General features: G+C 44.2%; 6 protein-coding genes and 1 pseudogene across 7 annotated transcripts; 2 read left to right on the top strand and 5 right to left on the bottom strand.

The window, feature by feature from the left end:
• The first annotated feature begins 20,139 nt into the window (after positions 1–20,139).
• On the top strand, positions 20,140–46,291 carry LOC120063314 (dnaJ homolog subfamily B member 5-like). Its single transcript, XM_039013618.1, has 3 exons — positions 20,140–20,350; positions 20,857–21,515; positions 44,505–46,291. Exons 1-3 carry the CDS (start codon positions 20,140–20,142, stop codon positions 44,736–44,738), a joined length of 1,104 nt encoding a protein of 367 aa, XP_038869546.1. The 3' UTR covers positions 44,739–46,291.
• A 2,636-nt stretch (positions 46,292–48,927) lies between these two features.
• akr1a1a (aldo-keto reductase family 1, member A1a (aldehyde reductase)) lies at positions 48,928–52,771 on the bottom strand. Its single transcript, XM_039013617.1, has 10 exons — positions 52,652–52,771; positions 51,697–51,810; positions 51,485–51,604; positions 51,246–51,397; positions 50,928–51,123; positions 50,801–50,850; positions 50,505–50,654; positions 50,341–50,413; positions 50,055–50,141; positions 48,928–49,847 (listed from the first exon to the last, which is right to left on the bottom strand). Exons 2-10 carry the CDS (start codon positions 51,775–51,777, stop codon positions 49,782–49,784), a joined length of 975 nt encoding a protein of 324 aa, XP_038869545.1. The 5' UTR covers positions 51,778–51,810; positions 52,652–52,771; the 3' UTR covers positions 48,928–49,781.
• Positions 52,772–53,961: 1,190 nt separating this feature from the next.
• Positions 53,962–68,836, bottom strand: LOC120063311 (transitional endoplasmic reticulum ATPase-like). Its single transcript, XM_039013616.1, has 17 exons — positions 68,691–68,836; positions 67,194–67,305; positions 66,820–66,992; positions 66,573–66,715; positions 61,504–61,634; positions 61,125–61,256; positions 60,840–60,942; positions 60,587–60,720; positions 60,211–60,346; positions 59,995–60,107; positions 58,632–58,796; positions 56,763–56,885; positions 56,262–56,474; positions 55,791–56,099; positions 55,437–55,592; positions 55,182–55,336; positions 53,962–54,488 (listed from the first exon to the last, which is right to left on the bottom strand). Exons 1-17 carry the CDS (start codon positions 68,705–68,707, stop codon positions 54,383–54,385), a joined length of 2,421 nt encoding a protein of 806 aa, XP_038869544.1. The 5' UTR covers positions 68,708–68,836; the 3' UTR covers positions 53,962–54,382.
• A 10,853-nt stretch (positions 68,837–79,689) lies between these two features.
• Positions 79,690–84,407, top strand: LOC120062897 (neurofilament heavy polypeptide-like). The gene is made up of 4 exons (XM_039012963.1): positions 79,690–80,476; positions 82,209–82,408; positions 82,505–82,629; positions 82,784–84,407. The coding sequence occupies exons 1-4, from the start codon at positions 79,690–79,692 to the stop codon at positions 84,405–84,407; spliced, it is 2,736 nt and encodes a 911-aa protein (XP_038868891.1).
• A 3,594-nt stretch (positions 84,408–88,001) lies between these two features.
• Positions 88,002–124,850, bottom strand: LOC120063310 (THO complex subunit 5 homolog). 2 transcript variants are annotated; one of them, XM_039013614.1, is made up of 20 exons: positions 124,764–124,850; positions 119,095–119,217; positions 118,816–118,959; positions 111,373–111,486; positions 111,190–111,287; positions 110,918–111,064; positions 110,714–110,828; positions 110,507–110,639; positions 110,306–110,383; positions 110,099–110,145; positions 108,916–109,015; positions 104,549–104,657; positions 104,325–104,426; positions 104,106–104,202; positions 103,857–103,968; positions 102,269–102,372; positions 101,954–102,041; positions 101,702–101,817; positions 101,372–101,562; positions 88,002–88,258 (listed from the first exon to the last, which is right to left on the bottom strand). In XM_039013614.1, exons 2-20 carry the CDS (start codon positions 119,185–119,187, stop codon positions 88,195–88,197), a joined length of 2,052 nt encoding a protein of 683 aa, XP_038869542.1. In that variant the 5' UTR covers positions 119,188–119,217; positions 124,764–124,850; the 3' UTR covers positions 88,002–88,194. The 2 variants fall into 2 exon arrangements, with proteins under 2 accessions (XP_038869542.1, XP_038869543.1); XM_039013615.1 differs by lacking the exon at positions 124,764–124,850 and having other exon boundaries at positions 119,095–120,239.
• A 527-nt stretch (positions 124,851–125,377) lies between these two features.
• Positions 125,378–142,118, bottom strand: LOC120062896 (annotated as a pseudogene).
• On the bottom strand, positions 127,131–134,668 carry LOC120063309 (tuftelin-interacting protein 11-like). The gene is made up of 4 exons (XM_039013613.1): positions 134,480–134,668; positions 130,138–130,291; positions 129,077–129,219; positions 127,131–127,440 (listed from the first exon to the last, which is right to left on the bottom strand). Exons 2-4 carry the CDS (start codon positions 130,190–130,192, stop codon positions 127,246–127,248), a joined length of 393 nt encoding a protein of 130 aa, XP_038869541.1. The 5' UTR covers positions 130,193–130,291; positions 134,480–134,668; the 3' UTR covers positions 127,131–127,245.
• Positions 142,119–144,179: the final 2,061 nt, after the last annotated feature.

Below are 144,179 nucleotides of genomic sequence, written 5' to 3'. Positions count from 1 at the left end.
AGGTGGCGCTATACCTCTTTAAGGAGCTGCCCCTGTGCCTTTGGCATCCTAGCCCAGAAGAAGTGTGTGATCGGGGGCTGCCTGCTCCAACACCCCCTCTCTGCTGTGGAGATCCGCCTGGCCTGTGTTATACTGGAGGGACTGGGGCTATGCACAGGTACCACACACACCTAACCCTACATTGAATTTGACTGTGTTGAGTGTGTATTTTAGTGTGTTGACTGTATACAGTGTGTAATGTTGAGTGTGTGTGTCTTATAGGATGGGACTCAGGCCCTGCCCTCCTCTCTCCACAATGAAGTTGCTCTGCTTTTAGCAGATCAGCAGCTATCAGTAGCCTATCAGAAATACCTCAGACAAACCATACAATGGACTCATCTCAGAGGGAATCAAACAGGTAAAGCACACACACTAGTCCCGTGGTATTCAAAGTCGAGGTCGTGGGGGAACTGCAGTGGGGTCGCCAAAAAATGTCATTAAAAAACTTTTTTTTTTAGGAAAAACAAATTAAGAGTACAGGTTATTGTATGCGACAATATACAAACATTTTTGAGAAAGGTCATTTGAAAAATGCAATTGTATTTAGTAAATGTATTTATTGGTTTATTTTAATTTTGATAGATGAAAAGGAAATTAATTGAAGGTTATTTGTTGATGTAAAAATCAAAATGTTATGATTTTAAGGTATGATTTTAAGGTATGACCATCTGCTCACACACGCACCAGACATCAGGGATTATCAACTAGATTCAGCTGTGGGCCGTTTCCTTTTCCGTGAGCGGCTGGTCGGGGGGCCGGAACATCATTTCAAATCATTTGTAGACTGCAATTGGACCGCAAGAATTCCAAACAGATATAATATTTGACAAAAACAAGATAATTTTAAACCTTTATTACGTTTGTACACAATCACGTGTTTCTCTATTATGCGTGGGAATAGTTAGGAACAGATTTCCAAAAGGTAAATAACTGGTCCTTTTACAGTCTTTAATGTCCAACAATGAACATTTTTAAAGATTCATTTTTTTTTGCTCAGAAGACTTGGAGGGCCAAATAAAACCACCCGCGGGCCGCCAGTTGGAGAACCCTGCCATTCATACACACATCACCACCCACTACTGTGTGTGTAAAATCTCACTCTGTACTATTGGTGTGTGTGTGTGTATGTGCGTGTGTGTGTGTGTGTGTACGTGTTTGTGTGTGTGTGTGTGTTTGTGTGTGTGTGTGTGTGTGCGTGCGTGCGCGTGTGAGCGTGTGTAATCTCTCTCTCTCATCTCAGTCTGAAGGTGTTCTGCACAGAGGGAGTGGATCTGCTGAAGAGTCTCATTCAGTCTCGTCATCTGAGAGCTGCTGTCCATCTACTGGACAACATCCTCCCTCCTACCTACCCTGTCAGCTTCTACCTGCTGAAGAACACATGGTAAGATATCATGCACACTATTTCCTCCATCTACTTGACAACATCCTCCCTCCTTCATGTCCTCTCAGCATCTATAGTTAACTTTCACTACCTTTTTAAATCTTTCCTATCATAAACTATAAAATCCAACTAAAATCTCACAAAACTGGAGGCCTGTGGCATTGCTCTGTTTGAACTTCAACATGTTTTACTCTCTCCCACCCCGGTTCTAGAGTTCTGGGTGGGGGTTCTAACCCAGCAGAACCTGTGGTACTTAGACAGAACCGTTCTGTTTCCCGAATGGACCAGCTCTGCCATGCTGCCTTCACACAGCGCCAGGAGGAGTGTGTACAGAGACTACTTTACCAGCAGCACAAGGTAAACACACACAGAGAGAGAGAGAGACAGGAGAGTCCCGTATATTTCAGATGTTATGCTTATGTTGATCAGTGTCTCTCACTCACTCACTCACTCACTCACTCACTCACTCACTCACTCACTCACTCACTCACTCACTCACTCACTCACTCACTCACTCACTCACTCACTCACTCACTCACTCACTCACTCACTCACTCACTCACTCACTCACTCACACACTCACTCACTCACTCACTCACTCACTCACTCACTCACTCACTCACTCACTCACACACACACACACACACACACACACACACACACACACACACACACACACACACACACACACACACACACACACACACACACACACACACACACACACACACACACACACACAGTGTAGATCAGTCTGTGATGCTCTAGGTCTCACCCCTCTGCTAGATTGACTTAAGTTACCATGGAGACCGGGGTCTGCTCTCCTCCCTGGTTGGTTGGATTGCTGGACATGCCACACCCTCATTCATCGAGGGCCAATCGATGAGCGTGGAGGTGAGGACTCTTACCTCATTCCTATCTGACCTCTCTGATCTGTGCTGTACCTGGGTCATTCTGGGTGAAATACAAGAACATTCAGCATTTTCCTTCAAATTCAGCACAAAATGAAGATTGTGTGTAGACGTGTTTTGTTCGTGAAATGATAACTGCATTGTGTGTGTGTGTGCGTGTGCGCACGTGTGTGTGTGTAGGTGTGGTTTGCGTGGCTGGTGTTAAACACGGAGGGGATGTTTGAGGAGGATTCTCAGCTGAGACGCTATGTGGAGCACAGACTACTGTCTGACCCCAACCTCTCACCTGACCAGGCCCTGAAGGTACACACACACATACAGTTGAAGTCGGAAGTTTACATACACTTAGGTTGGAGTCATTAAAACTTGTTTTTCAACCACTCCACAAATTTCTTGTTAACAAACTATAGTGTTGGCAAGTCGGTTACGACATCTACTTTGTGCATGATAGTAGTAATTTTTCCAACAATTGTAAACAGACAGATTATTTCACTGTATCACAATTCCAGTGGGTCAGAAGTTTACATACACTAAGTTGACTGTGCCTTTAAAACAGCATGGAAAATTCCAGAAAATGATGTCATGGCTTTAGAAGCTTCTGATAGGCTAATTGACATAATTTGAGTCAATTGGAGGTGTACCTGTGGATGTATTTCAAGGCCTACCTTCAAACTCAATGCCTCTTTGCTTGACATCATGGGAAAATCAAAAGAAATCAGCCAAGACCTCCGAAAAAAAGTTGTAGACCTCCACAAGTCTGGTTCATCCTTGGGAGCAATTTCCAAAGGCCTGAAGGTACCACTTTCATCTGTACAAACAATAGTATGCAAGTATAAACACCATGGCACCACGTAGCTGTCATACCGCTCAGGAAGGAGACGCTTTCTGTCTGCTAGAGATGAACGTACTTTGGTGTGAAAAGTGCAAATCAATCCCAGAACAACAGCAAAGGACCTTGTGAAGATGCTGGAGGAAACGGGTACAAAAGTATCTATATCCACAGTAAAACAAGTCCTATATCGACATAACATGAAAGGTCGCTCAGCAAGGAAGAAGCCACTGCTCCAAAACCGCCATAAAAAAAGCCAGACTATGGTTTGCAACTGCACATGGGGACAAAGATCGTACTTTTTGGAGAAATGCCCTCTGGTCTGATGAAACAAAAATAGAACTGTTGGCCATAATGACCATTGTTATGTTTGGAGGAAAAAGGGGGAAGCTTGCAAGCCGAAGAACACCATCCCAACCATGAAGCACGGGGGTGGCAGCATCATGTTGTGGGGGTGCTTTGCTGCAGGAGGGACTGGTGCACTTCACCAAATAGATGGCATCATGAGGGAGGAAAATTATGTGGATATATTCAAGCAACATCTCAAGACATCAGTCAAGAATTTAAAGCTTGGTCGCAAATGGGTCTTCCAAATGGACAAAGACCCCAAGCATACTTCCAAAGTCAAGGTATTAGATTGGGCATCACAAAGCTCTGACCTCAATCCTATAGAAATTTGTGGGCAGAACTGAAAAAGCATGTGTGAGCAAGGAGGCCTACAAACCTGACTCAGTTACACCAGCTCTGTCAGGAGGAATGGGCCAATATTCACCCAACTTATTGTGGGAAGCTTGTGGAAGGCTATCTGAAACGTTTGACCCAAGTTAAACAATTTAAAGGCAATGCTACCAAATACTAATTGAGTGTATGTGAACTTCTGACCCACTGAGAATGTGATGCAGGAAATAAAAGCTGAAATAAATCATTCTCTCTACTATTATTCTGACATTTCACATTCTTCAAATAAAGTGGTGATCCTAACTGACCTAAAACAGGGCATTTTTACTAGGATTAAATGTCAGGAATTGTGAAAACTGAGTTTAAATGTATTTGGCTAAGGTGTATATAAACTTCCGACTTCAACTGTACACTCCAACCCCAACCTCTCACCTGACTAGCACAACATCCTCATGCTGTTCTGTAGATCTTAAAATAAAACTTTGAGAGATAAGCCTTCATCTGAGACACATGGTGCTTCCCACAAAGTTTGTGTGAAGGCAGCATGGTGTTTGACTCTGTGTTTGTTGTGTGTGCATTTGTCTCCCTGCGTGTGTCCGTGTTTGTGAGACAGAAGACCCAGTAGCGGTTGAAGCTCCCAGTGGCTCCGCCTCTGCAGCGGCTGCAGGTGTACCGGTGGGCGTGTCAGGCTTTGGCCGACAACCCCTGATCAGCCGCTCCTCCCCCTCATCTGGCAGAGGTTCCTGCAGCTCTACCTGAGACAGCCAGGACCTGAGTATGGGTCTGGGACATCACACATACCATAACCTCTAGGCTGCATCTGGGTATAGATTCAGTAATGTATTGGTTGTTGGTTCTTCCAGGCCTCATCTCAGTCTGTGTTACTGAGAGATCTGAGACAGATACTACAGGAGGTGTCTGACTTCCACCACGCCACCAGCCAGGCCCTGAGGGTGCTCCCAACATACATCCCCCAGCCAGGGAGAGGACAGTCCTCCACTCTCCTACAGCAGGACCTCCTCTGCCTGCCTCACTGACCCTGCTGCTGCCTCCACTCTCCTACAGCAGGACCTCCTCTGCCTGCCTCACTGACCCTGCTGCTGCCTCCACTCTCCTACAGCAGGACCTCCTCTGCCTGCCTCACTGACCCTGCTGCTGCCTCCACTCTCCTACAGCAGGACCTCCTCTGCCTGCCTCACTGACCCTGCTGCTGCCTCCACTCTCCTACAGCAGGACCTCCTCTGCCTGCCTCACTGACCCGGCTGCTGCCTCCACTCTCCTACAGCAGGACCTCCTCTGCCTGCCTCACTGACCCTGCTGCTGCCTCCACTCTCCTACAGCAGGACCTCCTCTGCCTGCCTCACTGACCCTGCTGCTGCCTCCACTCTCCTACAGCAGGACCTCCTCTGCCTGCCTCACTGACCCTGCTGCTGCCTCCACTCTCCTACAGCAGGACCTCCTCTGCCTGCCTCACTGACCCTGCTGCTGCCTCCACTCTCCTACAGCAGGACCTCCTCTGTCTGCAGGAGCAGGCCAGGTACACACACACACCATCGTTCCATTGATGATGTTGATGATGTTACACACACACACCATCGTTCCTGTATGTGATGTTTAGGGTCCTGTCTTGACCGTTTGCTTGGTGTGTTCAGGTTTGCAGTGTCTCGGGAGGCCCAGCAGGTGGCGCTGGAGTCAGAACTGCTGGAGGGTCTTCCTCTGATTTACCGGAACAGGCCAGAGCAGGTCACCATGGCTCTGGAGTGCAGAGGGGGGGGGGGGCAGCCCTGCCAGAGAGCTGCACACATCACCACCATGGTAGGACTTCTATAGGAGTCAATTCTGTTTTAAATCTCATTTTCATTATGGGTTGATTCTGCTTGAAAATTCCGCTCAGAAAGGGTGATTAGGCCATCCTACGATGTAAACATGCCTCCTGTCCTCCTTCCCTCCTTCCCGTCTGTCTGTTGATTATCTGTCGGCTTGTCTGTCAGCCTGTGTGTGTGTGCAGTGTGAGTTTGAAGAGGTGGAGACTCAGATCTTGTCTCTGCACAGCGACATCAAGCAGCTGCAGACAGAAACCATGACTCCTCCCCCTCAGAGCCTCGCCCAGGCTGCAGTACACACTGAGAACTTTATTACGTCAGTACACACACACACACACACACACACCATGCTTGTTTTAGTTATTTCTCAATAATAATTTTTGATACCGTCAAATATGTGCCATAAAGTCAAAATGGGTATGACTGGGACATCTAGCCAACTGTGAGAAGCATTGGAGTCAACATGGGCCAGCATCCCTGTGGAACGCTTTCGACACCTTGTAGAGTCCGTGCCCTGATTAATTGAGGCTGTTCTGAGGGCAAAGGAGGAGGGGGTGGTTTAATGTTTGGTATACTCTGTGTGTGTGCGTGCGTGCGTGCGTGCGTGCGTGCGTGCGTGCGTGCGTGCGTGTGCGTTCCAGAGCATCTTTTCCATTGGCAGTGTGGAGCTCTGTGTCTGATGCAGTACTGTGGCAGCGTGGAGCTCTCCTCGTACTCCAGAGTACCTCCTCTACCTTTACCACACACACCTCCGCAGTCTGCCCTGGACACACCTGCACCCCGACATACACCTCATGGAACAACTCTTCAATGTAAGACCCTAGCCCTGACCTCTAACCCTGGTGTAGAGTGTGTTTCGGGACCCAATGTTAATCTGTTCCCCTGCAGGTGGAGAGAGGAAGTCCTAAGAGCTGCTTCCTCTTCCTGGGGGCAGTCCTCTGTGAGGCAACTGGGTCAGCATTCTGAGTGACAGCCTGCAAACTCCGGCCAGCTCTAACACGAACATACACAAAGACTCACACACGATGCTGGTGTGTCTACTCTACATGCTGGTGTTCCTCACTAAAGAACAGCAGCTGCTCAGCCAACCAGTGAGGGAGTATTAGGATGCTGGATAGCGGTGTTTGTACACTACTGAGTATTCACTTTGTTAATTTATGTATTAGCTCATTAGAACTGGTGTGTAGCTCTGTTAAACTCTCCATGTCGGTGAATATAAAGCCATCGACTATGGTTATATTAGGATTTTGTGGGTGATGGAATTTCTGATGGTCTGTCCCTGGTATCGATGATTTTCCCCTCTTCCTCCAGGACTCCCCTCTCCTTAGTCTGTTGGTCCGCCTCAACACGGAACACACCGCGGCCAATGAGAAGAGGACTCTCTTTACTCAACACATGAACCAGTCAGGTCTTCCCCAGGTCTGACCCCCCCACCCCAATGTGTGTGTCTGTCTCTAATATAGTTTGTCTCGATCTCCCAGTGATCCCGGTGACGAGGCCAAGTTGTTCCTGTGGTGGCACAAGGCCCTGTGTGTGTCTGTGGAGCAGCCGGGGCTGGGGAGGTCCCGGCCGTGGTAGCAGGCCTACTGCGGCTGGAGCCTCGGCTCTCTCAGATGGGAGAGGAGAGACTCAGCTCAGGACTGCTGGGGGCTATAGGTTTGAGTTGCACCCCCACCACCCCCTTTTGCCCTCAGAACAGCCTCAATTCATTGGGGCATGGACTCTACAAGGTGTGGAAAGCATTCCACAGGGAAGCTGGCCCATGTTGACTCCAATGCTTCTCACGGTTGTCAAGTTGGCTGGATGTCCTTTGGGTGGTGGACCATTCTTGATACACACAGGAAACTGTTGAGCGTGAAAAACCCAGCAACGTTGCAGTTTGACACACTCAAACCGTTGTGCCTGGCAACTACTACCAAACCCCGTTCAAAGGCACTTAAATCTTTTGTCACCCTCTGAATGGCACACATACACAATCCATGTCTCAATTGTCTCGAAGCTTAAAAATCCTTCTTTAACCTGTCTCTTCCCCTTCATCTACACTGATTTGAAGTGGATTTAACAGATGACACCAATAAGGGATCATATATACTGAACAAAAATATAAATGTAACATGCAACAATTTTAAAGATGTTACAGTTCAAATAAGGAAATCAGTCAATTGAAATAAATAAATGTGGCCCTAATCTATGGATTTCACATGACTGGGCAGGGGCGCAGCCATGGGTGGGACTGGGAGAGCATAGGCCCACCCACTTGGTAGCCAGATGAACCCACTGGGGAGCCAGGCCCAGCAAATCAAAATTCTTTTTTCCCCACAAAAGGGCTTTATTACAGACAAAAATACTCCTCAGCACCCCCACCACCCTTCAGACAATCCCGCAGGTGAAGAGGCCGGATGTGGAGATTAAGGGCTGGTGTGGTTAGATGTGGTCTGCGGTTGTGAAGCCAGTTGGGCGTACTGCCAAATTCTCTATAACGACATTGGGGTCAGCTTATGGTAGAGAAGTTAACATTCAATTATCTGGCAACAGCTCTGGTGGACATTCCTGCAGTCAGCATGCTAATTGCATGCTCCCTCAACTTGAAATATCTGTGGCATTGTGGTGTGATACAACTGCATATTTTAAAGTGGCCGTTTATTGTCCCCAACACAAGGTGCACCTGTGTAATGATCATGCTGTTTAATCAGCTTCTTGATATGTCACACCTGTCAAGTGGATGGATTATCTTGACATAGGAGAAATGCTCACTAACAGGGATGTAAACAAATTAAAATCAATAAGCTTTTGTACGTATGGAAAATGTCTGGTATTTTTTTTTTTTAGCTCATGAAACATGGGACCAACACTTTGTCATGTTGCATTTTATTTTTGTTCAGTGTAGCTTTCACCTGGTCAGTCTGTCATGGAAAGGGCAGGTGTTTTTTGGTTTTGTATTCTCAGTGTATATACACCTACTGTATTTCCTGAATGTATCTTTTGGTAACGCCTGTGTGTAGGTTCAAGGTGGTGGTGCGCAGTCTGTCTGCATTTCTCAGTCCAGATTCCCTCCGAGGACCAGGTCCGCCTCCAGCCCAGCACCGACCTACAGCTGACTGCTAAAGCACAACAGGTACATGTACACACACGCACACAGAGACAGACAGACAGCTACTCATCCTGTTTGTTGTATGTGTGTTTCTAGGCACTGGCTGTGTTGAAGTCCATGCCCAGCAGTAAGCAGTATGCTGACATGGAGGACACTATAGGAAAATCTGTTCAGTTCATCCACTACCCAGGACATTGTCTTAGAGACGGAGCTCGCCTCCTCTCTCTGCTGGCCAACCTCCTCTACCCAGACCACAGATACCTCAACATCATACGATAGCAGTGCAAGTTAGCAGCGGCTAGCACTGTGACACAGTATGCTAAACAGGAAAAGGTAGAAATTAGGGAACTACATGAGGAATATAGTGTCATTTGAGATGTGCACCGATATGCTAGTAGCCTCCTAGCCATCGTGTGCTGGACTGCTAGACATAATGTACTAGCTATGACTGGACTGGATCTTGGCACCGGTCATCATTTGACTGTTAATGATTGTTGCACAACTATAGGTTTATCATATCAGTCAAAGCTAGTTTATTAGAGTATGATACTTACTCTCTGTTTATGACTTTCTGTCTCTCACTCTGTCTGCACAGATTATTTGCTGCCAATTAGCTTTTTTAAATAAGGGTGTTGCCTGTTCATTTGAATTACTTCACCTGTTCCCCCACGTTTTGCAGATGGCTGATGTTATGAAGCCGTGTTATCAAAAACAAAGCCACAGACATTCTACCATAAGGCAGTGGCACTGATTTCACTGGGATCACAATTTAATGATGGAGATTACTCTCTTTTTAAATATGTATTTATCTTTTTAAGTCCTTCCCCAGTGGTGCATGTGAAGAAGGTTTTTACATAGCAGTATTAATTGCCCATATTTGGTTGTGTATTTATTTCTTATTGAATGCCAGAGGATCAACCCATCAGCTAGGCAGCCTGCTACATTGAGGGTTGATTGGCACATTGTATTTATTTTGCGTCAAAAGTGCTTTTTTAAATTTTTATTCCTGCCTAAGACTTCCTCTGTTAGACAGTCTTAATCACAGTTGTATTCCTTTCATCACCATGATGTTGGAGTAGACAGAGACAGCACTATATCCTCAATGGGAGCAGAACATGCTAGGCTATACTATAGGCCTGTGCATTGGGACAGAAAATACACACACGCAACTCATCAATCAGCCTTTGGAGAAACCATCTTGCATTGCACCCTTTGGAGAAGCACACTCAGTTATTCTGTCTGCCTCCCAAATGGTACCCTATCCCCTTTAACAGAGCACTACTTTTGACAAGGATCCACAGGGCTCTGGTCAAAAGTAGTACAACATATATAGGTAATTGGTTGCCATTTGAGACGCAGCCAGGTATTCAGAGGACTCTGGTGTGACGTAGCAGCAGTTTTATGATTGTACTTTATATAACCTGCCTTACTGCCTGTGCTTCATTATGTGGTGACTGTGTTAAGTGCCATACGTGTTTCTCTGTGTGACTCAATCAATACGGGCTGCCAGGGGCTTGCTCAGGGGGAAGCAATGTTACAGCGCCATCAAATAGAATGTAAAACAGACAAGACTCCCTGTCCGGTAGTCTCTAATAGGGAAGTGTGCCAGGTCTTGCCCCCGTGAATGTACCCCTGGCTGGTTGACTGTGTGTGTATGATCAGCCTTGTCTACAGGCATGCCTAGCACAGGATCATAATACACAGATATAAAAATAATAGTGACACGAGGAATAAATACACGGATAACAATAACGAGTAAAAATAACATGGCTATACACAAGGAGTACCAGTACCGAGTTGATGTGCAGAGGTATGAGGTAGCTATGTACATATAGGTAGGGTTAAAATGACTAGGCAACAGGATAGATAAGGTAGCAGTAGTAGCAGCAGCATGCGTGAGCGTATGGTCAGCAGGAGTTGAAACCAAAGTTATTTTCAAATTGTTTCGTTCTGAACAAAACCACAGTTTTTTTTTGTTTTGTTCCAGTGTTCCGACCAGCAAAATAAAGTTCAGAACCGGTTCGAACCCCCCAAAGTACTGGTTTATGTCGTGCCTTTCTGTAAAAAAAATTACCTGTGAAATCTAGTTTTTTGTAGCTCATTAAATGAAATACACCAATCAGTGTGGATAGAGCAGGCAATCTAGTTGTTTACATGTGTGATGGACAGACAAGTGTAGCCTATGGTGCAAGATGCAACTGAAATTTTGCTGGTAGGGAGAGAGTGAGGAGGTTTGAAGCGCTGGGCATCTTATGACATGCATTATATGAATTATGTCCAAAGAATTATACCTTAGAGAAGTGGATCAATGGAGGAACTTGTAATGTCCTTTGAGCTAGCTAGCTAACAAGCTTGTGTGTGGAGAGCAGCACCAGAATTAAAAACACATCTTGCCTTTTTGTAGTTAATAAACCCAACGTGAAAGGTGATATCTAGGCCTATGTTACCCTTAACTAGCATTGAAAAAGTTAACCCATTCTTCTCTAGCTCTCCATTATCTTTGGAATCAAGCATGTAACATCAGTACAGTAGCCTATGCTTTGGAGTGGGGTGGCCTAAACAGGCACAGGCAAAGATTTTCTGCTTGCAGCAGGCAGACACTAGAATACATTTCTGTGTGACAGATTGAGGGCTTTGCATAGGCATTTTGTTGTGGGACTAAAAAAAATGTCTGGAATGTAAAATAACATTATTAACCAGGTCCCATGCTATTAAAATAACGGTTCTGTTCTGGAACAGTATGGATCACTTTCATTCCAGGTTATGTTTCTGTTCCTTGAAAAAATGTATTTTCCAGTTTTCGGTTCTGTTCCAACCCCTGTGTGTGTGTGTGTGTGTGTGTGCATAGAGTCAGTGAGTTAATGCAAAAAATGGTAAATGCAGGTAGTCCGGGTAGCCATTTGATTAGCAGTCTTGTTAAGCAGTCTTGTGGTTTGAAGCGGTTCAGGGTCCTGTTGGTTCCAGACTTGGTGCACTGGCACCGCTTCTGTGCGGTAGCAGAGAGAACAGTCTATGGCTTGGGTGGCTGAAGTCTGACAGTTTTTTGGGCCTTCCTCTGACCGCTTGGTAATGGTATAGAGGTCCTGGATGGCAGGGAGCTCGGCCCTAGTGATGTACTGGGCCGTACTTACCACCCTCTGTAGCTCCTTGCGGTCGGGTGCCTTGCAGTTGTCATACCAAGCGTTGATGCAGCCAGTGAAGAATCTCTCAATAGTGCTGCTGAAGAACTATTGAGGATCTGAGGGCCAAATCTTTTCAGCCTCCTTAGGGGGAAAAGGCTCTGTCGTGCCCTCTTCACGACTGTGTTGGTGTGTGTGGACCATGTTAAGTCCTTTGTGATGTGGAGACAGAGGAACTTCAAGCTCTCAACTCGCTTCATTACAGCTCCATGGATGGGGACATGCTCACCACTCCATTTCCTGTAGTCCACAATCGGCTCCTTTGTCTTGCTGATGTTGAAGGAGAGGTTGTTGTCCTGGCACCACACTGCCAGGTCTCTGACCTTCTCCCTATAGGATGCCTCATCGTCGGTGATCAGTCCTACCACCATCGTGTCATCAGCAAACTTGATGGTGTTGGAGTCGTGAGCTGCCATGCAGTCGTAGGTGAACAGGGAGTACAGGAGGGGACTAAGCACACACCCCTGAGGGGCATTTCATTACATTTTAAGTGTGTCCCCTTAAGCCATTGCTCTACTATCACATACCGTGCATTCGGAAAGTATTTAGACCCTTTCCCTTTTTTTCTAATTTTGTTATGTTACAGCATTATTCTAAAATTGATTAAATAAACCGTCACAATCTACACTCCAAGCAGGCTGTCATGTGCCCTTTACTGAGGAGTGGTGCCTAAAGAACTCTCAGACCATGAGAAGCAAGATTCTCTGGTCTGATGAAACCAAGATTGAAGTCTTTGGCCTGAATACCAAGCGTCATGTCTGGCGGAAACCTGGAGCCATCCCTATGGTGAAGCATGGTGGTAGCAGTATCATGCTGTGGAGAAGCGGCAGGGACTGGGGGAACAGTCAGGATCGAGGCAAAGTACAGAGAGATCCTTGTTGGAAACCTGCTTCAGACTGGGGCGAAGGTTCACCTCCCAACAGCACAATGACCCTAAGCACACAGCCAATACAATGCAGGAGTGGCTTCCGGACAATTCTCTGAATGTCCTTGAGTGGCCCAGCCAGAGCCCGGATTGAACCCGATTGAACATCTCTGGAGAGACCTGAAAATAGCTGTGTAGCGACGCTCCTCATCCAACCGGACAGAGATTGAGAGGATCTGCTGAGAAGGATGGGAGAAACTCCTCAAATACAGGTGTGCCAAGCTCGTAGCGTCATACCCAAGAAGACTCAAGGCTATAATCGCTGCCAAAGGTGCTTCAACAAAGTACTGAGTAAAGATTCTGAATACTTACTGTATGTAAATGTGATATTTCCGGTTTTTATTATGGGGTATTGTGTGTAGATTGATGAGGATTCTTAAAAAAAAAAAAGGCTAACGTAACAAAGTGGAAAAAGTCAAAGGGTATGAATACTTTCCGAATGCACTGTATCTACAATACAAAATCCATGTGTAGTGTGCGTGTCTTAGATTGCATCATCTGTTGATCTGTTGGGCCGGTATGCAAATTGGAGTGGGTCCAGGGTGCCTGGGATGGTGTTAATGTGAGCCATGACCAGCCTTTTAAAGCATTTCATGATGACTATAGATTGTGAGTGCTACGGGCCAATGGTCATTTAGGCAGGTTACCTTGGCGTTCTTGGGCACGGGGATTATGGTGGTCTGGTTGAAACAAGTTGGTATTACAGCCCAGGCCAGAGAGAGGTTGAAAATATCAGTGAAGACACCTGCCAGCTGGTCAGCGCATACGGGGTACGCGTCCTGGTATTCCTTCTGGCCCCGCTGCCTTGCGAATGTTAACCTGTTTAAAGGTCTTACTCACATTGGCTACGGAGAGCGAGATCACACATTCGTCTGGAACAGCTTGTGCTCTCATGCATGGTTCAGTGTTGCTTGCCTCGAAGTGAGCATGGAAGGCATTTAGCTTGTCGGGTAGGCTCGCGTCGCTGGGCAGCTGGGTTTTAAGTAGGGGGTGGAATTGGAAAATAATCACTGGGGAATTTAGTTTGGAAACAGGTGTTTCCACACACTCTCCCCCAATTCCACCCTTGGTGATATGGTGTATAGAAGTGGGCTACATCTGCAATCTGGAATAAATACTTTCTCTGAAATGAAACCGAGTAAGTCTTTATCAATGATGTGTTTGTGTGGCTCGTCTGACAGAGGAGTGTGCTGCACTTTAGATGCCGGTGGTCTCCATGGATACGGGATGGATAGAACTTAGAAGTGGAGAAGAGAACGGGGTGTACTGTACTAAGCCCATCAGATGGAGGAGAGACGTTACACAAACAAACACATGATGTGTCTCGCTAGACTCCAGCAGGTCTGTATATGAGTCAGTTAGGTTTACACCTTCACTATGTGACAACTTCTGTTACCCCTTCGGCTGGGAGACACGCTCACACACTCACCGCTCTCAAACCCTCACCACCCTCACACACACACATACACACAGGGCCAGACAAAAAGCACTCAGAGGGCACCGGTCTAGCAGCTCCTCCTGTTGTCATGGAAACAAACATTGAGTCAGCGCTCCTTGTCTAGAGCAGTGGTGGGCAACTCCAGTCCTCCAGGGCCTGATTGGTGTCACACCTTTTCTCCATCCCTAGCAAACACAGCTGATTAATCAAATTGCATTCTAAATTGAAGATCATGATTCAGTGATTATTAGACTCAGGTGTGTTAGCTGGGGCAAAACTGTGACACCAATCAGGCCCTCGAGGACTGGAATTGCCCACCCCTGGTCTAGAGCCTTCCTGTATACACACACAGAAATATTACCCAATGTCCCCTTGTTTGATTTAAAAGTTTATTCAATGAAATCAATTTCAATTACCCTATTGCACTCACACTCACTTAGTGGCAAGAAAAAGTATGTGAACCCTTTGGAATTACCTGGATTTCTGCATAAATTGGTCATCAAATTTGATATGATCTTCATCTAAGTCACAACAATAGACAAACAGTGTGCTTAAACTAATAACATACAAATAATTGTATTTTTCTTGTCTATATTGAATACATCCTTTAAACATTTACAGTGTAGGTTGGAAAAAGTATGTGATCCCCTAGGCCAGGGCTGCCCAACCCTCTTCCCGGAGATCTACTGTCCTGTAGGTTTTCAGTCCAACCCTAATTTAGCGTATCTGATTCAACTAGTTAAGGTCTTGTTTGGCAGCAAATAAGTAGAATCAGGTGTGTTAAATTAGGGTTGGACTGAAAACCCACAGGATGGTAGATCTCCAGGAAGAGGGTTGGGCAGCTCTGCCCTAGGCTAATGACTTCTCCAAAAGCTAAGTGGAGTCAGCTAACCTGGAGTTCAATCAATGAGACGAGATTGGAGATGTTAGTTAGAGCTGCCTTGCCCTATTAAAAACACTCACAAAATTTGAGTTTACTATTCACAGGAAGCATTGCCTGATGTGAACGATGCCTCGAACAAAAGAGATCTCAGAAGACCTAAGGTTGTTGACTTGCGTAAAGCTGGAAAGGGTTACAAAAGTATCTCTAAAAACCTTGATGTTCATCAGTCCACGGTAAGACAAATTGTCTATAAATAGACTGTTGCTACTCCCTAGGAGTGGCCGTCCTGCAAAGATGACTGCAAGAGCACAGTGCAGAATGCTCAATGAGGTTAAGAAGAATCCTAGAGTGTCAGCTAAAGACTTACAGAAATCTCTGGAACATGTTAACATCTCTGTTGACGAGTCTACGATACGTAAAACACTAAAATGAATGGTGTTCATGGGAGGACACCGGAAGAAGCCACTGCTGTGCTGTCAAAAAAAACATTGCTGCATGTCTGAAGTTTGCAAAAGTGCACCTGGATGGAAATATTCTGTGGACAGATGAAACTAAAGTTGAGTTGTTTGGAAGGAACACACAACATTATGTGTGCAGACAAAAAAGCACAGCACACCAACATCAAAACCTCATCCCAACTGTAAAGTATGGTGGAGGGAGCATCATGGTTTGGGGCTGCCTTAGGGCCTGGACAGCATGCTATCATCGATGGAAGAATGAATTCCCAAGTTTATCAAGACATTTTGCAGGAGAATGTTAGGCTATCTGTCCGACAGTTGACGTTCAACAGAAGTTGAGTGATGCAACAGGACAACAACCCAAAACACAGAAGTAAATCAACAACAGAATGGCTTCAACAGAAGAAAATACGCCTTCTGGAGTGGCCCAGTCAGAGTCCTGACCTCAACCCGATTTGAGATGCTGTGGCATGACCTCAAGAGAGCAGTTCACACCAGACATCCCAAGAATATTGCTGAACTGAAACAGTTTTGTAAAGAGGAATCGTCCAAAATTCCTCCTGACCGTTGTGCTGGTCTGATCCGCAACTACAGAAAACGTTTGGTTCAGGTTATTGCTGCCAAAGTAGGGTCAACCAGTTATTAAAACCTCTTCGGGCTAGGGGGCAGTATTTTCACGTCCGGATGAAAAGCGTGTCCAAAGTAAACTGCCTGCTACTCAGGCCCAGAAGCTAGGATATGCATATTATTAGTAGATTTGGATAGAAAACACTCTGAAGTTTCTAAAACTGTTTGAATGATGTCTGTGAGTATAACAGAGCAGGCGAAACCCAGAGGACAAACCATCCAGGGGGAAAAAATTGAGGGCACTCTCTTTTCAATGGGAATCTAGAATTCTAAGGCAGTTGCTTGCAGTTCCTATCACTTCCACTGATGTCAACAGTCTTTAGAAATTGGTTGCTTTTTTTCCTTTGTGTAATGAAGAAGTAGGGCTGCTTGTTTAACAAACAAGTGTACTGTTTGTTAAAGGCGCGTGACCTGAAAGCACGCTCCACTTTGTTTTCCTCCGGTATTGATCACAGTTTATCCCGTCTTAAATTTTATCGATTATTTATGTTAAAAAATACCTGAAGTTGTATTAGGAAAGTTGTTTGAAATGTTTGGACAAAGATTACAGGTAATTTATGAGATATTTTGTAGTCATGTTGCGCGAGTTGGAACCAGTGTTTTTCTGGATCAAACGTGCCAAATAAATGGACATTTTGGATATATAACGACGGAATTAATCGAACAAAAGGACCATTTGTGATGTTTATGGGACATATTGGAGTGCCAACAGAAGAAGCTCGTCAAAGGTAAGGCATGAATTATATCTTTATTTCTGAGTTTCGTGTCGCGCCTGGCGGGTTGAAATATGATTGTCTGTGTTTGTTTGATGGGATGCTATCCTCAGATAATAGCATGGTTTGCTTTCGCCATAAAGTCTTTTGGAAATCGGACACGTTGGCTGGATTAACAAGTGTAGCTTTAATTTGGTGTATTGCATGTGTGATTTCATGAAAGTTTTATATTTATTGTAATTTAATTTGAATTTGGCATCCCCGCCATTTCACCGGATGTTGTCGAGGGGTTCCGCTAGCGGAACGTCTAGCCGTAACGGGTTTAAAACCAAGGGTTCACATACTTTCCCCACGGTGTGTTCAATAAAGACATGAAAATGTGTAATTAGTTTAAGCAGACTGTTTGTTGTGACCTAGATGAAGATCAGATCAAATTTAATGAGCAATTTATGCAGAAATCCAGGTATTTCCAAAGGGTTCAAATACTTTTTCTTGCCACTGTATGTCTATAGCAAAACACACATATATATATACCTACCCACAGACTTGTCAGATTTACAGGGTCTCTGCTGCCACAGGAAAACCCAGCTGGCCACAGGGGAATGTCTCAGGAAATGTCAACAGTGGATGTACTATGGTATGTGACCAGACACCTGTGTACATGCTCTGCTCTTTACTACTGAGTCACTTGTTTATTTCACACCTCCTCACCACCCAAGAGAAAGGGATGACTCAAGCTATAGCTGGACTCATCCTGGGCCCACTTTCTCGTTCTTGCTCGCCTCTTTTTTTTTCTCTATGATTCTCCCTCGGCCTCTCTCCCCCTTCCCTCCGTCTACTTTGACTGACATGCCCACCTGCATTGCTCGCTCTCCATCCATCCCACCTATCTCCACCTCTTCTCCCCTACCTCCTAATGGTTCTGCTCTCTCCTCTCGGAGGTACATTTACTGATTACATTACACGATTCTGAGCAGTGATTTTTCTTGGAAATGCATAATGTTGAAATTAACTATAATTAGCTTAAATGTGCTATAAGTGCTATGCTACAGGTAATGTGCTTAATGGTCAAAATATTAAAGAAAAGATTCTGACAGCAGAACTCTACTGATGACATCCTCTTCAAAGAGAGAAGAGATAGTTAATATAGAGCAGGAGGTTGGGAAGGAGACAGGGGCTGCATCTCAATAGTCTCCTCTCCTCCTCGTTTGTGTGGGTGAAGAAGGTTCTAGTCCCTGAGTGCCAGTGATCACATGTAGCAGCGCTGTTTATACCACAGGCATAGCCTACTCACGCACAATATACACACACTGTCCCAGCCTCCAGCACCATCCACGGGCATTGGATAAATCTGCCTGGGCGAACACACACACATACCCACAGACAGAGCGAGGGAGTGTTTTATTTTACAGTGGAATCCCAGCTCTCTGACAGAAGCAGAGCTGGAATGTAGACTAGTCCTAAACTCCAGGCTGTTAACCTTATTCCTGTGAGCTCAAGTAAACCAACAACTCAATGAGTGGATCGATTTAATGGATTGGATAAATTGATAACTGAAATCAATCAACTCCTCAGTGCAACAAATTATTGGGGGTACGACCGATTGATGGGCGAGTCCACCGTGGCTGACAGTGCGCATTGAACAGTCCACTGGTAAAATACTCAGCTGTCGCGCAGAGGAGCGGCGAAGAACAGTCAGTGAAGTCTAGAGACAGTCACTCGGACAAGGTCAGACGGTACTGGACCCACCTACGGACTAACTTACTGAAAGTAGGCATAGTTATAGACTCTCTGACTATTTCAGTTTATAGACAGGCATTTGATTTCTTCACTGCAGGACTGGCCGCTGTAGTCTACGTACGCAGTATTTCTGTGAAGTTTTACATTGGAAGTGGAAATAAAGTGACAAGGGTCTATTTAATTGAACATCACACACCGCATAACTACGGTATGTGATTTGGAGTCATTGACTGATTGGCAGTAAAACGTTTTTTAAATTGTTTTATTTGTTGACGTCAGAGCGTTCTTCTGTTTGGTCACCGTCTAGTTCAGGTTAAAATGAGCTCTTTGGTCTTAATTTAAGGTTAGAGTTGGGCATGTGGTTTTAAGGTTAGGGCCATTTTAGAAATAGGCGGGGTTTAGCCATAATTAAGACTTTGTGGCTTTTGTAGGCTAACTAGTGACGACCGCTATTTCAGACCCGTCAGCTGTTGAACTCTGACGGCACATGATAAAGACCGGAGAGGGATACCAGGGCAGGAGAGGGATATGTTCGTCTGGTCTGCCGATGTTCTGCTGAAAATTATCACTGGTAGGAAACGTTTAATTTCGTCCCTCATTCAGTGTTGTTTTTTATCCGCAGCTCCGGCTACTGTCAGTTTCCACGGCTGTCATAGGCGAATTAAAGCCTATTAAAGGCTGTGTTGCGCCTCTGCATTTGCCAATCGATAGGTTCGATTCACACACAGAGAGTTGTTATTGTCTCTGGTGGAACTGCAACTGCTCGTGAAATTCGGCTGCAAAGCTAGTGACCTGTGCGGTTTCTTTGTCTCGTTCTACGGTAGAGATTCACAGCGGTGTGGGCAGGTTATTTTGGCTACATGAAAAACAGAAACAGTAAAGCACCTAAATAACAACCAATATATAGGCCTATAGTCTACCATATGTTGTAGTTTATTCAACGAAGCTCACAAGGAATGTAGGTAAGAGACTGTCTACTACACTGACAGACGCATGGCCAGTGTCATATTCAACAGCTCTGCAGTTTCATGAGGCTATAGCATGTAACCCCTCACTCACTCTGCGTGCGTGTGTGTAGTGCCAGATGGAAGGAAATTCCTCACATGCACGTACTTTGAGCTTTTACTACACTGCCATACTTTGAGCTTTTACTACACTGCCATGGCAACACAACCATAACACATTACTATAGCAACATGGCAAGTTCCACAAATATATTTAATCTGCAATGGGGAAAATACTTCTATTCATTAGGATACGCACCTATTTACTCACATAGGTGTGGGTGTCTCACCAGAGAGCCAGGTGAGAGAGGTCGTTGCCATGGGGAAGGACTACTATAAAACCCTGGGCATCCCTAACCCAGTAACCTTTCTCACACTCTTCTTCTACCTCCAGAGAGCCAGGTGTGAGAGGTCGTTGCCATGGGGAAGGACTACTATAAGATGCTGGGTATTCCTAAGGGTTCTAACGAGGAGGAGATCAAGAAGGCATATCGCCGCATGGCGCTGAGGTTCCACCCAGACAAGAACACAGACGCTAATGCAGAGGATAAGTTTAAAGAGATCGCTGAGGCCTACGAAGTTCTGAGTGACCCCAAGAAGAGGGTCATCTACGACCAGCTAGGAGAGGAGGGTAAGATGGAGAGAGGCTCACTTCTGAGTGTGGTCGGTGTGATTATAAGTGTCATGAAGTCGTCTATCTTTCTGTGTTTGTGTGATAGAGCGAGAACACTGAGCAGACTATTTTCCTTATTTAGCTATCCCCCCTACCTCACCCTTCTGCCTCTACTAACTGTTCTCTCCTGTCTGACCGGCTCTTTCCACAGTGTGTTTCCATCTCTCAGATGGGCCTGAATCCATGAGGTGGCAGAGATAAGAATAGCAATGAGGTGGTGTGTGTGTTAAGCTACGGGTAGTCCCGTCCCCCCCCCCCCCCCATCATCCCATGGGAACTCTCGCCCACGTGGGTTCTCTCTGACTGCTGCTCATGGCTCCAGGGCCTCCGCTCCTCAAACTCCCTCCTAACTGTTGTAAAAAACACTCTAAAATTCTACAGAGGAGGAATTAGGCTACATCTCCATCTGGGTGTGTGTGTGGTGAGTGTGTACTCACAGCCCTGTTTCTCTCCCTCTCTGTCAGGTCTGAAGGCGGGGGGCAGTAGTGGTCAGTCTGGGGTTCCTGCTGGGTCATACCACTACACCTTCCATGGAGACCCCCACGCCACCTTCGCATCCTTCTTTGGCGGCTCCAACCCCTTCGACATGTTCTTCGGACCGCACCGCAACCACCATAACCGCTCCAACGGCTTCCACTCCAAGGTCCACAACCACCACAATGACCATGACATGGAAACTGACTTGGATGAGGAGGACCCCTTCGCCTCTTTCACACACTTCGGCTTCCCCGGGGGGGTCAACAGCTTCCATGGCGGGGGCAGGAGGAGGGGAGTGCAGTCGGAACGTCTGGCTGGGTCCAGGCGGCAGCAGGACCCCCCGGTGGTCCATGAGCTGAAGGTGTCTCTGGAGGAGATCTTCCATGGTTGCACCAAGCGGATGAAGATCACCAGGAGGAGGCTGAACCCTGATGGCAGGAGCAGCCGGACGGAGGACAAGATCCTGAACATCGTGATAAAGAGGGGATGGAAGGAGGGCACCAAGATCACCTTCCCTAAGGAGGGGGACGAGACACCAGAGAACATTCCAGCAGACATCGCCTTTGTGCTCAAAGACAAAGGACATGCCCACTTTAGGAGGGACAGCTCCAATATCATCTACACCTGCAATATCAGTCTGAAGGAGGTAGGATCTGTCTGTCTCTGTTGCTCTGTCTGTCTGTCTGTCACTGTCTTTCTTTCTCAAACAGCCTATCTCCACAAATACCTTCACAGAAAACTGGCTGCCTGTGGCATTGCTTTGTCCAGACTACAAAACAAATTTTTTTTCTCTCTGGCTCTTTCGCTCTCCCTCTATCCACAAATACCCGACAGAACACTCACACAGAACTGGAGGCCTGTGGTATTACCCTGTTCAGACAGTAGGATTTTATTTTTAATTTTTATTTTAAACACTACACTCACTTTCTGTCTATCTACCTCTAGGTTTTCACAAGGGAACTGTGTGTGTGTGTGTGTGTGTTAGTATTATTTTAGTAAGTGAGGATGTTCTAATAAAGTGCATCAGAAGTCACGTCTCTCTCTTTCCTACTAACTCTCTCGACTCAGAGCCTCAGGCACCTCTAACAGCAGTACACTGGTGTTCATGTTTCTAGCACTAGTTTTTGGGCAGTGCCGGGAGATGTCTGTGTGCAGTTACACATCGGTACTGCACCTTAAAGGAACTGTTCCTCTGAATACACTACCTAGCTCATCACATCCCTCCAGTCTCTCTGTGAATTGAGTTGAGCCCTGGCTGGGCAGACTGAGTGCTGTGCAGAATGTATCTCTGGCACTGCAGTGTGAGTGAGCATGGAGGAATGTGTTATCCCTGTGTGACAGGGCCACTCACACTCTACCCTGTCCTGCCTCATATGTCTTCCTTTATGATAGCTTTGTTTTAAGGGGCACAACAGTCGTTATAGTGCTAAGTCATCTGCTGCTTAAACAGACAATAAAGCATTTATACACTTAGACAGCGCTCTCTTTTTTTCTCTTTCATACATGCGCACACACACCTAGACAGAGAGAGCAGGATTGTGTAGCTAAGGTGGTACTCTGACAGACAGTTTATTTAATTAAAGCTCTCTTCATGTGTGCTCAGCTGTGACCAGCCTGTGAAATGAAACACTCTTTTCTAGTTCCAATATAGCTGCCATTCATCCGCTGCCTATATTAATGGGCTGGCTAATAACAGATCCTCGAATGGCGGTTGTTGTGTACATATTAGTTTACACAAGGAACTCAGTGCTCAGATGGGCATGTTAACCAGTAGTCCTTACTTTCTGTCAAACAGTTATCTTAGTGTCACAAACTGCCATAAATATGTTTTAGTTATGAGATAGTTAATGCATCCAGTAAAGAGGCAGTTCAGTTGGTGGAATGTGCAGTGTTAAATTACATAGTTGCTTTTCTCCGGAAATGCACAGATTTAGTATGTTAACTTCGATCCAGGGAAGGAAATAGACCGGAGTGAGAGGTGGGAAGGGAGGAAGGGGAGTTGTTGGAGGGCGAGAGTATTAGGGAACTGGGTCATCTGAATTAGTATCCAAAGCAAATACAGCTTACATTTCTACTGCCAGGGAGCTTTGCTTCCATCCAGCAGCTATGAGAGGTATGATTACAAAGTTCTGGCACTGGGCCTCTGTTAATTGGCTTCCTGGGTTTATACACTCTGTTAGCTGGCTGGGTTTTGGCCTTATGATAGCTTGGTTAGACCCAATGCTAGCTACGCTGGCTGGTTTCAGTCCCGATGTTCTACATAGGCTTTTGGTCTAAAAATAACAGGCCCAAAGTTATAACATCTATAGAAGACACAGGAATGTCAATGGGGGAGGTGTTGCTGTATACAGTGCATTCAGAGAGTATTCAGACCTCGACTTTTTCTACATTATGTTACGTTACAGCCTTATTATAAAAATTATTCAACAGTTTTTCCCCCCCCCCTCATCAATCTACACACAATACCCCATAATGAGAATCCAAAAACAGGTTTAGAAATTTTCGCAAATGTATAAAACATAAAAAACTGATATTACATTTAACTAAGTACTCTGACGCTTTACTCAGTACTTTGTTGAAGCACCTTTGTCAGCGATAACAGCCTTGAATCTTATTGGGTATGACACTACAAGCTTGGCACACCTGTATTTCGAGAGTTTTCCCCATTCTTCGCTGCAGATCCTCTCAAGCTCTGTCAGGTTGGATGGGGAGTGTCGCTGCACAGCTATTTTCAGGTCTCTCCAGAGATGTTCTATCGGGTTCAAGTCCGGGCTCTGGCTGGGCCACTCAGACATTCAGAGACTTGTCCCAAAGTCACTCCTGCGTTGTCTTGGTTGTGTGCTTAGGGTCGTTGTCCTGTTGGAAGATGAACCTTCACCCCAGTCTGAGGTCCTGAGCACTCTGGTGCAGGTTTTCATCAAGGATCTCTCTGTACTTTTCTCCGTTCATCTTTGCCTCAATCCTGACTAGTCTTCCATTCCCTGCTGCTGAAAAACAACCCCACAGCATCCCCACAGCATGATGCTGCCACCATCATGCTTCACCGTAGGGATGGTGCCAGGTTTCCTCCAGACGTGACGCTTGGCATTCAGGCTAAAGAGTTCAATTTTGGTTTCATCAGAACAGAGTATCTTGTTTCTTATGGTCTGAAAGTCTTTAGGTGGCTTTTGGCAAACTCTAAATGGGCTGTCAAATCAAAATAAAATATTATGTCACATACACGTGTTTAGCAGATGTTATTACGGGTGTAGTGAAATGCTTGTGCTTCTAGCTCCAACAGTGCAGTAATATCTAACAATACACACAATCTGAAGTAAGGAATGGAATTAAGAATATATAAATATTTGGATGAGCAATGTCAGTGGCATAGATTAAGATACATTATATACATATAAGATAAGTAATGCAAAATATGTAAACATGATTAAAGTGGCCAGTGATTTCAAGACTGTGTATATAGGGCAACAGCCTCTGTGCTAGTGATGGCTATTTAACAGTCTGATGGCCTTGAGATAGAAGCTGTTTTTCAGTCTCTTGGTTCAAGCTTTGATACACCTGTACTAACCTTGCCTTTTGAATGATAGTGAGGTGAACAGGCAGTGGCTCGGGTGGTTGTCCATGATGATCTTTTTGCACCTTCCTGTGACATCAGGTACTGTAGGTGTCTTTGAGGGCAGGTAGTTTGACCCCGGTGATGCGTTGGACAGACAGCACCACCCTCTGGAGAGCCCTGCGGTTGCGGGCGGTACCAGGCGGTGATACAGCCCGACAGGATACTCTCAATTGTGCATCTGTATAAGTTTGGGGGGGGGGGGGGGGGTTAGGTGTCAAGCCAAATTTCTAAAGCCTCCTGAGGTTGAAGAGGCACTGTTGCACCTTATTCATCACGCTGTCTGTGCGGGTGGACCATTTCAGTTTGTCAGTGACGTGGCCCAAGGAACTTGAAGCTTTCCACCTTCTCCAGTGCGGTCACATCAATGTGGATAAGGGTTGCTCCCTCTGCTGTTTCCTGAAGTCCATGATCAGCTGCGTTGTTTTGTTGACGTTGGGTGAGATTATTTTCCTGGCACCACACTCCCAGGGCCCTTTCCTTCTCCCTGTAGGCCGTCTCTTCATTGTTGGAAATCAGGCCTACAACTGTTGTCGTCTACAAACTTGATGATTGAGTTGGAGGCGTGCGTAGCCACACAGTCATGGGTGAACAGGGAGTACAGGAGGGGGCTGAGCACGCATCCTTGTGGGTCCCCAGTGTTGAGGATCAGCGAAGTGGAGGTGTTGTTTCCTACCTTCACCACCTGGGGGCGGCCCGTCAAGAAGTCCAGGACCCAGTTGTACAGGGTCCATTCATTTAATCCGAGTAAAAATTCCCTGTCTTAGGTCAGTTAGGATCACCATTTTATTTGAAGAATGTGAAATGTCAGAATAATAAGAGAATGATTTATTTCAGCTTCTATTTCTTTCATATTCCCAGTGGGTCAGAAGTTTACATACACTCAATTAGTATTTGGTAGCATTGCCTTTTAAATTGTTTAACTTGGGTCAAATGTTTCGGGTAGCCTTCCACAAGCTTCCCACAATAAGTTGGGTGATTTTTGGCCCATTCCTCCTGACAGAGCTGGTGTAACTGAGTCAGGTTTGTAGGCCTCTTTGCTCGCACACGCTTTTTCAGGTCTGCCCACATATTTTCTATAGGATTGAGGTCAGGGCTTTGTGATGGCCACTCCAATACCTTGACTTGGTTGTCCTTAAGCCATTTTGCCACAAAATTGGAAGTATGCTTGGGGTCATTGTCCATTTGGAAGACCCATTTGTGACCCAGCTTTAACTTCCTGACTGATGTCTTGAGATGTTGCTTCAATATATCAATCAAATTTATTTATACAGCCCTTCTTACATCAGCTGATGTCAAAGTGCTGTACAAAAACCCAGCCTAAAACCCCAAACAGCAAGCAATGCAGGTGTAGAAGCACGGTGGCTAGGAAAAACTCCCTAGAAAGGCCAGATCCTAGGCAGAAACCTAGAGGAACCAGGCTATGAGGGGTGGGCCAGTCCTCTTCTGGCTGTGCCGGGTGGAGATTATAACAGAACATGGCCAAGATGTTCAAATGTTCATAGATGACGAGCATGGTCAAATAATAATAATCACAGTAGTTGTCGAGGGTGCAACAGGTCAGCACCTCAGGAGTAAATGTCAGTTGACTTTTCATAGCCGATCATTCAGAGTATCTCTACTGCTCCTGCTGTCTCTAGAGAGTTGAAAACAGCAGGTCTGGGACAGGTGGCATGTCCGGTGAACAGGTCAGGGTTCCATAGCCGCAGGCAGAACAGTTGAAACTGGAGCAGCAGCACGGCCAGGTGGACTGGGGACAGCAAGGAGTCATCAGGCCAGGTAGTCCTGAGGCATGGTCCTAGGGCTCAGGTCCTCCTCCTCCGAGAGAGGGAATTAGAGAGAGCATACTTAAATTTCACACAGAACACCGGATAAGACAGGAGAAATACTCAAACAGGCAGGATATAACCCCACCCACTTTGCCAAAGCACAGCCCCAACACCACTAGAGGGGTATCTTCAACCACCAACTTACCATCCTGAGACGAGGCAGAGTATTGCCCACAAAGATATCATATATCCACATAATTTTCCTCCCCCATGAAGCCATCTCTTTTGTGAAGTGCACCAGGCCCTCCTGCAGCAAAGCACCCCCACAACATGATGCTGCCACCCCGTGCTTCACGGTTGGGATGGTGTTCTCGGCTTGCAAGTCTCCCCCTTTTTCCTCCAAACATAACGATGGTCATTACGATGGTCATTCTATTTTTGTTTCATCAGACCAGAGGACATTTCTCCAAAAAGTACAATCTTTGTCCCCATGTGCAGTTGCAAACCGTAGTCTGGCTTTTTTTATGGCGGTTTTATAGCAGTGGCTTCTTCGTTGCTGAGCTGCCTTTCAGGTTATGTCGATATAGGACTCGTTTTATTGTGGATATAGATACTGTTGTACCTATTTCCGACCGGCATCTTCACAAGGTCCTTTGCTGCTGTTCTGGGATTGATTTGCACTTTTCGAACCAAAGTACGTTCATCACTAGGAGACAGAACGCGTCTACTTCCTGAGCGGTATGACGGCTGCGTGGTCCCATGGTCTTTATACACGCGTACTATTGTTTGTACAAATGAAGGTGGTACCTTCAGGCCTTTGGAAATTGCTCCCAAGGATGAACCAGACTTGTTGAGGTCTACACATTTTTTCGGAGGTCTTGGCTGATTTCTTTTGATTTCCCATGATGTCAAGCAAAGAGGCACTGAGTTTGAAGGTAGGTCTTGAAATACAGGTACACCTCCAATAGGCTAATTGACATAATTTGAGTCAATCAGAAGCTTCTAAAGCCATGACATCATTTTGTGGAATTTTCCAAGATGTTTAAAGGCACAGTCAACTTAGTGTATGTAAACTTCTGACCCACTGGAATTGTGATACAGTGAAATAATCTGTCGGTAAACAATTGTTGGGAAAATTATTGCGTCATGTACAAAGTAGATGGCAAGTCGGTTAGGACAAATCTGTAGTTTGCTAACAGGAAATTTGTGGAGTGGTTGAAAAAACGAGTTTTAATGACTCCAACCTAAGTGTATGTAAACTTCCGACTTCAACTGTAGCTATTCCTCTTGTCCAGATGGGATAGCGCAGTGTGATTTGCGATTGCGTCATCTGTGGATCTATTGGGGCGGTAAACAAATTGAAGCGGGTCTAGGGTGTCAGGTAAGTTGGATGTCGTATGTCTTACTGAGGAGTGGCTTCCCTCTGGCTACTCTACCATAAAGGCCTGATTGGTGGAGTGCTGCATGTCCTTCTGGAAGGTTCTATCTCCACAGAGGAACTCTGGAGCTCTGTCAGTGACCTTTAGGTGCTTCGTATCTCCCTGACCAAGGCCCTTCTCCCCCAGTTGCTCAGTTTGGCCAGGCGGCTAACTCTAGGACGAGTCTTGGTGGTTCCACATTTCTTCCATTTAAGAATGATGGAGTCCACCGTGTTCTTGGGGACCTTCAATGCTGCAGAAAGTTTTGGTACACTTCCCCCGATCTGTTCCTTGACACAATCCTGTCTACGGATAATTCCATCGACCTCATGGCTTGGTTTTTGCTCTGACATGCATTGTCAACTATGGGACCTTATATAGACCGGTGTGTGCCTTTCCAAATCATGTCCAATCAATTTAATTTACCACAGGTGGACTCCAAGTTGTCGAAATATCTCAAGGATGATCGATGGAAACAGGATGCACCTGAGCTAAATTTCGAGTCTCATAGCAAAGGGTCTGAATACTTACGTAAAAAAATTGCTACATTTTCTAAAAACCTGTTTTCGCTTTGTCATTATGGGGTATTGTATGTAGATCGATGAGTAAAAAAATGTATTTAATACATTTTAGAATAAGGCTGTAACGTAACAAAATGTGGAAAAAGTCAAGGGGTCTGAATATTTTCCGAATGCACTGTAAGTCTATGGAAGGGGGTGAGAACGATGAGCCTCCTAGGTTTTGTATTGAAGTCAATGTACCCAGAGGAGGACGGAAACTAGCTGTCCTCAGGCTACACCATGGTGCTACCCTACAGAGGGCTGTTGAGGCTACTGTAGACCATTGCAAAACAGTGTGTATAAATAAATAATTTGGTGACGTGAATATATTTTGTATAGTTTTATCTAAAGGCTATTTTTATGAAATTCACTGAGGATGGTCCTCCCATTCTTCCTCTGAAGACTTATGTATGGGTGTCTGAGCTGTGTTTTAGCTGTTTGAACAGACAAGTTTATTGCTTTCAACACATCAATACCACTCACAAAGACAATTAGTAATGCAGTCAAGTTCTCCTTTACTTTGAGCCAGGAGAGATTGACATGCATTATATTGACATTGGCCCTCCGTGTACATATAAGGGCCAGCCGTGCTGCTCTGGGCAAACTGTAATTTGCCTAGGTTCTTCTTTGTGGCACTTGACCATTTAACTGGGCCGTAGTCCAGGTGTGCGAAAGCGAAGGCCTGTAGAACTTGTTTAGTTGATTGTGATGTCAAGAAAGCAGAGCAGCGCTTTATCACATTCAGACCTCTCCCCATCTTAGCTACTGTTGCATCAATATGTTTTGACTGTCAGTTTACAATTTAGTTACACCAAGCAGTTTAGTCTCCTCAACTTGTTCAATTGCCACATTATTCATTACAAGATTTAGATTAGGTTTAGTGAATGATTTGTACCAAATACAATGCATTTAGTTTTTGATATGTTTATGACTAGCTTATTACTTGCCACCCATTCTAAAACTGACTGCAGCTCCTTGTTAAGTGTAGCAGTGATTTCACTTGCTGTGGTAGCTGACGTGTATAATGTTGAGTCATCAGCGTACATAGATACAGGCTTTACTCAATGCTAGGTATTAGTAAAAATAGAAAAAAGTAAGGGGCCAAGACAGCTACCTTGAGGTATGCCAAACTCATTAATGAGGCTTCCATTAAAGGACACCCTCTGTGTTCTGTTAGATAGGCAACTCTCAATCCACGATATGGCAAAGCCATAAAACATTTTTTTCAACAGCAGACTATGAACAATAAATGTCCAAATCTGCACCGAAATCTAATACAATTAATACATTTATTTCAGCCAATCATCTGTCACTTGTGTTCATGCTGTAAATATTGAGTGCCCTTTCCTATAAGTGTTCTGAAAGTCAGTTGTACATTTTTTTACCGTAAAATAGCATTGTATCTGGTCAAACACACTTTTTTCCAAAAGTTTACTAAGGGTCGGTAGCAGGCTGATTGGTTGGATGTTTGAAACAGTAAAGGGTGCTTTGCTATTCTTGGGTAACAGTATGACTTTTGCTTCCATCCAGGCCTGAGGACACACACTTTCCTGTAGACTTAGATTGAAGAGATGGCAAATAGGTGTGGCAATATAGTCCACTACCATCCTCAGTAATTTTCCATCCAAGTTGTCAATAGCAGGTGGTTTGTCATTATTGATAGACAACAGTAATTTGTCCACCTCTTCCACACTCACTTTACGGAATTCAAAATTGCAATGCTTGTCTTTCATAATTTGGACAGTTATGCATGGATATGAAGCTTCATAGTTTGTTGTTGGCATGTCATGCCTAAGTTTGCTAATCTTACCAATGAAAAAGTAATTAAAGTAGTTTGCAATATCAGAGGATTTTGTGATGAGACATCTGATTCAATGAAGGATGAAGCTGAGTTCGGGTGCTCCAAAAGCTTTATACTATCATCCTTTATATCTCTTAACCTTAAAAAAAGAAGAAGCTTTGTTTCATAGTACAGTTTCTTCTTTTTGTCTAGTTTAGTCACATGATTTCTCAATTGACAGTATATTTTACAATTGGCTGTGCAGTGAGAATTATTTGCCATTTATTTTGCCTCGTCCCTCTCAAACATACAATTTGTGACCCCTTTCAGGAAACTAGGCATATGTCGCAAGTCACGACTTCCCAGGAGAGCCGTTTGAACGTAAAATATGTTTATTAAAATGCATTTCTTGGCAGAAATGCCTTCTCGAACATGTGAACTTTCATATGCCTTAATAACAAACTTGTATGGCATCTGTAAATACGAATACAATTGTTAAATTACGAGCCTTGTTGGTTAAGCCACAGAAAAAGCAGCAACCTTCCCACTAGCCATGATTGGTTGAGATAATGAGTGGGCTGGACATGCCGAGAGAGGAGTTTGGATTGGTCTGCCATAGAAGGCTTCCGTCTATTTGAGCTGCTCAGTCTGTGTTGGTAATCCTGTCGAACGCGGCTTTTTTTCTATTATGTATTGTGTAGTGGAGCTGCATAAGTGTTGCTCTCCACTTTCTGGAGGATCAAGTTTTGAAATCAGTGGAATTAGAGTATGATAGCTAAAGAGATGGAGAAAACACCTGTCTCCGGATTACATCTTCAAACTAAGGGCAACCGTGGCATGGCATTCGTGACAGGGAGATGCGTCCATCATTGCATGATGATGTATACAGGTAAGATAGCTAGCTACATTTTCAGATATTACACGTTTCTAATTTTGACAGGAAGTGGTTCCATTTCAAGCTAAAGTGTACTGTTAGCTAACGTTAGCTGGCTGGCTCCCTAGCTGACGTTATCATTCGTATCCCAGAGCCGTTTGCTTTTCTAGTAAGAGACTAATGTTAGCTAGCTAACATTGAACCTGGTTGGTTAGCTCCCAGCATATTCATGCAGGGTAGTAACATGATTTGGCACTGTATAGTTATTTAACTAGCTAGCGTTAGCCTGCTGGCTCGTTAGCTAATGTTACGTGTGTGGTCTTACACTTTGTTTACCTAGCTAGGTTCATTGTTTACCTAGCTAGCTAGATGGCTAAAGTGTACAACACCCGTTGAATATGGTCGGTATCAGTAAACGTCAGCAAAAAAGTGTAATGAAATTGTTGCCAGCAAAGCTGGTTAGGCTGTTTTCATGTTATCCAGAGGTAAACAAATCATCGGCCAGAGCATCAAGTGTACGCTCCGGGAGCGAAACAAGATGGGTGGGGCTAAAGCTTAAGAGGGTGTGAATGATGCTGAATGGGTGTAGACAAAGAAGAGCTCTTCACTAGATACCAAAACATTCAAAGGCCATTTTCTCAAAAGTGAGTTTACAAGTTTACTCAACTTTCAAAGCAGAATTACTTTCCCATTGTTCCTCAAATGCAGTGTATGAGATACCATTTTGTATCTCTGAGTCTCTACTTTTATCCAATGTAAAAAACCCAATTTCAAATTTTGCTACATAAGACCAAATCCAGGTGGTGAGTCACATTTTTCAATTCCTCATCAATCCATGGGGATTTAGTAGTTTTTACAGTCAGTTTATTAAATGGAAGCATGCTAGTAACTGGAAGAAGTCATTTCATAAATGCGTCAAGTGAAGGGCCTGGTTGCTCCTCATTATACACAACAGACCAGTAAATATTCTTTACATCTTCAACATGGGAATCACCACAGTTCCTCTCATATGTCTGTTATACACAATTTTAGGCCCAGCCTTTGGTACTTTGGTTTTTATAGATATGGCTACAATATTATGATCATTACATCTGATGGGTGGGGATACTGCTTTAGAGCAGATTTCGGCAGCATTAATAAATACACAGATACATGTGGATGATACACGTCAATGATTTATTTCCTGTTTGTATATAACCTGGTAGGTTGATTGATTACCTGAAGGCACTGGTCACTGTTTGGAGCTTTTTCTTGAATGGACAGCTTGATGAAAACAATACCCCATAATTGATCTACATACATTGATCTACATACAATACCCCATAATGACAAAGCGAAAACAGGTTTTTAGAAAATGTAGCAATTTTTTTACGTAAGTATTCAGACCCTTTGCTATGAGACTCAAAATTGAGCTCAGGAACCTGTTTGCATTGATCATCCTTGAGATATTTCTACAACTTGATTGGAGTCCACCGTTGGTAAATTCAATTGTTTGGAAATTATTTGGAAAGGCACACACCTCTTTATATAAGATCCCTCCGTTGACAATGTATGTCTGAGCAAAAACCAAGCCATGAGGTTGAAGGAATTGTCGTAGAGCTCCGAGACAGGATTGTGTCGAGGCACAGATCTGTGGAAGGGTACTGTAGCAAAAAATGTCTGCAGCATTGAAGGTCCACAGTGGCCTCCATCATTCTTAAATGGAAGAAGTTTGGAACCACCAAGAATCTTCCTAAAGCTGGCCACCCATCCAAAATGAGCAATCAGGGGAGAAGGGCCTCTAACAGAGCTCCAGAGTTCCTCTGTGGAGATGGGAGAACCTCCCAGAAGTACAACCATCTCTGCAGCACTCCACCAATCAGGCCTTTTATGGTAGAGTGGCCAGACAGAAGCCACTCCTCAGTAAAAAACACATGACAGCCCGCTTGGAGCTTTCCAAAAGGCACCTAAAGGACTCTTAGACCATGAGAAACAAGATTTTCTGGTCTGATGAAACCAAGATTGAACTTTTTGGCCTTAATGCCAAGCGTCACGTCTGGAGGAAACCTGGCACCATCCCTATGGTGAAGCATGGTGGTGGCAGCAGCATCATGGTGTGGGTATGTTTTTCAGTGGCAGGAACTAGGAGACTAGTCAGGATCGAAGGAAAGATGAATAGAGCAAAGTACAGAGAAATCCTTGATGAAAACCTGCTCCAGAGCACTCTGGACATCAGACTGGGGGCGAAGGTTCACCTTTCAACAGGACAAGGACCCTAAGCACATAGCCAAGACAACACAGGTGTAGCTTCGGGAAAAGTCTCTGAATGTCCTTGAGTCTCTGAATGGACTTGAACCCGAGACCTGAAAATAGCTGTGCAGCGAAGCTCCCCATACAACCTGACAGAGCTTGAGAGGATCTGTAGAGAAGAATGGGAGAAATTCCCAAATTACAGGTGTGCCAAGCTTGTAGCATCATACCCAGATGTAATTGCTGCCAAAGGTGCTTCAACCAAGTAATGAGTCTGAATACTTATATAAATGTGATATTTCTGTTTATTTAAAAAAAAAATGCTTAGTCATTATGGGGTATTGTGTGTAGATTGATGTGGGGGGAAAATAACTATTCCGAATGTACTGTACACAGTAATTATGACAACTCCAACCGGTTAGAGCTCTGAAAGCATTCGCTACAGCTAGCTAGCAGTGCATGAAATGTGGTGAGTAAAGACAATAGTTGAACAGTTTTGAACAAATTAATTTCTACAAAAATAAAGAAGAGTGAGAGCTTATTTGGTATTTTTTTCCACTTTCACTTACTTAGCTAGCGAATGCAGCTAGCTAGTTTAGCCTACTCAAACACCCAGCTCAAACAGAGAGGGATGCTATGTTTTTTTTTTTTATGTTTTTTTTTTTTTTTTTAATTTTATCCCATTTTCTCCCCAATTTTCGTGGTATCCAATCGCTAGTAATTACTATCTTGTCTCATCGCTACAACTCCCGTACGGGCTCGGGAGAGACGAAGGTTGAAAGCCATGCGTCCTCCGAAGCACAACCCAACCAAGCCGCACTGCTTCTTAACACAGCGCGCCTCCAACCCGGAAGCCAGCCGCACCAATGTGTCGGAGGAAACACCGTGTACCTGGCCCCCTTGGTTAGCGCGCACTGCGCCCGGCCCGCCACAGGAGTCGCTGGAGCGCGATGAGACAAGGATATCCCTACCGGCCAAACCCTCCCTAACCCGGACGACGCTATGCCAATTGTGCGTCGCCCCACGGACCTCCCGGTCGCGGCCGGCTGCGACAGAGCCTGGGCGCGAACCCAGAGACTCTGGTGGCGCAGTTAGCACTGCGATGCAGTGCCCTAGACCACTGCGCCACCCGGGAGGCCCCAGGGATGCTATGTTAACTGGCTAGCTATGGCTATCCAACACTGGAACTCTTCCAAGTCAAGGAAAGCTTTTGGTTTGAAAAATCTATTTGCCACTGGGGCCCACCGGTGGAACTGCTTGCTGACTACACTGTACTGCATGATTGTAGCGGGTTTACTAACACGTTAGTTCTAGTAACTATGTTGGCTATGACGTTAGCTAATAATGGTGACAACGATGTAGGCTGTTTGTAGCGGTAATGATATGAAGGTTTGGCTTAGAAATATATTTTTTGCCTGGTGACAGACAGCTGATGTGTTGTGCACTGAAGTCCGCAAGCGAAGGGAGGAGGAGAGCGTGTAGATGCGAGAAGACATTATAGCCACAACGATCAAAGTGATCGTTCTGTTTGTATGTGGCTGCTATGACAGTGAACTGTGTTTGCATGTGATCAGGGGTATATTCATTATGCCGATTGATCACGAGTCATGACGGAAGTCAAATTCCACGTGACCGTTTAGTCATGGTAATTTGACTTCTCCAAGCTCTGATGAGGCTGATGGTCATCAGTAGCCTACCAAACTTGCTAACTGCCTGGTACTCAGCACTATTGTCCCTCTAATCACTCTAATCATAGGCTATGCAATTGCTTGAGAAAGCAGAGTTTTGATGGCCTCTATTAAAAAGAGGAAGATCCCATCAGCTTTCTACAGTCGTGGCTAAATGTTTTGGGAATGACACAGATATTAATTTTCACAAAGTTGCTGGTTCAGTGTCTTTAGATATTTTTGTCAGATGTTACTATGGAATACTGAAGTATAATTACAAGCATTTCATAAGTGTCAAAGGCTTTTATTGACAATTACATGAAGTTGATGCAGAGAGTCAATATTTGCAGTGTTGACCCTTCTTTTTCAAGACCTCTGCAATCCATCCTGGCATGCTGTCAATTAACTTCTGGGCCACATCCTGATTGATGGCAGCCCATTCTTGCATAATCAATGCTTGGAGTTTGTCAGAATTTGTGGGTTTTTGTTTGTCCACCCGCCTCTTGAGGATTGACCACAAGTTCTCAATGGGATTAAGGTCTGGGGAGTTTCCTGGCCATGGACCCAAAATATTGATGTTTTGTTCCCCGAGCCACTTAGTTATCACTTTTGCCTTATGGCAAGGTGCTCCATCATGCTGGAAAAGGCATTGTTCGTCACCAAACTGTTCCTGGATGGTTGGGAGAAGTTGCTCTCTGAGGATGTGTTGGTACCATTCTTTATTCATGGCTGTGTTCTTAGGCAAAATTGTGAGTGAGCCCACTCCCTTGGCTGAGAAGCAACTCCACACATGAATGGTCTCAGGATGCTTTACTGTTGGCATGACACAGGACTGATGGTAGCGCTCACCTTGTCTTCTCCAGACAAGCTTTTTTCCGGATGCCCCAAACAATCGGAAAGGGGATTCATCAGAGAAAATGACTTTATCCCAGTCCTCAGCAGTCCAATCCCTGTACCTTTTGCAGAATATCAGTCTGTCCCTGATGTTTTTCCTGGAGAAAAGTGGCTTCTTTGCTGCCCTTCTTGACACCAGGCCATCCTCCAAAAGTCTTCACCTCACTGTGTGTGCAGATGCACTCACACCTGCCTGCTGACATTCCTGACCAAGCTCTGTACTGGTGGTGCCCCGATCCTGCAGCTGAATCAACTTTAGGAGACGGTCCTGGCGCTTGCTGGACTTTCTTGGGCGCTCTAAAGCCTTCTTCACAACAATTGAACCGCTCTCCTTGAAGTTCTTGATGATCCAATAAATGGTTGATTTAGGTGCAATCTTACTGGCAGCAATATCCTTGCCTGTGAAGTCCTTTTTGTGCAAAGCAATGATGACGACATGTGTTTCTTTGCAGGTAACCATGGCTGACAGAGGAAGAACAATAATTCCAAGCACCACCCTCCTTTTGAAGCTTCCAGTCTGTTATTCGAACTCAATCAGCATGACAGAGTGATCTCCAGCCTTGTCCTCGTCAACACTCATACCTGTTTTAACGAGAAAATCGCTGACATGATGTCAGCTGGTCCTTTTGTGGCAGGGCTGAAATGCAGTGGAAATGTTTTTTGGGGATTCAGTTCATTTGCATGGCAAAGAGGGACTTTGCAATTCATTTCAATTCATCTGATCATTCTTCATAACATTCTGGAGTATATGCAAATTGCCATCATTTGAAAATTAATATTTGTGTAATTCTCAAAACGACTGTATAGGCTAGGCCTACTATATTTATTTCTCAACTTTCCTAATATTAAGCATGTTACTTCTCTTTATAATAGGGCTCCTGAGTGGCACAGCGGTCTAAGGCACTGCATCTCAGTGCTAGAGGCGTCACTACAGGCACCCTGGTTCGCACAATAGGCCCAGCGTCATCCGGGTTTGTCCCCACAGGAGGCCGTCATTGTAAATAAGAATTTGTTCTTAACTGACTTGCCTCGTTAAATAAAAAAATAGAATAAAAAAATCAGGAGTATAGATTACCTGGCTGGCATGAAAATTAACCACGGGAAAAACGTCCTCCATTCGCTATTTAAGTGCATAGATTAAATGTATTTTTCCCCCCCTGTTGAGACCGGTGCATGATAATGGTCCATTCTAATTCAAAACAAATTTCACACATATTATTTAGTATATGTAAAGAAGACGAGATTAAATCAAGAATAGTCTGATGGGTGACAATATTAGCCTATCACTTGTGATTGATGCCCAGCTTGTGTGCAGTAAGGCAAGAAACAACAAATGCCATTTTGAAATCATAGTTGCACACCTCATGTAGCCTAGCCCATAGGCCTATATGTTTTGATAATGGTTGTCACAACTAAAGTGGCCAAAACTTCTAAAAATTAAGCACATTAATCAGCTTTACAAGGGGTGTAGAGTAACTGGCATACATACACAGCGCGTGAGTTTCAAGTTTGGTGAAGATCATTTTCACTATAAAAATGCACCTTTATAATAAAAGCATTACATGCATAATCGCATTTGCGGTCACATTTGAGAATGGTGTTTTCCCGCTAATGGAACATTCACGCTTATAGCCTACTACCATGTGCGCATTGCTGAGTTTATAATGTGAAGAAATAGCCGAATAGTTATTTTAAGCTAAAAGTTCTGATCTGTTGCGTCAGCCTCATTGCTTAAAAAAAAATGGGATGCTAGTGGTTGTATTAATTTGGGATCTATCGCGTCCCACAACTGTCCCAGACTATGTTTTGGAATATTTATTTTTCCCACAGAATAGGTAAACTTTTGTACGATGGGGGATACTACATTGACATCCGCTAGTACTTTTGCTGTTCGTTAGGCCTACTCATCTTGTTGGCTGATGAAAAGTAAATGTGGACAGTTCATCCAATATCTTCAATATGTGCCTTGGAATTTTTACATTTTTAACATTTATTTAACCTTTATTTAACCAGGTAGGCTAGTTGAGAACAAGTTCTCATTTACAATTGCGACCTGGCCAAGATAAAGCAAAGCAGTGCGACACAAACAACAACAAAGCGTTACACATGGAATAAACAAACACAGTCAATAATACAATAGAAAAAGTATATATACAGTGCAAATAAGGTAGGATAAGGGAGGTAAGGCAATAAATAGGCCATAGTGGTGAAATAATTACAATATAGCAATTAAACACTGGAGTGATAGATGTGCAGAAGATGAATGTGCAAGTAGAGATACTGGGGTGCAAAGGAGCAAAATAAATAACAGTATGGGGATGATGTAGTTGGGTGGGCTATTTACAGATGGGAAATGTACAGGTGCAGTGATCTGTGAGTTGCTCTGACAGCTGGTGCTTAAAGTTAATGAGGGAGATATGAGTCTCCAGCTTCAGTGATGTTTGCAGTTCGTTCCAGTCATTGGCAGCAGAGAACTGGAAGGAAAGTCGGCCAAAGGAGGAATTGGCTTTGGGGGTGACCAGTGAAATATACCTGCTGGAGAGCGTGCTACTGGTGGGTGTTGCTATGGTGACCAGTGAGCTGAGATAAGGCGGGGCTTTACCTAGCAAAATCTTATAGATGACCTGGAGCCAGTAGGTTTGGCGACGAATATGAAGCGAGGGCCAGCCAACGAAAGCATACAAGTCGCAGTGGTGGGTAGTATATGGGGCTTTGGTGACAAAACGGGTTGCACTGTGATAGACTACATCCAATTTGCTGAGTAGAGTGTTGGAGGCTATTTTGTAAATGACATCGCCGAAGTCAAGGATAAGTGTGGGCAGTGATCGGTTGAAGAGCAGGCATTTAGTTTTACTTGCATTTAAGAGCAGTTGGAGGCCACGGAAGGAGAGTTGTATGGTATTGAAGCTCGTCTGGAGGTTAGTTAACACAGTGTCCAAAGAAGGGCCAGAAGTATACAGAATGGTGTCATCTGCGTAGAGGTGGATCAGAGAATCACCAGCAGCAAGAGCGACATCATTGATGTATACAGAGAAGAGTCGGCTCGAGAATTGAACCCTGTGGCACCCCCATAGAGTCTGCCAGAGGTCCAGATAACAGGCCCTCCGAATTGACACTGTCAGAGAAGTAGTTGGTGCACAAGGTGAGGCAATCATTTGAGAAACCAAGGCTGTTTAGTCTGCCGATAAGAATGTGGTGATTGACAGAGTCGAAAGCCTTGGCCAGGTCGATGAAGACAGCTGCACAGTAATGTCTCTTATTGATGGCGGTTATGATATCGTTTAGGACCTTGAGCGTGGCTGAGGTGCACCCGTGACCAGCTCGGAAACCAGATTGCTTAGCGGAGAAGGTATGGTGGGATACGAAATGGTCATTGATCTGTTTGTTAACTTGGCTTTCGAAGACCTTAGAAAGGCAGGGTAGGATAGATATAGGTCTGTAGCAGTTTTGGTCTAGAGCCCTTTGAAGAGGGGGATGACCGTGGCATTTTTCCAATCTTTGGGGATCTCAGACGATACGAAAGAGAGGTTGAACAGGCTAGTAATAGGGGTTGCAACAATTTCGGCGGATAATTTTAGAAAGAGAGGGTCCAGATTGTCTAGCCTGCTGATTTGTAGGGGTCCAGATTTTGCAGCTCTTTCAGAACATCGGCTATCTGGATTTGGGTGAAGGGGACTTGGTCAAGTTGCTGTGGGGGGTGCAGGGCTGTGGAATTGGATAAGGACGTGCGGAGTTGCATCCCCGATGTGTTGGTCTTCACTTGTTGTCTGTGAGAGACCCAAATCACGTGATGGAGAGCCATGTGAGTTAGAGGTACTTCGGAGCACGCAGCTGGGAGAAGGGAATTATAACTATTATATTCAGCCCAAGGGCACCACCGCCACTGGCCGCAAAAGGTATGGATTTAGTTAGGGGGCATTACGGCCACACAAAGGGGATGCCGCCGGGGAAATCGAGGCATGTCAAATTGTGCTTGTCAAATTGTGAATGAGAGACTGGTGTAGTGTGTACACCCTGCACAAAACAAAAAACAAATCAGAGCTCATGCCTTTCATGCAATTATTTTCAAATCATCGTTAGACGCATCATGCAGCCTTAGAATGTATTAAAAATCTTAACATATAGCCCAATGTTTGTATCACAACTATAGTTACATTAATAACTCTAAATTAAGCATATAGGAGTACCTGTTTGTTAACCACTCAACACAATAGTCGCATGTGTGCACTCCCGTAAATCATTGAGAAAATATCCCTTCTATTTTATTGTTCAATTTCATTCTTCATACTGTAAAATAATGCTACGGAATTCTAAGCAAATCTTGTCCACAAAATGAACTAGTGCAGCCCACAGCCATATGGCAGAGCCAGATCAGGGCCTTGCATAAGGACAACTATTCTGTTCTTCTGAAATTGACAACATTTTCTTCATATCAGGTTTCTTTAGACCTGTCTAAAATAAATAATGGATTTATTGTGATGGTGTAGGCTATATTATATGGATTTGAGACTTTTTCAAAAGTAGCTGTTCCAAAGATCTGCATTTGGCTTGTATGCTTTGCGTGGAAGCCAGGAGATGCTAAATGTGTTCGTTACCAAGCGTCTCTTCACGGGCCCCAAGTCCAGAACAGACTCTGGGAAACGCACAGTATTACATAGATAGAGGCATGACTACATGGAACTCTCTTCCACATCAAGTACTGTAATTCAAGTGAGCTGAGCAGTAAAATCAGTTTTTTTTTTTTTAACTGATGAAACATCACGTTGACTGTGAAGAGACACACACACACACATGCACTCCACCAGGCCCTCAGTGCACGCTCTGGAGTGTGAAGTCACGTGCTCTGCTGGTCGGGTATACGCGTAGCAACCTAGCGATGCCAAAAGCCCTGGTCTTCCCTAGAAAGCCTATGCAAATTATGATAGCCAGAATGGGCCCCCAAATTTTTGGGGAACACTGTTTTGGGTTCTAAAACATGTTTTATTATGATCAAGTTCGATACCCACATTTAATTATTTTAAAGTTTGTTACAAATAGAGAATTAATTAAATAGTGATCCATTCTGACTACTACATTTGTCGTCACACAGGACCATGTGCTGATACCAACTAGGGCTGGCAGGCTACGAGGCTCTCTGAAATTACTACATTAACCATGATCCTTTGGCCACTTTCACCATGATCCCTAGTGATTTTTTTGGTGCCGTTTTCAGCCCCATTCAGCAATATGGCGCCCTTCAAATTCAAATACTTCTGGCTTTATGCGCCATCGGGAGTTTTCCATAGGAATACATGGATGACATCAGCTCTTTCACAATCTACTTTTTTTCCCCTATTTATGTTTTGTGGTTTTACTTTAGCACGTATAACTCGTTAGCATGTAGGGCGCACCGATTGGTGTCACCTCGTTAGTCAGTATGTGTTACACCTGTGCGGGTTGCCATCTCGTTAGTGGGAAGGTGTTTCACTGGTGCTGGCCTAATGCTCCAGTTGTGTTGATAGATGCGGAGCGTTAACCCCATACATTGGCGCTCCCTCTTTTGATTTCTATCCATCCTTTCCCTGATTTTGTTTTGCTTCCTGGCTTTAAGTTTGGTGTGGGTGTTTATTTTGTTTGCCTTTTAGTGGGCGCTCATGGTGGTTGTCTTTTAGGTCCCAGTTGTTGTTGCTATGCAACTTTCAGTGGACACCCCATGAGTGTATTTTAGAACCTCTTCTAAAACCACCACCTGCTAGCCATCAAGCTAACGAAGTTAGTCCCAGTTGAGTTTCGCAATGGAGCCCTCTGTGTTGAGAAGTAAATTAATGGTTACAGCGCTGTGGGAGTTGTATATACTACGCTTTGTTTTGGGACAAACTGGATCACTCAGAGTTCCAATGTAGCAATTGTTTGCTTGCCGAGGATTATAGGCTTGTAATGGCTTCCTTGATCATGCAGGTCGCCAGCCTACGTAAGAAACTGGGGAAGACGCAGAGTGGAATGTTTACATTTTCTACGCCGGTGACTGGACGCGCTTGTTGGATGCATCTCCGCCTTGTCGTTTGTCGTTATCCGACTGGCCGGTGTTCGCCAGCGGAGCCATTTCTTGCCTCTTCTCCCCCATCTGATAGCGGAGTCGAAGGAACACAGCAAGAGGTGCATGGCAATCAACGATGGATGGTCGCATGACACGTGCAGTGGAAGCCGAAGACCGCAGTCTCCGGTAAAGCAGGCTATACTCCCAACGAGAGGCCTGGAGTGGATACAAACAACAAATAGTTTCGCCGCCCTGGACATCAGCAACTTTCCACCCCTGCTCTGGATCGAGCGGGGCTTCTCTATCTGTCGGAGGCCAGCACTGGGAGCTACGGGCTCAAGTTATCCTGCCTCTCGCCCATCAAAGGGTTCTCCGACTCCTGTGAAGAGTGAGAGTGGGCGGATTTCCTTGTCCTTCTCACCAGCCGTGATTTTGGGCAGCTCCATGGTAAGAAATGTGACAGTTTCTGGTGCAAAAACAATGTCCTATTCCGGAGCTTGAGTAAATTACATTACTAAGCTGCTTCTAAATGTACTATGTCAGGACATGGAAATATCCATTCTATCATAGTCATGTACATTTTAATGACACTATGAAGGGCAGCTCTGAACAGTTGAAACTGGATTTTAAAGAGCTGATCGTATATGGCTCTCTGACCTCTGAGTCGTGGCATTGAACACTTTAGCAGGATTCTTTCTCTTCACAACTGGCTACGTGATTATTGCAGCTCAATGGGTGTAACTTTTGTTGACAAATTTAATACATTTTGGAAACAAAACACGTTATATAAGGAGGATTGGATCCACCCAAATCATTTGGGTTCCGGGATCCTTTCACACCATTATAAGGCTGCGTTGAGACACTTACTTATCAGAAGTCCCAGCTCAGTTAAACCCTACCATTGTGTCGTTGAGTTGTCATAATGCTTCAGCAAATGTACATTATACCAGGGGCTTTGGTAGGCAATGTAAGTAACCTCATTTATGTCCCTCCAACTGCTCTGAATACAGCTATTGTATGCAGTAATCATGTGCCTACAGTATGAACCAGATTTTAAAAGTCAAAGTATTTGTTTTTAAATATATTTAAGTATCAAAAGTAAAAGTATGAATCATTTAAAATTCCTTACATTAAGCTAACCAGATGGCACAATTTTCTTGTTTTTTTAAGTGTATGGATAGCCAGGGGCACACCAACACTTACATCATTTACAAACAAAAGCTTTTGTGTTTAGTGAGTCCGCCAGGTCAGCGGAATTAGGGATGACCAGGGATGTTCTCTTGATAAGTGTGTGAATTTGACCATTTTCTGTCCTGCTAAGCGTTTTAAAATGTAACGAGTACTTTTGGGTGTGAGAGAAAATGTTTGGAGTAAAAAGTACATTATTTTCTTTTGGAATGTAGTGAAGTAGAAGTTATCAAAAAATCTGAATAGTAAAATAAATTACAGATACCCCAAAACACTACTTAAGTAGTACTTTCAAGTATTTTTACTTAAGTACTTTACACCACATGACTGTTCTGGATCTTTGTTACAGGAGCCAGTGGCCTTGTAACTGCAGGGTTCAAGCACTGCTCTCTCTCTCTCAATCAGGACAGTTTGACATTCGGTGTCAGTGTGGAGAACAGGAAGGAAACACACACGCGACACCCCATCCACACTTAGCAGGCTATCGCTAACTCTAGCTGCAGAGCTTTAAGAGGAACTTGACTTCTGATATTACAGAGAGATATGCATTGGCTTAAACAACATATGCATGTGATAACGCTTAGTGATGCCTTATATTGGGGGGTTGAGGTCGTGGGGGATGGTAAACACCGAATGGGGCAGCTGTGAAATGGGACTGACACCTGATTGGCCAACTTGTAAGTACTAAACTGGAACACGCAATGAATTGGGACTGGAAAATTGTAGGCCTACTGCACTTAATCAGAGTTTGCACTTAGGAGTGGACTATATTATTCTGGTGCTCCCTTGTCTGAGCTGAGGCTTATATAATTAAACTGGCCTTGGGTTAGCTGTCTGTGCCTCCAGCATCATGGCAACCTGTCTAGGTTAGGGTTGGAGTTAGTATGGTGTGCTGCCTGCTCTGGGTAGGAGTTGCAGATCCTGGATCAGTTTAATGTTACTCTTACTCAATTTTAAGGTTGACAATTAGGGTGCAAAACTGACCTTATATCAGTGGCTGTGGGACACTTCATCCTACTACTTTGGGTGCTCAGGTTTCATTCCTCGAACCAATTCTATTTCTCACTGCTCTCCCTGCATTCAATAGGCACTGATAAGGAGACGAGACTGTGTGTCCCAGCCCCTCTGACAAACCGTCCAACTATTTACGACCTCAGCTGATTCCTGTCTTACTTCATTAGCTCTCAAAATGAGACCACTCTCTAAAATTAGCCCCCTGTGCACTCTAACCTACCAACCCTATACAGGAACCACACACCTGGAAAGACTGGGAAACTTGTTTTAGTGTCAGAGAGGGAGTGATCCATTGTAGCTGATGTCATTCTGTTTCACTGAGTGCCTCGGTGTCAAATCATGTTCTCCAGCTGAACCTGTGTTCTAGACTGCTGAACTAGAACATATACTCGTGTTCTACGTCTATAGCTCCTGAAACACGTTATCACCTATCCTTAATCAATGAATTAACTAACAACCGATTACTTTGTTTTTTTTTCATATCATCAGGTGTGAATAGAACATATATACAACATCTTGATTTCCCAGAGGAACACTGTTGTAACGAACCAGTCATATAGTGAACATGTTTGTCATATGATACAATAGTAAACCCTCTCATATCCCCCTCCCCCAGGCGCTGTGTGGCTGTACGGTGAACATTCCCACCCTAGATAACCGCGTCATCCCGCTACCCTGCCATGATGTCATAAAGCCGGGGACGGTAAAGAGGCTGAGGGGGGAGGGCCTGCCCCTCCCTAAGAGCCCCACCCAGCGCGGCGACCTCATAGTGGAGTTCACGGTTCGCTTCCCAGACAGGATCCCTCCCCAGTCCAGAGAGATCATCAGACAACACCTGCCACAGTCTTAGGACAAGACCCCACCCCCTCGCCCACGGACAATTATATTTTTAAGGGAAAGTTTTATTTTTATTTTTCTAGGAATGACTGAAGTGCCAAGAGGAACTGCAGTTTAAGGTTTATGTTAATTATTTTATCTTTCTCCCCAAGCACACGGACATGGCATGGAGGAACGGCTCAGCTCGGTGCAGCTTTGGCTTCTACCAGAACTTTTCTTAATGCTCTTTTTTTCCTGCAGATTTATCAAGGGTTTTATACATCCCCCTGCCTTTCCTCTTATGGATGGGATGACAGTAACACTTTATTTGAAAAAGAGAAGATTGTCCAGAGGAAAGTTGAAAATTTTGTTTATCTACACACAACCAGCAGCTTCAGTCTGTGCTCCCCTATTTTACCCCAATAAGCTGTTTTAAATGTTTAATAAAGCATGTGTGAACTGTGTAGGTTATCTGCTGGACAAGGCCACTGCTACGACAGCAGCTACTACCCCCACCTCCTCCCAGTGCCTAACCATTAACATAGTTTGGCAAGCATGTCTTCAGATTTGGATTTAACATGGTGTACAGTTTGTTGTATCTATGTCTGGTCCAGACCATCTGACTGGCTGAGACCCCCAGCAGCCCAGCTGTGTGTAATCCACTATGGGTCATCATATTGGTACTTCAGGAGGTTCATCCAGGCATCTCATCTATAGGTGCTTTGCTCCCTGTGGTGTCTGTCTGAGGGAATGACGGAGTCTTTAATACCTGCCTTTAAGCTCTCCACGACTCACTGAGGGACTGGTAAGTGCCTTAACCTGAAGACATACGACTCCCCCATTCCTACAGAAACCCTATGGACCGGTCAAGTACCAGGGATGCACCAGGATTCATACTCAATGTGAATAACTATTAATGGCTGCTAGTGTCCACAGGATGAACACAGAGAATATAGTCATTTCTATGAACCTTTATAATGGTTTTTGTAAATGACTGTTCTGCTGTGGATGTTGTCTGTGGGTTGTATACTGTATGCAGTGCTTAATAATGGCATGGAGTGAAATATAATCTGGTACTTGTTTTGGATGCCAGTACTGTTTATATTTAGGAGCAGAAATGCCGCAATATTTTTAAGGTGATATTCTGAGGTGCTGCTACTCAAGCAGTAAAAAAATGGAGGTACTGGTACTCAGTACCAGTGTGTTCCAGCGCAAGTCAAGCACTGACTGTTTGCGTGCTGCAGTGATCATCTGTACTGCGCTGAGGGACCTATCAGTCTGGCACTGGTAACATCTATTCAGGACTATCAAATAGAGACCCCGTCCACTTTTTGCCAGCTGTGATATGTGTTCTATTGAAAGAATGTGGACATTGAAGGAATCTGTCAGGACAGGTTGATACTGTAGTGGTTGTTCCCTGCCTATAGGTAATGCCAAAAGATACAGAACAGACAGATTGGCAAAGGAATTTTATCTTGATCTGAGAAGATGTAGGGTCTCTGGGCTAAAGTAGGAAGTGAGAATGTGGTTTTTCCACAAAGTTTCTCATGTAAATTGAATTTTATGACAACCAATAAACCAAATACTGAGCAGTGTATGGCCCTGTGTGTTTGTGAAGTTATTTGTAGCCAACCCCACTTCTGCTTTCACCTATCTGGCTCTGTGGTTACTTCAAGGACTGAAGGGAGGGATGACATAATGCTTTCTTTATTTGTCCAATGATCTCACAGATTAGATATGCATACATCGGGACAATATCAAGGTTTAGTAGCAAATACATTTTCACGCTAATATCGAATTCTGGATAATTTAGTATGGTGTGTATATACAGTTGAAGTCGGAAGTTTACATACTCATTTTTCAACAAACTATACTTTTGGCAAGTCGGTTAGGACATCTACTTTGTGCATGACAAGTAATTCTTCAGAGACAGATTAATTCACTGTATCACAATTCCAGTGGGTCAGAAGTTTACATACACTAAGCCTTTAAACAGCATGGAAAATTCCAGAAAATGTCATGGCTTTAGAAGCTTCTGATAAATTGTCAATTGGAGGTGTACCTGTGGATGTATTTCAAGGCCTACCTTCAAACTCACTGCCTCTTTGCTTGACATCATGGGAAAATCAAAAGAAATCAGCCAAGACCTCAAATTGTAGACCACAAGTCTGGTTCATCCTTGGGAGCAATTTCCAAATGCCTGAAGGTACCACGTTCATCTGTATAAACACTATGGGAGCACACAGCCTTCATACCACCCAGGAAGGAGACTGTCTCCTAGAGATGAATGTACTTTGGCGCAAAAAGTGCAAATCAATCCCAAAACAGCAAAAGACCTTGTGAAGATGCTGGAGGAAACAGGTACAAAAGTATTTAGATCCACAGTAAAACGAGTCCTATATCGACATAACCTGAAAGGACGCTCAGCAAGGAAGAAGCCACTGCTCCAAAAAAAAGGCAGACTACGTTTTGCAACTGCACATGAGGACAAAGATCGTACTTTTTGGAGAAATGTCCTCTGATCTGATGAAACAAAAATAGAACTGTTTGGCCATAATGACCATCGTTATGTTTGGATTAAAAAGGGGGAGGCTTGCAAGCAGAACCCCACCATCCCAACTGTGAAGCACGGGGGTGGCAGCATGTTGTGGGGGTGCTTTGCTGCAGGAGGGACTGGTGCACTTCACAATGGCATCATGAGGGAGGAAAATTATGTGGATATATTGAAGCAACATCAAGACATCAGTCAGGAAGTTAAAGCTTGGTCGCAAATGGGTCTTCCAAATGGACAATGACCCCAAGCATACTTCCAAAGTTGTGGCAGAATGGCTTAAGGACAACAAAGTCAAGGTATTGGAGTGGCCATCACAAAGCCCTGACCTCAATCCTACAGAAAGTTTGTGGGCAGAACTGAAAAAGCATGTGTGAGCAAGGAGGCCTACAAACCTGACTCAGTTACACCAGCTCTGTCAGGAGGAATGGGCCAAAATTCACCCAACTTATTGTGGGAAGCTTGTGGAAGGCTAACCAAAACGTTTGACCCAAGTTAAACAATTTAAAGGCAATGCTACCAAATACTAATTGAGTGTATGTAAACTTCTGACCCACTGGGAATGTGATGAAAGAAATAAAAGCTTAAATAAATCATTTCTCTTTACTATTATTCTGACATTTCACATTCATAAAATAAAGTGGTGATCCTAACTGACCTAAGACAGGGAATTTTTACTAGGATTAAATGTCAGGAATTGTGAAACTGAGTTGAAATGTATTTGGCTAAGGTGTATGTAAACTTTCGACTTCAACTGTACGTTGATTCTCACGAAGGGAACAGGAACTGCAGTACAAATGATTCTTCTGTAATCAAATTTAGAGACTAGGCCTAGTAATTCCAGTCAGGAGTTGTGTAGAAATTAAACAAGTAGATCTGTGTCTAGATGTGGGGTCAGATCTGTGTATTGTATTTATTATGGATCCCCATTAGATGTTGCCAAAGCAGCTACTCTGGGGTCCAGCAAAATTAAGGCAATTTATACAATTTTAAAACATTACATTCACAGATTTCACAACACACTGTGTGCCCTCAGGCCCCTACTCCACCACTACCACATCTCTACATTACTAAATCCATGTGTATGTATAGTGCGTATGTTATCGTATGTGTGTGTGTATGCGCCAATGTTTGTGTTGCTTCACAGTCCCCGCTGTGCCATAATCTGTTTTTTTAATCTAATTTTACTGCTTGTGTCAGTTACTTGATGTGGAATAGAGTTCCATGTAGTCATGGCTCTATGTAGTACTGTGTGCCTCCCATAGTCTGTTCTGGACTTGGACTGTGAAGAGATCTCTTGTGGCATGTCTTGTGGGGTATGCATAGGTGTCGGAGCTGTGTGCCAGTAGTTTAGACTGACACCTCGGCGCATTCAACATGTCAATACCTCTCATAAATAATGTCGAGATGTGGGGTCGGTTGATCTGTCTCTAGATGTGGGGCCGGTAGATCTGTGTCTAGATGTGGGCTTGGTAGATATGTCTCTAGATGTGGGGTCAGTAGATCTGTGTCTAGATGTGGGGTCAGTAGATCTGTGTCTAGATGTGGGGTCGGTTGATCTGTGTCTAGATGTGGGGTCGGTTGATCTGTGTCTAGATGTGGGGTCAGTAGATCTGTCTCCAGATGTGGGGCCGGTAGATCTCTCTCCAGATGTGGGGCCGGTAGATCTCTCTCCAGATGTGGGGCCGGTAGATCTGTCTCCAGATGTGGGGCCGGTAGATCTGTCTCCAGATGTGGGGCCGGTAGATCTGTGTCCAGATGTGGGGTCGGTTGATCTGTGTCCAGATGTGGGGTCGGTTGATCTGTGTCTAGATGTGGGGTCGGTTGATCTGTGTCTAGATGTGGGGTCGGTTGATCTGTGTCTAGATGTGGGGTCGGTTGATCTGTCTCTAGATGTGGGGTCGGTTGATCTGTGTCCAGATGTGGGGTCAGTTGATCTGTGTCCAGATGTGGGGTCAGTTGATCTGTGTCTAGATGTGGGGTCAGTTGATCTGTGTCTAGATGTGGGGTCAGTTGATCTGTGTCTAGATGTGGGGTCAGTTGATCTGTGTCTAGATGTGGGGTCAGTTGATCTGTGTCTAGATGTGGGGTCAGTTGATCTGTGTCTAGATGTGGGGTCAGTTGATCTGTGTCTAGATGTGGGGTCAGTTGATGTGGGGTCAGTAGATCTGTGTCTAGATGTGGGGTCAGTAGATCTGTGTCTAGATGTGGGGTCAGTTGATGTGGGGCTCAGTTGATCTGTCTCTAGATGTGGGGCCGGTAGATCTGTGTCTAGATGTGGGGTCAGTAGATCTGTCTCCAGATGTGGGGTCAGTTGATCTGTGTCTAGATGTGGGGTCAGTTGATCTGTCTCTAGATGTGGGGTCAGTAGATCCGTCTCCAGATGTGGGGTCAGTTGATCTGTCTCTAGATGTGGGGTCAGTTGATCTGTCTCTAGATGTGGGGTCAGTTGATCTGTCTCTAGATGTGGGGTCAGTTGATCTGTCTCTAGATGTGGGGTCAGTTGATCTGTCTCTAGATGTGGGGTCAGTACGGATCATTGAAGGGGAAATGGGGGTGTTCTGCGTCCCTCCACACTCTCTTTCCGTCCCTCTGTGAAGAGAACACACAGTTCCATTTTGTAACACCGGAAAACCCCATGTCTCAACTGAAACTCAGCTAAATTTGGCTGCATCTCAGTAGTCTCATATGGTATCCACATCTACTCTCCTTCACCTGTCTAGTTGTGACCCGGGGAGGAGGCCGTATAAGACTATTGACATGCACCCTGAGGTCTCATCTGAGACAATTGGAACTTACCTCCACAGCTGGGACGATGTACCTCTCGTTTCTGCTGAATGACTCCATCTGCTTCATGTCTTCATCCGACAGAGAGAAGTCAAACACCTGTCAATCAGACACAAACGCCCAATCTAGAAAACAATCACAGTAGCTGCACAGAATTGTAACCTGTAGTTTGCTAGACTCAGCCGGCCCTGGATCTCGCGAAAAGTCGCATTTTGGGGAAGAGGTTCGTAGTTTACAAACTGGTCAAAAATCATGCAGGTCAATGTGTATTCATTCCACTAGATGGCGCTATCCTCGCCTGTAGGTTCTGCTGGATCCTGGAGGGGGTGACACTTTTGGGGATGCAGACTACCCCTCTCTGTACCTGCCACCTGGAGACACAGACAGACACACCTGAGAATTGCTCATTACACTGTGGCTAGTTACACGGAGATGTTTGTGTGTTACAGTGTACTGTGTTACCTGAGTATGACCTGAGCAGGGGTCATGCTGTGGCGGAGGGCGATAGCCCCCAGTCCAGGGTCCTGCAGCAGGCAGGGTTCATCAGGCGAGGCCCAGGGCCTGTCACCACTACCCAGGGGGCTGTAGGCCGTCACACATACACCTACCGACCTGGAACATACGCAAACTATTACACACACACACACACACACCTACAACCGTGGAATACACACACACAGTTACACAAACCTACAGACATACACAGGGGCACACACACCACTACACAATCTACCTTACACACACACACACAAACCTACCTGCAGTGACTCAGCAGCTTGGCCTGGGACAGGTATGGGTGACACTCCACCTACAAAGACACAGTTACACCAACACACATAGTCAGAGAATATTACACAGACATACTGTACACACACAGTCCCATACCTGGTTGACTACAGGCTTGTGTTTGGCGATGCTGATGACATCGTCTGTCTGTCTGGCGTTGAAGTTGGACAGACCGATGGCTCGGACCAGCCCCTTATCAACCAGGCTCTCCATGGCAACCCATGTTTCCTGGTAGTGTATGTCATCGTAACACACACTCCCATCGGCCCGCTTGGGCATCAGCTCTGTCCCACGCCTGGAGAACACACAGGCAGCTCAGAGGACCATAACATGTCTGGGACGGGTTTCTAGTACAAATGTGTTCGTTGAGATGTGCAGTCATATTGAGGTGCGAGTAGGGGTGTGTGTGTTGCTCACTGGAAGGCCATGGGCCAATGCATGAGGTAGAGGTCCAGGTAGTTCAGTCCCAGGTGTATTAGACTCTTCCTACAGGCGGTCTCTACATCGTCAGGGTGATGCTGGGTGTTCCACAGCTTAGAGGTCAGAAATACATCCTCACGACGCAGGGCCTGGGGGGCAAAACAGGGGATCAACACACATGCACAGCTTTCCAGAAGGGTTTTCCTAGTGCTCTGATCAAAAAGTGTGTGGCTCACCTTTCCTGGTCCCAGCCTCAGAGCCAGTGCCTCCCCGACCTCCTTCTCATTACTGTACGCAGCAGCACAATCAATGTGTCTGTAGCCACAGTCTAGAGCCGTCAGCACCGCCTGCTTCACCTACAGTGACACAGATAGTCAACACACACGTTAAGGTTTAGGTTATCTGTGTGGATGTTCGTTTTTTGAATGAGAATTAATAGCATTTTGACCTGTCCAGGGGCACTCTTCCAGGTCCCCAGCCCCACCAGGGGAATCTTATGCCCTGACGACAGGGTCACGCAAGAACTCATGGTTCAGTCCAGAGGTTCTGAAAGGCAGGCAAACTGGCAGACAGACAAGCACACAGAAACACACATCATGAATGGACGAATTAAATGTTATATGAGGTAGTAACATGGTGTCCAGCTCTGGAGGCTAAACCATCACTATAGATCTCTGAGTATGACCCAGTTGACCTGGTGTCAGTTGCAAATCACCATGACTAAGTCTTAATGCTGTGTTACTGATTATCACTCATGTTTGAATTCATTAACTCAGCACAGGGGACTCAGATGTGTGACATATAATGAGAGATAATATACCTAAAATATTCATACAACAGTTAAAACAGGCAAATCCTCTCTTTTCTCTCAGTCTCTCTCTTTCAAACATTTTGAACTCTTTCTGAACCTTTCATAACGTAACTCTATAAGAACCTAGTTTCTATACCTAAATAGCTGATCCAACTATATGACAGTCACAGGCTGGCTTTATGGGAACACATTACTGATTAACATCATAGCATTATAATCCTCTATGTCACGTGATACAGTATTGTATTAAAGTATAGTACAATGCCTAAAATAGGTTGAGTGGTCTGAGGACATGCTGATCAAATCAGAATCCCCCCCATCTGCTACTTCTTTCAGCTTCAGCTTTACAGTTTAAATGTAGTTTGTTCCAGTAGATTAGGAGTCTGTAACTGTGTCCACCATTGCCTGAACCACAATGTGAGCAAATAGTGATGTAAGATAGAACTGAGAAGAGATACACAATAGTACATCTCAGTCACACTAACACCCTGGTGCCTTTCCCCCTGTGGAAAGAGAGAAGGTTCTCTAATGTGAGAAGTTATGTCCGTGTGTATCATGCTAGAGTAAGAATATGAGGAGTGATAGTTCTTACCGATCAGACTTCTGTGAGTGTCAGAGTGTGTGTGATGCTCAGTAGTCAGGCTGGTTTTAAACAGACAGAGGTCAAAGTCTGGATGGATCTGTTTATCTGTAACCCAAACGGTTGGGAAACTTCTAAAACTAACTATAGTCATCTACAGAGGACCAACAGTCAATGAACAGCCCACATGTAAATAACCCATTTTCAGTCTCAGAATAACACACTCATGGTCTCATGAATTAGAACATTGACACTCAACATCATGTGTCAAAACAAGAAGAGCGCCAACCTTAAAGGTCCAGTGCAGTCAAAAACATGATTTTTCTGTCTTATATATATTTCCACTCTGAGGTTGGAATAATACTGTGAAATTGAGCCATTTCATAATTTTAACTTTTAGTGTGAGAGCCATTTGAAAAGACCACTTGAAATCTCAGCCTGTTTTTGTGGGATGGAGTTTTGGCCTTCCATGGTGACATCACCATGCAGTAAATTAGTTATTAGTTCACGTGCTAGTAGGAACTCTGAAATTTCCGACTTGCTAACTGGTTCTAGTTATTATACACGTCGCGTTCAACCAATTAGCAAGTCGGACATTTTCAAGTTTCGACTAGCGCGTGAACACGGCAATAATGGACCAATAAGAAAGAGTTCCAAACCTCTGCCAATAACAGTTAATTTTCAGTTTTCCCTCCCCACTCAAACCACTCCCAGACAGTGCTCACAAAATTTGACCTTTAAATGTCTGTTTTGTTATGCAACCTGGGATGGGTTTGGCCTAGTAAATGTGACAGTGTGGTCAGATACAGGATTGTAGACATTGAGATAATGCCCACCATTTTGAATACAAATATTCATGACAGGTCACACATTCATGACAGCTCGTGCACACAACTCCTTTCCATTGTAATTTACAGGTATTTAATGCTATATGAGACCATTGAAGGCCAGGATGATTAGTTGGCCATAGTGGTATGGTGACCAGGTTGGGAAGGACACTAGGGTTTAGACTTCTACTCAATTCGAGTGCCATGGGACGTTTAGTGACCACTAGAAAACAGAGTTAGTTCAGTGAACAAGCTTGTGTTAGGACTAGCCCTGTAGACCTGAGGGCTCACGTTAGCTCCCAGAGCAAATACATAGGCTTTTTAGCTCAGTGGGCTAACACGGTCCTAAAGCATGCAGATGGCCTGGGTTTGATACCTGGTCCCACATAGTAAGTCGAACCTCTGACATCTCATCTAAAATAATGACAAACTGGTTTGACAACTTTGTTATGGTGAACCTAGTGTGGAACAGTTTTCAATATCATCAAACTACAGTAATTTTGAGATTTTATTTTCAAACTTGTCGTCATACATTACATGCTACTATTCATAAAAAATTTGCTATTTTTTTCTTTCTTTCTTATAGCTGGTAAACATAGGGTTGTGATAATAAACTGAGGCCACTCACCCCACCAAAGTCAACCAATCATCTTTAACTTTTCACCTCTATCCACTGCCCCGCTTTCCCGTAGCAGGCAGTAAAAGAAACGCCTGAGCGGGGTCTGTAGAAACCGGAAGCTTCCAGTTTGAGGAAGGATCAAACCAGGTAGCTACACGCTTTCGCCACCAGAGAGGAATCATACAACAAAAACACATGAAAGAAAGATGAGTCCTAAAAAGTCAATCAGGTTTGAATGTTTGTACAGGTGTGATCACATAAGAGCTGGCCCCCATGTGGCACCATCCGTCAGTCCATCTATCCATACAGGTCGTCATCGTTATCCTCGTTAAACACTGGCCCCCCACCAGTTCCCCCGGTACCCTGGCTTGGACCACTGCCCCCTGCAACACTGGATGGGAACCTGTGAGAGAAAGACAATAGTCACCATTATAAACCAGGTAGTTAGGGTCCTGGATGCTGATTGGCTGAAACAGCATTAAAGCCGTATGTATATATGGCCAATATACCACAGCTAAGGGCTGTATCCAGGAACTTCGCTTCGCGCCTAAGAACAGCCCTTAGCCGTGGCATATTTTAGCAATAAGGCCAGAGAGGGTGTGGTAGATGGCCAATACACCACGGCTAAGGGCTGTTCTGTTATACGGTCTGACATACCATGGCTGTCAGCCAATCAGCACTCAGGGCTTGAACCACCCAGTTTATAATTAAGCAATAAAGGCACGAGGGGGTGTGGTATATGGCCAATATACCACGGCTAAGGGCTGTTCTTATGCACGACGCATCACAGAGTCATCACAGCCCTTAGCCGTGGTATTTTGGCCATATACCACAAACCCCAGAGGTGCCTTATATTGCTATTATAAACTGGTTACCAATGTAATTAGAGCAGTAAAAACAAATGTTTTGTTGTACCCGTGGTATACGGTCTGATATATTGGCAATATACCACACCTCCTCTGGCCTTATTGCTTAAATATACCACACCTCCTCTGGCCTTATTGCTTAAATATACCACAACCCCTCGGGCATTATTGCTTAATTATAGCACATTAAACACTGTCACACACACGCCTGCGGTCACACACAAACGTACCTGAAGCTGCCAAAGCCTCGGCTCTGCTGCAGTGTCTGGGCAAACATCTCGTATTTGCGGATGTCATTGTCGCTGACGGAGCGGCGGGCGAATCGCATGGCCTCCTCAAAGTGGTCCTTCCTGATCTCTGGCACAGGGTCATCCTCCTCCACCTCCTGGAGACGGGAATAGAGGGAGGGAGGAAGGTAATTGAAAAAGAATAGTAGACCGAGAGAGAGATGGCGTGAACGAGGTGTGTGCCGTGTGTGAACTGACCATAGCAGAAGGGTTGGTCTGCCTCTCCCTCTCTCGGCGAATCTCGTTCTCGATGCACTCTCTGATGGCCAGCTTACAGGCCCGCTGGCAGATTTCTGTAAGGTCAGCACCCGAGAACCCATTGGTCATCTTAGCCAGGAAGTCCAGATCAACATCCTATAGGATAGAGGGAGGAGACAGTGTAACCAATCAACGTCAGGGTAATATGACAGATCTATAGCACCTGAAACATATTACATATTGGTGTGAGTCACTAAATCTAGTTACATAACACAACTACCATCGGGCTCTTGCTACATTAGCATGATGACAGGTGTAGAAAGATGTAGTGTTTATGAGCGGTGTGTGTTTTACCTTGCTAATGGGGCTCTTGCGGAGGTTAGCCTTGAGAATGTTGATCCTGCTCTTCTCGTCAGGCAGAGGGATGTAAATAAGCTGGTCCAGACGGCCGGGTCGAAGGATGGCAGGATCAATGATATCAGGGCGATTGGTGGCGCCGATGATGAAGACATTCTTTTTGCTGGACATGCCGTCCATCTCAGTCAGGATCTGGTTGATGACACGGTCGGCCGCTCCGCCACCGTCTCCCACGTTACCCCCACGGGACTTCGCTATGGAGTCCAGCTCGTCAAAGAACAACACACACGGGGCTGCCTGGCGAGCCTGTACACACAGAAAAACACAGTAGATTACACCATATACTATTGAAAATGGTGTACCACAGGGTTCAATGCCAAGACCACTGTTTTTCTCCATGTTTATTTATGACCTACCATAGCGCACGAATACAAATGTTAACTTTGGCGAGTCACTTCTATGTCATACCTTGTCAAAGATCTCCCTGACGTTAGCCTCAGACTCTCCGAACCACATGGTGAGAAGCTCAGGTCCTTTGATGGAGATGAAGTTGGCCTGGCACTCGTTGGCGATGGCCTTGGCCAGCAGGGTCTTACCGCAACCCGGGGGCCCGTAGAACAACACTCCCTTAGATGGGGTCATACCGAACTTCAGGAACTTATCAGGGTGCTCCACTGGGTACTATAGGGGAAAGAAAGATAGAGATAAGGTATGACAATGTGTGTAAGGTTCAACTTTGTGCACGGGTGTGATTGCAGGCCTGCATAGGACGAAGGCAGAGCAGCTAGCGAGGTACTGCTCTGTGTTAGCGGTCACGGGCAGCCTTGCTGTATGGAGAAGGTGCTTTTTTTTCATCCACAAGTGTCCATATATCCATGACTTATGAAATGTTTGAATCCTTCGACTACTGTGATTTGTGGATTCAAATAAAGCATTTTAAATGTGTTTGTGTGTGCGAGCGCGTCGTACCTGCACCAGTTCCTGCAACTCCCTCTTGACATCTTCCAGTCCTCCAATGTCCCCCCAGGTGATGTTAGGAACCTCTACCACCGTCTCCCTTAGAGCTGATGGGTTACTCTGGCTCAGAGCCCACTGAAATACAAAACACACGTATAATATCATATACAAGTCAGAAGTTTACATACATTTAGGTTGGAGTCATTAAACTCATTTTTCAACCACTCCACACATTTCTTGTTAACAAACTATAGTTTTGGCAAGTCGGTTAGGACATCTACTTTGTGCATGACACAAGTAATTTTCCCAACAATTATTTACAGACAGATTATTTCACTATCACAATTACCAGTGGGTCAGAAGTTTACATACACTAAGTTGACTGTGCCTTTAAAAAGCTTGGAAAATTCCAGAAAATTCCATCATGGCTTTAGAAGCTTCTGATAGGCTAATTGACATCATTTGAGTCAATTGGAAGTGTACCTGTGGATGTATTTCAAGGCCTACCTTCAAACAGTGCCTCTTTGCTTGACATCATGGGAAAATCCAAAGAAATCAGCCAAGACCTCAGAAAAATGTTTGTATATCTCCACAAGTCCGGTTCATATTTGGGGGCAATTTCCAAATGCCTGAAGGTACCACGTTCAACAGTATAAGCAATAGTACGCAAGTATAAACACCATGGGACCACGCAGCCGTCATACCGCTCAGGAAGGAGACGCGTTCTGTCTCCTAGAGATGAACGTACTTTGGTGCGGAAAGTGCAAATCAATCCCAGAACGGCAGCAAAGGACCTTGTGAAGATGCTGGAGGACACAGGTACAAAGGTATCTATATCCAAAGTAAAACAAGTCCTATATCGACATAACCTGAAAGGCCGCTCAGCAAGAAAGAAGCCACTGCTCCAAAACCGCCATAAAAAAGCCAGACTACGTTTTGCAACTGCACATGGGGACAAAGATCGTACTTTTTGGAGAAATGTCCTCTGGTCTGATGAAACAAAAATAGAACTGTTTGGCCATAATGACCATTGTTATGTTTGGAGGAAAAAGGGGGAGGCTTGCAAGCTTAAGAACACCATCCCAACCATGAAGCACAGGGGTGACAGCATCATGTTGTGGTGGTGCTTTGCTGCAGGAGGGACTGTTGCACTTCACAAAATAGATGGCATCATGAGGATGGAAAATTATGTGGATATATTGAAGCAACATCTCAAGACATCAGTCAGGAAGTTAAAGCTTGGTCGCAAATGGGTCTTCCAAATGGACAATGACCCCAAGCATACTTCCAAAGTTGTGGCAAAATGGCTTAAGGACAACAAAGTCAAGGTATTGGAGTGGCCATCACAAAGCCCTGACCTCAATCCTTTCGAAAATATGTGGGTAGAACTGAAAAAGTGTGTGCGAGCAAGGAGGCCTACAAACCTGACTCAGTTACACCAGCTCTGTCAGGAGGAATGGGCCAAAATTCACCCAACTTATTGTGGGAAGCTTGTGGAAGGCTACCCGAAACATTTGACCCAAGTTAAACAATTAAAGGCAATGCTACCAAATACTAATTGAGTGTATGGAAACTTCTGACCCACTGGGAATGTGATGAAAGAAATAAAAGCTGAAATAAATCTACTATTATTCTGACATTTCACATTCTTCAAATAAAGTGGTGATCCTAACTGACCTAAGACAGGGAATTTTTACTAGGATTAAATGTCAGGAATTGTGAAAAGCTGAGTTTAAATGTATTTGGCTAAGGTGTATGTAAACTTCCGACCTCAACTGTATACATAACCAGGAGTTGTATAGTTATTATGTACTAGGTTGTGGTAGACTGTGTAGTCTACCCTAGGTAGTGACAGTCAACACTTGGTAGTGTGTTTCCTACCCTGAAGTCGTCCATGGTAACGGCCAGGGAGTTCATGACCTCCGCATCGATGGTCTCGTCCTCCAAGTCGATTAGGTCCATCTTCTTCCTGATGGCCTGGAGAGCAGCCTCAGAGCACAGGGCAGCCAGGTCAGCACCCACGTGACCGTGGGTCTCATTAGCCACCTACACGGAGATACAGGGGGAGTTAACACCCAGGCCAGCCTCGGAACACAATGCTACCAGTTCAATGGGTGTGGGAAATGTGTGTCGGCCACCTAACAAGACACACACCCAGGATGTGTTCCAAATGGCACCCTATTCCTTCAATCAGGGATTGACAACTTTTTTTGCCACTTGTCCATTGGACAAGTAGGACAGATTTTTTATTTTGTGCAAAAGCTCAAGTCACTTGTCCCCAAATAAAATTATCCAACACCATTTTTACATCACTGTATGAAGCAAAGAACCACTTTTAAAAATAAAAAGCATTACGATTTTTTTTACCATAGATAATCTGACAAAAATGTAGGCTACGCTGCCTATTCAGGGTCAAGATTGACGTTGAAATTGGATGTTTATTTCCCGATGTCCGCCTTCAAAATCAGCCACAAGGGACAACAGTGAGCACTATTACCATCAATTAGACTTGGGTTTTACTAGGGTGTTGTGGATTGGGTTGGTGGATGGGAGTAATCTATGAATATTGTTCCAATGTTGGTCTCTCTTATCCAATTCTGATCGGAATAATTATTCGATATTGTGATGTGATTTTTTTTTACTTGTCCATTCGGACAACTTAAATCTATATTCTTCTTATCTGACAATTATTCTCCTTGTCCCAGTGCAGAACTTAATTTTTTTGGTATTTTACCCCCTTTTTCGTGATATCCAACTGCGATCCAATTTGAGTCTTGTCTCATTGCTGCACACTCCGTAACGGGCTGAGGAGAGACGAAGGTCGAGTCATATGTCCTCCAAAACATGACCCGCCAAACCGCGTTTCTTAACACCAGCCCGCTTAACCCAGAAGCCAGCTGCACCAATGTATCGGAGTAAACACTGTTCAACTGACGACCCGCCAAACAGCTTGCAAGCGCCCGGCCCGCCACAAGGAGTCACTACAGCGTGATGAGCCAAGTAAAGCCCCCACCGGCCCAACCTTCCCCTTAACGACACTGGGCCAATTGTGCGGCGCCCTATGGGACTCCCGGTCACGGCCGGTTGTGACACAACCTGGGATCGAACCCGGGTCTGTAGTGATGCAACAAGCACTACAATGCAGTACCTTAGAACGCTGCGGGAGGCCTCAGTGCAGCACTTTTGACCAGGGCGGTAGGGAATAGGATGCCATTTGGGACACAAGCCAAGAGTCAGCACACACCTGTTCAAGGTCAACATCGTCATTCAGTTTCATGTTCTTGGTGTGGATCTGCAGGATTTCCAGTCTGCCTGTAGCATCAGGGATTCCAATGTCCACCTCCCTGTCAAAACGCCCTGGAGGCACAAGCACGTTGGAGCATTAAAGCAACAAATATAACTGCACAATAAAAACATCAAAACACCCTGGAACCAACCGGTAAAAAGTGTATATACGTACCAAATCTCCTAAGTGCAGCGTCTATGCTGTTGGGTCTGTTGGTGGCTGCCATGACAATGACATGAGCCCTCTGCTTCAGCCCGTCCATCAGGGTCAGCAGCTGAGACACGATACGCCTCTCCACTTCTCCATGGGTCTACAAACACACACACATGTCAACAACAGCAGGATATGCCTCTCCATCTAATCATGGGTCTACAGAAAATGTCAGATCAGTTCATAGCTGCTGGACTTTGTTTTTATTGAAGTGAAACAATGTCATAGTTGGGTGACCCTTTAGAAGGATTTTTCCGGTTCCTTTGTATTCCATTTTTATTCTCCTGGTCTGCACATCAACCGATGGACACCGTTAATACCCATTCTCTCTCCCCCACACCTTCTCTCTCTTTGGAGCGATAGCATCCAGCTCATCAATGAAGATGATGGCAGGAGAGTTCTTCTCAGCCTCTTCGAAGGCCTTCCTCAAGTTGCTCTCACTCTCTCCAGCCAGCTTACTCATGATCTCAGGACCTACGGACAGGCACACAGACAGAAGGGCCATACAGAGCAAAATCAAAACAGCAAGAGTACAATGACATATCATGAACACTGAACCTCTGCCAGGGAAAGGGTAAGGTTTAGAATCTCACCGTTGATGAGGAAGAAGAAGGCTCCGGTCTCATTAGCGACAGCTCTGGCAATCAGGGTCTTTCCTGTACCGGGGGGTCCATACAGCAGGATACCACGGGGGGGCTGGAGGGGAGTACAGGTGCATGTCAGTCATTAGAACATTTCTAATAGTGAAAAATGCTTACTTCTTAAGCCAATTGAAATTGTTGACTTCCAAGTCTGGAAAGCATGTTTTTAAACTCCTTACTGTTCAAGAAAGTGCGTAGACTAACAAGGCCTTGAAGATAGTGAACTGTGTGTGTTACCTTGACTCCTATAGCCTTGAATAGTGCAGGGTGTCTGAGTGGCAGCTCCACCATCTCCTTGATCTGAGCCAGCTGCTTCCTCACTCCTCCGATATCGTCATAGCCCACCTCATTCAGGGACTCCTCCTCATCCTACACACACAAAAAACACACACAGATATAAGTCTGAGGCTTGAGAGTAGGTTTGCTTACTAGGGCTAAGTATTGGCAGGGACTTCAGGATACATAGGTCCCGATTCATTACATATTCCCACCCGAGCCTCTAGCTGTGGACCTGGAGAAAAGCAACGCTAATTGGCTAAAAGTACAACGCCTAGATTTACATAGGCTAAATTAAGAGTGCTCTGCCCACAAGCAATTGGTTGAGGTTGTGACCCACCTCTCTCCTGATAGGCTCTCCCTCACAGTGGATGACGGTATCGGGAGCAACGATGCAGTAAGGGTTGGGGTCAGTCTCCACCAACTTGAACTCCACCGCACGCATACCCCCCCGAACCAGGAAGATATCACCTACACACAATGACATATTACAGAATCAAATATAGAACAAACAATTGTTCACCGGTGCTGTTTTGAAACAAAACGATTGGTAACAGGTGTGTGTTAGGGATGGGCACAGTTAATCGACTATCCAGACATCCAAACAGACATTCGTATTTGAACACATTTTGGGATCATTTTTTAGGCCTGTTTTAACAATGAAAAAGCTGTTTAAATGAAATTGTCCATGTTACACACAAGATACACCATGACATGTGAAATGCTTAATTTAATAAAACAACAAACTTTAGAATGTAGTGTTTATGTACGGCGCATTGAGCACTTTCAAAGTCCCATGGCTTTGACAGTTCATTGTTAACAGCACTACTGTAAATGCAGCCTAGTTCTGAGGACACACAAAGTTAATGTTTTATTTTCAAACAAATTCTCTCTCGTGGGTTATGGGTTGCGCTTTACATGGGGGCATTTGACGATCATAGCTCATTTAGCCCTCTGGTCAGCCCTGACAGCGGTATGCCATTTTTCCCACTTCAAATAGCGGTTAGCCTACAGGCGCACACCAACCGAGGGTCCCCACAGGACCTGACACAGATTAATGCAAAACACTAACCAGAAAACGTTTTAAATATATATATAATCTGTTCTATTATGGCGAACATTAGACTTCACGTTCACTGTTAGCCTAGACTACTGTTAGCTAAAAACTACCGGAATAGCACCCTGAAAACAACTGTACACTGTCTGCTGCGGCATCATTCTGATTAGAGGTCGACCGATTATGATTTTTCAACACCGATATCGATTACTGGAGGACCGAAAAAAGCTGATACCGAATAAATCGGCCGACACATATATATACACACACATATATATATATATATATACATACACATACAGTGGGGAGAACAAGTATTTGATACACTGCCGATTTTGCAGGTTTCCTACTTACAAAGCATGTAGAGGTCTGTAATTTGTATCATAGGTACACTTCAACTGTGAGAGACGGAATCTAAAACAAAATCCAGAAAAATCTCATTGTATGATTTTTAAGTAATTCATTTGCATTTTATTGCATGACATAAGTATTTGATACATCAGAAAAGCAGAACTTAATATTTGGTACAGAAACCTTTGTTTGCAATTACAGAGATCATACGTTTCCTGTAGTTCTTGACCAGGTTTGCACACACTGCAGCAGGGATTTTGACCCACTCCTCCATACAGACCTTATCCAGATCCTTCAGGTTTCGGGGCTGTCGCTGGGCAATACAGACTATCAGCTCCCTCCAAAGATTTTCTATTGGGTTCAGGTCTGGAGACTGGCTAGGCCACTCCAGGACCTTGAGATGCTTCTTACGGAGCGGAGCCACTCCTTAGTTGCCCTGGCTGTGTGTTTCGGGTCGTTGTCATGCTGGAAGACCCAGCCACGACCCATCTTCAATGCTCTTACTGAGGGAAGGAGGTTGTTGGCCAAGATCTCGCGATACATGGCCCCATCCATCCTCCCCTCAATACGGTGCAGTCGTCCTGTCCCCTTTGCAGAAAAGCATCCCCAAAGAATTATGTTTCCACCTCCATGCTTCACGGTTGGGATGGTGTTCTTGGGGTTGTACTCATCCTTCTTCTTCCTCCAAACACGGCGAGTGGAGTTTAGACCAAAAAGCTCTATTTTTGTCTCATCAGACCACATGACCTTCTCCCATTCCTCCTCTGGATCATCCAGACGGTCATTGGCAAACTTCAGACGGGCCTGGACATGCGCTGGCTTGAGCAGGGGGACCTTGCGTGCGCTGCAGGATTTTAATCCATGGGCAATACGTAGTGTGTTACTAATGGATTTCTTTGAGACTGTGGTCCCAGCTCTCTTCAGGTCATTAACCAGGTCCTGCCGTGTAGTTCTGGGCTGATCCCTCACCTTCCTCATGATCATTGATGCCCCACGAGATGAGATCTTGCATGGAGCCCCAGACCGAGGGTGATTGACTGTCATCTTGAACTTCTTCCATTTTCTAATAATTGCGCCAACAGTTGTTGCCTTCTCACCAAGCTGCTTGCCTATTGTCCTGTAGCCCATCCCAGCCTTGTGTATATACATTTGTAATAATGACAATTACAACAATACTGAATGAACAATGCACTTATTTTAACTTAATACATAAATAAAATCTATTTAGTCTCAAATAAATAATGAAACATGCACAATTTGATTTAAATAACGCAAAAACACAGTGTTGGAGAAGAAAGTAAAAGTGCAATATGTGCCATGTAAAAAAGATAACGTTTAAGTTCCTTGCTCAGAACATGAGAACATATGCAAGCTGGTGGTTCAATATTCTCAGTTCTTCAATATTCCCAGTTAAGAAGTTTAGGTTGTAGTTATTATAGGAATTATGATGCGTCGACTATTTCTCTCTATACCATTTGTATTTCATATACCTTTGACTATTGGATGTTCTCATAGGCACTTTAGTATTGCCAGCCTAATCTCAGGAGTTGATAGGCTTGAAGTCATAAACAGCGCTGTGAAGCAAGCATTGCTAAGAGCTGCTGGCAAACGCAGTTAAGTTTGAATGAACGCTTACGAACCTGCTGCCGCCTACCACTGCGTCAGACTGCTCTATCAAATCATAGACTTAATTATAATATAATAAACACAGAAATACGAGCCGTTGGTCATTAATATGGTCAAATCCGGAAACTATCATTTCGAAAACAAAACGTTTATTCCGTTCCGTATTTTATCCCTAAGTCTAAATATTGCAACCTTCAATGTTATGTCATAATTATGTTAAATTCTGGCAAATTAATTACGGTCTTTGTTAGAAAGAAATGGTCTTCACACAGTTCGCAACGAGCCAGGTGGCCCAAACTGTTGCATATACCCTGACTCTGCGTGCAATGAAAGCAAGAGAAGTGACACAATTTCCATAGTTAATATTGCCTGCTAACATGAATTTCTTTTAACTAAATATGGAGGTTTAAAAAATATATACTTCTGTGTATTGATTTTAAGAAAGACATTGATGTTTATGGTTAGGTACATTCGTGCAATGATTGTGTTTTTTTCGCGAATGTGCTTTTGTTAAATCATCCCCCATTTGGCGAAGTAGGCTGTGATTCGATGATAAATTAACAGGCACCGCATTGATTATATGCAACGCAGGACAAGCTAGTTAACCTAGTAATATCATCAACCATGTGTAGTTAACTATTGATTATTATTTTTTATAAGAGAAGTTTAATGCTAGCTAGCAACTTACCTTGGCTCCTTGCTGCACTCGCGTAACAGGTGGTCAGCCTGCCACACAGTCTCCTCGTGGAATGCAATGTAATCGGCATCCAAAAATGCTGATTACCGATTGTTATGAAAACTTGAAATTGGCCCTAATTAAATCGGTCGACCTCTAATTCTGATTGGTCAAGAGAGTAGAGATTATTATTTGGCGCCCCCCCTTGGTTTGTGCTGTGGTGGAGACCTTTGTGGGCTATACTCGGCCTTGTCTCAGGATTGTAAGTTGGTGGTTGAGGATATCCCTCTAGTGGTGCGGGGGCTGTGCTTTGGCAAAGTGGGTGGGGTTATATCCTTCCTGTTTGGCCCTGTCCGGGGGTTTCTTCGGATGGGGCCACAGTGTCTCCTGACCGCTCCTGTCTCAGCCTCCAGTATTTATGCTGCAGTAGTTTATGTGTTGGGGGGCTAGGGTCAGTTGGTTATACCTGGAGTACTTCTCCTGTCTTATCCAGTGTCCTGTGTGAATTTAAGTATGCTCTCTCTAATTCTCTCGTTCTCTCTTTCTCTCTGAGAACCTGAGCCCTAGGACCATACGTCAGGACTACCGGGCATGCTGACACCTTGCTGTCCCCAGTCCGCCTGGCCTTGCTGCTATTCCAGTTTCAACTGTTCTGCCTGCGGTTACGAAACCCCTACCTGTCCCAGACCTGCTGTTTTCAACTCTTAATGATCGGCTATGAAAAGCCAACTGAGATTTATTCCTGATTTATTATTTGACCATGCTTGTCATTTATGAACATTTTGAAAATCTTGGCTCTCTCTAATTTTCTCCTTCTCTCTTTCTTTCTCTCGGAGGACCTGAGCCCTAGGACCATACGTCGGGACTACCGGCCGTGGTGACTCCTTGCTGTCCCCAGTCCGCCTGGCCTTGCTGCTATTCCAGTTTCAACTGTTCTGCCTGCGGTTATGGAACCCCTACCTGTCCCAGACCTGCTGTTTTCAACTCTTAATGATCGGCTATGAAAAGCCAACTGAGATTTATTCCTGATTATTATTTGACCATGCTTGTCATTTATGAACATTTTGAAAATCTTGGCTCTCTCTAATTTTCTCCTTCTCTCTTTCTTTCTCTCGGAGGACCTGGGCCCTAGGACCATGCGTCGGGACTGCCGCCCGTGGTGACTCCTTGCTGTCCCCAGTCCGCCTGGCCTTGCTGCTATTCCAGTTTCAGCTGTTCTGCCTGCGGTTATGGAACCGCCACCTGTCCCAGACCTGTTGTTTTTCAACTCTTAATGATCAGCTATGAAAAGCCAACTGAAAATTATTCATGATTATTATCTGACCATGCTTGTCACTTATGAACATTTTTGAACATCTTGGCATAGTTCTGTTATAATCTCCACCCGGCACAGCCAGAAGAGGACTGGCCACCCCTCATAGCCTGGTTCCTCTCTAGGTTTCTTCCTAGGTTTTGGCCTTTCTAGGGAGTTTTTCCTAGCCACCGTGCTTCTACACCTGCATTACTAGCTGTTTGGGGTTTTAGGCTGGGTTTCTGTACAGCACTTCGAGATATTAGCTGATGTACGAAGGGCTATATAAAATAAAATTGATTGATTGATTGATTATATATAATTTTGACTATACGACTATCCGGAAAAATATATTTTATGTGAATAGTGAAATAATTTCAAATGCTCATCCCTAGTGTGTGTACTGACCCTTGCGGATGGGCCTGTAGGCCTCTAGGAAGTAGGGTTTGAGGTAGACCTCAAATAGATTGCCAGTTATTCCCTCCACTGTATCATCAATAGGCAAAACGTGGATCCTCTTCCCATACTTCACATCAGGACACGGCTGGATACTGCAACAGGAAGAATAGAGAAACATCACTCATCTAAATTTGCTTTGGGCATATGTACAAAAACAAACTTGTTTGTTCCAGTGTGTGCGAATCTGTATGTGTACCTGATGACATCCCCCAGACGGACGCGGAGGTTGTTGCGGACCACACGGTTCATGCGGATCTTCTCATCAGAGCAGGTGTCGTCAGACAAAACAATACATACTGACTCCCTGCGCTTCTTACCCTTCATCAGCACTGTGTCTCCACGAAACAGCTGCAGCTCATCCATCTTTGCCTAAAAACAGAACATGAACACCATGAGTTTCACTAGATGTTCTAAACACTTTTAGTACAGCAGGATCAGATCGTTTACAGATCTTTGCCACAGCAGCAGCAGAGAACCAAAATAACACGTTTGCTTAGCGCCAGAATAATTACATTCTGGGACTGTGAACAGAGGATGAGGATACAAATCCACCCAATCACCTGTGCCTACCTGAGAGAGAGAGACCACACTGTTGTCTTCATTGATGGATTCATCGACAATCAATCTGTTAGGTCTGGTCTTCTGCTTCAAAATCGCAGTGGAAAGATCATCATTTTTGGATCTGGGTGAAACAAACAAAAGCGATAAGTTAAAACTGACTGTCTGATATTTCACAGTTACTACATACACATTCATTCTTGGGCTCCCGAGTGGCGCAGCGGTCTAAAGGCTCTGCATCTCAGTGCTAGAGGCGTCACTACAGACACCCTGGTTCGAATCCAGGCTGTATCACAACCGTCCGTGACTGGGAGTCCCACAGGGCAGCGCACAGTTGGCCCAGCGTCGTCCTGGTTTGGTTTGGCCGGTGTTAATAAGAATTTGTTCTTAACTTAGTTAAATAACGGTTAAATAAAAATACAAAATCCTTGTCCTATTGGGAATATTGATTAACAACGTCATTATCTAGCTAACTAGATAGATAAGTATAGCTGTCTATAAATGCCAAGCTAGCAAGTTAACATCGCGCAATCACTTGACTTGGCCAACTTTCATATTGTACACTTTGTTTCATGATCAGATAAATAGCTATGCTAACGTTAAATAAATCCGAAATACTGTTCATTCATCGCCAGCTAATGTTGTTTAACTAGCTACTAGTAGCCAAGCAGCAGATGACACAGCAAAAGGACACACCTTTTGAGATCCCAAGTTGTCAAGTTACGGCTATTTATTAGCTACACCAGCTAAAACAGAGGTGTAGCTAGTTTGGTAACGTTATTGCATATGCCAGATTGCTAGCTAATATGCCATATTCCTAAATGACCTAAACCGTCATTACACTTTGAATGATACGTTTATTAGCTAGCTAACTAAACGGGTAACGTTAGGCTAACATGTTAACGTTAGTTTAGCTAAGCCAGTAAATTAGTGACATGGCCGGCATTTATCAGCTTTGACAGTTAGCTAGCTACCCAACCACTTACGTTAGTTAACGTGAGGTAGCTAGCGAGTTGGCTAACTAACGTCAACACATTTACATGGTAATGTATTTAAAAAATGTGTCCTGCCTCTAATTCATCATCATGGGTCCTTGGATGAGTTTGTCAAGCAAGAGACTCACAGGCTAGTTAGTTAGCAACATATGTTAACATTGGTTAGCAAACTGTGCCGGTAGGCCCAGCTAGCTACGTTTTGTCAGGTTAAGTTGCCTAACGTTAGCTAGCTAGATACAAACGCCTGTCAGTCATGTACGATAGTTTTGGACATTCCATTGACTGGTCCCAATTACAGTGTACAACGTTACGAGCTAACGTTAGTTAATACTTGGTTGCCTAACTAGCTAGCTAAATCCACTCGTAGTAAGAGTCTTACATAAACCGTAATGTTAGTATGGCATGACATCCAATATGCTAACTAGCTAGCTGAGGTAAAATACCATAAGAGTCTAGTAGCAAAGCTAGCTAATTCGCTTGTAAAAATGACACGTTTGTATCTATTTATACTTACTCTCCTCCCGAGGCCATGGTGGTACTCCTCCTGAATTAGCTAGTGTGTATAAATAAAAAGTAGCTACTGTAGCTATTTGTTAAGCTTTGTCCGCAAAGTAACTTCACAACGTTCTCTTGAGCTCTTCTTCTTTACATTTGTATTGGCGGATCGCAACCGTGTGGTGCATACACCACCACCTACAGTAGTGGAGTGTGAGGCCATTCAAGGCCTCTTCTTCGTCGATGCGGTTGGCATCCAATAAATGTTGCATTACCACCACCACTAGACTGGGTTATAACACCCTTATACTTTACTTGAAAAAAGTAAAATAAATAAACATTTACCCTATCCCTACACTCATTAAAAAACCCACCACCCTACTCTACTATTTAAACCTATCTAGTCCTACCTCATGCAAACAGCCTGAAAGGACTGGACACCACCAATCAACACTCTCTTCTGACCTCAAATCTCGTACACCCAAATACTTCTCTGCAGCTGCAACCATAACCTCTATTTTCTGCAACTTACGTTCCATTCCTGCAGTACAGTTGATAACCATTACTATGAACGCTAAAAAGCCAATCTTACTGAAGCATATATCACTCGTTGGCATATCCCTCTGTACTGATACAGATCTACTACTCACATGAATCCTCTCAGGATCCCTCCCCCTTGACACATCCTCCTCAACTTTCTTCACTGCCTCAGCATATGACAACCTCTCCTCTACTCTAACCCTGGTAACCTCAACCTGCCTCTCTCGCACCGCATTCAAGGCCTCCCTATTCATGTGTTCCTCTTATCTGGTTCTGTGTAGGAGTTCATTACAAATCGTATAAAAATTGCCCTACCAACTAAAACTACACCCATTAAAAAACATCCCCACTATTCCACTACTTGGCCCTATCTGATCCTACACCAAGCCGGCAGCCTGGTAGTGCGGGACACTATCGCTCAACACACCTTGTAACTCCTCTACAGTAAAATCTCGTACACCCAAGCACTTCTCTGCAGTTGCCACCACCACAGCTATTTTCTATGATTTACATTCCGTTTCTGCTGTACAGTTAATAACCATGGCTATGAACGCTAAGAAGCCAACCTTACTGAAGTACATGTTATTCCTATCACTCTCTATTGGCCTCGGCCTACTCACAGGGATCCTCTTAGGCTCCCAGGCCCTGGACCCATCTTCCTTCACTACTCTCTTCACTTCCTCAGTGTACGACACCTTATGTACTACTCTGATCTTGGCAACCTCAACCTGCCTTTCTCTCAACGGACACCTCTGGTCTCCAGCACCATGTTTTTTTCTCACCTTTATTCAACCAGTTGGCCAGTTGAGAACAAGTTCTCATTTACAACTGCGACCTGGCCAAGATAAAGCAAAGCAGTGCGACAAAAACAACAACACAGAGTTACACATGGGATAAACAAACATACAGTCAATAACACAATAGAAAAGGTATATGTACAGTGTGTGCAAATGTAGTAAGATTAGGGAGGTAAGGCATTGAATAGGCCATAGAGGTGAAATAATTACAATTTAGCATTAACACTGGAGTGATAGATGTGCATATGATGATGTGCAAGTAGAGATACTGGGGTGCAAAAGAGCAAAAAAACAATATGGGGATGAGGTAGTTGGGTGTGCTATTTACAGATGGGCTGTGTACAGGTACAGTGATCGGTAAGCTGCTCTGACAGCTGATGCTTAAAGTTAGGGAGGGAGATAGAAGTCTCCAGCTTCAGTGATTTTTGCAATTCGTTCCAGTCATTGGCAGCAGAGAACTGGAAGGAAAGGCGGCCAAATGAGGTGTTGGCTTTGGGGGTGACCAGTGAAATATACCTGCTGGAGAGCGTGCTACTGGTGGGTGTTGCTATGGTGACCAGTGAGCTGAGATAAGGTGGCGCTTTACCTAGCAAAGACTTATAGATGACCTGGAGCCAGTGGGTCTGGCGACTAACATGTAGCGGGGGCAAGCCAACGAGAGCATACAGGTCGCAGTGGTGGGTAGTATATGGGGCTTTGGTGACAAAACGGATGGCACTGTAATATACTACATCCAATTTACTGAGTAGAGTGTTGGAGGCAATTTTGTAAATGACATCGCCGAAGTCAAGGATCGGTAGGAAAGTCAGTTTTACGAGGGTATGTTCGGCAGCATGAGTGAAGGAGGCTTTGTTGCGAAATAGGAAGCCAATTATAGATTTAATTTTGGATTGGAGATGCTTAATGTGAGTCTGGAAAGAGAGTTTACAGTCTAACCAGACACCTAGGTATTTGTAGTTGTCCACATATTCTAGGTCAGAACCGTCCAGAGTAGTGATGCTAGTCGGGTGGGTGCGGGCAGTAATCGGTTAAAGAGCATGCATTTCGTTTGATTAGCATTTAAAAGCAGTTGGAGGCCACGGAAGGAGTGTTGTATGGCATTGAAGCTCGTTTGGAGGTTTGTTAACACAGTGTCCAAAGAAGGGCCAGATGTTTACAGAATGGTGTCGTCTGCGTAGAGGTGGATCAGACAATCACCAGCAGCAAGAGCGACATCATTGATATATACAGAGAAAAGAGTCATCCTGAGAATTGAACCCTGTGGCACCCCCATAGAGACTGCCAGAGGTCCGGACAACAAGCCCTCCGATTTGACACTGTGGTGGCTAATTTCTGCATTACCAAATGAGGAGAGTTACAAACTTCACACACCAGTCAGAGTTATACTTAAACTACATCTTTAATAATAATAAGAGCTTTGCATTAGCAATGTCTTTCAATGATGCGCCATTTCTAATGAACCATTGAAAGTGACAACACAAAAGTACACCGATCTTTTATAGCCAAGATACACCCCTCTCAACCTACATGACAAACCACAGATCTTAGGAACAGTTCACAAAGAAAGACTTTTACTTGAGAGAGGAGTATCCCATAGCCAGATAGCATTCGCTATAAATTATCGTTCAGTTTGGTCCCTAAGACGAGGTTCTAATCCCGTTCCTGGTACTTCATAGCACAAAAACACCATCTCATCCAATGGCATAAATCAATTGTCAACTCTAGATACTCTCATCTCAAGTAAACCCCCTCTTGACCCCACTCCTGGACAAGCTCACTGAGGGGAGTGAGCCTCTAGGTCATACACTATCCCAGGATAAGTGCAACATCAGAGAGGACATACAATGGTTCCAGACACTGCCATACACAATGCCAAAGGAGGGAGTGACTTGCGCACAGACATTGTGGAGACAAATAATTGGCTCCCACTTAATCACGCCATCCCTTCACATGGTTTAACAGATACATTCACATATGAAGTCAATGTTCATCCTGTCCTCTTCCCTTTCTGATATTCTGCGTAGCACCAGGGATATGTGAAAGACAAGCCTGACCTCTCCCCTCTCTGGGCCCCAAGTGACTGAGCCCCAGCTGAGGGAAGAAAGGCAACTGCCAACACTAGAGTCCAAAGAAATACATTCTAATAGACACGTATATCACATAAACATATTATGCAATACAAGCATTATAACATAATCTTGCAATTTTCCACGACAACACACTGAACTCTATCTGAGAAGTAGTTTGTGAACCAGGCGAGGCAGTCATTTGAGAAACCGAGGCTATTGAGTCTGCCGATAAGAATGCGGTGATTGACAGAGTCGAAAGCCTTGGTCAGGTCGAGGAAGACGGCTGCACAGTACTGTCTTTTATCGATGGCGGTTATGATATCCTTTAGGACCTTGAGCGTGGCTGAGGTGCACCCATGACCAGCTCTGAAACCAGATTGCATAGTGGAGAAGGTACGGTAGGATTCGAAATGGTTGGTGATCTGTTTGTTAACTTGGCTTTCGAAGATTTTAGAAAGGCAGCGCAGGATGGATATAGGTTTATAACAGTTTGGGTATAGAGCTCTTTACCACTAGGCTACAATGTTCAGACTGTTCACAATATTGGGCTGTAGAGAAAAAAACGATTCTCTGTGTTGAGGTAAAAGTGGGGTTGGGATTACTCAGTGAGGCTTGTAGAATCTATATATGGTGTTATTTCATGGGGGAATGTGGTCTAAATACCTAGCAGCACTTTCTACTCCACCCACTTCATTGGTCCCAATGCAATACGTTGTATATGCCTATAAATTACATATTGGCTTTATAGAGATAAATATATTCAATGTCAGCTGTCTGGGAACTTGCCTTCCGTGGAGTACACACTTTTGAGCCAGACTGTTTAGTATGCTGAGGTGGGAGGGGACTGAAAGCAGGCTGGACAAGGATTGGCCAGGGAGCAGAGAGGCGGGGCAGACGAGAGGAGGTGGGGCCACAGCAGGCTGAGTGGCAGGTGGCATCATCAGAGCCTGGCACAGAGACAAGATCCATCACACCTCAGTCAACTGCAGCATCAGACAGATGCCTTTATTCTGTGTCTGTGTGTTACTCACTGAGTGTATCAGGTGTAGAGCCTGGATCTCTGCTTGTGTGTTTCCCAGCTGTATGTTAACCAGGAGGCTCTGGTGCAGTGCACACACACACCCCATGTCTGTCTCCAAATTCTTCCTATAACACAGCACAGCACTGACGAGACGACCCTACACATAAACACACGCACACACACCATTGGTCGTCACCCTCTCTCTCACCATGCATCTGAGAGGCTTGTGAGGTGTGTGTGTGTGCGTGTGTACCTTGCCACTGAGGCAGAGGCGTATGAGGGTGTGTATCTGGGCCAGCAGGTCTCTTGGGGCCAAGGGGGAGGGGTCTCTCTGTGGAACAGTCAGGGCCTCTGAACACCGCCCCTCAGACAGCAGCCCAGCACCTGGACAGGTAAGGGTTAACCTCTCTACCCTGGACAGGTTAAACTAACCAGCATGGAGAGCTCTAAATGGTCAGACCTTGAGCGATGACAGTGCAGATGTGAAGGAGGCCCTTCAGCTCCCTGGGGTGCACTACCACCGCTGGCCTGACTGCACTCATCTCCACATCCCCCTCTCCTGCCCTCCTCTGTACATCCCCCTCTCCTGCCCTCCTCCGTACATCCCTCTCTCCTGCCCCCAGTCCCTCAGAGAGAGAAAGCAGCTCTTCCTGCAGACAGAAGGAACCAGAAAATCAACATGAACATTTGTGATGAGATGTCAGTGTGTAACTGTCAAAGAGCTATTGTTTCATGACCTCATTCCTGATTACTTTACCATGACCTAATACTCTAATCCTGTCCAGTTACATGCGAGGGGTGTCAAACACACACACACAGTCCAGTGCAGACAGAGCAGCAGGGAAAACATGAAGCCCGGCGACTTTAGAACCGTACCCCAGAACACTGGGGGGTCGGGAGGAGGACGATCACAACCTACAGCCCCTAGAGCTGCACAAAGGTTGGGGGGTGAGGTGAGAGAGATGGGGGAGGTCAAAAATAGATGGGGGAAGGAGAGAGACTATTGAAAAGACAGTGTTTTCCTTTCTTCCTCTCCCTCATATTATTTGCGTTACATCACTACTACAGCATCAAACCTAGTCATATCACGGTTAAGGTGTCTGGGGTTTCCTATCTCTCCCCAGGCTAGCGTTTTCTAGACTAGGTCCTTGGGACCCCCTAAATCATTGTGTAGGCCTGGGTACCAAGATGGTGTGATTTCAGACCGCAATTCGGGCGTCCCTGGCACGAATGAAGCAGCCATGGACCAATGGCGAGGATCAATGGGTGTAACTTGATATATTAAAGATACGTAGTAAAAATTGTCCGTAGTTGCGGTCTGCAATTACACCCTTCTCCTTTGTACAGAAGTATGGAGTTTGGAAACAGTCCTGACTGAGTGTCCATGAGATGGCGCCAGATGAACACAGTGAATAGAAATTTAGGAGAGTACCAACATAATTCCTCAAATTAGAGGATGAGTTTAGAATTCCAGTTTATGTCATTGTGTGTGTCATGTGTACAGTTATTGCCCTCTCTCTCTCTCTCTCTCTCTCTCTGTCTGTCTCTCTCACACACACACAAACACACACACACACACACACACACACACACACACACACACACACACACACACACACACACACACACACACACACACACACACACACACACACACACACACACACACACACACACACACACGGGGATTAAACACCTCCCTCTGTAACTGGATCCTGGACTTCATAACGGGACGCACCCAGGTGGTGAGGGTAGGCAACAACACATCCACCACGCTGACCCTCAACACTGGGGCCCCTCAGGGATGCGTGCTTAGTCCCCTCCTGTACTCCCTGTTCCCCTGCGATTGCGTGGCCTCGCACGACTCCAGCATCATCATTTGCAGACAACACAACAGTGGTAGGCCTGATCAGCGATGACGATGATAGCCTACAGGGAGGAGGTCAGAGACCTGGCAGTGTGGTGCCAGGATAACAACCTCTCCCTGAACGTCAGCAAGACAAAGGAGCTGATCGTGGACTACAGGAAACGGAGGGCCGAGCACGCCCCCATCCAAAGTGACGGGGTTGTTGTGGAACAGCTGTGGAAGAAGTGGAAGAGCTTCAAGTTCCTCGGTGTCCACATCGCTAAGGAACTATCATGGTCCACACACATCAACACAGTCGTGAATAGGCCACGACAACGCCACTTCCCCCTTTAGAGACTGACAAGATTTGGCATGGGTCCTCAGATCCTCAAGAAGTCCTACAGCTGCACCATTGAGAGCCTCTTGCCTGGCTACATCACCGCTTGGCATCCGACTGCAAGGCACTACAAAGGGTAATGCGTATGGCCCAGTACATCACTGCCCTCCAGGAACTCTATACCAGGTGGTGTCAGAGGAAGGCCCTAAAAATGGTCAAAGACCCCAGCCACCCAAATCATAGACTGTTTTCTCTGCTACAGGTATGGCAAGAAGTACTGATGCACCAAGTCTGGAACCGACAGGTCCCTGAAAAGCTTTTACCCCCAAGCTATAAGACTGCTAAATAGTTAGTTTAATAGTTAACCAATATCTACCTGGAATATCTGTATTGAACCTTTTTGCTCAAATCTCTTTTGACTCATCACATACGCTGCTGTTACTGTTCATTACCTATCCCATTGCTTAGTCACTTTGTCCTTACCTACCTCAATTACCTTGTACCCCTGCACATCGACTTGGTACTGGTACCCCATGTATATAGCCAAGTTATTAATACTAATTGTGTATTTATTCCTTCTGTTATTATTTTTCTATGTTTTCATATTTTTTTTATTTCATTGTTGGTAAGTAAGGTTAAGCCTTTCACGGTTATTCTACACCTGTTGTTTACGAAGCATGTGACAAATAACATTTGATTTGACACACACACACACACGTTGTCATGGCCTTCTCCTCCTCAGAGACATAAACTCTTGTCATTACATATCAGTCAGACAGACAGAGCATCACATTCAGACCAGAGATAAACACTCAACATGCTCTTAGTCACAGACAGACAGACAGACAGACAGACAGACAGACAGACAGACAGACAGACAGACAGACAGACAGACAGACAGACAGACAGACAGACAGACAGACAGACAGACAGACAGACAGACAGACAGACAGACAGACAGACAGACAGACAGACAGACAGACAGACAGACAGACAGAGGTACAATGTAATACAATCGAAAAGCTTAATTGTATAGAAACTGACTCATCTATATGAGGCCTGCCAGTAGAGCTCTGTCTTCCCAAGGTCACTCTCTTCTCTCACCTCTCTTTCTCCTCCTCCTTTTCTCTCTCTTTTTCTTTCTCCATCATCTCTCTCCTCCCTCCATGTCCATTAGGTCTCGCTCTTTCTTCATCTCCCTCTCATCTTTCCCTTCCCCTCTTTTCATCTCCCTCCTCCTCCCCTCTTCTCTTTCTCTCCCTCTTACATCAACACCTTCCCCTCCCTTCCTAAAACATCAAACTGAGTGACATTTCAAGAACTGAGAATACAGGACTGGCTCCACCCCTCCATTCTGGCTCAGTGATCTCCACTTGCAGTGGCCTCATATATAATGGATGTAGTGAGTAACTGGGACTAAGAGCGTGTTGAGTGTTTATTTCTGATCTGAATGTGATGCTCTGTCTGTCTGACTGATATGTAATGACAAGAGTTTATGTTTCTGAGGAGGAGAAGGCCATGACAACGTGTGTGTGTGTGTGTGTGTGTGTGTGTGTGTGTGTGTGTGTGTGTGTGTGTGTGTGTGTGTGTGTGTGTGTGTGTGTATGTGTGTGTGTGTGTGTGTGTGTGTGTGTGTGTGTGTGTGTGTGTGTGTGTGTGTGTGTGTGTGTGTGTGTGTGTGTGTGTGTTTACTGTCATGTATTCACAACACTGGAAGACAGAGAGAATGAAGAGCTGCACATGAAACTTTCAAACTATTCCAAACACAATAATATAATTGAAACAATGCACCTTCTGAAGCCTTCAAGGGTAGCGATGTCAACAAATGTCTATAAAAGATTGTGACAGATCAATATATTGTACTGTATGTGTATATTTATGAAGATATAAATGCGTATATTATATTAACGACTATAAAAAGCAGAGAAAGACTACAAACCTGCTCATTGTGCATCTTAAACAGCTCCCTGTCTGATGGTTGTGCTGACTCACTGTGCTGTGGTCAGTAATGATACCTAGGCCAGTGAGGAGAACTCTGAAGTCAGGGATGACTGTGCTATGTATAAACTGCTGAGAGTATGCAATACAAACTGATGAACTAATAAAGGTTAAAACCGAAAGATTTCTGTGTGTTGTCATTATTATATTACTCTAATACAAATGCAAAGAGATACTGTATTACTCTGGTTTGAATGATACTGATGGCTGCTGTGATGGTCTTGACGTAACCTGATGTGCTCAATTTGAGAGAGAAAAAGTAGCTCGCTTAAATAGATCATTTACTGGTACAGTACTAAGATACTGAACTAAACGATGTAAATGCTATAGCTTCTGTCATGTTCCTGTGTGTGTGTGTGTGTGTGTGTGTGTGTGTGTGTGTGTGTGTGTGTGTGTGTGTGTGTGTGTGTGTGTGTGTGTGTGTGTGTGTGTGTGTGTGTGTGTGTGTGTGTGTGTGGGTGTGTATATAGATCCTAAAGGAGTTTGATCAATAGGTGCTGTAGGGACAGAATCATCCTCCTCAGACACATTCCTCCAAATCAGCTGACACACACAAGGACTGAACTAAAATAGCAAGTGTGCTTGTGTGTGCGTACTTAATGCTCAGTCATCTCCACTTCCTTTAACAGGGCTATTGACAGAGGTATTTCTGGTCTCAACTATTGCATTGGAGTTGGTCCATTGACTTTTATCAATTTCTGAGGATCATGATGAAAACAGATTATGACATCAAACCTCAAACACTCTTACGATGTGTAAAGCTGTCAGTGGGCCAGGTGTGTGTGTGTGTGTGTGTGTGTGTGTGTGTGTGTGTGTGTGTGTGTGTGTGTGTGTGTGTGTGTGTGTGTGTGTGTGTGTGTGTGTGTGTGTGTGTGTGTGTGTGTGTGTGTGTGTGTGTGTGTGAGAGAGAGAGAGAGAGAGAGAGCGAGAGAGAGAGACCCCCTTCCAGCATTTGGGAACATCTCGTTCAACAAAATCTATGGGCTAAAAAACCTAGCAAAAAACCATTAGCTGACATGGGCTAGTTGATTGTGATATTTCTGTCTAGTTATGAATAACGTTCTAAGGTATGCAATGACTGACATGCTAAAGTGGCTCAAATGTAAAATGTTCTGCTGATAAGCGGTGTGGTTACCGCTGCAGTGTGAGTCTGCAGATCCACTTCAACCTGTCACACCCTGATCTGTTTCACCTGTCTTTGTGCTTGTCTCCACCCCCTCCAGGTGTCGCCCATCTTCCCCATTATCCCCAGTGTACTTATAACTGTGTGTTCTGTTTGTCTGTTGCCAGTTCGTCTTGTTTGTCAAGCTTACCAGTGTTTGTCCTGTCAGCTCCTGTCTTTTCCTAGCCTCTCTTTTTCTTGCCCTCCTGGTTTTTGACCATTGCCTGTCCCGACCCTGAGCCCGCCCACCTGACCACTCCGCCTGCCCCTGACCCTGAGCCCGCCCACCTGACCACTCCGCCTGCCCCTGACCCTGAGCCCACCCACCTGACCACTCTGCCTGCCCCTGACCCTGACTGCCGTCTTGTACCTTTGCCTCTGTTCGCTGTAATAAACATTGTTACTTTGATATGGTCTGCATCTGGGTCTTACCTTATCCTGATACAACCCACCTGGGACACACACCTGGCCAACTGACAGAACCACACACACACACACACACACACACACACACACACACACACACACACACACACACACACACACACACACACACACACACACACACACACACACACTGTAATGTAATGTATTCACAGAGCACTGACAGAGAGAATGAAGAGCTCCACATGAAACTTCCAGCCTAGTCCAAACACACTCAAATAATTGAAACCTTAAATGGAAATGTTACATCAGCTATATGTCTTCTTGTGAACATGGTATTGTGGATATAATTATGTTGGCCTACTGTAACGAAGATTGCACAATCATATTGATGCATTGTGCACACTCAGACACCTAGCTTCAGACCACAGCTAGGATCTTGTCGGGACATTGGGCTTACACAGATGGATTCTTACACAGATGGATTCTTACACAGATGAATCCTTACACAGATGGATCCTTACCCAGATGGATGCTTAAACTAGATATATAGTAGGATCCATCTGCATAAACCCAATGTCCCTACAAGATTCTTGTGGTCCGAAGTTATTAGACATCATGTGCAAATCATGCAAGTGACTGACTAATGTCAATTGGACATTTGGGTAAAAATTCAAGTATCATGCGCTGCATCATGCTGTTCTTCTGTAGTTAGTCTGTGTGAGGAAGGAGTGGTGCATGACGATAGCGAAGATGATGTATCCTTAAAGAGAGAGAGTGTCCATGCTGAGTTGTGAGTTTCTCCTCCCGCGGTATAAAAGCTCACCTCTCTCCATCCTGCCGCAGTCTGCATCCGGTTTAGAGATGAGCTACCCACTGGACCACCTCTACGGCCACGGCTCCTACCGCAGGGCACCACAGGGCCTCTCTGCCCGGCCTGCCGCTTCTCTCTCCTCCTCCGGCTTCCACTCCCAGCCCTGGACGACCTCTCAGCGCCGCCGCCAGGTCTACAGCCAGACACCCTCCGCCGACAGCTTGGAGATCTTTAACGGCGACATGACTCGGAGGAACGAGAAGGAGATTCTGCAGACACTCAATGACCGTTTCGCCGGCTACATCGACAAGGTGCGGAACCTCGAGCTGATGAACTTGAATCTGGAGCAGGAAGCGGCTGCGCTGCGACAGAGCCAGACCGGGCGCGCTACCGTGGGAGAGCACTATGAGCGCGAGCTGGGGAACCTGAGGGGTCTGGTTCAGCAGCTGACCGGGGAGAAGGCACGCGCACTCTTGGAGCAAGACCACCTGGAAGAGGATATCCAGCATGTGCGGACCAGGCTCGAGGACGAGGCACGCAGCAGGGAGGAGCTGGAAGCCAAGGCACGCCTCGTGAACAAGTATGTGGATGAGTCTGGGCTCGCACGGCTAGAGCTGGACAAGAAGCTGAGCGCGCTGCAGGAAGAAGCCGCGTTCCTGAAGAAGAACCACGAGGAGGAGGTGGCGGAGCTGCTAGCACAGATCCAGGGTGCACAGGTGAACTTCGAGGCTCGAGACACAATCAAGGCGGACGTCACGAACGCCCTGCGGGAGATCCGCGCTCAGCTTGATGGACACGCGACCAAGAGCGCAACGCACGCGGAGGAATGGTTCAAAGGTGAGAGGCGCAACTTTATATCAATCTACCTTTACCTGGTTTTACTCAGCGATGTGTCAGTGTGAGAAAGCCTGGTTTATAGAGTTTTAGGGCTCTGATGTTACGGTGCAGTTTGCTGTCCATGGTGCTGAACTTTGGAGGAGTTGGCTATGGATCTCGTTTGTTTTATTATCAAATAGGCTCTTGGTACATTGTGGTGCATAGCCTATAGCCTATTATCAATCCTATTTGGGACATTGATTCGTTGTAAGGTCACCATTTGAAGCAAACTGTATTCGACTCTAGGCTATATATTCAGTTAAATCACTGCATAAACATCATCCAGTGCGCACCAATGACTGTAATGATAGCTTGTGTTACCCAAGGGTAGTATCGAATTGAACCATTCATAGTTATGGAATTATAGGCTCTGATTGCATTTGGAAAAATAAAAGATGTGAATAATGTGGTGAAATAGCCTACTGGTTTATTTTATGGAGAGGAGAAAGTGTTCTGTCTGGTGTAAATTTGTATCTGCTACAGTCCTGTTTTGAAGCCTTATCGCTGCTCTGAGTCTGATCATGCATTCCTGCCGCAGACAACTATGAGTCAGCAGTATTAGGTCCCTAGAAACACTGATGCCGCATTCTAGTGTCCTTGGAAATGTATCTTGCCAAGAAAGCATCGGACCTCCCCCCCCCCCAATCCCTACATCATAAGATATTAAATATGTCTCTCAATCATTCCCGACGTGGCACTGGTGAATGCACGTTACAACCCCATAATTAGATATATTTTGCAACTCAAAGTCACATATCTTATCTCACCGTCCTACCTTTTCTTATAACTTGCAGTCTCTTGAGTGTCATGCCATGTTCCTACCACAAGGGGAGCGCTCCTCTGCAGAGTCAGACGCCGCAGGGTGAGATGACACGTATAGCGGGCGTCTGAGTACAGTGCATATTAATGTGTATTAATGTGACCATAGAAATATAATCAATGGATTATATTTCTATTAATGTGACTGTGGGGGTTTGCCTGTGTTTGGTGATTATGTGTTTGAGGATGTTGTGGCCCTGCGTGTGTGGTTTCCAGTGAGTGTTGTGTATGTTTTCTAACCTTCATAACATTATATCATTTCCTGAGGGCTACTGCCTCTACCTGAGAGAAGAGATCAGAGGGCAATAACAATAAGATCAGGGCTAATGCAGGCCTCCACCTCTAGCTCAGCCATCAGGGTCATGACCTGTCCCCATAGATCCACAAGCAATGCTAATGTTTCCTAACTATGGTATGTACCAGTGTTGGTGCTAGAATTAGGATTAGAGACCTGAGTTAAACTCTCTGAATGGATGGATAAATGTTGTGCATGGCTTGATTTGTACTGGTCCACCACCTCACTGAGTTAACAGTCCTCCTACCAGTGACCATTTCCCCTCTTTGTAGCTCTGCAGCCGACTGTGATGGAGCTGTCCAGCTGACTCTGGCAGCATGTTGTTCAGTGTCCTGTAGCTGAGTCAGACCTCAGACAGACAGACAGACAGGCACTGTCAAGGTTACTCCTGGAGGAGAGAATTTGTGTTTTCAATGACCGACCTCTGTGGTGGTCACGAAGGAAAAGAGACAATGAGAGGATACAAGGAAAGGACACTATCTGAGAGTTTAGGGTTGTTATAGCCCCTGTCTCTATGACCTCTAAAACCCTGTCTCTGACCCTGTTCCCCAACCTCACACCTCTCCCAAACCCCTGTAGTGCGTATGGAGCGGTTGGCAGATGCAGCTCACTCTAACACAGATGCGATCCGTGGTGCCCAGGATGAGATAGCAGAGTACAGACGGCAGCTTCAGAGCCGCACCATCGAACTGGAGACCCTCAGAGGAACCAAGGACTCCCTGGAGAGACAATGCATGGAGACTGAGGACAGACACCATGGAGATATCCACTCACTACAGGTACGTACACTCCTCTGCCGGTCTGGCTGTCTGTCTGGCTCTTCTCTTTCCCTGCACTTTGGCACGCATTTCTCACCAAAATGTGTGTGTGTGTAGGAGACCATTCGTCAGCTGGACGGTGAACTGAAGAGTACTAAGTGGGAGATGGCCAGTCAGCTGAGAGAATACCAGGAGCTGCTGAACGTCAAGATGGCTCTGGACATAGAGATAGCAGCTTACAGGTGGGTCAGAGGTTAAGGGTGGGGTATATTTTTTTGTTAGTGCACTCATGCAGACTCAGATTATCACAGAATAACTACTGATATGTTTTTGAACAGGAGACTGTATTGACACACACAATTCAGACTGTACTTCCTGTGTTCTTCCCCTAAACAGGAAGTTGCTGGAAGGGGAGGAGACTCGGTTCATACCTGGGCCAAGCCTGTACTCCTACTCCTCTGCCCACCTGAAGCTGAAGGGGGAGGAGCTCTCAGACACAGTCATACTGGAGGAACAGACGGATGAGACACAGGTCACTGAGGTGACAGAGGAAGCAGAAGATGAGGAAGAGGAAAAGGGAGAGGGAGAAGAGACAGAAAAGGTAGAAGAGAAGGAGGAAGAGGAAGAGGGAGAAAAGGAGGAGGAAGAGGATGAGACCAAAGCTGAGGCAGAAGAGGGAGAAGGAAAAGGAGTTGAGGATAAGGGGGGAGAGGAAGAGGAGGCAGGTGAGGAGAAAGAGGAAGAGAAGTCTAAGTCACCTGAGAAGGCTGCTTCTTCTCCATCCAAATCTCCCCCCAAAACCCCCCAGCCCAAATCTCCTGCCCCCAAATCACCTGAACCAAAATCACCCCAAGCCAAATCTCCCCTCCCCAAATCACCTGCCAAATCTCCCGCCCCCAAATCACCTGAATCCAAATCACCCCAAGCCAAATCTCCCCTCCCCAAATCACCTGCCAAATCTCCCGCCCTCAAATCACCTGAATCCAAATCACCCCAAGCTAAATCTCCCCTCCCCAAATCACCTGCCAAATCTCCCGCCCCCAAATCTCCCACAGCTGTCAAATCACCAACATCTCCCCCCAGCAAATCCCCAGAGTCTAAGTCTCCCCCTCCCAAATCCCCCCTCCCAAAGTCTCCTGAACCCAAGTCCCCCATCCAGGAGAAGGCCAAGCCCCCTGCAGAAGACAAACTGGCCAAGCAGGAGAAGAAAGAGAAGGAACAACCCCAGCCTGTAAAGGAGGAAAAGAAACAAGAGCCAGAACCCAAGGAGAAAGAGAAGAGTGAGAGCCAACCTAAAGAGGAGAAGGTTGAGGAGAAGACAGAAAAACCAGATCCCAAGGAGAGCAAGCCAGAGGAGAATCCCAAGAAGACTGAGACCCCAACACCTGCCTCCCCTGCTGCCACCCCGGCCAAGCCTGCAGAGGAAAAGCCCGCCCCCGTCAAGGAGAGCCACGGCCCTGCTAAGAAAGAAGAGGAGAAACAAGCCAAAACAGATGACACACCCCAGGTAGAGGTGAAGCCTGCCCTCAAAGAATCACCACAGAAAACAGAGAGCACAAAGGAGGAGAAGAAAGCAGAGCCCAAAGAGGAGGTGAAGAAGGAGGATAAGAAGGAGGACAAGGAAGACAAGAAGGAGGCCTCTAAAGCATCCGACAGTAAAGAGGCAAAGGATACGAAGGAGGTAGGGAAGGCAGAGAAGGCCAAGAAATCTTCTAGCACTGAAGTCAAAGATGAGAAATCTTCTAGCACTGAGGTCAAAGACGAGAAATCTTCTAGCACTGAGGTCAAAGACGAGAAATCTTCTAGCACTGAGGTCAAAGACGAGAAATCTTCTAGCACTGAGGTCAAAGACGAGAAATCTTCTAGCACTGAGGTCAAAGACGAGAAATCTTCTAGCACTGAGGTCAAAGACGAGAAATCTTCTAGCACTGAGGTCAAAGACGAGAAATCTTCTAGCACTGAGGTCAAAGATGAGAAATCTTCTAGCACTGAGGTCAAAGACGAGAAAGCCAAGAAGTGAGTCACTAACACACTGCGTATGAGCCAGAAGAGAGAGAGAGACGCCAAAGAACTATATCGGGGCGGGATGGGAGGGGGGAAGGGACGCTACTGAAGCCCTGAGCAGCCTTTGTAAAGGGAAGCCAGAGCATAGCAGAGCAGAGCAGGAGACAAACAGTAAACACACAAAGCAATAGCTTTTCTCTAGTTACTATCCCCCAGGTACTCAACCCTGATATGATGCTTCTTCTAATCTATGACTGTAGTGAATGCAGAATGCTCTAAACTCTATCTGAATTGTGTCTATCTGACTGCCCGTCAATAATAACAAGTGCATTAAAACAGCAGCATCGCCTTGGCTGGGAGCACAGCACAGGGCCATGCACCTTCTGAAGCCTTCAAGGGTAGCGATGTCAACAAATGTCTATAAAAGATTGTGACAGATCAATATATTGTACTGTATGTGTATATTTATGAAGATATAAATGCGTATATTATATTAACGACTATAAAAAGCAGAGAAGGACTACAAACCTGCTCATTGTGCATCTTAAACAGCTCCCTGTCTGATGGTTGTGCTGACTCACTGTGCTGTGGTCAGTAATGATACCTAGGCCAGTGAGGAGAACTCTGAAGTCAGGGATGACTGTGCTATGTATAAACTGTTGAGAGTATGCAATACAAACTGATGAACTAATAAAGGTTAAAACCGAAAGATTTCTGTGTGTTGTCATTATTATATTACTCTAATACAAATGCAAAGAGATACTGTATTACTCTGGTGTGAATGATACTGATGGCTGCTGTGATGGTCTTGACGTAACCTGATGTGCTCAATTTGAGAGAGAAAAAGTAGCTCGCTTAAATAGATCATTTACTGGTACAGTACTAAGATACTGAACTAAATGATGTAAATGCTATAGCATGTCTATTCCTCTCATGTACATTTCAGCATACACACTACGAAGAAAGGAACAGTTCTGAACAGTACAATGTCTGAGTGCTAAGGTGGTATGAAGAGAAGCACAGTGGAGGGGAGGAAGATGAGGTGTGTGTGAGAGGGAGGATGTTGAGGTGTGAGAGGGGTGTGGGTCTCCTAAAACACTGTGTGTGTGTGTGTTGTGCTGCATTGCGGCTGAGGGGTGCAGTGACCGGTGTTGCAGCACCCTCCCAACATTGCTCTCTCCTCCCCTTCACTCCCTGCTCTGACGTCGTCTAACTTGGGCTCATACATACATCCGGAGGTGATCTGGAGAATAGAGCTACCTGAACAGAACTGTTCCCCTCTTCCACACAACATCCTAGACTTAGAGAATACAGCTGCCCCTTCACATCTCTCTCTTGTCCTTAGGTTAGGTCTTTCCTTATCTCACCTCTCCCTTCTTTTACCTCTCTCTCTCTCTCTCTCTCTCACACACACACACTATACCTGCTCTACAACGCCAGCCTGCTAAAACAGTAACCATAAAGTAGAGATACTGCAGTAACCTGCCCATCCAGGGAAGAATCTACACACGCTAATCTGAAGATCTATGCAAGTGCTGCAAAAGAGCACTGTATGAGAAGTGCTAAAAAAAACACCCCCTTTATTTCAGAACAGAAAAAGGTCTATTCTTGACTTTGATATCAGTTTCAGACTGTCTCTGTCATTTCCTTGATGTAACACAGTGGTCCATAATCATCATGGAAACAACATTAGTCAGCTGCACTGGGGGACAGTGGTTGTGATATGCTGTGTAGTTGCTGACAGGTGTATAAAATTGAGAACACAACCATGCAATCTCCATAGACAAACATTGACAGTAGAATGGCCTTATTGAAGAGCTCAGTGACTTTCAACGTGGCACCGTCAAAGGATGCCACCTTTCCAACAAGTTAGTTTGTCAAATTTCTGCCCTGGTCAAGTGCTGTTATTGTGAAGTGGAAACGTTTAGAAGCAACAAGGGCCCTACTGTTGAAGTGGTAGGCCACACAAGCTTACAGAACGGGACAGCCCAGTGCTGAAACGCGTAAAAATTGTCTGTCCTTGGTTGCAACACTCACTACCGAGTTCCAAACTGTCTCTGGAAGCAACGTCAGCACAAGAACTGTTCGTTGGGTTTCCATGGCCGAGCAGCCATACACAAGCCTAAGATCACCACGCGCAATGCAGAGAGTTGGCTGGAGTGGTGTAAAGCTCACCGCCATTGAACACTGGAGCAGAGGAAGCGCATTCTCTGGAGTGATGAATCATGCTTCACCATCTGGCAGTCTGACGGACAAATCTGGGTTTGGCGGATGCCAGGAGAACGCTACCTGCCCCAATGCATAGTGCCAACTGTTAAGTTTGGTGGAGAAGGAATAATGGTCTGGGGCTGTTTTTCATGGTTCAGGCTAGGCCCCTAAGTTCCAGTGAAGGGAAATCTTAACGCTACAGCATACAATGACATTCTAGACGATTTTGTGCTTCCAATTTCGTAGCAACAGTTTGGGGATGGCCCTTTCCTTTTTCAACACAACAATGCCCCCGTGCACAAAGCAAAGCCAATACAGAAATGGTTAGTAAAGATCGGTGTGGAAGAACTTGACAGGCCTGCACAGAGCTCTGACCTCAACCCCATCGAACACCTTTGGGATGAATTGGAACGCCGAGTGCGAGCTAGGCCTAATCGCCCAACATCAGTGCCCGACCTCACTAACGCTCGTGGCTGAATGAAAGCAAGTCCCCGCAGTAATGTTCCAACATTTAGTGGAAAGTCTTCCCAGAAGAGTGGAAGCTGTTATAGCAGAAAAGGGGGGGGACCAACTCCATATTAATGCCTCTGATTTTGGAATGAGATGTTCGACAAACAGGTGTCCAGATACTTTTGGCCATGTAGTGAATCTCCCTGAATTCTGACAGGATATCATCATGTTCGTTAAGTTTCTCCTTGAATTATTTTCTGATGATCATTCTCCTTGGTGTTGTAATGTGATCTCTTTATGTCTGATGGATGACTGGGTATTAACAGGACACACAACCTGCAGCAAAAACATCCTCAGAACACCACTTCCCCTAATGATCACCATGGTATGGAACCCACAAAACACCTCGGCTACATCCTAACAGTGGCAAGCTTGTCCTGGAGGAGAGAGCGCTACTGGGGCTCTGTGATGCTGCACTAATGTCAGATTACATCCAGAGCAATAATCAAGTGGTCCTATATTATTCAACAGCTCTTGCCACACTGCAAGTACAGGATAGGGAACACATTTAATCATCTCTTACTACACTGTAAATACATGATAGGAAACACAATTAACCAGCTCTTATTACACTATAAATACAGAATAGGGAACACATTTCTAAGTGTGTGTGTGATAGTGTATATGCTGTATTTCCAGGACCAATAGGAACGAGTCATCTTAGCGAAGTGCTGAGCCATGATAATAAAGGACATAACAATGTGATCTGATGCAGAGAGAGAGAGAGAGAGAGAGAGAGAGAGAGAGAGAGAGCGGGGAGAAAGAAAAAGGGATGGCAGGGAGAGATGAGGAAATACATATGTACTAGCTAAAAGAGGAGAGATAATTCATAGTAGAATAAAGCTGAGCATAAATCAGTCAGCAGTGAATAACATTAAAAAAGACAAAGAACTTGCAGATCCAAACAAGATCACTAGCTTTTTATTGACCAACCGACACACAGAATGTGTCAAACAGTGTGTTAAACAAACAAGATATGGGGATATGAGGGCAGGGGCATGACAGAGGGTAAATTCAGAAGAAGCCTTGAGGTAGGGTAAGAGATCTGGGGTGAGGGGGTCAGGGGTGAAGGGGTAAAGGAGAGGTCAGCGGTGACTGAAGAAGCCCTGGGGGTGGTTGTACTTGAACGGCTTCAGACGGTTCGGACCCCTGAAACACAACCAGAGAGAAACACATTGTCAGAGATATTTTTTGTGAGTGAGTGAGAGAGAAGTGTGTGAGTGTCAAATCAAATCACATTTTATTGGTCGCATACACATATTTAGCAGATGTTATTGCGGGTGTAGCGAAATGCTTGTGTTCCTAGCTCCAACAGTGCAGTAATATCTAATACACGCACACACGCACGCACACACACACTACCAGTCAAATGTTTGGACACATACTCATTCAAGGGTTTTTCTTTATATACTATTTTCTACATTGTAGAATAATAGCGAAGACATCAAAACTATGAAATAACACATATGGAATCATATCGTAAGCAAAACATTTATATATTTTTTGCTTTGATGACAGCTTTCCACACTCTTGGCATTCTCTCAACCAGCTTCATCTGGAATGCTTTTCCAACAGTCTTGAAGGAGTTACCACATATGCTGAGCACTTGTTGGCTGCTTTTCCTTCAATCTGCGGTCCAACTCATCCCAAACCATCTCAATTTGGTTGAGGTTGGGTGATTGTGGAGTCCAGGTCATCTGATGCAGCAATCCCATCACTCTCATTCTTGGTCAAATAACCCTTACACAGCCTGGAGGTGTGTTGGGTCATTGTCCTGTTGAAAAACAAATGATAGTCCCACTAAGCACAAACCAGATGGGATGGCGTATCGCTGCAGAATGCTGTGGTAGCCATGCTAGTTAAGTGTGCATTGAATTCTAAATAAATCACAGACGGTGCTTTGCTGGTGAAACTATCACACCTCCTCCATGCTTCACGGTGGGAACCACACATGCGGAGATCATCCGTTCACCTACTCTGCGTCTCACAAAGACACGGCAGTTGGAACGAAAAATCTCAAACTTGTACTCAGACCAAAAGGACAGATTTCCACCGGTCTAAATGTCCATTGCGCGTGTTCCTTGGCCCAAGCATATCTCTTGTTATTATTGGTGTCCTTTAGTAGTGGTTTCTATGCAACAATTCGACCATGAAGGCCTGATTCACGCAGTCTCCTCTGAACAGTTGATGTTGAGATATGTCAGTTACTTGAACTCTGTGAAGCATTTATTTGGGCTGCAATTTGAGGTGGAGTTAACTCTAATGAACATATCCTCTGCAGCAGATGTAACTCTGGGTCTTACTTTCCTGTGGCGGTCCTCATGAGAGCCAGTTTCATCATAGCGCTTGATGGTTTTTGCGACTGCGCTTGAAGAAACTTTAAAAGTCCTTGAAATTTTCCGATTTGACTGACCTTCATGTCTTAAAGTAATGATGGGCTATCGTTTCTCTCTGCTTATTCGAGCTGTTCTTGCCATAATATGGACTTGGTCTTTTACCCAACAGGGCTATCTTCCGTATACCACCCCTACCTTGTCACAACACAACTGATTGTCTGAAAAGCATTAAGGAAAGAAATTCCACAAATATATTTTTTTAAAAGCACACCTGTTAATCGAAATGCATTCTAGGTGACTAACTCATGAAGCTGGTTGAGAGAATGCCAAGAGTGTGTAAAGCTGTCATTTTATTTTTATTTAACTATGCAAGTCAGTTGACAATGGCGGCCTACCAAAAGGCAAAAGGCCTTCTTCGTGGACGAGGGCTGAGATTAAAAATGTTAATAAATTAAATAAAAGTCATCAAGGCAATGGGTGGCTTCTTTGAAGAACCTCAAATATATAATATATGTTGATTTGTTTAACACTTTTTTAGTTACTACATGATTCCATTTGTGTTATTTCATAGTTTCGATGTCTTCATTATTATTCTACAATGTACAAAATAGTCAAAATAAAGAAAAACCCTTGAATGAGTTGGTGCGTCCAAACTTTAGACTGGTACTGTGTGTGTGTGTGCGTGTGTGTGTGCACATACATACAGTGCATTCGGAACGTATTCAAACCCCTTCACTTTTCCACATTGTTATGTTACAGCCTTATTTTAAAATTGATGAAATTGTTATTTCCCCTCAATCTACACACAATACCTCATAATAGCAAAAACAGGTTAGAATTTTTTGCTAATTTATAAAAAACGACTGAAGGGGACAAAATGGCGCCGTAGAGAGAACACTGTGTTTCAGCGAGCTCCCGTGGCATTCGTAAATTTATATTCTTTCATTAATCTCCTAGCTTGAAAAAGTGGTAGAATTGGCTAAATAAGTTATCCTGCAATGAGTCTTGACGGTTATTTCTCAAAAATCTCCGACAACATGCCCAGCAGAGCTACTAAGAACTCGACCAAAACCACCATCCCTGTAGATGTGCAGGAGGAGCTAGCTTACGTTAGCGAAGCTAACACCGTTGCGGATCCAGGCACAATGGACCTGGTGATTCAAAAGATGACGGACAACATTACTAAAGTGATCGATGTTAAGATAAGAACGGTCTTGGAAGCAATAGCAGGCCATTCAGCTGAATTACAGAGGGTGGTCAAACGTGTCGATGAGGCGGAAGGAAGAATTGCTACAGTGGAAGCTTCAACTACATCTATGGACACTAAGATGAAAGCACTTGAAAAACAGGTGCGCGAAATGGCGGAGCACATTGACGACTTGGATAATCGAGGACGCAGATGCAATATTCGTGTTGTGGGACTCCCGGAAAATTCTGAAGGAACACGTTCAGTAAATTTTTTTGAGGAATGGATCCCTGACTACTTACAAATGGACACTAAGGCTGGTCGTGTGAAGCTGGACAGAGCCCATCGCTCTCAAGCACCGATACCCGGTCCCAACCAGCGCCCACGGCCAGTGGTTATAAAGTTCCACAACTTCACCGACAAGCAGCGCGTTATGGATGCGGCTAGAAACATCGGCTCTGACGGTAGTCAACGTAAAGGTCCAAAGGTCTCATTCTTCAATGATTATTCCACAGCGGTTGTACGAAGACGCAAAGGGTTTGATGAGGCGAAGGCTCGACTCAGGAGAATGAAGATGGACTACGCACTGTTGTACCCGGCCACATTGAAGATTATGGTCAACGGATCGCCTAAGAAACTCTCCACACCTGCAGAGGCTGCTGCGTTTATTGACTCTCTCGGGTAAATATCTTTAAGCTGCGCCGCCGCAGTATTGGATAACTTTATTATCTTCTTTGAATCTGATCATGAAACAGTGGTGTGAGTTCTCACATGCTCCGGTTCAGTAATATTCGTATTTTTATTATTTTTCTTGCTAAAGTAACTGCCGCTATAGCTCAGGCTGAGATATGGGTGAATCTATATTGGTGCCCAGGCTTGGTTTTAGGTGGAAGAGCCTCAATCTTCATATATTGATTTTCATTTTCATATGTATAAAGGACGAGGCTATTGAGTGGCAATGCAGACTTAAGAGTCTACATTGGAAAGTTGAAATCCCCTGCATGTTAGCTAGTGGGAAAACCCCCTTTTGGATCTTTACATGTTTAATTTTTGGGTTTAGTATAGTTAGAGTTCAGGGTTCATATCGTTTGTTTATGCTCGGTGAGATAGAAGAGAGTTCAACACATGGAAAAAGGTACCACCCCATTTTTACGGTGGGATTCAGTCTGAATATGAAACGGTCAAAGTGCAATGGCAGGTAACACACTGCGGGTATGTACATGGAACATTAGAGGGAGCCATAATCCCATTAAAAGGAAGAAGGTACTGTCGTTTTTGAAAAAAGAAAATATTGATATTGCCCTGTTGCAAGAAACTCATTTGGATGATAAGGAGCATCTGAAATTACAACAAGGGGGGTTTGGTCAAGTGTTTTTCTCATCATTTACATCCAGAAGTAGAGGTGTAGCAATTCTTGTGAAAAAGAACTTACCACTTAAGGTCTTGAATTGTGTGAAAGATAAATTTGGTCGCTTTGTTATAATTAATGGTACTTTACAAGGGCAGAAAATCTCCATAATGAATATTTACTTTCCCCCTGCCCACCCCTCTGATTTCCTCACTAAGGTATTTCTAGACTTTTCAGAATTAAACTCAGACACTGCAGTGGTTGGAGGAGATTTTAATTGTTTGTTGAACCCCCTTATTGATAAGTTTCCCAGCGGTATAGCTTCACTCTCTCCTCGAGCTAAGTCACTTAAAGCTATTTGTGATGATCTGGGGTATGCGGATGTTTGGAGAACTTTTCACCCCTCCAACAGAGAGTTCACTTTTTTCTCTGCACCTCATGGATGTCAGACTAGAATAGATTACTTTTTTATGCCCAGGACGTCTTTGCAGTCTGTTTTATCCGCTAGGATAGGAAGTATAGTCATATCTGATCATGCGGAGGTGATCCTGGACATAAAACTCAACGGGGCATTCAATCTGTCAAGACATTGGAGGTTGAATACAACCATCCTTAAAGACCATACGTTCACATCATATTTTATTACAGAGTTTAAAGCATTTTTCTCTATTAACTCTCAATCAACAGATAATCCCTCGCTCCTTTGGGAAACCTGTAAAGCGTACGCCAGGGGTCTGATTATGTCATACACAGCCACTAAGAGGCGGAAAAAGCGTGAAAAGCAAAAAAGGTTAGAGGGTGAATTGGGAACTAAAGAGAAGGACTACATTAAAACTCCCACGCCTGCCCTATTAAAGGAAATATCAGTTCTTAGATCAACGTTGGACTCTCTCCTAACACAGGACGCTGAAAAGAAAATGGGATTTGTCAGGCAAAAGCTATATGAACATGGCGATAAGCCAGGAAAGTACTTGGCGTACCTAGCTAAAAAGAGAGCTGACTCACAGTCAATTGCTACTATTACTGATTCGGATGGCAATCATTTATATGAAAATAAATTGATAAATGACTCATTTAAGAAATTTTATGCAAATCTTTATGCCTCAGAACTGCCAAATGACGCACCCAAATTAATGGAGAATTTCTTTTCTAAGATTGAGCTCCCTACTATCTCCGAAGAACAGAGGTCTCTCCTTAATGCCCCTATCACCGAGGAAGAGATAATGTTCGCAATTAAGAATCTGCAAAACGGTAAGGCTCCAGGACCAGACGGGTTTGGTAGTGAATTCTATAAAGAGTTTCATGGCCTGATCCTTGAGCCATTGCGTGATATGTTTAACCACTCATTTTCAAATGACCAGCTCCCTCAAACGCTGAGGGAAGCCAACATATCACTTATTCTTAAAAAGGGAAAATGTCCAGAGTCTTGTTCCTCGTACAGGCCAATTTCCCTTCTGAATGTGGATAGAAAATTACTTTCTAAAATTCTAGCCACAAGATTAGAGGACTCACTGCCACTAATTGTGAAAGGAGACCAAACTGGCTTTATTAAGGGCCGTAAGTCGTGCAACAATGTCAGGCGGCTTCTTAATGTAATTCAAGCCTACCGACAAAGTGCTAGGGATGGTCTTGTGCTCTCCCTAGATGCTGAGAAAGCATTTGATCGTGTGGAGTGGTCTTACCTACTCTTTGCTCTAAATAAATTTGGTCTAGGGGACAACTTTATAAAATGGGTGAAAGTTTTATATGATGATCCTCAGGCTGCTGTCCTTACTAATGGGCTAAGGTCAAATAGCTTCTCTATATACAGAGGTACCAGACAGGGCTGCCCTTTGTCCCCCCTCCTATTTGCACTCGCTATGGAACCACTGGCCGAGGCCATCAGGGTAACGCCTGCTATACAGGGGCTGCTCATTGGTGATGTTCACCATAAAATAAGCTTGTATGCTGATGATGTCCTGATATTCATCTCTAATCCCGAGACCTCAACTACATCTCTTATTAATATTATTCAATTATTCAGCGAATTCTCAGGCTACAAGATTAACTTAACTAAATCAGAGGCTATGCCACTTGGTAGCCTTCACTCTGTACCTAATACTTCTCCCCCCTTCCCTTTTAAATGGTCTCCCTCAGGCTTTACGTATCTGGGTATATTTGTAACTCCTAAATTCCAGCAAATGTACAAAGCCAATTTTGTTCCCTTGTTTGATACAATAAGACAGGATCTGGAGCGCTGGAACTCTCTCCCGATTTCTTGGTTGGGTAGAATATCCCTCTTGAAAATGAACATTTTACCTAGACTACTTTACCCAATCCAAATGATCCCAGTATTACTCTCCAATAAGATAATAAAGGATGTAAATGGATGGCTAAGTTCCTTCATATGGAGTAAACGCAAGCCAAGGCTTAAGATGGCAATATTGCAGCTGCCAAGTTCTATGGGGGGCTTGGATCTGCCAATATCAGGTTCTATCAGTGGTGTGCCCACCTATGTTATATTTCTGATTGGATCACAAACGATGACTCCTCTATTTGGTTAGACATTGAGACTTCTCTTTCAAAATACCCCTTACAGGATCTTTTATTTTTCAGAAGTTTCAAGTCTGTAGAAGATCACTGCAATAATCCTATTACACTTAACACACTCAAGGTTTGGAGGTCAGTTCAGCGCTTCCTGGGAAGGTCCAAACTAACCTCTGCTCTTACCCCAATTCTTAACAACCCAGATTTTGGTCCAGGATTGCTGGATGCTGGCTTTAACTTTTGGCTTAATAAGGGCATACGCAGACTAAATGACTTATTTGCTGATAAGATTCTATTGTCATTTGAGCAGATGGTGGAGAAATATCGACTCCCAAAGCAGGACTTTTTCCGCTTCCTACAAGTAAGACATTATATTGTGAAGAGCACCACCTTAATTGGTAACCCTGATATGTCTGTCATTGAGAGAATGCTTTTTTTTCCACAAAGGAAAATGTCTGTAAGTCTGTTTTATGATGCTTTAAGGTCCTTTCCTGCTGTCGACACACAGAGGGTGAAACAAGTGTGGGAGAAAGAATTGTCTGTGACTATTGACGAAGAGATGTGGGAGGACATTTGGAGATATGCAAAAACAATATCTATATGTAATCGTACTAAAGCAATCCAATTAAGAATAATACACAGATTGCATATATCCCCAAATCGCAGACATGCCTTTAGCCCCTCTTCCTCTTCTCCTCAGTGTCTTAAATGCAAAACTGATACAGGCACCCTAACACATTGTTTATGGTCATGTACCAAAATACAACGATACTGGTCTGGTGTTCTGCAAGAAATTGAAAAGATCCTAGGGGTTGATCTAGAATTGGACCCAGTTTCGTTACTGTTAGGTCTCCCTAGTAGGCATGTTACTTCTGTGAGTAAGAGGAGGCTTTACAACATCCTTACCTTTGCTGCAAGGAAAAACATCCTTTTACGGTGGATTAGTGATAAGGTTCCTTCTATTAAAGATTGGCATAAGATACTTTTTGAATGGGTGCCTCTGGAATATCTGACATGTACATTGCATTCTAAAACAGATCAGTTCTACAAAGTGTGGGAACCCTATCTAAATTACCTAGAACCTGAGGTATCAGCTATTATGCTGCAAGGATTCTCTTAGAATGGTGGTGATCTATGTATTCAGAATTACACTATGTTCCATGTGTGGAATCTAACTTCTTAGTTTAAACCGAGCTTTTTTTGTTTAATTTCTGTTTGTAAGTTTGTTTAAAATGTGTGTATTGAGAGACGCAATGATGGGGATAGGGTGGGAGAAGCGGGGGGAGGAGGATGGTGTGCGTATGTGTGTGTATGTATATGTATATGTGTATATATAAATGTATGCGCAGGTATGTGTAGGCGGGTGCTGTTTTTCTTTGTTGTTTTTTTTGCCTGGTCTCTGTTGTTGTATCTCTTTAATATGGGTGAAAATTGTGAAATTCCAATAAAAATACTGTTAAAAAAAAAAAAACGACTGAAATGTCACATTTACATAAGTATTCAGACCCTTTACTCAGTAATTTGTTGAAGCACCTTTGGCAGCGATTACAGCCCGAGTCTTCTTGGGTATGACGCTACAAGCTTGGCACACCTATATTTGGGCAGTTTCTCAAATTCATCTCTGCAGATCCTCTGTCCGGTTGGATGGCGAATGTCGCTGCACTGCTATTTTCTAGTTTCTCCTGATATGTTTGACTGGGTTCAAGTCCGGGCTCTGGCTGGGCCACTCAAGGACATTCAGAGACTTGTCACGAAGCCACTCCTGCATTGTCTTGGCTGTGAGCTTAGGGTCGTTGTCCTGTTGGAAGGTGAACCTTCACCCCAGTCTGTCCTGAGCGGTCTGGAGCAGGTTTTCATCAAGGATCTCTCTGTACTTTGCTCTGTTCATATTTCCTTCGATCCTGACTAGTCTCCCAGTCCCTGCCGCTGAAAAAAATCCCCACAGCATGATGCTGCCACCACGCTTCACTGTAGGGATGGTGCCAGGTTTACTCCAGAAGTGACACATGGCATTCAAGCCAAAGAGTTCAATCTTGGTTTCACCAGACCAGATCATTTTGTCCTTTAGGTGCCTTTTGGCAAACTCCAAGCGGGCTGTCATGTTCCTTTTACTGAGGAGTGGCTTCCGTCTGGCCACTCTACCATAAAGGGCTGATTGGTGGAGTGCTGCAGAGATGGTTGTCCTTCTGGAAGTTTCTCCCAATTCCACAGAGGAAGGAACTCCAGAGCTCTGACAGAGTGACCATCAGGTTCTTGGTCACCTTAGTGACCAAGGCCCTTTTCCCCGATTGCTCAGTTATGCCGGGTGGCCAGCTCTAGGAAGAGTCTTGGTGGTTCCAAACTTCTTCCATTTTAAGAATGATGGAGACCACTGTGTTCTTGGGGACCTTCAATGCTGCAGACATTTTTTTGTACCCTTCCCCAGATCTGTGCCGACACAATCCTGTCTCGGAGCTCTACGGACAATTCCATCGACCTCATGGCTTGGTTTTTGCTCTGACATGCACTGTCAACTGTGTGACCTTATATAGACGGGTGTGTGCTTTACCAAATCATGTCCAATTAATTTAACAGGTGGCCTCCAATCAAGTTGTAGAAACATCTCAAGGATGATCAACGGAAACAGGATGCACCCGAGCTTAAATTCGAGTCTCATAGCATAGGGTCTGAAACCTTATTTACATTGTAAAATAAAAAAATAAAAAATAAAAAAAATCGCGCTTTGTCATTATGGGGTATTGTGTGTCGATTGATCAAATAAAATTGTATTAGTCACATGCGCCGAATACAACAGGTGTAGTAGACCTTACAGTGAAATGCTTACTTACGAGCCCCTAACCGGCAGTACAGTTTCAAAAAATACAGATAAGAGATAAAAGTAACAAGTAATTAAAGAGGAGCAGTAAAAAATAATATATACAGGGGGGTGCCGGTACAGAGTCAATGTGCGGGGGCACCGGTTAGTTGAGGTAGTATGTACATGTAGGTAGAGTTAATTAATTAAAGTGACTATGCATAGACGACAAACATACTGCTCCACTGCAGCCCCGTCAATGAGAATGGGGGCGTGCTCTGTCCTCTTTTTCCTGTAGTCCACAATCATCTCATTTGTCTTGATCACATTGAGGGAGAGGTTTTTGTCCTGGCACCACACGGCCAGGTCTCTGACCTCCTCCATGTAGGCTCTCGTTGTTGTCGGTGATCAGGCCTACCACTGTTGTGTCATCGGCAAATAATGATGGTGTTGGAGTCGTGCCTGGCCGTGCAGTCATGAGTGAACAGGGAGTACAGGAGGGGGCTGATCACGCACCCCTGAGGGGCCCCTGTGTTGAGGATCAGCGTGGCAGATGTGTTGTTACCTACCCTTACCACCTGGGGGCGGCCTGTCAGGAAGTCCAGGATCTAGTTGCAGAGGGAGGTGTTAAGTCCCAGGGTGCTTAGCTTATTGATGAGCTTTGAGGGCACTATGGTGTTGAACGTTGAGCTGTCGTCTATGAATAGCATTCTCACATAGGTGTTCCTTTTGTCCAGGTGGGAAAGGGCAGTGTGGAGTGCAATAGAGACGGCATCATCTGTGGATCTGTTGGGGCGGTATGCAAATTGAGGTGGGTTTAGGGTGTCAGATAAGGTGGAGGTGATATGATCCTTATCTAACCTCTCAAAGCACTTCATGATGACAGAAGTGAGTGCTACAGGGCAATGGTCATTTAGCTCAGTTAACTTCACTTTCTTGAGTACAGGAACAATGGTGGACATCTTGAAGCAAGTGGGGACAGCAGACTGGAATAGGGAGAGATTGAATATGTCCGTAAACACTCGAGCCAGCTGGTCTGCACATGCTCTGAGGACACGGCTAGGGATGCTGCCTGGGCCGGTAGCCTTGCAAGGGTTAACTCACGTCGGCCACGAAGAATGAGAGCTCCCAGTCCTCGAGAGTGGCCCTTGCCGGCAGCACTGTGTTATCCTCAAAGCGGGCGAAGGTGTTGTTTAGCTGGTTCGGGAGCAAGACGTCAGTGTCCACGACGTGGCTGGTTTTCCCTTTATAATCTCAGATTGTCTAGAGCCCCTGCAACATACATCAAGATTGTTTTGATCACCAGGAATGGGATATGCTCTAGGTTGCCTCTGAGAACAACATCCCCTATATACTTCATGATGAACTCAGTCACCATGTGTCAGCGTATACGTCAATGTTATTCTCAGAGGCAACCTAGAGCATATCCCAGTCCTGGTGATCAAAACAATCTTGAAGCATGAATTCCAATTGGTCAGACCAGCGTTGAATAGACCGTGGCACAGGTACTTCTTGTTTGAGTTTCTGCCTATAGGAAGGGCGAATCCAGAATCCAGAGAATGGAGTCGTGATCTGATTTGCCGAAGGGAGGGCTGGGGAGGGCCTTGTAGCCATCCTGGAAGGAATAGTAACAATGTTTCAGAGTTTTTGAAGCGCGAGTATATGTCGGTGAAACTTTGGTAGCGCTTTCCTCAGATTTGCTTTATTAAAGTTCCCAGCTACAATCAATGTGGCCTCAGGATATGCGGTTTCCAGTTTGCACAAAGTCCAGCGTAGTTCCTTGAGAGCCGTTGTGGTATCAGCTTGAGGGGGAATATACATGGCTGTGACGATGACCGAAGACAATTATCTTAGGAGGTAATGCGATCAACATTTGATTGTGAGGTATTCTAGGTTGGGTGAAAAAAAGGACTTGAGTTCCTGTACATTACCACAATCTCGCCATGAGTAGGTAATCATGAAGCATACACCTCCACTTTTCTTCTTCCCTGAGTTCTTTATTCCTATCTGCGCGATGTACTGAGAACCCAGCTGGCTGTATGGAAGGGGACAGTATATCCGGAGAGAGCCATGATTCCGTGAAACAGAGTATGTTACAGTCCTTGAAGTCTCTCTGGAAGGAGATTCTCACCCTGAGCTTGTCTACTTTATTGTCCAGGGACTGAACATTAGCGAGTAATATACTCAGAAGCGGTGGATGGTGTGCACGCCTCCACTCCAAATACCTCTTCGCCACTGGCGGCGTCTTGGAGCAGCCACTGGGATAAGTTAAATTGCTTTGGGGGGTACCAACAAAGGATCCAATTCAGGAAAGTCGTATTTCTGGTCGAAACGCTGGCGAGTTACTGCCGCTCTGATTTCCAAAATGTATTTCTGGCTGTATGTAATAATGCAAAAAACATTCTGGGCTAATGATGTGAGAACAACAACAAAAATATAGAGTGAGGGAAAATGATCAGTCTATAATTTTAATGGTAGGTTTATTTGAACAGTGAGAGAGAATAACAACAAAAGAATCCAGAAAAACGCATGTCAAAAATGTTATAAATTGATTTGCATTTTAATGAGGGAAATAAGTATTTGACCCCTCTGCAAAACATGACTTAGTACTTGGTGGCAAAACCCTTGTTGGCAATCACAGAGGTCAGACGTTTCTTGTAGTTGGCCACCAGGTTTGCACACATTTCAGGAGTGATTTTGTCACACTCCTCTATGCAGATCTTCTCCAAGTCATTAAGGTTGAGGCTGACGTTTGGCAACTCGAACCTTCAGGTCCCTCCACAGATTTTCTATGGGATTAAGGTCTGGAGACTGGCTAGGCCACTCCAGGACCTTAATGTGCTTCTTCTTGAGCCACTCCTTTGTTGCCTTGGCCGTGTGCTTTGGGTCATTGTCATGCTGGAATACCCATCCACCCATTTTCAATGCCCTGGCTGAGGGAAGGAGGTTCTCACCCAAGATTTGACGGTACATGGCCCCGTCCATCGTCCCTTTGATGTGGTGAAGTTGTTCTGTCCCCTTAGCAGACAAACACCCCCAAAGCATAATGTTTCCACCTCCATGTTTGACGGTGGGGATGGTGTTCTTGGGGTCATAGGCAGCATTCCTCCTCCTCCAAACACGGCGAGTTGAGTTGATGCCAAAGAGCTCCATTTTGGTCTCATCTGACCACAACACTTTCACCCAGTTGTCCTCTGAATCATTCAGATGTTCATTGCCAAACTTCAGACGGGCATGTATATGTGCTTTCTTGAGCAGGGGACCTTGCGGGCGCTGCAGGATTTCAGTCCTTCACGGCGTAGTGTGTTAGCAATTGTTTTCTTGGTGACTATGGTCCCAGCTGCCTTGAGATCATTGACAAGATCCTCCCATGTAGTTCTGGGCTGATTCCTCACCGTTCTCATGATCATTGCAACTCCAAGAGGTGAGATCTTGCATGGAGCCCCAGGCCGAGGGAGATTGACAGTTCTTTTGTGTTTCTTCCATTTGCGAATAATCGCACCAACTGTTGTCACCTTCTCACCAAGCTGCTTGGCGATGGTCTTGTAGCCCATTCCAGCCTTGTGTAGGTCTACAATCTTGTCCCTGACATCCTTGGAGAGCTCTTTGGTCTTGGCCATGGTGGAGAGTTTGGAATCTGATTGATTGATTGCTTCTGTGGACAGGTATCTTTTATACAGGTAACAAACTGAGATTAGGAGCACTCCCTTTAAGAGTGTGCTCCTAATCTCAGCTCGTTACCTGTATAAAAGACACCTGGGAGCCAGAAATCTTTCTGATTGAGAGGGGTCAAATACTTATTTCCTTCATTAAAATGCAAATCATTTTATAACATTTTTGACATGCGTTTTTCTGGATTTTTTTGTTGTTATTCTGTCTCTCACTGTTCAAATAAACCTACCATTAAAATTATAGACTGATCATTTCTTTGTCAGTGGGCAAACGTACAATATCAGCAGGGGATCAAATACTTTTCCCCCCTCACTGTATACTGCAAAGTTGCTTAGGAGCCAGAAACAGGACGGCCATGTCGATCGGCGCCAACTCCGTGTGTGTACGTGTGTGCGTGTACCTGACAGTGCGTAGACACATCTTCTCTCTGGGGAACTCCCGTGGTCCCTCCACGCTGTCGTCCTGTCCGTCAGTCTCCAGGTACACATCCAGACAGACACCCAGACGAGCTACCTGATTGGTCAGCAGCTGGTGGCCTGGGCGGGGCCCCTGGAGCTCTGATTTGAAAACGTTCACCTCACTCTCCATGGCCTGGGGGAGGGGTTAGACGTGTCAATCACAGCCGGTGAGTGTCTAACCACTAACATCAAAGGGCATAACAGCATATAGATTTGCCCTCTCCTGTGATAGGGTCTCGTATTCACAGCGTGTGATGGGTGTGTATACTCACTCGAAGGTTGTCGTCAGTACGTCCACTGCGCTCCCCCTTCCAGCTGAGTGAGACAGCAAAGAGAGGAGAAATGACTGGGTAACAGGGGTTCAACACCACCGCAGCCTGAAGACGAGCTGGAAGGGAAAGAGATCATTTATTTCCCTGACTTTTCTAAAGAATTTGTCCAAACAAAGCAGACAGGCCTCCAATTCTTCAGGAATGTCTTAATATATTACGTAGTGAATCATCACTTTAACCCCTGGTATTTACCTGTTCCTCTCTCCAACACGGCCATGAAGAACAGGTCAGTCTCCCGAGCCAGACCTGCTTCTGACACATGCTGCGTGAACACCTGATTCTATAAAGCGAGAGAGAACACACAAAGAATAGTAAACTATATGGTTAATTTAATTAAACCACAATGCCTTTTATAGCCACACCATCTACACAGAAGCAACAATGAGAGTCAGAAATTGTTATATTGAGTGTGAGGTTGAGTTGTAGTCAAAGTTGTGTACTTCCTGTGTACTCCTCGGTTGTGTTGACAGCAAACAAAATGTGAGGAAGTGTTTTGTGTGTTCGTACCGTGTACTCCTGGTGTGTGATGGTAGTCCAGCGAGCCAGGCGGGAGAGAACCTTAGCAGGAAACAGGTGCTGGCACTCACTGGACACTGGAACAATACTGTGCTCTGAAAAACACACACGCATACAATACCTTAAACATGTATTTTATTGTCTGTACCCAGTGATGAGAAATGTGAGGAGGACTGTTTGTGCAGGGCCAGGCGTGTGTATACCTAGTGAGGAGAACTGTTTGTGCAGGGCCAGGCGTGTGTATACCTAGTGAGGAGGACTGTTTGTGCAGGGCCAGGCGTGTGTATACCTAGTGAGGAGGACTGTTTGTGCAGGACCAGGCGTGTGTATACCTAGTGAGGAGAACTGTTTGTGCAGGGCCAGGCGTGTGTATACCTAGTGAGGAGGGCTGTTTGTGCAGGGCCAGGCGTGTGTATACCTAGTGAGGAGAACTGTTTGTGCAGGGCCAGGCGTGTGTATACCTAGTGAGGAGAACTGTTTGTGCAGGGCCAGGCGTGTGTATACCTAGTGAGGAGGACTGTTTGTGCAGGGCCAGGCGTGTGTATACCTAGTGAGGAGGACTGTTTGTGCAGGGCCAGGCGTGTGTATACCTAGTGAGGAGAACTGTTTGTGCAGGGCCAGGCGTGTGTATACCTAGTGAGGAGAACTGTTTGTGCAGGGCCAGGCGTGTGTATATCTCGTGAGGAGGACTGTTTGTGCAGGGCCAGGCGTGTGTATACCTAGTGAGGAGGACTGTTTGTGCAGGGCCAGGCGTGTGTATACCTAGTGAGGAGGACTGTTTGTGCAGGGCCAGGCGTGTGTATACCTAGTGAGGAGGACTGTTTGTGCAGGGCCAGGCGTGTGTATACCTAGTGAGGAGGACTGTTTGTGCAGGGCCAGGCGTGTGTATACCTAGTGAGGAGGACTGTTTGTGCAGGGCCAGGCGTGTGTATACCTAGTGAGGAGAACTGTTTGTGCAGGGCCAGGCGTGTGTATACCTCGTGAGGAGGACTGTTTGTGCAGGGCCAGGCGTGTGTATACCTAGTGAGGAGGACTGTTTGTGCAGGGCCAGGCGTGTGTATACCTAGTGAGGAGGACTGTTTGTGCAGGGCCAGGCGTGTGTATACCTAGTGAGGAGGACTGTTTGTGCAGGGCCAGGCGTGTGTATACCTAGTGAGGAGGACTGTTTGTGCAGGGCCAGGCGTGTGTATACCTAGTGAGGAGGACTGTTTGTGCAGGGCCAGGCGTGTGTATACCTAGTGAGGAGGACTGTTTGTGCAGGGCCAGGCGTGTGTATACCTAGTGAGGAGGACTGTTTGTGCAGGGCCAGGCGTGTGTATACCTAGTGAGGAGAACTGTTTGTGCAGGGCCAGGCGTGTGTATACCTAGTGAGGAGAACTGTTTGTGCAGGGCCAGGCGTGTGTATACCTCGTGAGGAGGACTGTTTGTGCAGGGCCAGGCGTGTGTATACCTAGTGAGGAGAACTGTTTGTGCAGGGCCAGGCGTGTGTATACCTAGTGAGGAGGACTGTTTGTGCAGGGCCAGGCGTGTGTATACCTAGTGAGGAGAACTGTTTGTGCAGGGCCAGGCGTGTGTATACCTAGTGAGGAGAACTGTTTGTGCAGGGCCAGGCGTGACTGGACTCGTCCTCTCAGCAGCTTCATGGTGCTTTCCATGTGACTGGCACTCAGAGAACTGCCTGCACGCAAACCCTGAAAACACACACGGTAGGCTTAACACACACACACACACACACACACACACACACACACACACACACACACACAGAAAGAAGCACACCATAGCAGCAGACACTTTACTAAATGCAATGGGAGGGCCACACACACACCTCTGGGGCGTCACTGGGGAACTTCAGTCCTCCCAGACTCTGCACCCACAGGTAGGGATGACCCAGTTCTGCCACGTAGTCTCCAAATGAACTGATCCTACAAGAACACAAAATATATAAATTAATACTGATCCTACAATTAAACAATATCTGTATTGATACTGAAGCAACTGTACACACTGTGTATATAGGTGTTGGGCATTAGGACAGCATCCTTACCCCACTTTATCAAACTGGTAGCGGTTAGAGGGGTTGGGCGTTTTGCGCCCCTGGTCGTTGGCATACAGGCAGTTGAGCAGCGTGTCAGAGTTTAACAGCTCCCTGCCAGAAAATAGAATCATTACAAGACAGACACACACGCACTCCCCAAACTCCACACACACACGCAAGCACACACACGCACTCCCCAAACTCCACACACACACGCAAGCACACACACGCACCCGGCGCTGATAGCTCCAGTGAGATCTGTGGCGGTGGAGACTTTGGCCTTGACAGTCATGATGTTCAGGTTCATCAGGTAGTAGAACAACAGATGCAGCACACTGCCATCTAGAGACAGAGGGACAGCGGTTCACTGGGTATGAAGCGATATATTCATAATATATACATAATATGCTATTTAGCAAACAGGGAGATGAGACATTGTGTGTGTGTGCATGTATCGTGGATGGGAAACTGCATCTGCCACAAGACAGCCCAAAGGCCGGCAGATGGCAATATTGAGATGGCAATCTTAGCGTTCAAAAGCATTGTATGCAGCCAGCAATAGACTTGTATCCCCCGTGGACTGGTTTGTACCTGGGTATGATGCGATCTATTCATAATATATACATAATATGCTATTTAGCAAACAGGGAGATTGTCCATTCAGGCTGTAAAGGCTTCAAATTCCTCAACTGTATTTAATGGGGAGAAGGCAGAAGGTGTGACAAAGGCTTGGCCACTCACTGGCCAAACAAGGCGTTCCATGGCTTAATACTGCATGCGTATGTCTCAAGTTCTGTAGGTTACTGACAGTCTTTGCATTGTCATCAACTCCAATTCTGCGGGGAGCGCGGAATATTCTCATCCTGGTCCATTGTGGATTGATACCACAGTTTATCAAAAAGCATAGGTTACAGTAACGAGTAAGAGTAACATCTAGTGTTTGCTCAATATGCTTTGAGTGTTGACAGTCTGCGTTGTTGTAATTGGCTTCAACAATTATAGGCCTTTACGCATCGCACTTCTCCTTAAATAAAAAAATACTATAGGCTCCTGTAAATTGTATGTGAGGCACATTCTCAATAAGCAAGGTCTACCGTGGATATGGCATTATAGGAATTAACATTTGAATATGTTTGTAGGAGCGCATCTTTGGTAACCGGACAAGAGGCTCTCTTTGGAAATGGGGATAGATAAAAGTAGAATGGAGGATGCACGGCAGGTAGGCCTATGTGAATTGTGAATAATGCAAAAGCATGACGGCAAAAGCTTCATGAGTAGATCATTTAGAAACCCTTTATGGATAGGCTAATGAATGGCCAGGATAAGGAAGACAGCAGACACATAGCTGTTGAACTAGCTTTCATTATAGTAGCGTAAGGGTAGCCTAAGGGCTTGCAAGTTTCTGAATATAAGTGTCACTGGATTATCTCATCTCTCGTTCCATGATGGGCATATAGCCTACATGGAGGGTATTTTAAGCACATCCAAAATAATAACATGAGCTGGCTAAAATAATGTACAATCGCCTACATAGATAAAAAAGGGATGTCCGCTCACTGTTTTGCTGCTGCCAAACTTTGGTGATTAAGACTAATTTCAAAGCGGACTCATGAGTCAAACTCATCATCAACACTCTTGACTACTTGGTGAATGAATTGGACAGGGAAAAAACAGCCTTCATTGAGAGGGGGGGGGGGAGAAACACGAGTTTATGTTTCTAAATACGAGGTTTATGGGCACAAAAAGCACATCTCTTGTACCATGTGTATATGGGCACTGTGCTTCACAGCTAGATAGGCTGCACTTCCATTGTTAAAATCCATGCCATAACCAATGTTAAAATCCATGCCATAACCAATGTTAAAATCCATGCCATAACCAACAGTGTTAGCGCTAAGACCAGCTTTCGGTTGGTCTTAAATAGCCCTACCAGCGCATAATGAAATTGGCACTTCGGCGCATGTTTTCAAGGACACACCTCAGATATTGCCACCCCTCCCAGTTCAGTGCAAGTGAGCTCATATACGACAGGTAAATAACCAATCCTGGGGCTAGGTTTGAAAATAAAAGAGCGCTGGCTTAATAGCAGCCAAAAACAGAGTCCACAGGTACTATATACGATGAAGTGAGGCATTATCTTGCTGACAGGGGAAGGAGGGGAGGAAGAGAGGAAATGGGGAATGGAGAAGAGGAGGAGGGGAGGGAGAGATGGTAAAGAGGAGGAGGGATGAGGTGAGAGGGGAGGGGGATGTTCTGCATTGCAGGCGTAACTCTATCCACTGGCAAGCAGGCAGGGAGGAGCGGCTGGTATGTGTGTGGAGCTGGCAGCAATGTTGCGCTGCAGGCAGGAGGAGAGTGTGTGTGTATGTGTGTGTGGAGCTGGCAGCACTGTAGCGCTGCAGTACTCACACCTTATTTTAAGCACATTTACATCAGCCTCCTCTCACGCTCTCTGTTGTCCTCTAAACCAGTGGTTCCCAACCAGGAGTACTAGGACCCATGGGGGGTATTGGGCCTATCCACAGGGGGTATTTGAGAAGACTCATGAGACAATAGGCTTCAGTTGGTGGTACAGTAACCGAAAAAGGTTGGGAACCACTGCTCTAAACCATGAAGCAGCTTTTGGCGGTTTGCAGCAGTAAAAGCTGCGTATGTGTGTGTGTGTATATTTGTGAGAGAGTGAGTGTGTGTCTGTGTGTCCGTCTCTCAGGGTGCCATTGGGTTCTGTCTGACTGCAGAGCCAGGAGAGGCGAGGCGACATTGCGTAACCTTAGTAGTGATGTTATTGTTGATTACACTAAATTAACGATTCTTGTTCAATCTATGCACTTAACCATCACCATATACACTGCACCACAAAATCCTTATCACCACCATTAATATCCATTTCTAACAGTCATATACATTTGAAGTCGGAAGTTTACATACACTTAGTCATTAAAACTTGTTTTTCAACCACTCCACAAATGTCTTGTAAATAAACTATAGTTTTGGCAAGTCGGTTAGGACATCTACTTTGTGCATGACACAAGTAATTTTTCCAACAATTGTTTAGAAAGCTTATTTCACTTATAATTCACTGTATCATAATTCCAGTGGGTCAGAAGTTTACATACACTAAGTTGACTGTGCCTTTAAACAGCTTGGAAAATTCCAGAAAATTATGTCATGGCTTTAGAAGCTTCTGATAGGCTAATTGACATCATTTGAGTCAATTGGAGGTGTACCTGTGGATGTATTTCAAGGCCTACCTTCAAACACAGTGCCTCTTTGCTTGACATCATGGGAAAATCAAAATAAATCAGCCAAGACCTTAGAAAACAAATGTAGACCTCCACAAGTCTGGTTCATCATTGGGAGCAATTTCCAAACGCCTGAAGGTACCATGTTCATCTATACAAACTATAGTACGCAAGTATAAACACCATGGGACCACATAGCCGTCATACCGCTCAGGAAGGAGACACGTTCTGTCTCCTAGAGATGAATGTACTTTTGTGCGAAAAGTGCAAATCAACCACAGAACAACAGCAAAGGACCTTGTGAAGATGCTGGAGGAAACAGGTACAAAAGTATCTATATCCACAGTAAAACGAGTCCTATATCGACATAACCTGAAAGGCCGCTCAGCAAGGAAGAAGCCACTGCTCCAAAACCGCCATAAAAAAAGCCAGACTACGGTTTGCAACTGCACATGGGGACAAAGATCAAACTTTTTGTAGAAATGTCCTCTGGTCTGATGAAACAAAAATAGAACTGTTTGGCCATAATGACCATCGTTATGTTTGGAGGAAAAAGAGGGAGCAACATCTCAAGACATCAGTCAGGAAGTTAAAGCTTGGTCGCAAATGGGTCTTCCAAATGGACAATGACCCCAAGCATACTTCCAAAGTTGTGGCAAAATGGCTTAAGGACAACAAAGTCAAGGTATTGGAGTGGCCATCACAAAGCCTTGACCTCAATCCCATAGAAAATTTGTGGGCAGAACTGAAAAAGCGTGTGCGATAGAGGAGGCCTACAAACCTGACTCAGTTACACCAGCTCTGTCAGGAGGAATGGGCCAAAATTCACCAAACTTATTGTGGGAAGCATGTGGATGGATACCTGAAACTTTTGACCCAAGTTAAACAATTTAAAGGCAATGCTACCAAATACTAATTGACTGTATGTAAACTTCTGACCCACTGGGAATGTGATGAAAGAAATAAATGCTGAAATAAATCATTCTCTCTACTATTATTCTGACATTTCACATTCTTAAAATAAAGTGGTGATCCTAACTGACCTTAGACAGGTCATTTTTACTAGGATTAAAATGTTGGGAATTGTGAAAAACTGAGTTTAAATGCATTTGGCTAAGGTGTATGTAAACTTCCGACTTCAACTGTAGCTCTGAATGATGTCATCTCCCCTTTACTGTCCCAGAGAGACTAAGAACCAGTGACAGCGTCCTGCTGCCTGTCACACAGGAACAGTGTGTGTGTCACTGAGGAGCAGTGACAGAGTACTGCAGTCTTTCACAGAGATAGAAAAACAGCACTATCTGTGAGAGGCTGACACACAGAAACTACTGGAATAGAAAGTGTGGGTGTGTGTGTACCTTTGCATTTGAGGTCTAGGCAGAGGGAGAGAGGGTGTCTCTTCAGCATCTCACGTCTCTTATCATCCAGCTGTCCACCTGTAGTAGGTCTCCTCCTCTTCTGCACACACACAGAGAATTACCATTACTATTTAATCACGCTGTCATGTTCTACTGCTCATTAATCAGATGTACTGATGTCTATACCGAGTTAACCAAACATTAGGAACACCTTCCTAAAATGGAGTTGTACCCCTCCCCCTTTGCCCTCAGAACAGCCTCAATTAATTGGGGCATGGATACATACACATATATACGTACGTACATGCGTATACACACACACACACACACACACACACACACACACATACTTACATTTTTGGGGGAACTCTGGCTTTCAGGGTTTAGAGTCTGGCTTTCAACTTACTTATGAAAGTTGTAATAGTAGAATGCACAAGTTGCAATTTTGAAATTGGGTAGTTCATCATCAGTTGCATACCTTAAAGAACCATTTATAACTAGTCAGAAATGTCCAGATCAACTAGCCCATGTCAGATAATGTTTTTTAGCTAGGTTTTTTGTGGTAATGTTGGAGTCACTCAAATGTCACAAGAATACACATTAGACATGGCAAAATGTTTAGAATTGCAAGATTTTTTTAAATTTCCGCTAACATGAGGGGTGTAAACAATGTGTCATGAACAGTGCTTGTTTCCATAGAAATAGACGTCACAGGATGTTCATCAATGCTGGAAGGGGGGCCTGAGTGAAAAAGTTTGGGAACCCTTGATATAGGGAATAGGGTGCCACTTGGGAAGCAATCTATAAGTGATCATCTGTCATTAAGATGATAGGAGGAGTATTCAATAGAGACAATCAGATCATATTTCACAGGGAAAGAGAAGGACTAGCTGGCGGGAAGGGAGGGAGGAGGGGTGAAAAGGAGTTGCAGCTGAGGTGTGGCAGAGCAGCAGTAATGTGACCAGGCAACCACAGACCGTTGCTTTCAGCAGAAATATCAATCAATCAATAAATAAATAATAACAATAGGCAATTTAAAATGTGTGTAGGTAGGAGGGTTGGGTTGGGTATAGGAGAGGTGAACTCGTTGACCCTGACACGTGTGTGTGTGTGTGTGTGTGTGTGTGTGTGGTATTACAGGGGCCTCTAGTGGCAGCATGGTGTGGGACACTCTCACACTCACCGTTTTCTCCTGCTCCTCCTCTGCATCAGAATCACCAGAATCATCATCTAGAGAGGAGAGACAATCAAATGACACACACTTAGATACACACAGTCAAAATACACACACACACGTTTCTCTGTTTAATCACTGCCCTGTCGAACACTCACACGCACACATAATATAGGGTCATTAACATGCAGCCAGGCAGGTGTGCTGCAGTCTTACCCTGGGAGTCCTCTGGAGGTTTAGACAGAGCTTTGGCCTCGTCCACGTCTCCACTGATGGACACACTCAGGCTCTTATCTGAAACACACACAAAACGCATAAAAACTGCATGTCCTCATCAAAATGGATAATGTGACAATTTAAAAAATGTCTGGCACACAGTCGCGTTCACAAATTTAAGTGAACACACACAACACTCACCGCAGGCCTGTCCGTAAGCACTGGCCTGTACCAGTAGGACATAGAGAGAGGGGGGAAGGTGGCGGGCAATCTCTGTCTGTCTCTGGGTCTGTTCAAACGGCATGGAGAGATACTCCTGGACTGGGAGGGATGCCTGGGGAAGGGGACAGGTTTAGGCTTCAGGCCTGGAAGGTCACATGAGTGTGAGTTACAAAGAGTGTATGTTACCTGCATGATAGCGTTGAGTCCAGGCTGTAGAGAACTCAGGTGTTCCTTCTTCACCTCAATGCCTTTCTGGATCTTCTCCTTACTGGACAGAGACTCCTTGTACTGCTCAGCCAGCCTACACACACACACACACACACAAGTGAGAGCTCATGTACTGCTCAGCTAACCTACAGAGCAAGAAAGGTTTCTCAGTGTGTGTGGCACCTCTTCCTCTGCTCCAGTTCCCAGTCCAGCCTGGCCAGCGTGAGTTGGTGGGTGTCGTCCTTGGTGAGGGGGGTGCGGGATACCTCAGGGGGGGCCTCCTGGTAGAACTCATCTACACTCACAAGATCTATCTCCTCATGCTTTGACCTGGACACACATACAACATCAACTTTGAAAATATACTATTAACGTTCGACATTGTGCCTCAAAACTCTAAGCTTCTCATTCCTGGACAAATGCGAAATAGAACCCCCTCTCTCAGTGGTACTGACTTGAACTCCAGACACTTGCTGATCTCCTTCTGCAGGTGCATGACCTCATAGAGCAGGTTCTGGAGCTGCAGGTGCAACACATCTACTCTCTGCTTGCCCTGCAGGGAGAGAGGTGAGGAGTCAATAACTTATTTTGCCGTGTGTGTGTATAGAGGATATATATATATATATATGTGTGTGTACCTCATGTGTCTGGTCTCTCCCCCTCTTCAGTCTCATGTGAGCCAGGCGGTTGAGTTTCTTCAGACTCATAAAGTGGATACAGCTCTGCATCCTCTTCTGCTCTACCTCAGCACACTGGAGGGAAGGGCAGACAACATGGGGGTTAGAGCAACAACTCTCTTTTAACACTGAGTAGCGTCTGTGTCAAGGTTTCCCATCAGGAAAATTTGTCGCCAGACAAGCAACTGGGAAGATTTACATTTATCGGACATTTGAGAAATTTACCGGTCATCCATATGCATTGGGTGCGTAACCCATTAGACGGTCCACCCACGCAGTTCTACTTTTTGTCAAGTAATGCCTCAATGAGACAGACAGCATCATTGCGTTTTGGTACACCAGAAGTACATTCATTTCCAATGGAACGCTGCGTTTGCCTTGAGCATTGTGTTGCATTGCATAAGTTTGATTTATCTAATGATTGCATCAAATTGTATGCGTAGACTTGACAGAAATAGATGCAAAATGTGAATGTTGAACTTTATTGGCACACATATCCAGTATAAATGTTGTAATAAATAATGAAACAAGTTTGACTGACCAAACCCTTATCGAACCCGAACGACGCTGGGCCAATTGTGCGCCGTTTCATGGGCCTCCCGGTCGCGGCTGGCTGCGACACAGTCTGGGATCGAACCCGGGTCTGTGGTGACGCCTCTAGCACTGCGATACAGTGCCTTAGACCGCTGTGACCACTCTGGAGGCCCTGCCATTTCAATTTTTACATGGCGGGAGATAATTCCTGACAGAATAACGTACTGTTTTTTGCAAAAATCCAACATCCCTGTGTTTTCAGAGACATTACTGAGTTTGACAGGTGCTGTTCGCAGTTAGAGCCAAAAAACAAGAACTGATTAGAATAAAATTATGCTTAAAACAGCGCACATATTTCATATGAATGGCCTACATTTAAAATGTTTTGGAGAAGGCAAGTTCACTTTCTCATCCATAAATTAGTGCAAGTGCGCTGTTCAGCAGCTCACGTCAGTGGGATGGGCTTTTCATTAGCAAGGACGGCTACTGTGGATCGCTAAAATAACTATTATGATCACACTTACTCAATTGAAATATTATGTGGACACCTACACATTTGGCAGACAAGTGCGATATATCAGTTTAGTCCTCACAACCAGAATAAAAACTACTCAATTGAATGAAATAAAAAAACTAATCCCTTTCCAAACATCCTTGCATTCTCTCTTAGCAGATGACCAACATCAATTTAGGGAATTCATCTTTCAGAACATTCACACCTAGCCTTCTGGTCAATCAGCACACAGTCATCTGGATACTTTCCTACGTGTGCAGGTCAGTCGCATTCACTATTTTCATATTGAAAAAATGCAACTGGTAATATGCTAAAGTCAGACTTCACATATTGGTGCCAATCACTAGTAGCCTAAAACTCCTCCAATTGATGGAGCAATTCGGCGTGCTGCTGACAAGTTCGAGGGGATCGGCCAGAACCAGCCGCAATGCCTTGCTAAAGGCAATTCCTATCCAACATATTCTGTCTGAGTCTACATTAATGAAATATCATAGGCCTAGTTTTACTATTGATAATTAGATTCTATGGCCAATTGAAGAAAATGAATTATTACCAGGTAAAAAAATAAAAAAATGGTTTCTTCAAAACATTTGTGCATGTTTTTAATTTATTCATAAATGTATTAGTAGGTTTACGGATTAGGCTAGTAAATGTTTCAAATAATCCGCCCAAACCTGTTTTATTCTTTCTACAAGGAAGGCAACGAAAGGAGCGCATGCTTCCTGTGACTTGTTCAATTGCATGCAACTCAGATTTTTTATAGGCAAAGATATAGTATAGGCTGTTTTCAGACAGGTTTAAACAGCCAGCCATGTCTGTGCGCGCGGACGAAAGAGTCACATGAAGGAGTTTGCTTCTTCTGCAGCATTCACCATATAACGCATTGAGGCGGTGCTTCGGTCTGCTTAACAGATATAACCGTACAGAAGGAGGTTCATTCTTAAAGCATTATATTGTAAATGATAGGAGTTACTCTGGTAGGCCTAAAACATTCTTCCTCACCTCAAGTTTAACTGTCGGAGTAGAGCTGGGCAATATGGACAAAAATCCATATGGCATCAGGCCAGAGTTTGGGAAACTCTGCTTTAAACTAGTACTACTAGTTTGATGGTTGTAGCCATTCATTTTCACATTAACAAACACGCATATTAGCCAACTCAATTTCAATCTTCCAATCTCTCTAGTATAGTCTACTTATCGTAACGAACAATATCTGCAAAATGTCTGCGATTAAAGTGATCGGTCTCGATAATTTTAGGTTTATCGTCCCAGCTCTATGTTGGAGTCAGTCGGAGCGCCAATGTACACTGCCTTCATATCATCGGCCTACAGGATAATAGGCTAATAGCCACACCAAACCTTCAAAAAAGTTTCTAAACATTATTAGGGTAATATCAAAATGAAGTCATTGTTTATATGGAAAATACAAGCAGGATATTATATTGTGGTAAACACAACAGAGTTAATTTGGCCAAAGAAAATGGATCAACAGAAGGAAAATAAAACACTTGCGAACTAGTTTAAACCTTCAAAGTTTTGAACAGGCTATATTGCAGCAATTATCAAGAAAGACTAGTGCCTACCGTACCCAATAAATGAGAGCAACAAGCTAATGATACAGTGCCTTGCAAAAGTATTCATCCCCCTTTGCGTTTTTCCTATTGTGTTGCATTCCAACCTGTAATTTAAATAGATTGTTATTTGGATTTCATGTAAGAAGTCACATAATTAGTTAAATAAAGTCCACCTGTGTGTAATCTAAGTGTCACATGATCTCAGTATATGAACTCAGCAAAAAAAGAAACGTCCTCTCACTGTCAACTGCATTTATTTTCAGCAAACTTAACATGTGTAAATATTTGTATGAACATAACAAGATTCAACAACAGACATAAACTGAACAAGTTTCACAGACATGTGACTAACATAAATGGAATAATATGTCCCTGAACAAAGGGGGGGTCAAAACCAAAAGTTTAAGTCAGTATCTGGTGTGGCCACCAGCCTCATTAAGTACTGCAGTGTATCTCCTCCTCATGGACTGCACCAGATTTGCCAGTCCTTGCTGTGAGATGTCACCCCACTCTTCCACCAAGGCACCTGCAAGTTCCAAGACACTTCTGGGGGAATGGCTCTTGCCCTTACCCTCTGATCTAACAGGTCCCAGATGTGCTCAAAAGGATTGCGATCCGGGCTCTTCACTGGCCATGGCAGAACACTGACATTCCTGTCTTGTAGGAAATCACACACAGAACGAGCAGTATGGCAGGTGGAATTGTCATGCTGGAGGGTCATGTCAAGATGAGCCTGCAGGAAGGGTACCACATGAGGGAGGAGGATGTCTTCCCTGTAACGCACAGCGTTGAGATTGCCTGCAATGACAACAAGCTCAGTCCGATGACGCCCCAGACCATGACGGACCCTCCACCTCCAAATCGATCCCGCTCCAGAGTACAGGCCTCGGTGTAACGCTCATTCCTTCGACGATAAACGCGAATCCGACCATCCCCCCTGGTGAGACAAAACCGCGACTCGTCAGTGAAGAGTACTTTTTGCCAGTCCTGTCTGGTCCAGCGACGGTGGGTTTGTGCCCATAGGCAACATTGTTGCCGGTGATGTCTGGTGAGGACCTGCCTTACAACAGGCCTACAAGCCCTCAGTCCAGCCTCTCTCAGCCTATTGCGGACAGTCTGAGCACTGATGGAGGGATTGTGCGTTCCTCGTGTAACTCGGGCAGTTGTTGTTGCCATCCTGTACCTGTCCCGCAGGTGTGATGTTCGGATGTACCAATCCTGTGCAGGTGTTGTTACACATGGTCTGCCACTACGGGGACGATCAGCTGTCCGTCCTGTCTCCCTGTAGCACTGTCTTAGGCGTCTCACAGTACAGACATTGCAATTTATTGCCCTAGCCACATCTGCAGCCCTCATGCCTCCTTGCAGCTTGCCTAAGGCACATTCATGCAGATGAGCAGGGACCCTAGACATCTTTCTTTTGGTGTTTTTCAGAGTCAGTAGAAAGGCCTCTTTAGTGTCCTAAGTTCATAACTGTGACCTTAATTGCCTACCGTCTATAAGCTGTTAGTGTCTTAACGACCGTTCCACAGGTGCATGTTCATAAGTTTTTTATGGTTCATTGAACAAGCATGGGAAACAGTGTTTAAACCCTTTACAATGAAGATCTGTGAATTTATTTGGATTTTTACAAATTATCTTTGAAAGACAGGGTCCTGAAAAAGGGATGTTTCTTTTTTTGCTGAGTTCATAAACCTGTTCTGAAAGGCCCGAGAGTCTGCAACACCACTAAGCAAGGGGCACTCCAAACAGGAGCTCTCCAAACAGGTCAGGGACAAAGTTGTGAAGTACAGATCAGGGTTGGGTTATAAAATAATATCCGAAACTTTGAACATCCCACGGAGCACCATTAAATCCATTATTAAAAAATGGAAAGAATTTGGCACCATAACAAACCTGCCAAGAGAGGGCCATCCACCAAAACGCACAGACCAGGCAAGGAGGGCATTAATCAGAGAGGCAACTAAGAGACCAAAAATAACCCTGAAGGAGCTGCAAAGCTCCACAGCGGAGATTGGAGTATCTGTCAATAGGACCACTTTAAGCTGTACACTCCACAGAGCCGGGCTTTACAGAAGAGTGGCCAGAAAAAAGCCATTGCTTAAAGAAAAAAAATAAGCAAACATGTTTGGTGTTTGCCAAAAGGCATGTGGGAGACTCCCCAACCATATGGAAGAAGGTACTCTGGTCAGATGAGACTAAAATTTAGCTTTTTGGTCATCAAGGAAAACGCTAAGTCTGGCGCAAACACAACACCTCTCATCAACCCGAGAACACCATCCCCACAGTTAAGCATGGTGGTGGCAGCATCATGCTGTGGGGATGTTTTTATTTTATTATTTTTTTAAATCGGCAGGGACTGGGAAACTGGTCAGAATTGAAGGAATGATGGATGGAGCTAAATACAGGGAAATTCTTGAGGGAAATCTGTTTCAGTCTTCCAGAGATTTGAGACTAGGACGGAGGTTCACCTTCCAGCAGGACAATGACCCTAAGTATACTGTTAAAGCAACACTTGAGTGGTTTAAGGGGAAACATTTAAAGGTCTTGGAATGGCCTTGTCAAAGCCCAGACCTCAATCCAATTGAGAATCTGTGGTATGACTTAAATATTGCTGTACACCAGCAGAACCCATCCAACTTGAAGCAGCTGGAGCGGTTTTGCCTTGATGAATGGGCAAAAATCCCAGTGGCTAGATGTGCCAAGCTTATAGAGACATACCCCAAGAGACTTGCAGCTGTAATTACTGCAAAAGGTGGCTCTACTAAGTATTGACTTTGGGGGGGTGAATAGTTATGCACGCTCAAGTTCTGTTTTTTTGTCTTATTTCTTGTTTGTTTCACAAGAAAAACATATTTAGCATCTTCAAAGTGGTAGGCATGTTGTGTAAATCAAATGATACAAACCCCCCCCCCCAAAAATCAATTTTAATTCCATGTTGTAAGGCAACAAAATAGGAAAAATGCCAAGGGGGGTGAATACTTTCACAAGCCACTGTATCTATTTTACAACAAGCCTACTTAACACCCATCTTAAACTTAACACATTTTGCATATTTAAAGAACTGGTTTATATTAATAAATAGGCCTACGACAACAACGACATACAATAATAATGCTAAAACTAATTATTATCAATACAAATGTTTTTATAAATGAAAGTTCCTACCGGAATAGAGTTGCACAGTAGCCTACATTTGGCCCCACTAACGAGGACATGCCCCTTCTACGCTATTCAACATAGGCATACTCTCTAACTTTCGCTTTACATCAATGAAAAAGGCCTCCCTCTTCGCAATCAACAGTAGCGTAGGCCAAGGCTCCTCTCTGTCTTTCCTCAGCAGCAGGTGCACGCACGTAAGGCAGTTGGCAACGCCAAGGAGTGGGAGAATGGTGCTTAAGCGCAAGATCCGGGGGTATGATAGGCAGTGGCGTGCCGTGGGCCTGGGCCTTCAGTGAGGTCCTACACAGTCCCACCCGAATTAATCCACCTCTTATTACCATCATTATGATGCCATGGCTCTAGACACTATACATTTAGACAGAAACGCAGTATAACCAGGCGTTGCGTCACCTTGAAATTGACAAAAATTGACATTTTTGGGTAAACAGTGTTTACCCAAAAACATGACACAATCAATGAGTCTTTTCAATATTTCCCTATTTTTCTCCACCTTTTCATTGTGCAGCTCCGTTGCCCTGCGCGCTTGTTCGTTGAGCTGTAGATCCACTCGGGTGTCCCCAAAAGTTTTCAAAAGCACCATTGCTTGTAAGTGCCCAGCCGTACTTTGGTGTCTCGTTGCTGCCTTGGTTAGACAACTCAAGTTTGCAAAGCCAGTGTGGCTCCAAACACCAAATCGATCACTTGCAAATAATAGGCATTCCCAGCAGTACAGTTTGCAGTGCTTCTCGGAGCCTGTGAGCCATTGATAGCGCTCGTAGTTGGAACTTTGAAAGTGGCGAACGAACCCCTTTCCCGCCTGTGACAGGCTTTGTAGCGTCGGCGTCGGGCGACCTCTCCTTACAATGTCTAACTTTTCTTGAAAAGTTCGTCTTGAGAATGGCGTTATAATTATATCCTCGACCAAATCGATATCTTCTCCTCCTTCCGCCATTGTGGGTTGAAAAAACAGCTTAGTAGTACGCAAATTAATTCGTTTATCAAATTCAGTTTCCTAGTTCTGAGGTTCTGCATAGACCTGCCCATAGGACCTGCCTCTCAATATTGGTAATCCAATCAAAAGACGTGCACGCACTACGCCTGCTAGCTGGCTCCTGTGTAACACTGGAGCCAGCCAGCAGGCGTACAATAGCCAACTCTAAAGCTGATTGGTTGACACTAAATTTTCATTTCCATTCACTTTAAGCTACAAGCGCCCGCACTGTTGATTCTGAAGGCCTGAGGGCAGATTTTAGACCCCTGGCAACAAATGATGGCTGAATATGATTGAATAAAAGATCTAACATAAAGACCAGCCCTCCAAATCTCAACCTGGGGCTGGAAGCAGTGCAACCAAGAGGAAAGCTATGAAATGAAGAGTATAACTCTTACTCTGGGGAATAATTTAATACATATTTGTGGGAAAATATATTTAAAAAAAAATTATATTCTGATGATGTTTAGGCCAGCAGAGAAGGCCTTGCTGGCCCTGACGGCCCACCACTGATGATAGGTAGCTCCAGACAATGTGGCCGGCTACATTTTTTTTTATTGGCTTTTATGACATTTTATCGGCCAAAAGCCGATGGCTAACAAAAACCCTGGTGTGTGTATGTTTCTTACCCCATCCTTGGCGCCGTTGGCTTTCAGCTCCTGGATATTGTTCATCAGTTGGGCCAGAGCTTCACATGTTAGTTTATATTGCTGGTAGTCCTCCTCTGGGTCCCTGCCATCCAGCTCCACCTCCTCACTATACACGCGTACATCCTGAATACACACACACACACCAAAGTAGTCCATTTCGGTAATGCTCCCTCCTCTCTACAGTTCCCACCTTGACCCCTACCCCCCTCCCTTCCTCCACTGTACCTGCTGTCCACCCCTCTCCTCTCCAGTGCTCACCTGGTCCCCCTCTCCGCGGCCACGTTTCACCTCCGGTGTGCCCATCTCGCTGCGGAGAACCTTCGACTTGCGCTTCTTCAGGGCCTCAGACATGGCTGGTCAACGTCAGACTAGTCTAGGACACTATAGCAGGTTTTTGGTATGGAAACAGACCGGTAACAAATACAATGCCACTCTAAATAATGTTTACATATCTTACATTACTCATATCACATGTATAAACTGTATTTTATACCATCTATTGCACCTTGCCTATGCAGCTTGGCCATCGCTTATCCATATACTTATGTACATATTCTCATTCACCCCTTTAGATTTGTAAGTATTAGGTTGTTGTGGGGAATTGTAAGATATTACTGCACTGTCGGAACTAGAAGCACAAGCATTTCGCTACACTCGCATTAACATCTGCTAACCATATGTATGTGACAAATAACATTTTATTTAAGTCCAACTTACTAATGCATTTCACATAAATAGCCATTTACCAAAGTTCAACAAATGTTAATCATAAGTGACCATATATTATGGTATTACTTATGACTTTATTATTTTTTATTCCTTAAAGTCTTCATCTCAGCCAGACAACCATCTAACGTTATCTCTGTACTGTCTTTAGTCATCCTATTTAGCTAGGCTTGACTACCTAAGTATGCTGCAGAGCAGTCTGACTAAATAATTGTACTCGTTTTTCAAAGTAGATAAGGCATACTTTCACAAACTGTGTCTATTCTTCTCATCGCTGTGTTGTGTACATTCCTCTCTCATGCGGTCTGTGTGTATCAAACCTAATGTAGCAGGTGTAACCATGTATTACACAGAACCCAAACCGGTGGAGTGCGTGCACCATCATGCATACATTTATTTTGTCCTCCCACACCAAACACGATCACGACACGCAGGATAAAATATCAAAACAAACTCTGAACCAATGACATTAATTTGGGGACAGGTCGAAAAGCATTAAACATTTATGGCAATTTAGCTAGCTAGCTTGCACTTGATATAAACATTGAGTTGTTATTTCCCCTGATATGCCCAAAGGTTCTCTACTCCGACAATTAATCCACACATAAAACGGGCAACCGAATCGTTTCTAGTCATCTCTCTTCCTTCCAGGCTTTTTCATCTTTGAACTTATATGGTGATTGACATCTAAACTTTCATAGTATTACCACGACGACCAGCAACAAAGTTCGTCTTTCAATCACCCACATGGGTATAACCAATGAGGAGATGGCACGTGGGTACCTGCTTCTATAAACCAATGAGGAGATGGGAGAGGCAGGACTTGCAGCGCGATCTGCGTCAGATATAGGAATGACTTTTATTTTAGCCCTGGGCAACGCAGACACTCGTTGGCGCGTGCAAGCAGTGTGGGTGCAATAATTGAATAACCTTTCGAGGACATGCGTTCCGCTAGCGGAACCCTTGACAACATTCCGCTGAAAAGGCAGCGCGGGAAATTCAAAAATATATTTTTTAAATATGTGACTTTCACACATTAACAAGTCCAATACAGCAAATGAAAGATAAACATCTTGTTAATCTACCCATCGTGTCCGATTTAAAAAATGTTTTACAGCGAAAACACAACATATGATTATGTTAGATCACCGTCAAGTCCAAAAAACACACAGCCATTTTCCCAGCCAAAGATAGGAGTCACAAAAAGCAGAAAGAGAGATAAAATTAATCACTAACCTTTGATGATCTTCATCAGATGACACTCATAGGACATCATGTTACACAATACATGTATGTTTTGTTCGATAATGTGCATATTTATATCCAAAAATCTCAGAGTGCCACATCAAATAACAGAAATACTCATCATAAACTTTGATGAAAGATACATGTTTTACATATAATTAAAGATACACTTGTTCTTAATGCAGTGTCAGATTGTGTCAGATTTCAAAAAAACTTTACGGAAAAAGCACACCATGCAATAATCTGAGACGGCGCTCAGATATAAACAACATTTCTCCGCCATGTTGGAGTCAACAGAAATACAAAATTACATCATAAATATTCCCTTACCTTTGATGATCTTCATCAGAATGCACTCCCAGGAATCCTAGTTCCACAATAAATTGTTGTTTTGTTCGATAATGTCCATTACTTATGTCCAAGTAGCTACTTTTGCTAGCACGTTTAGTACACATGTCCAAACGCTCGCGCAGGTCTAGGCGAACGTCGGACGAAAACTTCAAAAAGTTATATTACAGGTCGAATAAACTTGTCAAACTAAGTAGAGAATCAATCTTCAGGATGTTGTTATCATAAATATTCAATAACGTTCCAACCAGAGAATTCCTTTGTGTCTACAGAAGTATTGGAACGCAAGTCGATATCATGTGGAATGCGCATGACCAGGAACTGGCACTCTGCCAGACCACTGACTCAAACAGTTTCCATCCGGCCCCACATCACAGTAGAGGCTTCATTCAACGTTCTACAGACTGTTGACATCTAGTGGAAGGCGTAGGAAGTGCAAACAGATCCATATCTTACTGGGATTTCAATAGGCGATGAGTTGAAAATCAACCAGCCTCAGAATTCTCACTTCCTGTTAGGATTTTTTCTCAGGTTTTTGCCTGACATATGAGTTCTGTTTTACTCACAGACATCATTCAAACAGTTTTAGAAACTTCAGAGTGTTTTATATCCAATATTAATAATAGTATGCATATATTAGCATCTGGGACAGAGTAGGAGGCAGTTCACTCTGGGCACGCTATTCATCCAAAGTGAAAATGCTGCCCCCTATCCCTAAAAAGATAACATGGATTTCTACATTTATTTTCCAACACTCGCGCAAGCGAGTGGTGTAGTCAGTCTATGTTGGTGTAGTCAGTCTGTCTGTGCGAGCCGGAAAGAACAGGTGCAATGGATTATGGTTATTGTAGTTAATAACCACGTTTCTTCGCTGAACTTGGTCAGAAAGGAAAAGAGGCAAAGCGAGAGGCTTCACTTGCCAATATCTGTCCAAAATAATCCCAATGCATTTCTATGGGTTTATTTTGGAGCTAAACTTGTCAACCTGCCTTCCCAACTTTGGAACGACGATTGTTAGGGCGGAGACATGAGCATCTCATCATTATAAAAAGATCTCTGACTAGGTTGAATAGTTCCTTAATGAAAACTACAATTCCCTTCAGTTCTTCTTGCCTTGATTCCTCTCGTGGATGATTTGATTGCACTCTAGAAAACAGCGTTGGGCTCACAAAAAAAACTAAAACTGAATGGAATTCAAGTAATTGAACCGACGTTGGTCAATTTGTTGTTTAATAACCCCCCCGCCAAAATGGTGGTTAATCGCTCAGCACTACTAGCCACGATGTAAGTACGAAACTTGGTGATGCTTTCAAATTATGTAGGAAACACCATGCACATTTATGTTCAACAATTCCAAACTGTCCCTTTACAAGTCAGAATGTTGAATAAACTTCATTTGAACTCCACTAATTGTCTGTGGTGTTGGGTCCTTCAGTTGGTCGAAATTTGAGACAAAATATCCACAGGATAGTGTTCTTAACCAGTCTTCAAAACATGGGTCTATGTGTGGCAGTCAAGATTTGTTTTCTTCTGACCAAAGGCAGCTGCTGAACACAAGACGGAAGAAAGCGTCTGCATGTAACCTACGTCTGTAGGTGCTTACATGCTTTTGCCAGGTGATTTAAATTTCAACGGCAGTACGGGCGCTCTAAAGTCAGGTAAACAATACTTTCTTGTTGATATTTTGTCAAAAAAAATCGAGTGGATGAAGGACCAACTGCACAGTTAGCGCCTAGACCCCTAGTTACCTCTAGGTGTCCACGCAGTGAGCCTAGCCGAAACATATTCTACCAGTTGTTTTCACTGTTGGTCCTTTCGAAGGTAAGAATGCGAGACTATATATCCACAGGAAAGTAGAATTAAGTCACCTTATCAAAGTGCTGGTAGTGCTTTCAGATTTCTATCACCTGAAGCATGTGCAACACTCTGGCAAGTTTGCACGCATGTATTTTCATCGTGTGTACATGCTTCGGGTGACAGCAATTTGAATGCACTATCAGCACTATGAATAGTTGATTTGATTATACTTCCCTGTTGATATATTGTCTCATTCCTACCTGCAAAAGGACCAACGGCATGGACAACCGGTAAAGTAAGTTTAAATATCATTTTATTCTACACTCTGGCTTGTAGAGGTCCTGAGCATAAACTTTCCTGATTCAATTGCACATTTCTGCCAGGTGTAGAATTCAATGCAATTTTGGGTTTCCAGGCAACCCACAGGGTAATATAGTATTGGAAGGTAATGGTACTCTCAAGCGGCTAAGACGTTCTTTACCATTCGGCCAGCAGCTTTGCCACCAATGCTACTTATAGGACACATAACTATAAGACTATACACCTCTGTAAACTGGTCATCTCTGTATACCCGTCGCAAGACCCACTGACTGATGCTTATTTATAAAACCCTCTTAGGCCTCACTCCCGCCATCTGAGATACCTACTGCAGCCCTCATCCTCCATATACAACACCCGTTCTGCTGGTCAGATTCTGTTAAAGGTCCCCAAAGCACACACATCCATGGGTCAGTCCTCTTTTCAGTTCGCTAACTACATTTACATTACATTTAAGTCATTTAGCAGACGCTCTTATTCAGAGCGACTTACAAATTGGAAAGTTCATACATATTCATCCTGGTCCCCCCGTGGGAAATGAACCCACAACCCTGGCGTTGCAAGCGCCATGCTCTACCAACTGAGCCACACGGGACTGAGCCACACGGGACCAACTGAGTATGTTAACGACTGGAACGAGCTGCAAAAAACACTCCAACTGGACAGTTTTATCTCCATCTCTTCATTCAATGACTCAATCATGGACACTGACAGTTGTGGCTGCTTCGTGTGATGTGTTGTCCGTGCCAAATAACGTTTGTATCATGTTGTTATGTGGTGTTGCTGCCATGCTATGTTGTCTTAGATCTCTCTTCCTGACGTGTGTTTTGTCCTATATTTTTATATATATTTGTCCTTTTGGTAAGCCGTCGTCATTGTAAATAAGAATTTGTTCTTAACTGACTTGCCTAGTTTAAGTCCAGCATGGACGTTGTCTTGCCGAAAAACTTAATTCCTGATGTTGCGGTGTGAATTTAGCCAGCAGTAAACAAGACTCACGCGGTGTGCAACATCAAGAATATCGGAAAATTGCGAACATTTGTAGTACGCATATTTTCCCCTTTTTTCCAACGACAAGGCAATAAATCAAGTTAAGGAGAAAAACGACATATTTGCAGCCTAAATGGAGGATGTTTTATGTACGAGCCGGTCGATGGGGGGACACCAGTGTATTGCTGGCTGAGCACATTTACAAACGACGTAGAATAAAATACATAATAACTCCATCTTGCGGCCGGTGGTGCTACCGCACAATTGAGTTAGATTGCGTTCAAATGTAATTTTATTCTACATTCTGGCTTTTAAGGAACACTTCGACGATTTTGCAATGCTATGTTTGACTGGTATATCAAGTATTGGTATAAAAGTCAGATTTATTAGGCAAGCCAGGATGGTGTTTTGTGGCAAGCGAGCCAGCAAAAGTTAGCAAATTCACAAGCTAGATAGCTATCAAAGTAGCGATAACAAATATTACAGGCACCACACATACTCACCAAAACGAAATAAAATAAAAGTTGTTCTAAAGACACTTTGTTTCCAGTTCCAACGCAAAGCACTATGGGTAACGACCTTCTTCGTTGGTGGCGGCAACAGCAGGTAGTTTAGCGAGGAGAGATGCATACCGCTTCTTAGGGTACTGGAGGCCCGAACCTCAGAGTACAGTATCTCGACTGTCTCGGTCTGTTCTCGTCTATACTGAACAAAAATATAAATTCAATTTCAACAATTTTACTGAATTACAGTTCATATACGGAAATCAGTCAATAGAAATTAACTCATTAGGCCCTAATCTATGGTTTCACTGGGCAGGGGCACAGCCATGGGTGGGCCTGGGAGGGCATTGGCCCACCCACTGGGGAGCAAAATTAGCTTTTCGGAGATCTATTATTTCAGCTCTTGAAACATGGGACAAACACTTTACATGTTGCGTTTATATTTTTGTTCAGTAAAAAATATAATTTTTGCCACAGTGGTAGGTATACACAAGGGTTTCAGTCAGCAAAAATGCTTATCTGGAATTATCAGTTAACTATTTAAACTCCCACTCTTGGCTTGCAGCGGTGAGTCTACAATAAAAAAAGTCTAAAATAGAAAGTCCAAAAATAATTTATTCATGGTTCCCAATGACAAATTCCAGTGACCTCTGATGGAGTAAGAGAGGAGGGTGCCATAGGGGAGCTATGGCACCCTCCTCTCTTACTCCATCACTTGGCCATATCGATGAGACTCTGTAGGGACCCAGGTCTTCTCTCCCGATGTAGATGATGATGCGTCCGAAGGTGTACAGCTGTTTGCCCTCGTGGCGTTTGACAACCAGCGGCATGAAGACAATGTTGTTCTCCTCAGCCTTGGTCTGGATAAAGTCTTTGAAGTTGGTGGACAGGCTGGCACCGATGCCACGCTCTCAGCGTCCCGACGCTCTTGCAAAGCCTCGTACTGGAAGTCCTTACGACGCTCTGTGTGTGTGAGATACACTATGTTCTCACGGGCACCAGGCTGCATGTACCCCCACCTACAGAAGCAGAACGAGAAGGGTGAGTATCATACTGTGGACCCCAGGAAGAGTAGCAGATGCTTTTGCAGCAGCTAATGGGGATCCTAATAAATACCAAATACTAACCTATACAAAGGTCAGTTCTCAGTTCATGTTGTCTGGTGCTGTGTGTGTGTTTGTAATACTAACCTAGGCTAGAAGAGACAGTGCGGTTCATGATGTCCAGAGCTTCATTGTCTCAGGATGGTAAGTTGGTGATTGAAGGTATCCCTTTGGTGGTGTGGGGGCTGTGCTTTGGCAAAGTGGGTGGGGTTATATCCTGCCTGTTTGGCCCTGTCCGGGGGTATCGTCGGACGGGGTCACAGTGTCTCCTGACCCCTCCAGCATTTATGCTGCAGTAGTTTGTGTCGGGGGGAGTCAGTCTGTTATATCTGGAGTATGTGTCCTGTGTGAATTTAAGTATGCTCTCTCTAATTCTCTCTTTTTCTCTTTCTCCCTCTTGGAGGACCTGAGCCCTAGGACTCATGCCCCTAGCCTGATGACTCCTTGCTGTCCCCAGTCCACCTGGCCATGCTGCTGCTCCAGTTTCAACTGTTCTGCCTGCGGCTATGGAACCCTGACCTGTTCACCGGACATGTTACCTGTCCCAGACCTGCTGTTTTCAACTCTCTAGAGACAGCAGGAGCGGTAGAGATACTCTGAATGATCGGCTATGAAAAGCCAACTGACATTTACTCCTGAGGTGCTGACCTGTTGCACCCTTGACAACCACTGTGATTATTATTATTTGACCCTGCTGGTCATCTATGAACATTTGAACATCTTGGCCATGTTCTGTTATAATCTCCACCCAGCACAGCCAGGAGAGGACTGGCCACCCCTCATAGCCTGGTTCCTCTCTAGGTTTCTTCCTAGGTTCTGGCCTTTCTAGGGTGTTTTTCCTGGACACCGTGCTTCTACACCTGCATTGCTTGCTGTTTGGGGTTTTAGGCTGGGTTTCTGTACAGCACTTTGTGACATCAGCTGATGTAAGAAGGGCTTTATAAATACCTTTCATTGATTCATTGATTGAACGAACTTGTCCTTTGTAACGGCTGTCTAATGCCTCCTCCTCGGATGAGGAGGAGGAGTAAGGGTCGGACCAAAACGCAGCGTTGTATGCAGACATAATGGAATTTATTTAAAGAAAGACGAAACACGAAAACTCTTACACAAACTACAAAACAACAAACGACGTAGACAGACCTGAACTTGAGAACTTACATATAGACACGAAGAACGCACAAACAGGAAAGACTAGCCAAACGAACAAACGAAACAGTCCCGTGTGGTGCAACAGACACAGACACAGGAACAATCACCCACAAACAAACAGTGAGAACAGCCTACCTTAATATGGTTCTCAATCAGAGGAAACGTCAAACACCTGCCTCTAATTGAGAACCATATCAGGCAACACATTCAACCCAACATATGTGTTTCTAACATAGACTACCCACCCAGCTCACGTCCTGACCAACTAAACAAAGTAAAACAAAGGCAAATAAGGTCAGGAACGTGACATCCTTTATGAGTGGCTGAGCCAGAACAGCATCACTGAACATGGACTTCCAGCCCAGGTACCACTTAGTAATCTCCTCATAGTTAGGAATGTTACTGAGCCACGAACACAGCACCTACACACACAAAAAAACAGTTATCTGCATTTACCCTACTATTTTAGGTCTAGGCAACAGCAAAGGTAATCACATATGAGTAAGTCTATTATTATTAAGCACAACCTATGTGCTTTCTCACACAGATACACTACCGGTTTATTTTTTTAAAGACCTACTCATTCAAGGGTTTTTCTTTATTTGTACTATTCTCTACATAGTAGAATACTATGAAATAACACATATGGAATCATGTAGTAACCAAAACAGTGTTAAACAAATCAACATTTTATATTTGAGATTCTTCAAATAGCCACCCTTTTCCTTGATGACAGCTTTGTACACTCTTGGCATTCTCTCAACCAGCTTCACCTGTAATGCTTTTCCAACAGTCTTGAAGGAGTTCCCACATATGCTGAGCACTTGTTGGCTGCTTTTCCTTCACTCTGCGGTCCGACTCATCCCAAAGCATCTCAATTTGGTTGAGGTTGGGTGATTGTGGAGGCCAGGTCATATGATGCAGCACTCCATCACTCTCCTTCTTGGTAAATTGCCCTTACACAGCCTGGAGGTGGGTCATTGTCCTGTTGAAAAACAAATGAAAGTCCCACTAAGCCCAAACCAGATGGGATGGCATATCACTGCAGAATGATGTGGTAGCCATGCTGGTTAAGTGTGCCTTGAACTCCAAATAAATCACAGTGTCACCAGCAAAGCACCCCCACACCATAACACCACCTCCTCCATTCTTTACGGTGGGAAATACACATGCGGAGATCATCCGTTCACCCACACCGCGTCTCACTCCAGACAAAAGGACACATTTACACCGGTCTAATGTCCATTGCTCGTGTTTCTTGGTCAAAGCAAGTCTCTTCTTCTTATTGGTGTCCTTTAGTAGTAGTTTCTTTGCAGCAATTCGACCATGAAGGCCTGATTCACGCAGTCTCCTATGAACAGTTGATGTTGAGCTGTGTCTGTTACTTGAACTCTGAAGCATTTATTTGGGCTGCAATTTCTGAGGTTGGTAATTGTAATGAACTTATCCTCTGCAGCAAAGGTAACTCCGGGTCTTTCTTTCCTGTGGCGGTCCTCATGACAGTCAGTTTCATCATAGCACTTGATGGTTTTTGCGACTGCACTTGAAGAAACTTTCAAAGTTCTTGAAATGTTCCGTATTGACTGAACTTCATGTCTTAAAGTAATGATGGACTGTCGTTTTGCTTTGCTTATTTGAGCTGTTCTTTCCATAATATGGACTTGGTCTTTTACCAAATAGGGCTCTCTTCTGTATACCCCCCCCCCCCCCCCCCCCATCTTATCACAACACAACTGAATGGCTCAAATGCATTAAGAAGGAAAGAAATTTCACAAATTAAGGCACACCTGTTAATTGAAATGCATTCCAGGTGACTGCCTCATGAAGCTGGTTGGGAGAATTCCAAGAGTGTGCAAAGCTGTCATCAAGGCAAAAGGTGGCTATTTGAAATATATTTTGATTTGTTTAACAATTCTTTGGTTACTACATGATTCCATATGTGTTATTTCATAGTTTTGATGTCTTCACTATTATTCTACAATGTAGAAAATAGTAAAAATAAAGAAAAACCCTTGAATGAGTAGGTGTTCTAAAACTTTTGACCTGTATTGTACATACCTGTAGCCACTTGGGGAAGAAGTGTTTGTCCAGCAGTGATACGAGGCTTGAGGGAGACAGCATGCCCTCCCAGTCTAACACCCAATTGAACGTCTCTATCTGCTGCTGGTGTGGATTTATTAACAGCTCCCCCAGAAACAGAGCTATAAGAGGGGAGGCAGAGCATGAAGTATGGAACTACTGTTCTACTAAGTAATATCTGTCTGCTTCCTTTTCACTTTATATAATGCACTACTTATGACCAGAGCTGGTCAAAACCAGTGCACTTGCATTTTGTATTTTAATGTGGGTGTGTGTGATAATGTATATATTTATGTTGTATTTACAGGGTACATTTGTAAGAGACCTAGGTCAATGAGTTAAAATAAAGATTAAATAAAATAAAAAAATATAGGGAAGATGGTGCCATTTGAGACACACCCTGATTGCCTTTCTGAGGCATATTGAGAAATATAACACTCTTACTGGAACTTGTGAATTCAAATGAGACTTTAATACAAAGTAGCAAAACCGTGCTGATCCATGGAACAACCAACTTTCTAAGCACTGAGCTCTGCCTTTATAGCTTTGCAGCCTCACATACAGCATATGGGTACACCCCATATGTAAATGAAATAACTCCCCTTGTCCTTTCGCCACCATTATCTTTCAGTCTGAGTTCTTGCTTGTTCACGCCCAGATCTGCTTCGGGTTAGATTATAATGGTGGCGGGACCCCTTATGTAACACAAAAAATAAGACATTTTATTGTATATGCGTATGTTTCACTCTTTGGTTATTCTGCCGTCATCCTGTCCTCATGTTCCCTGACATCAATGTCAGATGCATGTGCATTAGTTAATGTAATCATGTACGCAAGCTAGTGTTGCATGTGCATTAGTTAATGTAACCATATACATTGGCTACTGGGATCTTTAACCTGAGCTTTCCCCAGAACCAGCTAATGTACTTGGTGACATCATTTTTTATCTTAGTCAATCGATTTTTTCTCCAACAAAATCTGTTTCTGGATACTTGAATGAGCAACTATGCGTGTGTGTTTGTGCGCGTGTTCCCCCTCACCTTGACCTGAGCCAGTTCTCCAGCGGGTGTCTGTGTGGTCCGTCCAGCTTGCCATTAGCCTTCAGCTCTTCTACAGTCCTGTAGGAAGACTTTGGTTTTTTCTTCCCTCCCCCACCCACAGGATCCCTACGCCACTGACCTAGCTCTGGATCCCCTAGGGGAAAAATGGGGGTTGAAGGTATGGTAAGGCATACATCATTAACCCAGATACAAATCTATGCGCAAACCATGCGTGGGATCATTTCCACGTGTGATATTTATCAATATGAACATTTGCTTGAGTGTGTGTAAATTTACGCAAAGCCATGACCATTTGGCACAGTGCCAAATGGTGGAATAAGGGAACTGCTTGTCAAGCGGAGAATGGGGAAAATACAGTGCCTTTCGGTAAGTATTCAGACACCATGTCTTATTCCACATTTTGTTACGTTAGTCTTATTCTAAAATTGACTAAATAAAAACATCCTCAGCAATCTACACACAATATCCCATAATGACAAAGCGAAAACAGGTTTAGACATTTTCGCAAATGTATTAAAAATGAAAAACTGAATAACCTTATTTACATAAGTATTCAGACCCTTTGCTACGAGACTCGAAATTAAGCTCAGGTGCTTCCTGTTTCCATTGATCAACCTTGAGATGTTTCTACAACTTGATTGGAGTCCACCTGTGGTAAATTATATTTATTGGACATGATTTGGAAAGGCACACGCCTGTCTATATAATGTCCCACAGTTGACAGTGCATGTCAGTGCAAAAACCAAGCCATGAGGTCGAAGGAATTGTCCGTAGGCCTCTGAGACAGGATTGTGTCGAGGCAAAGATCTGGGGAAGGCTACCAAAACATTTCTGTAGCATTGAAGGTCCCCAAGAACACAGTGGCCTCCATCAATCTTAAATGGAATAAGTTGAGGACCACCAAGACTCTTCCTAGAGCTGGCCACCCGACCAAACTAAGCAATCGGGGGAGAAGGGCCTCAGACAGGGAGGTGACCAAGAACCCGATGGTCACTTTGCCAGAGCTCCTCTGTGGAGATGAAAGAACCTTCCAGAAGGACAACCATCTCTGCAGCACTCCACCAATCAGGCCTTTATGGTTGAGTGGCCAGACGGAAGCCACTCCTCAGTAAAAGGCACATGACAGCCCGCTTGGAGTTTGCCAAAAGGCACCTAAAGACTCTCAGACAATGAGAAACAAGATTCTCTGGTCTGATGAAACCAAGATTGAACTCTTTGGCCTGAATGCCATGCATCACATCTGGAGGAAACCTGGTACCATCCCTAAGGTGAAGCATGGTGGTGGCAGCATCATGCTGTGTGGATGTTTTTCAGCAGCAGGGACCGGGAGACTTAGTCAGGATCTAGGCAAAGATGAACAGAACTCCCGAGTGGCACAGCGGTCTAAGGCACTGCATAAGGTGAATGCACCAATTTGTAAGTCGCTCTGGATAAGAGCGTCTGCTAAATGACTTAAATGTAAATGTAAATCTCAGTGCAAGAGGCGTCACTACAGTCCCTGTTTCGAATCCAGGTTGTATCACATCCAGCTGTGATTGGGAGTCCCATAGGGCGGCGCACAATTGGCCCAGGTTTGGCCGGGGTAGGCTGTCATTGTAAATAAGTATTTGTTCTGAACTGACTTGCCTAGTTAAATAAAAAGATAACTTTTTTTTAAAGCACAGCGAGAACCTTGATGAAAATTTGCTCCAGAGCACTCAGGACCTCAGACTGGGGTGAAGGTTCACCTTCCATCAGGACAACGACCCTAAGCACACAGCCAAGAAAACACAGGAGTGGCTTCGGGACAAGTCTCTGAATGTCCTTGAGTGGCCCAGCCAGAGCCTGGACTTGAACCCAATCGAACATCTCTGGAGAGACCTGAAAATAGTTGTGCAGCAACACTCCCCATCCAACCTGACAGAGCTTGAGAGGATCTGCAGAGAAGAATGGGAGAAACTCCCCAAATACAGGTGTGCCAAGCTTGTAGCGTCATACACATATCTCAAGGCTGTAATCACTGCCAAAGGTGCTTCAACAAAGTACTGAGCAAGGGGTCTGAATACTTATGTACAATGTGATATTTCCAGTTTGCTTACATGAGCTGTTCTTGCCATAATTTGGACTTGGTCTTTTACCAAATAGGGCTATCTTCTGTATATCCCCTACCTTGTCACAACACAACTGATTGGGTCAAACTGTGACGGCCCTGAATATTTCTGAACCGTCTCAGTGCTTCTCCTTCTAATAGGGCGCTTCCCCTTTAATTCCCCATTAAATAGCCAGCATCAGCTGCGCAAAGGTGAAGTTGTGATTGAGACATGAATGAGGATGTGTACTACCTTCAGTTCATGAAGCTTCGCCATTACGTTTGTTTTGTAGCCTTAAAGCGAGTTTACCCAGGATTGGATCCACTCTGTGGACTACAACTCTCCGTTGGTTTTCGTGGCCTTTTCTCCGCTGGAGATCTGTTGGCGGATTGTCTGACTGACCGACTACAGCTTTTTGTACACGGTATTTCATTTGGTTGGGGTGATGTATACTGTGATTTATGTAGTTGTGAGGATGTATTCTTTGATTAGTCTTTGATACGCTTTATAGTTGTGTTGCAAAATAAGTGTTATTTTGAGTGTATGAATATACTGGGTTTACGCTACGGACAAACGTTGCGTGACTAAGGTCACTTGAGTCACTGAACTTATTTACCGGGCTGGACTATTTTTATGCCCGAGGTACAGGACATTTCTAAATGAACAAGAGAGCATTATTTGTTATATTGTTGTGTGTGTGTGATCATTTATGTTGTTAATACAACCACGCAAAAGAATACACTTGTTTGAAGTTCTTTCCAATGTCTTAAGGGGTTTATGAAAAGTATATTTCCATCCTGACTTTTACATAAGTCCTTTGTATTGGTGTGACTTGACGGACCAGATGGGACTCATTCCCTCCCAAACAAAAAAGGAGAAACCAATGTTTTCTCTAGTAGGCACAACCTACCTGGCACCCCTATAAATAAACTCAAGTCAAAACCGTTACAAAACGCATGCAGAAAGAAATTCCAGAGACAACCATCTCTGCAGCACTCCACCAATCAGACCTTAATGGTAGAGTGGCCAGACGGAAGAAGACTCAAGGCTGTAATCGCTGCCAAAGGTGCTTCAACAAAGTACTGAGTAAAGGGTCTGAATACCTATGTACAATGTGATTTATATTTTTCTCTACAAACCTATTTTTGCTATAAAAGACTGAGATAATTGGAAATCAAATGAGAGATGGCTGATTTGGCACATGCTGCATTTCGCAGAGAGCACATTTTTAGAGACACGTGGGCCTTTTTCTACAGAAAGTACTGATTGGTTTTTGGAAGCTATATCTGATGAGCCAATCTTAAAGATTTGTGAGGATTTTTAGACCTACTTTAAAAAGGCAAACGCATGCCATTCCAACACCTCTGTTGTTTTGGCAGTAGATACTTTCAGCTTGCCTATCGGCATCTCACAGCCCCCTCATAGCCCATCACACAACAGGTTGAGGTCAAGAGGGGTTTCTTTGCCATGATGCCATCAATAGGTTCCCAAATACGAATGGAGCAATAGACAGCACCCAAAGCGATTTAAACTATGTGAACAGAAAAGGCTTCCACTCTTTATGTGCAGGTGATAGGTTATGTGATGCGCAAAAGACCCTGCTGAAAGCGGTGGAAAGGTGGCCAGGTGGAACGCACAATTCGTTCATTCAGCAGAACAGTAATGTTAGCCTATACGCCTACAGGAGGGAGCTGTTGAGGATGGAGTCTTATTGGTCAGTGGTGTCTACTCATTTGAAGTATATTTGCCATCGCTAAAACAACTTAATTGTCCTAATGGTCCTCTCTTTGTAGCTATGTTTTTATTTTTCATGGTCAAGCTCCACTGAGCGAGCCAAATAAAACATTTTGTTTGTACTCAACCTCTAACACTAGCACCTCTATTTCAGTGTCTCAAAAAAGGAAAATAATCTATTAGGTTTTTTTGGTTGCGCCGTTGTATTTCATGGTATGGTGTTGTATATTTCCCACGGGCTTTGAAGGCATGATTGACCATATATGGTTAATTGGGGACGTTTCGAAATGCAAAAAGCCAAAGTTGTGTGTGAGCACTTAGTCTGAAAACAATTGGTATTTATCAATGGTTCTCTTACCAGTGTGCATATGACACTTGTAAGGTTTGTTTGATAAATCACACTTTTTGAATGCGTATGACCATTCTAAATTCCATTCAGAAGTAGTATTTTAGAATAGTTTCTATGCAATATTGATAATTGAGGCCCCTGAAGTGGTTGGGGAGAGACAGAGAGTTACCTTGTCCTCCTTGGAGTCAACCACAGGGAAGTCCTGTAGTGACTGTTTGGTTCTCTCGTTGCCGTAGGAACCCACTGCCCCTTTATGAAGCTTTGCCTCGATGGGGTTCAAAATACCTGAGGAGAGAGGCTTCAGATGGAACATTTACCCCTAACAAACTGAAGATTTAGCAGAAGTTACCAGATGGGCTATGCTCTTTCCTCTATCTCCATTACTCCCCCCCATACGTTCTTCCCCAGTCCTTTCCCTGGTGTGTAGCCCATCTTCTGGATGAGTTTCTGGCCAATCCCCTTTGTGTTTCTCCCAGGTGCCCAGGTCTCCTCCAGCCCGGATACCAGCTGCAAACCCAGACCTCTGGGACTGGCTGTTGCCACGGAAATTACCACCCTGGAGAGATCAGACAGAAGAGGAGGGAGATAATCAAAATCAGTCATCCTAATAATTCCATCTGTCAGTAATATGTGATTCTGTGTTGAACCTTTGAGTCACAGAAGCTAATGATCCTTCAGCGTCCAATAAAACACACGTACAGTCTGCAGTCTCTTCGGTGCGGGGTGGGGAAGGTGTTGTCATTGTCAGAGTCATCTGACCCTCCACCTCTCTGCTGCTGTTGCTTCTCCTCTGCTGCTGACTTACGCAGCCCCACACTCACAAAACTCACCGGTGCAGAGTAGTCCTTAGACCTTGTATTGCGAGAGTAGACACAGACCCAATGAAGACCACGAGATTGTGAGATCCATCTCTGTCACCCTCCCCTCTTTCTGAATGTGTCTGTTCAGTCATCTGCATGTTATCAGATTGTGAGTTTACAGGAGCCAGCCTCCTACCTCTTCCCTCCGAAGCTGGGTCTCTCATCGTCGGAGTCTCCCCTCTCTGACCAGATGCCATAGACGGCCTCTTCTTTGGTCTGTCTGTGTCTGCAGCGCTCTGTGTTAAATTCATTGGCCAGGTCCCATTCGGTCACCTCAAACTTCTCCACCTCTACCCCCTCCTCCTCCTCCTCTCCCTGCCGTCCGTACAGGTGGGACATAGACACGTCTGGGCCTCTGAGAGGAAGAACATTAACTGACAGTAATCAAAGTTATCATAAAGGAATAGTTCCCCCAGAACCCAAACAGTCACATCCTCTTATGGAATTGTAGAAAGTATGGTCACCTATGGTGGTCTAGACATTTGTCTGTCTACAGCTTTATGGCTAAACAATTGAAGCGACAGGGTCCTGTTGGCATGCAGAATATATAGCTAGTTTGTTTGCTAGTAAGATGAGTTAGTTGGCTCATTAATCCTTGCTAACTAAAAGTTAGCTAACCAGCTAGCTCGCTATCATTCCTAGCCATTGTGCTACTACGGCATCGCTCGTTGGACGAGCTCGATTTACATTGCTTGGAAAGAAAGCAATTTTAACTTAAATGCTTACCTGATTGTTCAGTTGTTGCACCTATCAATGAAAGCAAATAACATTCGATCATACGTGAGAGTATCGGTATCATTCACTAATGTGTCTAATCTATCTAGATTGGTCAAGTGAGTATATGGATGTATGTAGCTAGATAGATAGATCGCTAACTAGCTACCTAAGCGAATTGGTCCAGATGTGGACATATCCACCGGAAGTAGTTAATGGAAGGGGTGCTGCGATTTTTTTTTTGATTTTTTTTTCCAGCGCTGAAGACTTCTATATCAGTCGGCTAATACAGGACTAGTAAAGGCCCAGTGCACTACTCTTGTGAAAAAAAAGTAACTAAATGTATGAGTGTTTACCAGCATTTTCTAATTGAGCCTGATAAATATCTGCACAAAACAGTTAATCTGATAATACTTGTTGAATATAAAATTACAATGTGGGTCTCTGCAGATGGACTAATGAAGTACTGTTGTATACTATGAAATAACACATATGGAATCATGTAACCAAAATATATTTTATATGTGAGATTATTCAAAGTAGCCACCCTTTGCCTTGACAGCTTTGCACACTCTCGACATACTCTCAACTAGCTTCATGAGGTAGTCACCTGAAATGCATTTAAATTAATAGGTGTGCCTTGTTAAAAGGCAATTTGTGGAATTTCTTTCCTTAATGCATTTGAGCCAATCAGTTGTTGTGACAAGGTAGGGTTGGTATACAGAAGAGAGTCCTATTTGGTAAAAGACCAAGTCCATATTATGGCAAGAACAGCTGAAATAAGCAAAGAGAAACGACAGCCATTATTATTTTAAGATATGAAGTTCAGTCAATACGGAAAATTAAGAACTTTGAACATTTCTTCAAGTGCAGTTGCAAAAACCATCAAGCGCTGATGAAGAAACTGACTGTCATGAGGACCGCCACAGGAAAGGAAGACCCAGAGTTACCTCTGCTGCAGAGGATAAGTTCATTAGAGTTAACTGCACCTCAGATTGCAGCCCAAATAAATGTTTCAGAGTTCAAGTAACAGACACATCTCAACATCAACTGTTCAGAGGAGACTGCTTGAAATCAGTCCATGGTTGAATTGCTGCAAAGAAACCACTACTCAAAAGACACCAATAAGAAGAGACTTGCTTTGACCAAGAAACAAGAGCAATGGACATTAGACCGCTGGAAATCTGTCCTTTGGTCTGGTGATTTGATGAGCCCAAATTAGCGATTTTTTTTGGTTCCAACTGTCGTGTCTTTGTGAGATGCAGAGTAGGTGAACGGATTATCTCCATATGTGTGATTCCCATGGTGAAGCATGGAGGAGGAAGTGTGATGGTGCTTTGCTGGTGACACTGTCAGTGATTTATTTAGGAATTCACCTATGGAGGTGTTCTAGAGATTCTGAGCTCTAGTATACATCAGTGTTTCCAACCCTGAATCAGCTATGTTTGTCCAGGGTTACAATACAAATGTGTACTGTTGGAGGTACTCGAGGACTAGGGTTTGGAAACACATGAATGGAGGAAGGATGGGTTTTGAGTAAGAGACGTGGTAGTGTGGTTTTTCATTACTGTAACATTTCATAAAAGTTCAAACATGATTATGTTTCATTGCACTTTTGGTAATGTTTTAGGAACATTCTCCAACTAGTTTGACATTGAGAATGTTCTCATTGTTCAAAGAACATTAACTTTCCATAAAATAAAAAGCTTTAACATTCAGAGAACGTTCTATGAATGTTACTTAAAAACATGCATTCAGTTCTCAGCATCAACAAAACTATCCTCTATCTTTAAGTTTGTTCAGATGTTGGCCACACCTGATCTTAATGAGTGCTGGTTTCTTTTGAAAATGTTCTCAGAATCTCCCTGCAACTTAAAATGTATGGTCCCAGAACAGCCTAAATGTTCCCTTCCGTTCTCAGAACATTCCGTTTTAACGGTCAGGGAACTTATGGCTTCGTTCCCAGAACCAATAGGAAACCCAAAATGTACATTCCCACAAGGAACCAGATGTACTAGCTGGGCTGTTATTTCTTACTTTGGTAGAACAGCCCGTTTGGCAAGACAACAGTTTGACTGAATGATAACCAGACTGGCACCAGGCTATAGCAGAGCTACAACAGCCCTCTGCAGGGCAGTCTGGAACAGCAGAGCTACAACAGCCCTCTGCAGGGCAGTCTGGAACAACAGAGAGCGGTAGACAGTATGGAAAAACAAAGCGAGGCTGAGCAGTTGTTCATTCTCACCTGAAGTTCGCCGATCTCTGCTCTTCACTTTATTCTTCATGTCTGCTTTCTTTTTTTGCTCTATTCTTTTTTGCTCTACTCTGCTGTCCCCACTGGAAGCCTGAGGTAGGGGGAGCGGGGGAATCTATCAAATAGCGCACCCCTAACTTTGTACAGTACTAATGCAATTAGTTGTGCAATTTAGTTTTATTTGTGTTTTTCTTGTTAGCAATAGGGTAATAGTGTAATAATTCAATTCTCTTTATTTGTATTTATACACTACAATTTGTTTATTTGTCTTTGTTACTTATTTTTGATATTTATATAGTTTTAAATGTTATGATTATTTATTTGTGTTCCAAATGTCTGAAAAAATTAGTGCAGAATGGTGCTTTTTGGGGGGGGGGGGGGGGGTTCGCCCAGGGAGCCATACAAGCTAGAATCGCCACTGGATGGCACACTGGTATTTCACCTAATAAATATGGGAGTTTATTAAAATTTGATTTGATTTCGAATTATTTGTGGGTCTGTGTATTGTGAGGGAAATGTGTCGTTACATTCGTGTGAAAGACACACATTTCTGTGTGACTGAATTCGTAGGAAAATACAAATTTTTGTGCGACTTCATTAATAGGAAAATTCATTTTTAGGAGGCAAACTTCAGAACAATTTTTTTAACGTTATTTCAACAATGTGTAACAGTTCAACTTTATGGCGTCCCCTCGCCCCGGGCGCGAACCAGGGACCCTCTGCACACATCAACAACAGTCACCCACGAAGCGTCGTTACCCCCTCTGCAAGGGAACCACTACTTCAAGGTCTCAAAGCGAGTGACGTAACCGATTGAAACGCTATCAGCGAGCACCACCGCTAACTAGCTAGCCATTTCACATCTGTTACAAATGCATTCCTTTTTTTTGCTCAAACATTTATATATATATATATACAGTTGAAGTTGGATTACATACACCTTAACCAAATACATTTAAACTCAGTTTTACACAATTCCTGACATTTAATCCGAGTAAAAAGTCCCTGTCTTAGGTCAGTTAGGATCACCACTTTATTTTAAGAATGTGAAATGTCAGAATAATAGTAGAGAGAATGATTTATTTCAGCATTTATTTATTTCATCACATTCCCAGTGGGTCAGAAGTTTACATACACTCAATTAGTATTTGGTAGCATTGCCTTTAAATTGTTTAACTTGGGTCAAACGTTTCGGGTAGCCTTCCACAAGCTTCCCACAATAAGTTGGGTGAATTTTGGCCCATTCCTCCTGACAGAGTTTGTGTAACTGAGTCAGGTTTGTAGGCCTCCTTGCTCACACACGCTTTTTCAGTTCTGCCCACAAATTGTCTATAGGATTGAGGTCAGGGCTTTGTGATGGCCACTCCAATAACTTGACTTTGTTGTCCTTAAGCCATTTGCCACAACTTTGGAAGTATGCTTGGGGTCATTGCCCATTTGGAAGACCCATTTGCGACCAAGCTTAAACTTCCTGACTGATGTTTTGAGATGTTGCTTCAATATATCCACATAATTTTCCTCCCTCATGATGCCATCTATTTGGTGAAGTGCACCAGTCCCTCCTGCAGCAAAGCACCCCCACAACATGATGCTGCCACCCCCGTGCTTCACGGTTGGGATGGTGTTCTTCGGCTTGCAAGCCTCACCCTTTTTCCTCCTAACATAACGATGGTCATTATGGCCAAACAGTTCTATTTTTGTTTCATCAGACCAGAGGACATTTCTCCAAATAGTACGATCTTTGTCCCCATGTGCAGTTGCAAACCGTAGTCTGGCTTTTTTATGGCGGTTTTGGAGCAGTGGCTTCTTCCTTGCTGAGCGGCCTTTCAGGGTATGTCGATATAGGACTCATTTTACTGTGGATATAAATACTTTTGTACCTGTTTCCTCCAGCATCTTCCCAAGGTCCTTTGCTGTTGTTCTGGGATTGATTTGCACCTTTCGCACCAAAGTATGTTCATCTCTAGGAGACAGAACGCGTCTCCTTCCTGAGCGGTATGACGCTGCGTGGCCCCATGGTGTTTATACTGGCGGACTATTGTTTGAACAGATGAATGTGGTACCTTCAGGCGTTTGGAAATTGCTCCCAAGGATGAACCAGACTTGTGGAGGTCTACAATTTTTTTTCTGAGGTCTTGGCTGATTTCTTTTAATTTCCCCATGATCAAGCATGGTCAAGCAAAGAGGCACTGAGTTTGAAGGTAGGCCGTGAAATACATCCACGGGGACACCTCCAATTGACTCAAATTATGTAAATTAGCTCATCAGAATCTTCTAAAGCCATGACATCATTTTCTGGAATTTTCCAAGCTGTTTAAAGGCACATTCAACTTAGTGTATGTTAACTTCTGACCCACTGGAATTGTGATACAGTGAAATAATCTGTCTGTAAACAATTGTTGGAAAAATTCCTTGTGTCGTGTTACTTTTGCATTAAGGGAAGGGCAATATCTGCACTTGCAATGTCATCGTAAGATAAGACTGATTCCTCATGTGTGTGAGAGCATTAATAACTATTGAAACGTGACATTTTAAATTGTATATATGTTGCATGATGTGTCTGATCAATTACATTTGTATGTAATAATATGTCCCTCTCTATGAAGCAATTCAGGAGCCAAGTCGAGAGGAGGCTCGTCAAGAGGAGGTGCGTAAAGAAGAGAAAAGATCTTATTTTACCTTTAGTTAACTAGGCAAGTCAGTTAAGAACAAATTCTTATTTTCAATGACAGCCTAGGAACAGTGGGTTAACTGTCTTGTTCAGGGGCAGAATGACAGATGTTTACATTCTTAGCTCGGCGATTTGATCTTGCAGCCTTTCGGTTACTAGTCCAACGCTCTACCCACTAGGCTACCTGCCACCACGGTGGGATGTTAAGCTACGTACACTACCGTTCAAAAGTTTGGGGTCACTTAGAAATGTCTTTGTTTTTGAAAGAAAAGCACATTTTTTGTCCATTAAAATAACATAAAATTGATCAGAAAAACAGTGTAGACATTGTTAATGTTGTAAATGACTATTTTAGCTGGAAATGGCAGATCTTTAATGGAATATCTACATAGGTGTACAGAGGCCCATTATCAGCAACCATCACTCCTGTGTTTCAATGGCACGTCGTGTTAGCTAATCCAAGTTTACCATTTTAAAAGGCTAACTGATCATTAGAAAACCTTTTTGCAATTATGTTAGCACAGCTGAAAACTGTTGTGCTGATTAAAGACGCAATAAAACTGTCCTTCTTTAGACTAGTTGAGTATCTGGAGCATCAGCATTTGTGGGTTTGATTACAGGCTCAAAATGGCCAGAAACAAATAACTTTTTTCTGATACTCGTCAGTCTATTCTTGTTCTGAGAAATGAAGGCTATTCCATGCGAGAAATTGCCAAGAAACTGAAGATCTCATACAACGCTGTGTACTACTCCATTCACAGAACAGTGTGAACTGGCTCTAACCAGAATAGAAAGAGGAGTGGGAGGCCCCGGTGCACAACTGAGCAAGAGGACAAGTACATTAGTGTCTAGTTTGAGAAACAGACGCCTCACAAGTCCTCAACTGGCAGCTTCATTAAATTGTACCCACAAGACACCAGTCTCAACATCAACAGTGAAGAGGCGACTCCGGGATGCTGGCCTTCTAGGCAGAGTTCCTCTGTCCAGTGTCTGTGTTCTTTTTAATCTTTTCTTTTTATTGGCCAGTCTGAGATGTGGCTTTTTCTTTGCAACTCTGCCTAGAAGGCCATTATATTATAATTTTTAAATTATTATTATAATTTTAATTGTATTTATTAACAACAAATCAATACAAAACGTATGGATAAGCAGTTTGTCTTCCTACTGTACTGTCTTTGGTTACGTTTTCGTTCATGTTTTAGGCTGACTGAGTAAATTCCATTAAACTATTTTAATTCAATACTCTCACACAAGTGACCTCTCACCTCTTGACTGATGACGCGAGGTTGATGTTTGGGGGCGGGGACATCGCCAGTAGTCACTTCTCATTACGCTCATTACTGTAAACTTCTAAGGGTACAACACCAAACATGAGAATGATGAGTTGCTTGAATCTATAGAGAAACATATACTTCATTGGTTATCTAAATTTCCGAATTCGTTATTATTGATAGGAGGGGACTTTAACATTACTATAGATAATTCAACTGATAGATGGCCCCCAGATAGGCCAACCAATCAGAATTTGGGTTGAATACTTTTTATGGAAAAGTTTGATCTTATTAACAAAACAGGTTCCAGACAATCCAGAATAGATTTGTGGCTTATATCCAAATGTATTGACAGTGAGTGTGTTACTACAAATATTTGTACTACTCCCCTCACAGACCATAGGGCCATTTACATTGATATCAAAATATTTACCCCTGATACAAACCTTGGTAGAGCATCCAACTGGAAGGTAAATAGCTCGTTATTAAATAATGACATAGTTAAGTTTGAGGTTAAAGATCTGCTTTCACACTTTTGGGAAAGGGCTTGTGAAGAAAATTGTTGCAAGAACTGGGAGCTCTTTAAATTTGAGGTGTCTAAATACCTTAGAAAATATGGTAGTAATCTTGCTAAGACCAGAAGAAATGAGGAGGAAAAGGTGATCATTAAGATAACTTCCCTTTCTCAGAGGTCCCCAACCGTCCTCTCGGGGGAGGAGAAGATGGAACTGATTGAGTTACAAAATAAACTGGATTATATATATATATATATATATATATATAATCAAGGCAGGAGCCTTTATTAGATCTAGGAAAAAATGGATTGAGGGAGAACAGAATTCATCCTATTTCTTTAGACTTGAGAAATGTCACTCTACAAATAACACTATCCATAAGTTAAACATTGATGGTGTTATTACAGATGACCAAAAATGAATCGCTAAATACTGTAGCAATTTTTACAGAAAATTGTATAGCTCTATGTACTGTCAGGAATCCACAGATATGTTTTCTAAGTCACTGAATAATGTTCACTCTATCAGTGATACAGAATCTAAACAGTGTGATGAACCCATCAAATTTGAAGAGATTATAGTGTCTATCAAACATCTAAAGAACAATAAATCACCAGGTGTTGATGGAATTACATCCAGAATTTTACAAATTATTTTCTGAACAAGTAGCTCCCTTCCTATTTGAAGTATTTTTAGAGAGTATTAAAAACAATGTTCTCCCTCCTACAATGAGTCAGGGGTTAATAACACTGATACATAAGCCTAAAAAATAAGTGCTGCTCATCGATAACTGGCGTCCGATTTGTCTTAATAAATACTATAAGATATTAGCCTTACTACTTGCAAAAATAATTAAAGAAGTCCTGGATGCAATCATTGATGAAACACAGTCTGGCTTTATGAAGAACAGACATAATGTCATGCCCTGGCCTTAGCTATCTTTGTTTTCTTTATTATTTTAGTTAGGTCATGGTGTGACATGGGGGAGGTATGTGTTTTGTATTGTCTAGGGTTTTTTGTATGTTTATGGGGCAATGTTTAGTCTAGGTGTATGTATGTCTATGGTTGCCTAGATTGGTTCTCAATTAGAGACAGCTGTCTATCGTTGTCTCTGATTGGGAGCCATATTTAGGCAACCATAGTCATTAGGTAGTTTGTGGGTGATTGTCTATGTCTATGTTGCATGTTAGCACTTAGTTTGTTTAGCCTCACGTTCGTCGGTTTATTGTTTTGATTTTGTTTGTATAGTGTTCTTCGTTTTCGTCTTTATTAAAGTAAAGATGTATTGCTATCACGCTGCGCCTTGGTCCTCCTCTCTTTCACGTAACGACGATCGTGACACATATTCCTAACAATATCAGACTAGTATTAGACATACTTGACTACTCAGACCTAATAACCGAGGATATCTTCATATTATTTTTAGATTTTTATAAAGCATTTGACACAGTAGAGCATCAGTTCCTCTTCCACTCCCTTGAGAGACTTGGCTTTGGGGATTTTTTCTGTAAGGCTATTAAGACTCTCTATACAAACAGCTCTATCAAATTGAAATATGGCACCTCACCTAGATTTGAGTTAAAG

Source organism: Salvelinus namaycush, chromosome 18 (genome assembly GCF_016432855.1).
Source record: "Salvelinus namaycush isolate Seneca chromosome 18, SaNama_1.0, whole genome shotgun sequence".
NCBI lineage: Eukaryota > Metazoa > Chordata > Actinopteri > Salmoniformes > Salmonidae > Salvelinus > Salvelinus namaycush.
This window is presented reverse-complemented; position numbering and strand designations above follow the sequence as displayed.

What these genes read in the sequence shown, in the direction of transcription:
- LOC120062897 (XM_039012963.1), top strand. Translation starts at nt 79,690, where the DNA reads ATGAGCTACCCACTGGACCACCTCTACGGCCACGGCTCCTACCGCAGG. An exon ending in GAGATATCCACTCACTACAG is followed by an intron (nt 82,409 to 82,504) that starts GTACGTACACTC and finishes GTGTGTGTGTAG; the next exon opens with GAGACCATTCGTCAGCTGGA. An exon ending in ATAGAGATAGCAGCTTACAG is followed by an intron (nt 82,630 to 82,783) that starts GTGGGTCAGAGG and finishes TCCCCTAAACAG; the next exon opens with GAAGTTGCTGGAAGGGGAGG.
- LOC120063314 (XM_039013618.1), top strand. Translation starts at nt 20,140, where the DNA reads ATGGGGAAGGACTACTATAAGATGCTGGGTATTCCTAAGGGTTCTAAC. An exon ending in CGACCAGCTAGGAGAGGAGG is followed by an intron (nt 20,351 to 20,856) that starts GTAAGATGGAGA and finishes CCTCTCTGTCAG; the next exon opens with GTCTGAAGGCGGGGGGCAGT. An exon ending in GCAATATCAGTCTGAAGGAG is followed by an intron (nt 21,516 to 44,504) that starts GTAGGATCTGTC and finishes CCCCTCCCCCAG; the next exon opens with GCGCTGTGTGGCTGTACGGT.
- akr1a1a (XM_039013617.1), bottom strand. Translation starts at nt 51,777, where the DNA reads ATGAGTTCTTGCGTGACCCTGTCGTCAGGGCATAAGATTCCCCTGGTG. An exon ending in CATTGGCCCATGGCCTTCCA is followed by an intron (nt 51,124 to 51,245) that starts GTGAGCAACACA and finishes TGTGTTCTCCAG; the next exon opens with GCGTGGGACAGAGCTGATGC. An exon ending in CCTGCTCAGGTCATACTCAG is followed by an intron (nt 50,414 to 50,504) that starts GTAACACAGTAC and finishes CTGTGTCTCCAG; the next exon opens with GTGGCAGGTACAGAGAGGGG.
- LOC120063311 (XM_039013616.1), bottom strand. An exon ending in CGTCTGGGGGATGTCATCAG is followed by an intron (nt 66,716 to 66,819) that starts GTACACATACAG and finishes TTCCTGTTGCAG; the next exon opens with TATCCAGCCGTGTCCTGATG. An exon ending in CGCTGCACTTAGGAGATTTG is followed by an intron (nt 60,108 to 60,210) that starts GTACGTATATAC and finishes TTGTGCCTCCAG; the next exon opens with GGCGTTTTGACAGGGAGGTG.
- LOC120063309 (XM_039013613.1), bottom strand. Translation starts at nt 130,192, where the DNA reads ATGGCAAGCTGGACGGACCACACAGACACCCGCTGGAGAACTGGCTCA. An exon ending in GAGAACTGGCTCAGGTCAAG is followed by an intron (nt 129,220 to 130,137) that starts GTGAGGGGGAAC and finishes CCCCTCTTATAG; the next exon opens with CTCTGTTTCTGGGGGAGCTG. An exon ending in TCTTCCCCAAGTGGCTACAG is followed by an intron (nt 127,441 to 129,076) that starts GTATGTACAATA and finishes TTGTGTGTGTAG; the next exon opens with GTGCTGTGTTCGTGGCTCAG.
- LOC120063310 (XM_039013614.1), bottom strand. Translation starts at nt 119,187, where the DNA reads ATGTCTGAGGCCCTGAAGAAGCGCAAGTCGAAGGTTCTCCGCAGCGAG. An exon ending in TCCCCAGTGACGCCCCAGAG is followed by an intron (nt 103,969 to 104,105) that starts GTGTGTGTGTGG and finishes GTGTGTTTTCAG; the next exon opens with GGTTTGCGTGCAGGCAGTTC. An exon ending in ATGTGTCTACGCACTGTCAG is followed by an intron (nt 88,259 to 101,371) that starts GTACACGCACAC and finishes GTTGTGTTTCAG; the next exon opens with GGGTCCGAACCGTCTGAAGC.